At 38.1% G+C, this 144,179-nt stretch overlaps 5 protein-coding genes across 12 annotated transcripts; 1 reads left to right on the top strand and 4 right to left on the bottom strand.

The window, feature by feature from the left end:
• Window positions 1–10,550: 10,550 nt before the first annotated feature.
• On the bottom strand, window positions 10,551–16,273 carry tmem230a (transmembrane protein 230a). 3 transcript variants are annotated; one of them, XM_081355273.1, is made up of 4 exons: window positions 15,999–16,273; window positions 15,093–15,326; window positions 11,360–11,482; window positions 10,551–11,271 (listed from the first exon to the last, which is right to left on the bottom strand). In XM_081355273.1, the coding sequence occupies exons 2-4, from the start codon at window positions 15,189–15,191 to the stop codon at window positions 11,131–11,133; spliced, it is 363 nt and encodes a 120-aa protein (XP_081211399.1). In that variant the 5' UTR covers window positions 15,192–15,326; window positions 15,999–16,273; the 3' UTR covers window positions 10,551–11,130. The 3 variants fall into 3 exon arrangements, with proteins under 3 accessions (XP_081211399.1, XP_081211400.1, XP_081211401.1); XM_081355274.1 differs by having other exon boundaries at window positions 15,093–15,211; window positions 15,999–16,246; XM_081355275.1 differs by having other exon boundaries at window positions 15,093–15,309; window positions 15,999–16,217.
• An 8,387-nt stretch (window positions 16,274–24,660) lies between these two features.
• Window positions 24,661–28,722, top strand: adra1ab (adrenoceptor alpha 1Ab; the record flags this gene model as incomplete). The annotated part of the gene is made up of 2 exons (XM_081353877.1): window positions 24,661–25,552; window positions 28,304–28,722. 2 exons carry the CDS (start codon window positions 24,661–24,663, stop codon window positions 28,720–28,722), a joined length of 1,311 nt encoding a protein of 436 aa, XP_081210003.1.
• Window positions 28,723–43,110: 14,388 nt separating this feature from the next.
• dpysl2b (dihydropyrimidinase like 2b) lies at window positions 43,111–84,404 on the bottom strand. 5 transcript variants are annotated; one of them, XM_081354432.1, is made up of 15 exons: window positions 74,634–74,685; window positions 74,424–74,525; window positions 67,669–67,757; window positions 66,949–67,133; window positions 55,448–55,612; window positions 55,221–55,282; window positions 54,008–54,088; window positions 53,553–53,621; window positions 53,322–53,442; window positions 52,760–52,916; window positions 49,596–49,737; window positions 49,240–49,410; window positions 46,924–47,103; window positions 45,724–45,889; window positions 43,111–45,450 (listed from the first exon to the last, which is right to left on the bottom strand). In XM_081354432.1, exons 2-15 carry the CDS (start codon window positions 74,463–74,465, stop codon window positions 45,359–45,361), a joined length of 1,722 nt encoding a protein of 573 aa, XP_081210558.1. In that variant the 5' UTR covers window positions 74,466–74,525; window positions 74,634–74,685; the 3' UTR covers window positions 43,111–45,358. The 5 variants fall into 5 exon arrangements, with proteins under 5 accessions (XP_081210558.1, XP_081210557.1, XP_081210559.1 ...); XM_081354433.1 differs by lacking the exons at window positions 74,424–74,525; window positions 74,634–74,685 and adding exons at window positions 79,078–79,344; window positions 84,371–84,404 and having other exon boundaries at window positions 43,119–45,450; XM_081354430.1 differs by having other exon boundaries at window positions 43,119–45,450; window positions 45,715–45,889; window positions 74,634–74,680.
• A 4,014-nt stretch (window positions 84,405–88,418) lies between these two features.
• bnip3lb (BCL2 interacting protein 3 like b) lies at window positions 88,419–101,890 on the bottom strand. Its single transcript, XM_081353578.1, has 6 exons — window positions 101,519–101,890; window positions 93,863–94,082; window positions 93,164–93,236; window positions 92,952–93,049; window positions 92,258–92,407; window positions 88,419–90,557 (listed from the first exon to the last, which is right to left on the bottom strand). The coding sequence occupies exons 1-6, from the start codon at window positions 101,604–101,606 to the stop codon at window positions 90,509–90,511; spliced, it is 678 nt and encodes a 225-aa protein (XP_081209704.1). The 5' UTR covers window positions 101,607–101,890; the 3' UTR covers window positions 88,419–90,508.
• A 2,169-nt stretch (window positions 101,891–104,059) lies between these two features.
• ppp2r2ab (protein phosphatase 2, regulatory subunit B, alpha b) lies at window positions 104,060–129,732 on the bottom strand. 2 transcript variants are annotated; one of them, XM_081354652.1, is made up of 11 exons: window positions 129,476–129,732; window positions 127,905–128,047; window positions 126,498–126,575; window positions 119,867–119,964; window positions 119,619–119,784; window positions 118,587–118,699; window positions 115,227–115,404; window positions 114,940–115,104; window positions 114,629–114,798; window positions 111,613–111,704; window positions 104,060–104,752 (listed from the first exon to the last, which is right to left on the bottom strand). In XM_081354652.1, exons 2-11 carry the CDS (start codon window positions 127,909–127,911, stop codon window positions 104,473–104,475), a joined length of 1,347 nt encoding a protein of 448 aa, XP_081210778.1. In that variant the 5' UTR covers window positions 127,912–128,047; window positions 129,476–129,732; the 3' UTR covers window positions 104,060–104,472. The 2 variants fall into 2 exon arrangements, with proteins under 2 accessions (XP_081210778.1, XP_081210779.1); XM_081354653.1 differs by having other exon boundaries at window positions 129,578–129,709.
• Between the last annotated feature and the right edge of the window lie 14,447 nt (window positions 129,733–144,179).

Below are 144,179 nucleotides of genomic sequence, written 5' to 3'. Positions count from 1 at the left end.
TAAAAAATGCTAGCAACATGGTAAAACATGTTAGCAATGTTTTAATTGATGCTAGCAACATGCTAAAACATGCTAATTCATGTTGGTAACGTGCTAAAACATGCAATCAAAATGTAAAATAATGCTAAGACATGCTAACAACATGATAAACATGTTAGGAAGCATGTAAAACATTCTAACTTCCAGACAAGGCTTTATCAAGCCAACATCAATTTATATCTTTATATCTCATTATTTGGACTTTTCTTTCCAAAATTACGGGGAAAAAAATCATTATTATGAGATATAAACTCACAATTGTGAGAAAAAAAAAGTCAGAATTATGACTTAAAAAGTTGCAATTACCCTTTTTATTTTCTTTTACAAGCTTAGAAATATTTTTGATGGTTGCATGAATTCCAACCTTTTTCATGTGCCTAAGGTTGCTGACTCCTGCAATAAGCTCACAGCGTTGAGGCACTTACCATCATAGCTGGGATGCACTCGAAGATTGTTCACTCCAAAGTGCATGAGGATGGGGATATCGTAGTCCTGACGCACCCACTCTATGACGTGCTGAGGGGCAGTGCTGCCCTTGTCCGGGGCTGGTAGACTGCATGTCAACACAGCAGTGTCCCCTTTCTTGGCACGGACGTGGGCTTCAGCTGCACTTGTGTGAACTAAAATGATGAGAAAATAATTGTAAATTTTGTAAAGTAAAAATAAAAGTTATGAGTATAATTATACAACATATTATTTAGATACAGAAATATAATATAAATAAATATAGTGCCCTTCACGTGTTGGTCACATTTTTTTATAAAATGTTGTTTCAATTAAATGAATGTACAATATTTTATTTCGATGATATTTTTATTTAATATTTTGTATTTTTAGGGGATTTTATGGTACTAAATTAATTTTGCGCTGTATTTACAATGCATTTATTCACTTTTTAAGAATAGACCTGAAAATTTAAGTTGTACCCGTCATAAATATTTAATGCTTTAGAGCACAGACTGAAGTTTGATCTCTTTTTAAAGACGACACTCGGCAGATTATTGCTGAAGTGAATTTTTTTTTAAAAAGTGAACATAAAAAAGTTGCAGAATTTTACATTTATTGTTATAAAAAACGCACAAAAATACTATTTTCAGAAGGAGATTTTAAGAAGGACCTATAAACCAACTATTTTATGAAATATATATTTTCGAAAACACGTTTTACTCTAAAACTGCAAGAAAATCTAAGCCATAAATCAAAACAAGTTGTGTTCCATATTTGATTTTGTTTGGCCACAGTACCAAAAGTTTTCACTATATGAAATTTGTCTCCAAATTAATATCCAATGCGGCCATTTTTGACCGCGAGGAGTACAAGTGTGACTATTTTTTTTTTCAGGACCATTTAATATTTTCGAATCATGTCCATGATTTTTTTTGTTTGTGTGTTCACATACTAAGTGTCAAAATCTTTACCAAGTTTCATACCACTCCGATGAAGTAAAACATTCTATAAAAAAACGTAACATTTTTAGATCAAAAATGGCCAAAGAACACCAGAGGTTTAAACCAGTGACTTTTATCCTGCATGTTTGTGTGTATATCAGTTGTAAAGTTGTTACTGTAAAATACTCACTGAGTAGGGACAGAACTGCAACAATGACTTCCAATAGAGGAAGATTCTTCAGTAGCATGATGGTTATTCATACAGATTCACATACCTACAGAACATCAAACATAGAAGATCAGACAACAGGCAAACAAACCTAAACCACAGTGAAAACATACAGTATGTCACAAAAATAACCACAACTCTTTTGCTTTGCCTGTTTCTATAATCTCAGAGCACACAGGAGGATTATGGGATCTTATGTACGGATTATATTGTAACCACAGTAAGTTAGCACAACACATCTGCATTGAACTAATTAATTCAGGAATAAACTTAAACTGTAAAATGAGATCCAATGACTCAATCTCCAGCACGACATGTGATGCCTTCAGCTCAAGAGAGATTAAATACACTGTAACTACTGAAACAGCCTCTCGTTTATTACCAATCTATGCAAAATTAAACATTTGCATTATAATGTAATTCCACTCAAAAGCCTTTTCTTTAAAAATATCATTTATGTCATAAATATATCAATCGGACTGTGGCAACAATTGAGCAGATGGAGCTAAAAACCACTTTGAATCTTTGAAACTATTCGGCAATCTTAATGAATTTATTAATTAATTAAAGTAAATGTATATTTATAATGCATTTGACGCATTCTTTTTTTATCTGATGGTGCTGACTTGATATTGTAAACATATAACTGCAAGAAACTGGTGTCACTGCGCAAAGATGACTTTACAGTATACCATCAATAATGGCTATGTGGGTAGACAGGAAGTTGCAAGACAATTGATAAAACTCCCTAAGAGTACATACACAACTGCAGCCGAATGTCATTGAGTCATCAGTCTAACATTGCAGTCTTTGGTAAATCATTAACACATCAGGAAGCATTAGGTCTTTTAACGCTGTAAATACTAAAGCGTGTGATTCGTGTGAAGGGTAAAGCTAGCTCTCCACTTAGCTCACTGTGAGCCTGTGCTACGCACCAGCGCACAACGCAAACTCCCGCTCATTACCCCCCGTGTGCAATGAGCGAGAGCCATTCTTAAAGACTGCTGAATGGGGTCCAAAGACAATCCCACAGGTCACACGTTTCTCACCGCACACTCAGCTACCAGTCTGTTCACTATTCAGCGTCTATTCAGCGATTCAGAAACCTTGTGGTCCAAAAATCTGAGAACTTGAGTAATTAAGTAGTAGCCTACATTTTTGTGCATTGTAAAATGTACCGCAGAAAAGCAAAGCTCTATGGGATGCTGATAAACCAGTTCTTCTCTGACAAAAGCTGGTATAGGTCAGCGTTCTGCTATGGTTTGCTGCCTTCTAAGGGTAGACACCCAGCTAACAGGGAACGGTTCTCACAACTTAGGCTAATGTCCTAGCAAGGTTCTCTCAAAGTTATGAACGTTCTTCTAGTAATGTTAATAGAACATTTGTTTAAAGTTATCTGGCCTTTAATATCATTCTAAAAACATAAGCGCAAATGTTGTTCATGGGACGTTTTTTCTGAATTATTTTAGCTGAACGTTCATCTAAGACATTTGTCTAAATATTAAATAAATGTTGCTCAGAAACGTTCCCATAATGTTTGAAAAATGATAAAATGGAACATTCCCATTCATGTTTTCTCTAAGGTTCACATAACCAAGAAAATACTTTTTTAAAATATTTAAAATCTTGTCGTTTTGAACATTCAGAAAACACTTTGAAATACCGTTTTCATATCTTCATGGGAGCATTAGCAACACCTTCTAAGAACATATTTTTGTTAGCTGGGTAACACCATCCCTAGACCAGAGTCCTATATAAATTACCAAGCACACAAAAGCTGTCTTTTTGATTGACTGTGTTACTGTAGTTTCAATAACCAACAGTAAAATTCTATTTATTAACCTATGGGGGCAAGGGTTAGAGTACTTGGCCATTAAATATAACCAGGAAACAAACGTTGTATTATACTGTTTTATGTCTATAAAGACACCAAACTGGGACCATATTGTGGGTTATGCTAATTCCAGGCACTGAAGGAGTTGAGTCGTCCATTCATTCTTGGCTTTTACAAAGGACGGGTTAAACTCAAGTCACAAATTTCTCTCAGTCAATAAATCTGGCCGTGTTGTGAAGGAACTGGGCCAAATCGAGCGTGAAAGCTAAATATAGTCCACTCATTCTAAGCTTAACCTTAATGTGAAAGGATCAGCAGTCATTTGATTATTCATATCTGACCTATTCTGCATACAAGTAAATGAAGATGACAATAACACTCAGAAATTTAGTTTAATCAAGTTGGCTGTAAACATGTTCTAACGTCAGATAAAGGAGTGTTAGGCCAAATTTTTATTGTATGACTGGGGTCAAATTGATCTTAAGTCAACAAGAAATCAGAATTGACACTTTTGTAACTTGTGTTTTCCAGTCTAATTGTGTCAAGTTTATTGGTCTAAGTTATTACAAATAAATAACACAAGTGTTTTTTTTTTTTAATGGGTTTTTGGATAAATTACTGAAATAAGGTTTGTGGTGAGCACAAGTTCAAGATATTTTCACACATTATTCTACAACATAAAAATACATCAGTAATACCTCTTAGTTTTTAAAGCTTTTACTTGTCTTGTAAAATAAAGCGTCACTGTAGCGCTCTACATAACGCCCAATTTTGACATTTAAATTCCCAATTTATATCCCATATTCTGAAAGTAAAATGAGATTCAAAGGGGTATTCATGGCTTTAAATGAGGCCAAAGATGCAACAAAACCTCACATGATTGTGCTCCTTTGATATGTGGCAAAGCAATAAACTAACTCGAGCTTCAAAGTAGCAAAGCAAACATTGTAAAGGACGAAACAAACAAGAGACGTTCACACTAGTATACCTGCAAGAGAACTACTTACTCTTTAAAAGCCTTTAAAACAGTAGTCATGCCACACTGTGAAAGTGAGCTCTATATTTACAAAAGCATTTGTTCATTAGAGCAAATAAACAGATCAGCTGTAGCAGCTGGACCTGAAACTCCGAGGCTCAGAGCAGATTCCCTGATGACGAACTCACGGATTTAATCAGACAAATGGACCAACATCGATTTGTAGAGGTCAGAAATGTTAACCCACTTTCCTTATTTTACAAAGCTACCAACAATACCCTTTTTTATAAACCGAACAGATGATGTAGCCAGATGTGCACTTAAAAACAATTGCAAACTCATTTTAGAAAGATAATAGAGATTTAGCTGCTATAGATGGATTGTTTTGGTTGTATTATAAACCAGTTAAAATTATCTAAAAATGAAAGAAATGATATCATAAGGAAACATTTTCAGTGAAGCCAAAAGTCGACCATGAATTTGTCAGTCACCAACATGCAAATGTCCTACCGTGGCGCCATCACAAACAAAGCCTTTCCAGTGACAGGAAAAAAGCACGCACAGATTGTTAAAGTGTCAAACAATCAGCCATTTGGTGAAGAGAGAAAGCGCCATATCCATGACAGTGTTGATTACAGATTATCCATTTTCAAAAAAAGTGATAATCATTTACAACACTGTGTATGCAAGCATCATAATCCATACATTGCATGGTGCTGTGCATGAAAGCTCAGTGATTCATGAGAACTGGGATCAGAGTGTAATCCAGGATAATCTGGCTGCAGTGAACCTGGGAAAAAGTGACTGATTAATATCACTGTAAATAAGAGCGATGCCTCTGACCGGGTTATACTCTGTGGTAAACTGGTGAATTTGACTACATTAAGCATGTGACTCACCCTGAATCTACGGGTGAGTCACACTGGGCTAACTCTGACAAAAAGGAAAATCCATTGTCAAAACCTGTTTATACTCAATTGTTTACACTCAGAAAAGTTTGATCAATAGACGCTTAATGAACTTCAGTAATGGCAATTCAATAAGTTATATAAGAGGGGAAATTATTACATGTCTAAATGTATGGTGTGTTGTAGAAGAACAGGTCAGAAATGTAAGGTTCATTAGATTTAAGGATTTCTAGCCTAAGCCTGCACTGGATTTTGTAAAACTCCTTGTTGGGTAGATGATGGCATTTTGTTTGCCCTAACTTGACCTGCCCCCACAGATACACTTGGACCCTTGCAGGGGCAACAAACCACTTTAATTCCTCCACGCTGAACTGCAACTGGCAGTCAAATGCTAGATAAATACCACACTTTTTAAATAGCCAATGCAGCATAAAAATATTGCTGGCAATGTAGCCTACACACATCTTAAATTTGGCAAATGAACATGATCCTGTGCCTAAGGCTATATAAAAACACAGATAGATAGATAGATAGATAGATAGATAGATAGATAGATAGATAGATAGATAGATAGATAGATAGATAGATAGATAGATAGATAGATAGATAGATGTTCATCTGTTTTACTTGTTATTTTTAAATGATATCTTAACATTCTGAAACGTTCCCATAATGTTGAATGTTCCTTTAACGTTCGCATAACCTAGAAAAAAATATTGGACGTTTTAAGCGTTCAGGAAACATTAAAAAATAACGCTTTTAAAACTTATTGGGAACATAAGCAAAACTTTCGTTGGCTAAAATTTTGGTTAGCTGTGTAAGCGCTTAAAGAAAATCGATTTAAACTTAGCCTACTTTGAATTAAATAACGCTGTTACCGCTTATTACACAAACCCCACAATTAAATGTTAATTACATTTTAATCTATAAATGTTTCTTCTTTCCTATCTATCTTAGAAAATGAAACTTGTAACAGACTAAACTGTGTTTTGTGTACTCACCTGTATCACTTCATGTATCAGCTGCAGTAAGCAGCGCTGTTTTGCCTTGATGACGGAAAATACCACGAAGACAATTATTCCAAAAGTAAGAAATTGTATTCTCTCATGCGTTAATTCCACATCACAATCAATTCTCAAGGGCAACTTCAGAAACTCTGCCAGTAGTATGTTATTTTCCTCTTATTTCTGTGAATGAGGTGAAGAAAACAAGAGCATAAACTTTGTCTCTATGGGAGGTTTGAGCTCGCGCATCAGTGCACCTCTCGCGTTGAGTTCACTCCTCCTGCTGCTGTTTAATCAAACTAATGCTGTGCGCATGCGCAGAGAGCAAGCGGTCAAACAGGAACGAAAAAAAATGGGAACAGGGAAAAGGGGGAATATTGTTTTAACTGCAAAGGAATACTTCAAATGTTTTTAACTTTTAGTACAGAAAAAATACTAGTGATGTGTACAATTATTCATCAGCTCTATATTTATACTGGCGTAAGGCATTTCACTTCAGATAGCCTGATAAAAACCGAGGTGTGTCTGTTGTACTTTGGTCAAGATTCTGATATTGTGTGTCATCTGGGCACACGTAAATCACTCCTGAGCCTGCATGCACCCAGTAAACTGATGAATAATGACGATGACAATGAACGATGTGTTTGTTGTGTGGGTTGGATAAAATATGGCCTAAGTGAAAAAAATGCAATGTGTGTTGCCATGAATTTCAGTGCTGATTTAATTATTACCATTATTACTCATCATCACCTCAATAACAATGATAGGCTAATCTTTATTCTTCTTGTTATTAATATTATTATAATTATTATTACTATTAGATTATGTCAAATTTCTTAAAGGCAAAGGCCTATTAACTGTTTGGTTACCGACACTCTTCAAAATATCTTTTGTGTTCAGCAGGAGAAAGAAACTCGTACTGATTTGGAACAACTTGACGAACTCACTACCCCAAGGGCCTTTAAATTTGACCAGGCCAAATTCTCCTTGTTACATAAAACAAAAAATTAGTATAAAAATTTGTGGTTTTTAAACCTGGTACTTTAACCGTATATTGGGGAGAGCAGGGACAGTTGCAACATGGCTTATTTCTCAAATAAGGAATGACATAAAAGATAATATTAATATTACACATGCTCAGTTAGCATCTTCCTTCCTGGAAGAAAGCTGCCACATGTGACCATTCCTTCTGCAAAAAAATAAATAAAAATACATTTAAAGTTAAAATGATCAGATTTTTTTGTCATACTGTCTAAAGTGTTAGTGTGAAGCATAATGAAGTCATATTTTAATCTGTGTTTTCTTAGCTTCTAAACGGGATAGCTAGCATGTGTCAAAGCTATTGTGTAAAGCTAACATAGCAAGTTTTATCATGGCTGTCAGTATAGAAACAGTTGCAACATCAATGTAAAACCTTGCCATAACATAAAATTATAATTGTATGTATTAATAAAGAACCCCTTTTAATTGTCAGGTATCTCCCCTTTTATTTTTAGCAAAGTTTTAATTTAAGTACCAGTGTTTCGGCGCAAGTAGCCTTTGTCAAGGTCTGTTTTCAGTGACACAAGAGAGGAAATGCACAACAGGAGTGTCCCTCTGTTCTGATGTTATAGCAGCAAACACAGTGAAGTATAAAGGCACAACACTAGGACTTTACCATTTGTCACAATTTTTGTTTACCATGTTACAACAGAATTTTCCGTATTTATTTTTTACTGGTGTTTTACCTGTTTTTGACTTTTGAACTTCATTGCGTTGTATTATACTATAATAGGGTTAACAGAAATTGGATGAATATATATATATATATATATATATATATATATATATATATGAAGAGTTCAGATGCAAAAGCCTCTAAGTGCCATCTGAAATTTTCTCCTAGAATGATCATTTTTAAATGACAATTAATAGGTAATTTTCATTGACATTTAAGTGAAATTACTGCTTACAGGCTTGATAAAAATTATAATTCTAGAAGAAAATTTCAGATGGCACTTAGGCTTTTGCATCTGAACTCTTCATATATATATATATATATATATATATATATATATATATATATATATATATATATATATATATATATATATATATATATTCATTCCAACATGCACTTACACACACAGTTCGCAAACTTACACAGAAGTATTATTAAAGGTCAATGTTAATTTTGATTTAATATAATGTAGTTCAATTGTATTGTAATAATTTACCAAAACCTGAGTTACTTTTCACTATTCACCCTTTACTAGTTTTTGTTTTATACAGCCAATTTAACTGTGTATGTGCACAAGTAAAAAAAAAAAAAAAATTAAATGATGTTAAAGAAAGATTTTTAGATTTTAATGAATGTTGCAACTGCCCCTATGGGTGTGCTGCAACCTGTTATTGGGTCAGTTGCAGCAATTTCCCTTAGTCTATTCAGATAGATAGATAGATAGATAGATAGATAGATAGATAGATAGATAGATAGATAGATAGATAGATAGATAGATAGATAGATAGATAGATAGATAGATAGATAGACAGACAGATAGACAGACAGACAGACAGACAGACAGACAGACAGACAGACAGACAGACAGACAGACAGACAGACAGACAGACAGACAGACAGACAGACAGACAGACAGACTCTACGCTTTATGAGATGAAACACTATTATGAAGGCCCCCTAGCGGTAGACAGCTTGATACGCCGTGGGTAAAAACACTTGAACCTATTTACCAGTAGAGGACAGTATAGTTCTTCAGTTTTTTTCTCTTCAGAACAGTGCAAAGACATTCGGAAAGAAACTACTACATAAACGTTTTAATATTAGTACGCAACAACGTTTCGAACAGTTGTATTCATTGATGTCCCCATTACATTGTTGAATTCAGTAAGCCACAGAACCGAAAGCTCATTTGATTGTGGGATATACAGGCAGAACTCAGTTCCTTGACTTCTGTTAGCCTACTTCGCATTGTGGCAAATGCAGAAAGTCATCCATATTCTCTGGATAGAAAAAAAAACCTATATACTGCAAGAATACAATAAGACAAAAAGGTAAAGTATACACCACAGGGTTATTAAAGTTAACAAACTAAAACTGAAACAATTAAATGAAAATAAAATCAATGTTAACTGAAATAAATTATTTAAAAAAATGAACTGATTTTATTTCAGCTGTTTTCAACATTTCTCATTTTTATTCACTTGATGTTCTAAAATAACTGAAACTTAAATAAAAAATAATTAAAAGAATATATAGACATGTTTTTAAAATTTGACAAAAAATAATACTTACTAATACCAAAATTAAAATGAAAATGTTTTGAAAATGAAGTATAAAAATAAAAAATGAATTCATAATACTAATAAAAATACAATAATGATACTAAAATACCACTGGTAACCAACACCATTCTAAACAACCTACTCATGGACTCTTAAACCTATGAACCAGAACATTATTACCACCTGCCTAAAATGCTGTTGGTCTTCTGCATGCTGCCAAAACCATGCTGACCCGCCGAGACGGACTCTACAAGATCCCTGAAGGTGTGTCACACCAGCCGATGCTTCAAGTCCTGTAGGTTGCGAGGTGGAGCTGTTGTGGATCAAACTTGTTGGCCTTGTTAAGAGATGATCAATTATTACGGGTCAAAAGTTTGGATTTGGTTTTAATGTTTTTGAAAAAAGTCTTTTATGCTCATCCAGGCTGCCATTATTTGATCAAAAATACAGAAAAAAAGTTATATTGTGAAATATTATTACAATTTAAAATAATGGTTTTCTATTTTAATATACAATAAAATATCATTTCTTTTTGTGATGCAAAGCTGAATATTTATCAGCCATTCAGTGTCACACAATCCAAAAAAATCCATTCTTCTACTCTCACACACATACATTCTTCTTCTTTCAAATACATACATTTCTTCTCTCACACACTGAAAGGAGAATGTATGTGTGTGTGAGAGAAGAAATGTATGTATGTGAAAGGAGAATGTGTGTGTGTGTGTGTGTGTGTGTGTGTGTGTGTGTGTGTGTGTGTGTGTGTGTGTGTGTAAAAGTACATTAGTCTGTATATATTTAATTTATACTTAATCTAATTAACCTTCTGTGGTTCTCAAAATACAACACTTTTTGCTCCCTCAAAATAAAGCAGCTGTCACACAAGAAGGTGAACATCAATACTTCATTCAGTCATTTTCAAACCAAATAAATGGCTGAATAAAACCAGTTTATTCCACAAAACTATACTGCCACAGCAACTTAACTACACTACCAGTAAAACTTTGGACACATTACATCAGTCTTTATTTTTTACAATTATCCACATTTTAAAATAATGGCAAAGTAGTTAAAACTACAAATTACCCCGTGGAAGTATGGGAACACAATGTAAGCAAAAAAGTGAAACAAATCATACTTATCTTAAGTTGCCTTATTCTCTATTACAGGAAACATACATTTCTAGTTTTTAAAATGATACAGTTGTACAAAAGCTAGGAAAATATCAGCATATTTCTTGTTGGCCTTTTACGTGTTTAACTAAATAAATACTCTTAATATTGCACTTCATTGTTTCTTTTGGTAAAATAAAGGTCTTCAGCTCAATAAAGCTCAGCCAAGCCACTGTGTGCCACGGTTTCTCTTCTAGAGAGACTTATAGTAAACAGAGAATGAATGTCTGAAGGCAAATCATGCGTAACAGCAGCAGAAAAACACAGAAGTAACAGCATTTAGTATGACTAGATCCGTTCAGTTATCAAAGTCTGGGATGTCATCGTAAGAATAACCACGGTAACCCTTGGAAGCATAATAAGCAATCCGCAAATGATAGAATCCAGGAAGAAAGATCAGTACGCCGATGATGAGGACTGGAATTGTGCGATCTGGGTGCTACAACAAGACCATAAATTACTGTCAAACATAGTGACAGATACAAATCATCTTTTTCAATTACAATACCGCAGTTTTGTCTACTCACCGTGACATTAATGTATCCCGCCAAAAGAAGTGATCCAATAATTATCAAAACAGAGCCAATCAGAAATAGGAACGTTGCCAGGGCAATGGCCTTGTAGGGTACTTTAGGTGGGGTTTTCTTGAACTATAAAACAGTGTTTAATTGAATACATGACACAATAGATACATATGTAATACCATTTACAGTCATGTGAAAAAGAAATTCTATCGTTTTACAAATCAGGACAGAATGCAATTCATCTGGTGGATAGCAGGTCTAAAAATTAGGTATACAACGCAGATGGACAACATGGCATACACCGTGGCATTATTTATTTAACAAAAACTAGGCCAAAATGGTGAAGCAATGTATGACAAACTAAGTACACCCTTACAGCTTCCATAGGAATTATGAGTACAAGTAGCAGTCAGGAGCTGATAATCAAATGTCTTTGATTTATTGATCATCAGCAAGTGTGATCAACTCTATAAAACCAGACATTTTTGCAGTTTGCTGGTCTGGAGCCACCAGGTGTGTGTTAAAACAATGCCAAGCAGGAAAGACACCAGCAATGATCTTACAGAAGCTATTGTTACCGCCATCAATCTGGGAAGGGTTATACGGCCGTTTCCAAACAATTTGAAGTCCATTATTCTACAGTAAGGAAGATAATTCACAAGTGGAAAACATTCAAGACAGCTGCCAATCTTCCCTGGAGTGGACGTCCCAGCAAATTCACCCCAGGGTCAGACAGTGCAATGCTCAGAGAAACTGCAAAAAACTCAAGAGCTACATCTCAGACTCTACAGACCTCAACTGACATGTTAAAGGGATAGTTCACCCAAAAATGAAAATTCTGTCAGTAATTACTCACCCTCATGTTGTTCCAACCCCGTAAGACTTTCGTTCATCTTCGGAACACAAATTAAGATATTTTTGATTAAATCTTAATCTTAAATTTATAAAGCGACGAGAATACTTTTAGTGCGCAAAAACAGACAAAAATAACGACTTTATTCCACTTTTCATTTCCTTCTCTCTGGACCTCGAGTTTTTTTTACGTAGTGTAATAGCGTAGCGCGTCTGTGTTTCACGTCACCACGGATCACACATGACCCCAGAGTCACCCAATAGTGAGCCTACGTGGTGACGTGCAACACAGACGCGCTTCGCTTAAACACTATGTGAAAAGACTCTAGGTCCAGAGAGAAGGAAATGAAAAGTGGAATAAAGTCGTTATTTTTGTTTGTTTTTGTGCACAAAAAGTATTCTCGTCGCTTTATAAACTTAAGATTGAGCCACTGGAGTCACTTGGACTATATTAACAATGTATTTAATACATTTTCTGGGCCAGCAAGTTAAGGTGTCCATAAGCCTGCAGGAGGACTGATCCAGCACTCAGATTTCATCAAAAATATCTTAATTTGTGTTCCAAAGATTAACGAAAGTCTTACGGGGTTGGAACAACATGAGGGTGAGTAATTACTGACAGAATTTTCATTTTTGGGTGAACTAACCCTTTAAATGTTAAAGTTCATTACAGTACAAATAGAAAATGACTTAGCCTGACCAAAACCACAGGACTTGTGAAACAATGTCCTTTGAACAGACAACACCAAAGTGGAGATGTTTAGCCATAATGCACAGCAAAAAACCAAACACAGCATATCAGCAAAAACACCTCATTCCAACTGTCCATCATGCTGATGGAGGGATGATGATTTTTGGCTTGTTTTGGAGCCACAGGATCAGTGCACTTTGCAGTCATTTGAGAGTTGACCATGAACTCCTCTGTATGCCAAACACCAAAGTATTCTAGAGCCAAATGTGAGGCCATCTGTCTGACAGACAGCTAAAGCTTGGCTGATTTTGGGTCCTGCAACAGGACCATGATACACAGCACACTAGCAGAATGGCTGAAAAAGAAAAGAATCAAGGTGTTTCAATGGCCCAGTCAAAGTCCAGACCTCAACTCGACTGAAATGCTGTGGCGAGACAGTAAGAGAGCTGTGCATAAACAAGTTCCCACAAAACTAAATGAACTGAGGCAACTTTGTAAAGAAGAGTAGGCAAAAACTCCACAACGATGTGGGAGAAAACGATTACTTCAAGTCATTGCTGCTAAAGCTGGTTCTACAAGCTATTAAATCATGGGGTGTACTTAGTTTTTCACATATGGTTAAATAAATAGCTAACGATCAGATGTTTTTTTTTTTTTTATGTCCTAATCAAGCGGCAACATTCTAATCTGAAAAATGAAGCCAACCCGGAAGTGCGAAAAACTGCAATACATCGAAAATCCGCTAGGGGAAGGTCCCAAAAGGGAGAAAATGTCCATAGCCCCCATGTTAAAATGTCCGTTTTCACAGCATAAATTCATGATTTACAGGTTGGTCACATGGACTTTAATTGTATTTTTCGATAGGTTCCGAGTGCCTGACAACCATGAGGGCTGTGAATTTTTTTCTAACTCGTTAGTTTAGATCGTATTTAGATATAAAATGTATGACAATAAGGGCGTGGTTAACTTAGATTGACAGCTTGATTGACAGCTGATAACGAGCATAGGCTGCGCCAAGGAGAATGACAACATAAGAAGCGCCATTTTTTTACACAGTTGAAATATAATACTACTGTTTCGGTATCATGAAATGTAGTTTTAAGAGTTTTTCAGGCGAGAATGTAGTTGTTTAAAGCTCAAATCTGTGGTTTATTTATAAAGATTTATGAAAATTGTATCCAGTTGTAAGATCCAGCGATGACCGGGCGCTCGGCGCTCATGTACCCCGCCTGGAACAGCCTTTCCTCGGCTAGACGTTCTGAGGTTTGCCGCTGACTCTGGCGTCTCTGTAGTGGTTAAACATGAGATATAATTCGTCTTGTGTATATCTAACGGGCGATTTTTTTGTCTCGTGAATCTATAATTTATTCCCTGGCCAATCGTTTTGGCTGAGGGGAAGTTTCATAACTTTATAAGTATTTAACTTTACGTTGTATGGTTAGACTAGAGCGCTGACTTTGTATGTTTGACTGAATTGTTTGCTTTATTTGTATAGCTTCTTCTACCTTTTACTTATACTTTTATAATGGCTAATATTGATAAAACTGAAATTTAACAAAAAGAGACTGGGTTGAGTTTTGTCATTTTAAATTTTAATACAACGAAGATGATCTGTAATGTTGTTTACTGCAAAATCTGTTTAGTACAAATGCACATATTGCCTGGACCATATTAAAATGTTTAATGTTTTTATATTATATTTAAAACGAAAAGAGGCAGGTTTGTGTTTTATATTTTGTTTTGTTATAAATAGGCAAACGTTATATGCAGTGAATATAATCAATACGCGTTGCCTGAACCACATTTGTGTGGCTATAATGTTTAAGATTTCTTTAAATGAAAACGAAAAGAGTTAGTATGGTGTTTTATAACATATTTCGTTGCCTAAAAAATATACACAGAGATAACCGGAGTAGCAGAGCGAGCTGAGTGACGCGCGCTGCATCCTTTACCCTAGATTGGCCAGAAGGTGGGCGGGGTTAGGATTTCCCAAGATTTTCCAAGATGGCGCCGCCCATACCCCCCCATAAACGGCTTCAAAACTGTTCTTGAGAAAGTCTATGGGTGACGTCACAGGCGCTTTGTCCATATTTTTTACAGTCTATGGTCCTGATACATAAAACCAAAAATTCAAAGAGGGTGTACTTTCTTTTTCACATGACTGTAGATATTTTCTGCAATAAGTGAACTCACCTGTAGATCAATGTAGCCTTCATCACTATCTGCCAGCCTGGAGTATTTCACCTTATTGTTCGGAGCAGCACTGGCTGTGTTGTTTCGTGTCGCGATCATGATGTATAAATTTGTTGGCACTTGAGGATGATGATGAAGAGGTTGAAAAGCAGCAAACTATACTGAGACTATCTGAGAGTGCATCCACTCCTGGCGTGGTTATTCTGGGAGACCAGAACTGCCAGAAAGAACGTTCTAAAGGTGATGATACACAGGGCAACGTTTTGAGCAATGTTGCTGGGCAATCTTGCAAAGCGATTGTTGCTTGGGCACTTTCCCATTGAAAATGGGCAATACATTTTTATCTGGATAATTTAGATCGGTCGTGGGCCCTGTGTCTCATCTGTTTGCCCGTTGACGGCAACATTGCTCAAAAAGTTGCCCTGTGTATCATCACCTTAACTCTCATAACAAATGCAACACATGTAGTTCATCATAAAAATCATGTTGGATTAGCTTCCTATCATTTGAAATTACAGATAAATTCAAATACACAACAGTTTTTGATAGCATCCTGGTGATATAGGCTAGTCTATTAAGACAGATAATTATTTAATAGCAGCAATTATATGATTATTTAATAAACCAAAAGGGTTAGGCTATTTATGCAGTCTTTGTAATCTTGTATTGAGGTTTCAGACTTCATCTGCGTTACTTTAAAACAATTCTTACAAAAAAAAAATGCTAGTAAATCTCACAAACAAACAGCAAGTAACACGTTGACTTAAACGTGAAATTTTGAAGTATAAAGACTGAATTTGCATTTTCTTGTAAAATGTACTCCAATAATCTTTGTTGCATGTACAACTTCAAAAAATCTTTTTTACAGTGTAGTTGGTCAGTTTGTAGAAGCGTGTATGTACTCACCAGCTAATACAAAGTCGTGCCTTTATACATATATTATTTCACTAGAGACAAAATAACCAAAGACGCGGCGTTGTTTGATGTCGTTTCGAGCAGACGACCTGAATTTTGATCGGCTACTGCTACAGAACTACAGAAACTTTGTTTTTTTCCCCTGAACACACTACTTGTCCCGCTGTGGACAGGACATTGTTTACTTCCTTATTACTCCCATTCCAACCTGCGCGCGCACAGGAAAGAAGACCAGCGGCAGCCAATAGCAACTGCTCTTCTGCAAATGACAGAATATCACAGAGGAAAATAATTAAACGACAGACTTTGCCGTTTACGTTAAAAGAACGACATATGAAATCGATTTTAAACATTGCATTATTGAAATAAATAATTACAATGAATAAATATGCATGCACCAGAGGTGAAATAAACAAATGAATGAATAGGATAAATGGCAAAATGAATTTAAATTTGAATAAAGTGCATCAGTAAAACAACTAAATTTAAAACCAGTCAATAAATGTGCATTAATTATATTTATTTTGACTGTTAAAATACTTCAAAGACAAACGTACACCGAAAATAAATAAATAAATAAAATAAAAAAGGACTCAGTTATTACTCGAAATGACCTGTTTTTATCTAGATTAGATTTAATAATAATAATATATTAATAATAATAATAATAATAAATTACATTGATCAAATTAAATTTACTACACTGCTCGTCAGATTAAATTCATTGAAATTTGAAGTACTTTGAAAATCAGTGCAGTTCTCCACAAACAGCAGATCCCAGTATACTTAATTACCAATAAGTCACGCTTTTTTGTCCATTTGGAATAATTTGCTGCTGGTTCAGAATGATATTGCTGAGCAGAGTGAGTTCAGTGAGTTCAACGAGACGCTCAAGTACCAATTCATCTTCACAGAGGTGGAACGTGCTTTTTCTGTTTGTGGGAGCATTACAAATCAGTCAGAAATTGCTTGTGACATATTTATTTATTTAGATATTTTTCCCAAATATTATTAATTTAATTTAATATTCATAAACATAACTTTTATGATATTAATACAGTGAGAATAAGCACTATGATTTATTTATTTTTGTTTATTCTAATATTCTGTAATGGATCCGTTGGATTGGATTTGTGTTCTACAGGCCAATACACTTTTCAGGTGCTAAACCTCATTCATCTGATCTGTTGGTTGTTAGCTTCCTTCTTCCCTCCAAATTCTTTATGGTTTGTGCAACTGCTGACGTTGGCTGGCTTCCAGAGTAACCCTACAACCAAACAATGAAGAACCCTTTACATTCGCAGCACGTCTTCAGACTGCAGCTTTGAGGCAAGTGCTTCAATAGCTTAAGTGACAACAAAGGAGGATGTGAATGCCAACATATTTAAATTCAGTGCAAGCAATCCGTCATGCTTGCATTAAACTTCTGCATAAAGTTCTGTTTTTGATGCACGACAAGGGGGATGAGAACATAAGAAAGAAAACAAACAATAGATTCATGCTATTGATCAAAAGCTTATGGACATTCTATGATGCAAGTAGCCAATAAATAAATAAATAAATAAATAAAACTCATTCTTCTGAGAAAGAAGGTGCATATGTTCATTTATTTGTTTTTGGAAATAAATATTAAATTAAAATTGTGTTCTTATTTACTCTTTCTCCCGTGTCATTCTAAACCATGATATTCTGTCTTTTGTGGAACACAAAAGTAGATGTTTTGAAGAATGTTCATGCTGTCCTTTTGCAATCAATGAAAGTGGATGTGGACCAGGAGCTGGCAACGGACAGTTAGAGAAATGCGGAGCGACATTCACAGCCACATGGACATGCCATTTTAAAGCCACAGAAATCACACTGTTTTTTGTTGTTGTTGTTTTTTTTTTTTTTTTTTTTGGCGGTGACATTCACTTTCATTACCAATGCTGATGAATTTCACCTTAAAAAAGTAGGTTTTAGGTGTAATTTTTTTTTTTTTTTTTTTTTTTTTGTCAGTTCAGATTGTAAACCCGTTTATCGGTCCAATGGCAGTTTTCCAATAATACGGGTGAAGGTCTTTGCGCGTTACTGTCTTTCCTTTTACGCAACACAACAAGATCAAAGGGCCCCTATTATGGATTTTTGAAAGTGACCTTTCATATAGTGTGTAACTAGCTCTAAGTGAATGAAAACATCCTGCAAAGTTTTAAATCTGAAAGTGCACCATATATAAAGTTATTGTCTTTCAAACGAGTCATAAGCCGTTTCGTTGTGACGTCAAGATGAAACATTAGTATATTGCTTGCCCACTTATTGCACACACAGACACCAGGGAGAACTTGAACCCCAAACCAACAGCTGATTTCTGTGGATACTGGAAAGCATCATGTCGAGAAGAAGCTGTGCTCTACAATGTGAAGGTAAAGCCAGGTTTTTTTTTTTTTTTTTTTTTCACTGCCCAAGGACGAGCATGTGAAGAATCAGTGGTTAAAATTAATCTTTACCATGATATCTGTATAATCCTAAACTTTTTCTGTGTTCCCTTTATTTCACTGACGACTGCTTCTCAAATCTCGGAGTTCAATGCAGGATTCGCAAACCGTTTTTACTCTTGAAAGATGGTGTTCAAAATACTTTTTTGAGTTTTATATTGTGTAGGTCTCCTGCTAACTGGCTAACTCATGTTATCACTGTCTTACTTAAATACTTCTGCTAATCAGTTGTGGGCCACTATTACCTATAACTGGGTCTATTAATGCAGATTGTCTGTCGTTCTCACTACTTTGAGGAAATATTTGTTTTACGTCTATGTTACATCAGATCATTCACTCTAGAGCTCGGCTAATGTTGCATACATGCACTTTTATTGATACAGTTTCCACGTATTCACCGCAATATATTAGAAAAATACTCAGTAAATAAATTAGTAGGCTACAAGTAAAATAATCGGTTTGTTGATGGACATGCACTTGTTAATGCTGATGGTGAGGAATTAGGCGGCGCTCACATATCGCGCATAAAAACGCGTCGAAAACGCTAGGCGCGCCGCGTTCTCCTTTTTCCAAAGCGCTCGGGTGGTTGCGCTCCGGAGGCGTCTGTCGTTGCTAAGCTTGGTTCTTGTCACGTGACCTGCGGTGCGCTTGCGGCATTCTGAAAAGTTGAGATGTTTTTATCTCGATGCGGCGCGGACGCGCTTGGAAAAAACGAGCGCGTCGCACCGCGACCGCGTCGCTTCCATTATGAGCGCGCATACCGCGCGGCTACATTTGACATAACGAACTTGCGCGCGCAAAAGACGCGATATGTGAGCAGGCCCTTACAGTTGCAACATCTCATACAGTGTACCTCAAACTGTGTATCACTTAGAAACACTGAGTCCTGCTCGAGTCGTCCTTGCGATGTAGGTTCGGGTTGAATGAATAGTTATTCCAATGTTTCATCATCGGACTCGCGCTCGCATTGATATGGTCAAATCGACGTCATTGTTCGTCTCTGTGTTTAGTTTACGGTGTAGGAACACTGATCTATATAATGACATATATATATATATATAATGTCATTCTATATAGATCAGTGTGTAGGAAGCCTCAGAACAGCTGACGTTGTTATGGCAATGGGCGTTTTTGTTTTCGACGCGCTGTACACAGTAGGCCAATCACAACAGACTGTGCTGTCTGGCCAATCAGAGCAGAGTATATCGCGGAAAGGAGGGATTTAGAGAGATTGATTCATCTGACGAGTCATTTGAGAACCATTTTTACCTTTGATGCATGTAAACCTGTTGTAGAAGACTCCAAAACAACATTAGGGAACTTTAAAATAGCATAATAGGGGCCCTTAAAATGAAATACATTTTATCATATTACCTCGTTATTTCATCTGACTCCATAAATGAAAAAGGTTTTAATGATATCTGAGCATCAATAAGAATGAGCGAATGTTTGATTATTCTTTTTAACTCTTTAAGTATATTTTATCCGTTCCAGATTAGGAAACTATGTCGCTCAGAGGTCTTCACGTCTTCTGTTTACACAAGCTCAACAGCTTCGGTCACTAAACAGAGGTTGCTATACCACAGATCGGTCACATTCACGTTTAAACAATCAAAGATACTCTGATATAACCCCCGTGATTGCATACAATTTTTTTTACAATTTAACTTAACGTTTACTTCAGTAGAGGTGTGGCCACCACTACATATAAGTCAACCAACTTTACTTGTCTTATAATAGCTTTGGATTGGCATGCCGTGGTTTCCCACGCACACTTATCTAAAGTAACATTAAATTAAAACAGAGGTAAGACACACCCAGATTTAGGTTGGTCAAGCGCATTTGCTGTTCTAAACGGAAATTAACTTCTTGTCTTTGCAAACCAAGTACACTTGAATTGATGTCAAATATTAGTCGTCACTAATCTGACGCAAAACTTGCGGTAACATACAAATCCGTTTAATCTACTTGGGAGAACAATTTCAGAGTCGGAATAAAATCAAATGTAACAATTTATTATGTCAGGTAAATGTATCATGCCAATTTCATAAACAGTTCAAAGAAAATAAATACCACAAGCCTTCTTCAGCATCTCCCAAAATACTCACACCAAGGCAAACCTCTTTTCAATTGGGAACATTTGCTAACAATGGGAATTTGCATTCAGAGTTTACACCTTTTGGGAGCAGGATGCCATTTGCCTGGAAGGTGTGGCTTCTGTGTGCAAGTTATCTCTAAACTCTTAAATACCTTATTACCTTTTGGGAATGAGACATTTGTACCAGTCACACTGAGACATTTCAAATGATACCAAACATGTGTAATACTGTATGATAATTATTCACATTAAACCATATAGATTCTTGGGTGAATTTTGGTGATCTCAGCATGAGAGAGAAGGAATGGGGAGAGAGGGAAAGAGATGTAGATTAGGATGATTCTGAGGTGAGACTTGCATCTCGAATGGTGCACAAGAGTGAGTTCAAATGTTAATTTCCTTTGTTCTCTCAGAGAGTTACCCTCTCTTCCAGTTTTCCAGTCTTACAAGATCTATTGTTATTCAAAAATAAATGAACATGTATTTTTCTGTAATGCACTTTTTTGTAAGTCAAAAATACTTTGACTTAGTGAGAAATGTCTGAGTAGAAAGCTAAAAAAAAGAAGTCATAATTATTATTATTTAATAAAAAACTTTTTTATAGTAGCTTGAAAATAAAATAATAATAAAAAAATGATTGTATAGTACTTTGTAATTGATGTTTACACCATATGAAGTTTTTAGAATCATTAAATCTAAATTTGTGAGGAAAATTGTAGGCAAGCCTCATGTTTTTTCCCCCAAAAATTAAAACAACGATAGAGAGTTCATTAAGGGTACATTCCTCCTTTTTACCATCTGTGAATGAGAGAGAGAGAGAGAGAGAGAGAGAGGGGGGGGGGGGAGGGGGGTATGGTGAGTAGCCTATGGGATGTTGGCACAAACAGTAGGCTATTGCATCCCATCAGATTCCTCGTCAGACTCGTGTTATTTGTTTTCTTAAAGATCACGAACGAATGGAAATAAAACTCAATCTCTTTTACAGATGTTGCTCTGGATGATGGTAAGTGTGTACATTTTTTAAAGGATGTTTAGTCGTAATGATGAAACCTCAGCAGTAAAAAAAGAGTTAATTTATTGATAATAATTGCGAACGCGCAGCATGCGATTGTTACAGACGCGATTATTATTATGGAATCATAAGAACCGGTTTCTCTTACCGAATACCTTTTAATTAATCGATTTCAAAGTGAAATTGTAGACTATTAAGCTATTTAATGTAGCAGTGTGTTCTAATTTGCCAAATTTCCACGACAATTAGTAGCCTAGAAGTTTCTATAGTCTAATTACACAAATACTGTAATTTTGCAGGCTATATCAAACTTCTCGTTCAAACGGTCTTACTCATGTAATCCCCATATTTTCTCAGATTAGTGAGAGAACATGTATTTCACTCGTTAAATAGGCTGTTTATTCCTGGTTATAATTGAAAAAAGTTGCCCAATAAATAAAGTTTCAAACAACAAAGTAATAATTTAATAGTTGCCTATCAGACATATAAGAAACCAAAATTAAGTAATATTTAATTTTTCATTTCATTTAGCTATTTAATGATTTTATAGCGTGTGTCAATCCATTATTCAAAATGGGTCTTGTGTTCATGAGCAGTGCAACTTATTTTATTCAATATTATACATATGTATTAAATATATGGTATTGTGTGTGTGTATAAAATATTGTGTTTTATGGAGCTTTAACACAGACATCGTCTTTCAGAGGCGCCAAAATCATGCAGCTCTGGTCATGAGACTTTACAGCAGCCACATACAAATGTTGACATGAAATCAAGTCAATCTGAATTTTGTTACCATATTTTTTTAGCTTTTGTGTAACAACTGAACACACACACACACACACACACACACACACACACACACACACACACACACACACACACACACACACACACACACACACACACACACACACACACACACACAAACCTTACATACATTTAGACAAGGGCCAACTGCAACAACTTACCTTTTACAGTTATGTTGTTCTTGTTCCATGAATTATTTTTTAAATTTAGCTGAAACGCCTATAGTAGACTCTTCAGTGTCAGTTTCCATTGTGACAACTTACCCCCTTAAATGTCTTTGATTCCAGTTAAATAATTTGTCATTCATTACACTGTATAATAATAAAAACCATTGTCCATAAGATTTTGGGCACTGTAGCCTATATTTTGGCCCATTGCTAGTGGCTCACCAGATGATATACAGACTCTGAGTCAGCACACACCCAAATGAAAATAAAACAGAACTACCTTGAGTCTTTTGTTTTATCATACATTTATAGTTTTAATGTGTCTAGGTTTTGTTTGTACGCACAAGGCATATTTATTTCCAGCATGTCATGGGTTGTTGAAATATTGCTCTTGCCAAGATATGGATGTCAGTATTGCAGTGTCTATAAATCTATCCATAAATTTCCTCAAGCTTTACTTAATCAACTTGAAAGCCTTTTTTAAATAAATTTTGGCATCTCACCTTGAATTTCATTTCTTAAGGTTTTTTGAACAGGAAACGAATCACTGCAGCATGAAATGCTTTTGAGACTTCTTAGCTCTGCTTCAGTGAAAGATTTGGCCTGTATGTGAGCTTCTGCAGTTATAGCTCACTAGACCAAATTGACAAATAGATGAGACCTAAAAGGCTTTTGTGAATTGAGTCTGCGATGTGGCAAAACTACTAAACCAAAACAATTCACAGAATACTAACTTGTACTTGTACAGAATACTATTGTGATCTCCTCACTGACTGCATGCAAAAGCAAACATACCATGCACAGTCTGCCCCAGTCAATCTATATGGCTAATTTAAATGAGTCAGTGAATCAGTCTGAACAAAACATACTACTAATTCTGCTATATTAAGATATCGACTGAATATGTCGTTATTGAAGCCATAATCTCAATAAGAACCATAATTGCTCATTAAGAATTGCAAATTTGCAAACAATAAAACTGAAGCGTGGTTCTTATGAATCAATCAGTCAAATTGAATCATTAAAACTAACTGGTGAACCTGAATAGAACACAAAGTTATTGGTCTCAATCTTATACTGAATCATTCACACTGATTGGTGAATAATTCTGAATGAATCATGTCTGAAGCTGTGTCCGAAATCACATAGTTACTGTCCAAGTAGGTACTTCATTTGAATAAAAATGTCTTCTTCAGGTTATTCTGCCTGACTCAAGCCAAGAACCATTACTGTTTTATTTGTACTTTTGGAAAGCAATGCTAAAATGCTAATTCATAACAAGAATTTATAACTTAAATTACTTCAGTTACTTATTGGCTTGTATATATAGACACATATGCACAAGAGGGTTGCATAAAAAAATGATGGAAACATTAAAAGATGGGGAAAATAGCATTGTTTTTTGGTTTAGCATGTAAGCACTGAAAAAAATGTATTGGTTAGGCTTGGTGCAAAAACTAAATCCTGCCAGAAACACAGAATCATGGACTGAATCATTCAGACAATTCACTTTCCAACTGAATTGGATTACTAGCTTTGCTCACTGAACCGTAGGTTATTTTGCCTGACTCGAGCCAAGAACTGTTGCTGATTTATTTGTGCTTTTGGAAAGCAATGCTAAAATGCTAATTCATAAGGTTAGTGACACTTTATTCACTTTAGTTATACTTATGGGTTGTTAATATCAACTTGTAGTTAAGGATAGATACAGAACAGGTATGCATAAAAAATGGTGGAGATAAAAATGGTAAAAAGTGATGGAGATAAAAATACCATTGGTTTAAGATGGGTTAGCATACGTCAGATTGCTTGCTGGGACTGGTGCAAAAACAAAATCATGTCAGAAACACTGCTTATAATCTTTTTTTTTTTTTTTTTAAGGTTGCAAGATCATCAAAAAATATGGCTGATATCAAAAGTCATACCTGAGAAACTTAAATGGCACATGAATGTCCTCAAGTGTGACTGCTATGGCTACTGAAGCATGTTGGAGCTGAAACCACAAAACATGTTAAAAGTCATGGATGATCATCTGCACAACATGTTACTGCAGTTTGCTACTCAAACTTAACTTCGTAACTTGCATAGAGACGTCATGACCAACGTGTTTCCAGCAGAAGATAACATAAGTTCAACCTTTTTTCCTGAGAACTGTCCCAACTGCACTGCGATACCTGCGTTTGAAACAGATCTCACAAAGACACTGGCTTTGGGCCTGGTGCTGATGCTCTTCATAATATTCGGTGTGATGGGTAACATCCTGGTCATTCTCTCCGTGGCCTGCCATCGCAACTTTCGTTCCGTGACGCATTATTTTATCGCCAATCTGGCCGTTGCAGACCTGCTTCTGAGCTCTGTGGTGCTCCCGTTCTCCGCTGCATCTGAAGCCTTGGGACGCTGGGTATTTGGCCGCCATTTATGTAATGCCTGGACCGCGCTTGACGTGCTTTGCTGCACGGCGTCCATCCTCAGCCTCTGCGTGATCTCTGTGGATCGCTGCATCGCCGTCAGTTACCCGCTGCAGTACCCTTCCTTGGCTACGAGTCGAAGGGCACTGGCGGCAGTGGCGGCTCTCTGGGCCCTTTCGGCTGCCATCTCTGTAGGCCCACTGTTTGGATGGAGGGATCCGATGCCAGAGGACGAGTCCGTGTGTAGAGTTAACGAAGAGCCGGGGTACGCCATCTTCTCCGCTGCATGCTCTTTCTACGTGCCGTTGGCGGTGATTTTGTCAATGTACTGTAGGGTGTACGTGGTGGCCCGGCGGAAGACTCGTTCCATGAGTAAGAGCGGGCAGAAGAATGGTTTGAAGGAGCACGGAGTAACCCTGCGGGTTCACTGTCGTAAGGAGGAAGCCGTCCGCTTGAAGCACTCGCACTTCACCTTCATGATTAAGTTCTTCCAGGAGAAGAAGGCGGCCAAGACTCTGGGGATCGTGGTGGGCTGTTTCGTGCTCTGCTGGCTGCCTTTTTTCCTAGTGTTGCCCATAGGTGAGTACTTGACATGTATGTGAACACACAGCAAAGCCCATCCAAAAAATAATAATGATCTCAATGGGACATTGTGTAGGAATTTCTCCCATCTAGTGGTGAAATTGTATTTTGTATTCAAACGAATAGTGCTCTCCAGCGCCTCGCTTTTTCAATTGTTGCATCTACGGTTACGTTACGTACCATAAAGCTATGACAGGATATCTTTTAATAGCACTTCATCGAGTTCTGCTGTCTGTCTATATAATAAAGTACACAACCAAGCAATGAAAAAAAGCTTGTAATTAAGACCGTAACATTGACTTACCTGTCGAGAAGAAAGCAGGCAACTTCAGCGTCTCTTTTGAAAGCTTTCTCCTGCATTAGCTCTTTCCACCTGGAAAAAGTTATCCTGACATTAATCGTTGTTTTTTGTAATCTCCGGTCACGTTTCGTTTTTACGGTCTACTTTGGACTTTTTCGACGACGAGGACTCCTTATCCTGTGACTAATAACCGTACAGTGCAGCCTTTTAAACTTGCCGGGGCAGTGACAAGCGCCTCTCACTGCTCTGCTCCTCCGCTTCTGCTGGTTTCAGTCACGTGACGCTGGCTCTGAACGAAAACGCGTTGTGGAAACGTGTTGGCCTAGTACTTTTTGTCCCTCTCTGCTATTATAGTTTTCCAAGATGGCGGAACTACATGGAAGCCTCCGTGGACCTACCCGTCCCATGTATATAAAGATAATAAATTCTTCGTTTACGAGGATAACTCAGATCATTGGCAGAGGTATTTGTACACCATTGAGGACATATTTGAGAATAAAAATATTGATTTTAGATAATAAAATACCTAAAAAACTACACATTGTCCCTTTAAATGTAATTTAAATTAAAATGCCCCAATTATGCATTTTCAAAGGTTTCGAAATTTGCTTTGGAAATCTCCTACAACAGCATTCAAGTTAAAAAAAACACTTTAATTTTCTCATAATATACACTGTAGCATCACTTTGTTTCTCACAGTGTCTGAAAAGGTTTGATAAAGGGTTCAGTCTCTCTAAACCCCTCCTTTCCGAGAGCTTCCTCTGCTCTGATTGGTCAGATGGCCCAGTCTGTTGTTATTGGTCTACCGCTTACAATAGAATCAGAAACAAAACATCCATTACCATATCTAAATTTCAGCTCCAGAGCTTCCTCAGCACTTGATGCACAGAGTTACGTACAACAATGGTGTCGGTTTTACCATATCAATTTAAGCCCGGGCCCTCATCCTTTGGAAGTGCATGCAAAGTGGAAAACTGCATGTTTTAACATGTCGACAACATGAACCAAACTCTTCGAGGCCTTAGCTACAACTACAGCGTTTGAGGGAGGGTCTATGTAGATGATTTTCTCGGGCTGTTATTGAAGACCATAGGCGAGCATTATGCAAATTTGTTACAAACCTACAGTATGTAGGTTAGACTAAAGGTCCTTGCACATTGAGTCCGAAAATCTCATCTGAAATTTTCGCACGCTAAAAAATAAATACAACCTCACGCTGTGTCAATCACGTTTACACACTGTCTCCGAAATATTGTCCGTCAAAAAAAAACAAAAAAACGAAAAGGGTCTGATTTTCTGCGTTTTTCACATTTGTTGCAAGCATTTTGAGAGGTGTTTTGATTGACATGGGGGAAAAATCATGAGAAAAAGCATAAAAGGGGCACTTTAAGGTAAAAGGTTCTTGTTGTTTTGCTTTTTTTTACACAACTTAATGTTTTGTTGAAATAATTTGTTTTACTTCGAAATAATGATAAAAGATTATGCCAAACTAATGTGAAAGTACGAATGAGATTTGAGAGCTACTGCAGAGGGGAGATTATCGTAAATATGCACGGCCGAAAATGAGATTATTTGAATAACTTAAATCTTGGTCTATTCCTCACACAAATGTGTTGTATGGCTTCAGCAGAAATGCAGTACAAGTGTCATTTTTAGTGCTCGGCTGCTTCATCCTCATTCATTTTCATTACTCTGAAAAGAAAAGTTGGTCCCATGTTTGTAACAACATAAGGGGGAGAAACGGTTACAGAACTTTTGGGTGAACCCAACTTGCAATAACTCGGAGAACATATTATGTGCTAAGTAATGCCCTGAATAAGGCATGTGTAACGAGCGAGTAGACACGTTGTTTTCAAGCGAAACACATTTTAGATGTCATGCTTTAATTTATATTTTGTTATTCTCACACATTTCAAAACAACCCAAGGTTCTCCCACACTATGACTCTATGCATCAACAACATTAACATAATTCTTGCTGGTCCCTTTGAGATTGCTTTTAAATGAGCTTGTTTACAACGAAAGAATGAATTATGAAAGAAAGAGAAAGTATTGCAGACTGTTTTAACCCTGATAGTCATAGAACACACTTAGAATAGAGGCTTTTATACTAAACAGCAGTTCAGAAAACTAAATATTTTGAATGTATTCCAAATGTATTTGCAGGCGAATCTGTATCATTTGTTCTTACATTTAATGTTTTATGGAAATACAGCTTATTTATCTGCCTTTCTGCTTAGTAATTGGACAGCTAAGATGCTATTATCATTTCTGCGTCTGGTTCAAAGCTTGCAGTATACTAAGAAATGCGCACATCAAAGCGAAGCCTTTGAAAATATGAAACATCCAAAACCATTTGACCTGCCGTCTTGGAGTGACCTTATGAAGCTGGAGGTCTCTTGCCGCATATAGTAATTTTGTCTTTTCTTTCTTACCGTGTCCCCAAAGGCTCAATTTTCCCATCTCACAGACCCCCGGACACTGTCTTCAAAATTACTTTCTGGCTGGGCTACTTCAACAGCTGCCTCAACCCCATCATCTACCCGTGTTTCAGCCAGGAGTTCAAGAAGGCATTCCAGAACATTCTCCATGGCCGCTGCCTCAGCAGAACGCACAGGACCTGGAGCCCTCCGGCCTCTTGTCGAGACCCTACGAACCTGCATGGACCCAAATCTCCACAAGGTTTACCATCTAGATTTACTGACTCCTGGAGGGCTACTAATGAATCGCCTTCTGCTGTGATCCTGAACGAGTGCTCATTTACTGCACATGCACATAGCAACAGTGCTTTGAATTCACCTGACACTTCTCTGACTTTGAAAGTTCATCAAGTTTCCATTTGCAAGATGGAAGGTGAGGCTCTATGAAATATTTCTGAAAGAATGAAAGACTTTTACAAAGACGTTATTTTACAAAGACGTTACTGTGGAATTGAACAAGAAATGACCAAGGATCTGGCAAGATTTTGTATACAGGAGCGCCACCTTGTGGCAACATCTGTAATAGGCAGCTGCACTTTTGTTAAGTGTAAAACTGTGAGGATTCATACATTTGGAGTGTAAAAATCCAGCTTGGTAATGCAATGACTGTTGACAGAGCCATTTGAAACAGCTTATTTTTGTTGTTAGGGATTTTGTTTTCCACAGACCTTTTTTTTGTAAGGTCTTCAAAACTTGTAAAGTTTAAAGTTTTAAAGCTTTTAAAAATACAAATACACATACAGTGGAGTGAAAAAAATTTGAAAAATGTTTCTGTTTTGCACTGTTTTTCATATAATCTTTAAACTGAACATTTAAATCTAAAAAAAAAAAGTTCATAAAGTATTTTCTTCAAATGGTTGGTTAACACTTTACAATAAGGTTTAATTTGTTAGCATTAGTTAACAACATTACACTGTTAGAAAAATCTGTAGAAATTACAGTATTACTGGCAGCTACTTGCCAGTAACTTACTGTAGATTTAAATTGATGTTATTTACTGGCAACAATTTGTTCAAAATTAAATGAACATTAAACATTAACAAGTCTTTATCTTTACAGAATAAAACTAAAATAACATCCTCATGCAAAGCATTCTGGGAACCAAAATCTGAAGGAAAAAAACAGAAAAAGGTTGATGAAGATTTCTGGTTCCCAGAATGCTTTGCATTAGATTGTCATTTTATAATTTTATTCTTTAAAGACAAAGACTTGTTAATGTTTAATGTTCATTTAACTTTGAACAAACTGTTGCCAGTAAATAACATCAATTTAAATCTACAGTAAGTTACTGGCAAACAGCTGCAAAACTACAGCAAATTTTTTACAGTGTAGTTAACATGAACTATCTTTAAATATGATACTTATACAGAATTGTTAAACCTTTCATGTGTTTTCAGGTGTTTTCAAATCTCATCTAAGTGGGCAGTGTGTAGTAGCGCATTACAAGTAACATGCATGCATGATCAGATTGTCAGAGCTCTGCCCTGTTTCCATGTGTTTTGTGTTTGAGCACATGGCTTAGTCTTTGTTTATGTTGCCATGTGCTCCCCTTGTCTTGCCTCCTTGTTTCCCTTTAACATGCACACTCGTTTAGTCCTTGTCTAGTCCTCATTTCTCTAATTGTACTCACCAGGTCCTCATGTGCTCTATACTCCCTTTATATTGTGCTTTCTTGCTTCATGTATTTGCTGGATTGTGTTGTGTTTGAGTCATAGACTTGTCTCAATTCTTATCTGGGTGTTAGTGTCTCTAGAGTTCTTAGTAGTTACTGGTATCCTTGCAGTTTTTGCTTTTGGTTAACTTTTTAGTTAGTTACTTTGGCTTTTTTTTTATTATATTATTTAGCCTGGGTTTACACTCACTCAAAAAATAAGCTGTTGAACGAACTTGATTAAATTAAGGAAAACTTTTCCACGAAAACTAATTACATTTTTCCAACAAAATCTAATTTGTTGGAAATGGTTTGTTGTAACCTTGTTGTATGAACTTAAATTCATTTAGTCATTCCTGCTAGATAAAGTTTTGTCAGGTGAACTACAATTAATCATTGCCTGGCCTAAAATCACCAACTTTGTAATTTTAGCTAATAGCTACAATTATTTTCAATATTAGTCAGTGTTAATTAAAACCTCTTTTATACATAGTAATATTGTAAATTACTTATGCAAGTGTGCGAGTGAGGTTTAATACATAATGTATACTGAGTGCCCACAGCCCTAAACTAAACACAGTCGCCACTCTTCTGCATAATGGTAACCAAAATTCAAAAACATTACAGAAAGTCCTCCAAATTTCTAACATAACTGAATATTAAACACTTACATAAACTAACAATCTTTCCATTTACAGAAAAACACATAAAATAACACTGTAATCTCTAAATTTACCCTCTTAATGCAGTCCCTTGCAAAGCATGCTGGGAAATACAGATTCACTGCCCAGTTAGTTGTCAACAAAAATGATTCATGTAGTTTTCACACAAATTAATTAAGTAAACTTCAGTTTTAAATAAATTAGGTTGATTGAACACAATTAAATTAAGTTGTGACAAAATATTAAACAATCGTGTTACTTTTGTTTATTTTAATGAATTGAATTTAAAGGTACAATATGCAAGAATTTTTTGCCGCTAGAGGGCGCTACATTCCAAACAACAACAACGGCGTAGCTTGATGACGATGTGAAGGAGCGTGGAATGATGGGAACTGTCGTTTTAAACTCCACCGTGGATGTAAATCATTCAGATGGGAATCGAAAAATCATGTTCATGGATGAGGTTAAGTTCTATTTTTATAAATGTTGTGTTTAATGACATGCTTTTTGTGGCAAGGGGGCGTGGTTCAGCGCGGTCTGTAACGGGAGAGAGAGAGAAACGAGACGAGCGGGACGCAAGTAGGTCAAGTGCAAATGACGAACACCTTATTGCAGTATTATTGGCGTGGAGAGACCGCTTATAAGCCGCGCTGGAACGAGAGAGAGACTGGAGAGAAAATTGGACGCAGAGAAAGAAAACCGGTGGATCCGAGCTCTCATTTTTGAACTGTTTTGTGCGTCGCGGTTGCCACGGTGAATGCGCGAATTGTGCGTGACTTTTGTTTGTTTTGTTTTATTTTAATAAAGTACGAGTCCCAGTCACGCCGACCCCGTCTTCTTCCTTCCTGACTCTTGAACCTCATCACACTTTTATTTCATTAAAATGAATTAACAGCAATAAAAGTAAGGTTTAAAACTACATTGGTTATCATAGATGTTTCTGTATGTCGAATTCATTGTTGTAATAACGCGGCGCAGTTTTGCGTGTTCTAAACAATTGTTGTAAAAGTAGCCTACATTCGAACATAACCACATCATTTGCCAAAATACTGATTAATATGTATAACACATGCTATATTTATTTACATTGCCATAAACACCAGATAAACAATGTCAATAAACTAACGTTAAACACAAATCTAAAGCAATAATACTTTCCTTACATAAACATAACCGTAGCCATACTACATGTGGAAAATATAAAATTATGCTTTGTCGACAGAACCAGCTGCAATCGGTAAAGAATAATTGTGTTCCATAACGACAGCACGAAACAAGCTAACGTTTGTTGCTTGATAGACGCTACAACTACAACTTCCGCATTTGTCCAGGACTCCACGCAGTACGAGCGGAAACCGAGGGTAACGCGGATATGACGCAATTGACTGGCGACTCCCAGCTCCCCCCTGCTCTAACGCCCCGTTTCCTTGGTTAAAATCGCAATTTTCTCACGATTTAAAAATAGTTGGAAACATTTGGGATATTGTAAGTAATCAACTTAACAAAATATATAACACTGGCCTTGAGATTTTGGGATATTTTAATGCAAAATTCTTACATATTGTACCTTTAACAAGAGGCAAAAAATCTTTTTTTGAGTGCTGTTTTATGCTTAGCTTTCTCTAGTTATTTGTTTTGGCTGTTGTTTTGTTCTTTCCCTTAGATTTTATAGGTGTAGTTTATCAGTTACTTTATTCTAGTTTTTTGCTCTGCCTTATACTTATTTGATGTTTGAGTGTCTTGATTTGTTCTCGCCCAGCCCGAGACTCCACTGACTGCTGTTATCCTGGCTTGCTGGCTGCTTAATCTTGTGCCCATCTCCTTTTCAAACAGCTGTTGTGGGACTGTTCACCTGTTGCACATTGATCCCCGTTTTGTCAAATAAACATTCACTGCTCATCTCTGTGCTTGGTTCCTATTATTTCCAGTGACTCCCTGACACTTACTTTTTTTCATGTAACGAGTAAAGTAATGCATTACAAGTAATGTGCATTATGTAATCAGATTACTTATTTATGTAACGAGTAAAGTAATGCATAATGTGCATTACGTAATCAGATTACTTTTTTGATGGAACGAGTAAAGAAACGCAATACAAGTCTTGCACATTATGTAATCATATCACTTTTTGATGATATGAGCTAAGTAACGCATTTCAAGTAATGTGCATTATGTAATCAGATTACTTTCTGGTGATGTGAGTAAAGCAACACATTACAAGTATTGTGCATTATGTAATCAGATTACTTTCTGTTGATGTGAGTAAATTAACGCATTACAAGTAATATGCATTATGTAATCAGATTACTTTTTGATGATATGAATAAAGTAATGTATTACAAGTAACATGCATTATGCAATCAGATTACTTTTCGATGTAATCTTGTGAATCTAATGAAACAAATACATTTATTTACAGCCAAAAAAAAAGTTACTTCAGATGAAGTATTTTCTAACCCTAACCCTAACAGTCACAGTAATAGTACAAATTGTAGCTGAAATATAGCTAGTGATGCATGATGTCCAATGTAGTGGACATATGATTAATCAGAATTTTCTCCCAAACTTGATGTTACACTTTTTTTTGAGAGTCTCAGATCTCAGGCTTTTTAATTAGCTGTCCACTGTAGTGACCTCTATGCGTGAAAGGGTTAATCTTAAATGCATTTATACTTTTACTAATACATTATTAAAATAAAAGTTGTATCTGTTAACATTAATTAATGCACTGTGAGCTAACATGAACAAACAATAATCGATTGTATTTTAACTAACATCAAAAAAGTTTTAATAAGTGATGTAAAATATAATACACTGTAAAAAATATTTTTGCAATTTAGTTATTTCAACTTATTTTTGTGAGTAGAGATAACTAGATTGTCCAGACAACAAAAAATTGTATGTTTTCTTGTCCTCAACTAGACTGAAAGTTGAATGAACGACTTAAATTGTTATTTTAACTCAAAAATGTATGTTTAAACAACTGCACTAGATTTTCTGTTGAATTAACAAGTATAAGTGTTATTTTAACTTATAAATGTAAGCTGAAACAACTGCACTAAATTTTCTGCTGGTTTTACTTCCAAGTTGTCATAACTTAACATTACTTACAAGTTTTTGCATCAAAAATTAAACATTTGATTTTAATGTACTCATCTGGCAGCAAAAATCTTTCAGATTAAGATTTTAAGTGCTATGCACTCAAAATGTCAAGTAATTTAAATGATTCCCTATGTGTCTGTTTAATATGATTGTGCCTGAAATTCTGCCTTGACAACACGCTGATTGGTCGATGCACAAGGCAGTAGTTTTTTTGTTAATCGTGAATTTGCTGATGCAGGCAGCAGGCCAGAGGCACTGACACTGCATAAAAACAGTAATTTCGGGGTTAAAACGGAGCCGGCCCGTCCATCACGTAGCCTACGGACATTTCAGGCTTCGCATTTGGAACTGAATCACACAAGACCATAGACACTGACAGTATATAAACACAAGACTGACGCAGGCTGTAAATGGAATCTTTTTTTGAACCGACTCTCGAGCCACTTCTCCCCCTCCCCCGCTGACTCACTGCAGTTCTTGCGCGCGCAGCCGCAGAGAGCGTCCGGTATTTTCTGAGAAAACGTATGGTAAGTGTGAATTCATAAAACTATTTTAAATAACATGTTTGCCAGAACATACCGTCAACATTTGTTCAATGTTCCAACGTTTTTATTTTTTACTGTATTTTCTAGACCGACATTGTTTTCGAGCCGTTAATTCCCGCTCCTGCTCCATTCAAATCTTGCGCGCTGATAACGTCCGGTATTTTCTGTGAGATTTACATCAGACGAAGGTAAGTTTGAATGCATAAAATAATTGTAAATAACATGTTTACCATAAAACAACGGCAAAGTTTTTCAATGCCATATTTTATCTGAACCGTATTTTATAGCCCACTGCCTTCGTTACTGCGTACGCTGACATCGTCCAGTGTTTTCAGACGTTTAGCCTATATCAGACGAGGGTAAGTGCAAATTCATGAAACCTTTTTAAATAGAGTATTTACCAAAACATAAGATTTGGTGTTGATTTAAATTGAGTGTGTTTATGTTGTAAAATAAGTCTAGCTATCTTAGTCTAACTTAGTTAGGTACGTTAACTGCTAACTGATGTTACTTAACTTAGCATCTGCAACTGTAACTACACACATTTCTAAGTTAGTCATTAGTTAAATATTCACGTTTATTAATTAATTAACTGTTAATTAATTAGCTAGTGTGCTTGAGTTGTTAACGTATTCTCCTTTGACAAATTAGTAGACACTTTCTTCTCAACTGTCCTCAGAGGCTTCAGAAACAGCACTGAAGGAAGCTGACTTTTGATTGATGTGAGGCAGACAAGGCCGAAAAGGTTTTAGCTATGTACTTAAAAATATATCATATTTGTTAAAGTGCAGTGTATCACTCCATTTGTTTGTTTTAATGTTCTAGTAAGTGTAGAAATCTACCATTTACTTAGTTTTATTATGATGTAATGTACTGTGCAAGTTATATACTGTATATGATTGTTTTCAGGCCAGTTGGTAAATGCTGCCATTCTTCTCAAATACTGCTGCTCTTCAAAGAACAGAGTCATTCATCAGGTAACACACACAAAAATAGTTTTTGTTTGAATACCATTTAGTTTCCCAAGTTATCTTGTATTTTATTTAGTTAATGAAACGGCAAGAAAGCACTTTGACTTGCTTTATTTCCATTCTTGTTGCTGTCCAACTAACAAAATTGCTTTGTATTGTTACATTTTTATTATTATATCACTCTAACCTGTTATTTACAATTATGAGCACAGATTAATTAAATTACACTAAAAAATTGTCTAGCAGTTTTTATTCATGGTCAGATTCAATCCATCATGGATGGATTTGAGCACATAGACGATTCACTGATTTTTTTACTTCCTTGTGTTCAAGCTTGTCAAGTTGATTAAAAGCTGCTTGTTCACCAACCGGACCAAACAGGATTTTTTCTTTTACCTCAGTTTCATCTCAGTTGCAGAGCTCTACCAGATATAGGTAAGTCTTCAACACAATCTTTGAATTAAAAAAAAAAGTTACTGTCAAATTGAATCGTTATGGGTGATATAAATAGCAAGTAATACGTCTGTGGTTTGAAATGTCACGGTTTTCATTATTACTATTCAGTGTTTGGATTTTGCCTCGCGCCATTTCAATGCGCTTTTGTTCATGTTTTAAGAAATCTTGATAATAGGGTGAATTATTCACAATGTTGTCACAAATTTAAAGGGGTCATATAATGCCATTTTTGCACAAGCTAATATGAGTCTTTTTTTCTTTCTTTTTTACCTCAGTCACTTCAATTCAACTCAGTTGCAGAGCGCCAGATATACGTAAGTTTTGACCACAAGCTTTGAATTAGTGCTGGGCGGTTTGACCAAAAATCAACATAACGGTTTTTTTCTAAATTATACCGGTTTCACGGTTTTTACCGGTTTTTTTTTTTGTTTTGTTTTTTTTTTCTCAAGCATGATGGGTGTTTACCACATTTTCTACTGAGTGAGAGAGGAAATAGTGCAGTAGATTTACTTATAATGCCCTATTTTATTGTCATGAGTGAATATTATAGAAAAAATCCACACTAATATTAATAATACAGGTTTGCAAGGCTGTTTACAAAGAGGTGCCAGCAGGACGCGCTTTAGGAGCGGCAGAAACAGTGGTTTCCCCGGTAACGGCTGTACACAAAGCAGCAACGCTCATAAACACTGCTTTATCAGGAAAGATAAAGAAAGATTCAATCGTAATAACAAAGAAACTTTTCTAAAGACCGTCAGTTCACTTCAGATACGTTAATACAGTATAAAAACACGCGCGCCGCAAGAAAAAAGACTCTCACCCCCACACGTCTCGTGCCCACTCTAGTCAATGCTTGTGTTTCAGATCGAAGCTTCCCAGAAGCGGCTCTCCGCGCCGCTTCGCTAAATATAGGCGCCTGGTCTATTTTGACGCACCGCGTGGAGGACGGAATAAAACCTTGTCGCAGCTGTAATGCGCCGCAGACGTGTGTTGTAAATGAGGAGTAACGCCGGTTTCACACTGCACGCGATAGCAGAGCGTGAGCAGAGCAGGAGCAGTGCGTATGGTGAGCAGGAGCAGGACACGCGCGTTTTGCTTTCACACTGGCAGCGTTTGTCACGCGCGGCTGAACCGCGGCTTGTGTACAGACAGAGTACTCTATAATGGATAAGTTGGCATTGCTTTATTTCGTTTTCAAATACATTTAAGAGAAAAGACTTGTCAAGAAGCTTATTTTATTAATCATTTCATTTATATAACTTTTGATTCGTCTTTGTTTTTATTGTTCGGGCAACAAGTTTGTTTTTGGACATTTGTTTTCTTTTTAAATTGCTGTTGGTCATTTGAGTGACTGTTTAAAACACAATAGATATCATCAATGCGCTTTTTGGATAACACTGCGGTGTATTTTGCCCATGATCAATGCGTGTCACTTTAATTCAGCGTAAGCGGCGCGTTAAAAATAGACTGGGCGCCGAAACTATCGCTGCACTGCTGTTCCTGCTCTGCTCCTGCTACGCGCTGCCGCGCCGCTTCTGCGTGCGATGTGAATGCACTCATTGAATAACATGGACGCCGAAAAAAATACGTGCTGCTCACGCGCCGCTGACGCTTGCGGTGTGAAACCGGCGTGAGACTGTGTCGCGCAGCGCCGCGTTCCGATTAAAGCGACATACACCGGTTTTGCGGTATATTAAAAATTCATATCGTAACAAAAATAAACACCGGTATTCGGTATGAACCGGTAAACCGCCCAGCACTACTTTGAATTACAAAAGTAAATGTCATATTGAATCGATATGGGTGATGTACAATTAATACATCTGTGGTTTGAATGTTTTCATTATTTCTATTCGTAGTTTGGATCTTGCGCCATGTCATCACGCTTATGTTCATGTTTTAAGAAATCTTGATAATAGGGTGAATTAGTCATGATATTGTCACAAATTTAAGATTATTGAGTGTATTTCAAATCAGAGTGTTTTGCACATTGAAGATTCGCTCATTGTATTTCCTCGTGTTGACTCACAGGTTCCGTCAAGTTGACTAAAAGCTTGTTCACCAACCGGATTTATTACCTCAGTCACTACATAAGTTGCAGAGCACCAGATACAGGTGAGTTTTCACTGCAATCTTTGGCAATCATTAAAATTAACTATCAATTTGAATTGATGTGTGTAAAATAAGTAACTTATTATATCTGTACTTTTAAATGTTACTGTTTTTATTGATATTGGAAATGGTTGTGGCGCTCTCGTGAACTCATTTTGAGGCCCACACAGAAGAAAAAGAATAGTTGAAAAAAGTATTTTTTCTTTTCTTTTTTTTACGAAGTATTCTCGTTGCTTGATAAACTTAAGGTTGAGCCACTGTAGTCACTTGGACTATTGTAACAATGTTTTTACAATTTTTTCTGGGCTGGCAGATATCGATTACCCAGCAGTCTATGAAGGAGTGAGCCAGCTCTCAGATTTCATCAAAAATATCTTAATTTGTGTTCCGAAGATGAACGAAAGTCTTACAGGGTTGGAACAACACCTTTAATGCTTTTCATAGTTTCTTTTTGAAAGGAATGTTGTGAACAGGATGTTTCATGTGTTGGTATGTTGTGGGAGTGGCATTTTAGAGTGTTTAGTTTAATTGATGAATTTGTTGAAGCTTGAGAGCATAAATAATTGGTAACTTAGTTGATATTAAAATGGCATTTAAGCCAATTCATAGGTCTTTAATGTGTTAAACATGTTCCAATGTTTGGAACAGAGGATGTTTCTATATTGAATGCTGTGGGTTGATCTTGTTTAATGTAACAGATTAATCCACAAGACATGTATTGAGACAGGTGTAAAACACCTTTTCACAAGGTTGTTTTCTGCAATTTCATTGCAGTTCATTGCAAAAAAAAATTGAATTGTATATAACACCTGATGTACTTGTTACATCATAAGAAGAATGGCATCTACGCTAATGTTAGTCTTTTTGTTTATTCCAAGGTTTACTGAAGTCAGCCGGATCCGGGCCGTATCCAGATCAGGTGGTGGACCTGCGCCTGGACACGTCCACAACGCATCCCTGAAGTGCCAGCCTCATCAGCCCTGTGAAGGCCTCATCGACACTACAGCCATCAGCACTGATCCTCAACAAACTCGTCTCCATACCGGCGTGACTCCGACTTCCAGTCAGATGAAACTGGATAATATTCTGAATGTTCTGATCCAATCTGACTTCTGACCTGTAATGCTGCCTGAATCATAATCATACACTGTTCGTTCTTTGCCCAGAGGTGAACTGAGTGACTGAGCCTGGGTTCTCCCAAGGTTTTTTTTCTCCATTCTGTCACCTGATGGAGTTTTGGTTCCTTGCCACTGTTGCCTTGGCTTTTGGCTTGCTTAGTTAGGGACATTTAATATTCAACAATATTATTGATTTGCCTTACTTAAGGTGAAAGATGACGCAATTTTCTCCTAGAAACAAACTTTGTTGTATTATTTTCATGTTATCACTGTGCTGCTTTGATTCAATCTGTATTGTAAAAAGTGCTATATAAATAAAGGTGACTTAACTAATTAACTTATTGTAAATTGTATCAGTGATCGTCAATTTTACATATTTTTTTAAATCAAATGTATTTTACAAATTAATGTTCTAGTAGTAATTCATTATTTGGTACTGCTGCAGTTTTTAAAACACCACTTTAGTTGGCTGAACTTATTGGGTGTAGTTTAGAAAACTAATCTTTAGTTTGTTGAACTTATTGGGTGTAGTTTAGAAAACTTAACTTTAGTTGACTGAACTAATTGGGTGTAGTTTAGAAAACTAATCTTTAGTTTGCTGAACTTATTGGATGTAGTTTAGAAAACTTAGCTTTAGTTGACTGAACTTAAATTCGAAGTTTACTTAACTAAATTAAATCAGTTCATTGTACTTTATAACTTGTCAGGTAAACTTATCCAAATTTGTCAGGTACACTTTTATAAATAAGTTAGTAAAACTCAAAAAAATCCATGCAAAAAGATAACAAAAAATAATGAGTTAAGTCAACAAAAGATTTTTTTACAGTGTACTCTGTTAACTAATGAGACCCCAGAATTTTTTTTTTAATGATGAAAAAAATATGGTGTTTTAATTGGAAACTTTTGACCCCACTGTATATATATATATATATATATATATATATATGATGTTGAATCACTAGTAGTGTTTCTGTAGTTTACAACAGGATTGAAATATTATGTCTTTGGTCATATTGATGATAGACTATTAAAAGACTCAGTTATGTCAGATTCATTTGTCTGCTTTAACATAGTCTTTGCTGCTTTCCTGATACTTTTCATATTGTGCATATTGCTGAAAATCAAAGAAAGAGTAGAGAAAATATTTCCATTCTCCCCCTTTTATTAATTTTCCATTTTTGTAACATCACTATCCAAGGGATTAGACACTTTTCAGCGCAAGCGAACATCCTCAAACAGCACAGCCAACAGTATAAACACCAGCACACAACAGGTTCACTTCTGGACTGGGGTTAATGGGGAAAGAGAGGGGCGGGACTAGAAATCATTGGCAACCTCAGACTGAACCATCTTTCAGTTTCCATCTGCATTTACATAGATTACATACCACGCATAGAAGAACATTCAAGGATACATAGCAAAGTGTGTGTGTGTGTGTGTGTGTGTGTGTGTGTGTGTGTGTGTGTGTGTGTGTGTGTGTGTTAGTGCCGACAGCTGCTCTGGGATCAGAGGAAATGCTTATGGCATGTTTTATTTGAACTCTTGCATATGCTCATATGTCTCAAGGAAAAGATTTGGAAAACTCACATAGGACAATTCTGTTCTCAATTTATGCCATATTTCCGCACCAGGTTAAATAATAATAAAAAAGAATTAGCTTAATATGTTTGTCTTGTTCTTTTTTTCTTTTTTCTTTTTTTATAATCATTATTAATTCAACTAACCATAAAGTTTAATTGAGAAGCAAAATTGTAAAAAAAAAAAATTAAAATTGAGTTTATTTTCTTATCTCACTGGCAAACCATACACATAAAATTGTTCAGGTTAAAAACAAAAGAAAATAATTCAACACTCCCTTATAACTTTAGCCTAACTTTTTTTTTACAGATGTTTAACAAGACAAAAATACCAAATAAGATTTTTTTTTTTTTTTTTTTTGCTGTCTCTCAAACTATCAATCCACAGTTCAGAGAAAAACGTGCCACCAAGAAAGGCATTTAAAACAGATTCTGTCAGCTTCTCTTTTGAAAAGATACTACTGTACATAATATGGTTTGTGTTGCACTGTAATCACAACGTAGCTGAAATGATCCAGCCATTCGATGTTGTTTTAATATAGCACCAAGCCCAGAAGGGTTGCTAGGGCATATGCTTCCGATGTGTAATGTGTTGCCATCACAAATAAAAGAGTCGTCATAGTAACAGTAGAAAGGCAATGAGGTCAGCAAGACACGAACAAGAAACAGGAAGAGCGAAAACAATAATAATAACAGTCATGAGGTGATAACTAGCAGATATAATTTATGAGATCAGTGACCCCTCTCACCGCCATCATTAATACATCAGTCCATGCGAACAGAATGAATCATTATAACCTCGCGTCACCCTCTATTTGAGATACACACACATTCATTCCAACAGAAAGCGCGCACAAAGACAGTCTCGCTCGCAGCGGTTTCGCTTAATGAACGTACGATTTGCGTAACAAACCATAAACACATTATTAAAATTTAAAACGAGTCAAAATGGATATTTTAGTGAGGAGAGCATAATATTCTGATAACTTTGAGAACTGGAAGAAAAACGCAATTTTCTTAATCTGTAGGCTATTTGTGTCGTGCTTTCTAGTAAAAAGATTAACATTGTTAAAACAAGACAAATTTACATTGGATGCAAAACTGCATAAGATATGAAGACTTGTATTTTGAATTAAATATTTTTTTATTACATATTTTTGACATATTTACTGGAAAACGATTTTTTTTTTGTTTCCTATGGAACCCCTAAGGGGGATATCGGAGGAATAATTATTAATTATAAAAAAAAATAAAAAAAATTGTGTTGTTTCGTAAAAAAGTATTGTATTCCCATAGAAACTTTGCGTTCACTGGAACAACCTTTGCATGTTCCCCAAGAAACGTTTTGTGTGTGTGAACGCAAATTTTCTCGGGGGAACGCAAAATATTTGAGAGAGAACTCAAACACTGAAATACAGTTTTCCCTGGTAGTTTTCCCATACGTCCCTACTTCATATTATTAATATTACAAAGTTTTCTCTGAAGAACAAAAGTTTTGCGAAAATGAATGCAGAAGCATTGAAAATATTTTTCCTCCCCATGTCCCTTTAGGGGCTCCGTAGTTTCTTCACTTTGGAACAAACAATCGTGTGTCTTTGAGTACACACTAAGCATACAACAACTAAGCAGCAGTGAATATGCAAGGTTAGACCTTGCCAGTGCTGGAATGAACTGGAGACTGTGTGTGTTTGTGTGTGTTTCTCTGTGTTGAGTCATAGAGGAAAAGGCAAGCAATGGAGAATGATGATACAGGCCAAGATTTTGCTGATGTGCATGAGGGAAAAGAAAACAGCTGGAGGACAGGTTTAGTAAATGAAAAACAGATTATACAAGAAAAGTTCCGCCATCAGATGTCAAGATTTAAGGAAGGCACATTAAAACCAGTTAAAGCCTTTTATAACTGTGTTTTACTTTTATACTATGCCTCCTTCGTCTGGGCTGAACATAAGGTTTACCACCATCTACAAAACGTGGATTATCGTTACGGTTTAAAATCCCATAAAATTAAAATGACAGTTTTGTGGCATTAAATGAATGTCTATTATTGTCTAATGTACTCATATGTTAGCAAATAAACACATTTAAAATGTACAGTCTTTCTCTTCAGGAAAAAATGAACCAGAAATATTGATGACTCATCTTGTACAACACATTTGTGTCCAATCAAATGCACTCTAGAATGAGAATGTCCCTCCCACAATACCACGCGCAACCGACTAGCATTAGCAAATACCAAATCATAATTAATGGCTGTGATGTAGCCTACCCAAAAGCCATTTAAAATAAAATAAAAACATGATCTTTCCATGTGTTTAGCCAAACTTCATGTTTCAATAGGAAATGTCAAACACAGGAAAAGAAAACTGATAACGCACTAAAGGCTATATCAGCTAACCTAGCGAGCTAGCTGCTCAGTGCATTGCCCTTTGTGCTTTTAGGGCATGTTTTTCATGTTTTCAGACCAACTTGGATGAAAAACAAACAGATTAACAGAAAATCTCTTTCATTCTTTGATTAAAAAAACGACAACACTAAAACATGGAGCTGCCATGTTGCCATGTTCAACACAGCTATTGAAAATCACCTTTAACTTACTCGGTTTTATTTTTATGATATTATGACAGTATGTAGCATTTTACTACAGTAAAAATGGATGTCGACATGTCGAATGGCGCTGACAACTCATACTCAGAAAAGCCTTTCAAAAGCACCATGACGAGTTAAGAGAAAAAATATGGCACCTTTGTATCGGTTAACCGGCTATTTTACATGATTTAACAGCCTTTCAGTTGTTTCAAACAAAAAACACAAACAAGCTCTTGCAGCAATACTCAGCGTTATAAGTCCATCTCCGGCACAGCTTGGAGTTAAAGATACAAAAAAGACACATTAGCGTAAGGTCTGCGATATCACATTTGTTGATATAGACATTTGCGGCATAACCACTCAATATCGTAAAATCTAACGACTCACAAGGCTTATTCGTACTGCGCAGCAACCAAACCTACAGAAACATCCGTCTGGGGTTTTTTTTTTTTTTGGCCCTCAAGCCAAAAGTATACTTCGGTTTTTACGCATAAGCATAAGGTAAATATCATCACGTCAATGTCAGCAGCATAGTACGCGAGCAGCCGGATTTTTGTAAACTAGTGTACTCTATAAGATCAGCTAGCACATGGGTTTTGATTAAAAAAAAGATGATTAGGCCTAATTTGTCCACAAGGTGGCCCTCGTCGTTGTTTCATAGAGGAAAAAGAAACGTGGGGATTAGCGTTTGTGTGAGAGATTAAGAAATTCACGCGACTACTTTAAACGAGTAAAAAAATCTTCTTCTTCTTTTTTTTATAACATTTACGGTCATAACTTCGATGAGAAATAACGCAGACAGGACAAGGATGAAGCATTCTAAGTGACCGTTCACACAGAACGCGTTTTTCCATTCCACTGAGCAACTTTTTCTTAGTTTTTCTATGTGAACAAGCGCTAGACTGTGTTTGACCTTTTGCAGCGTCTCGCACACGACACTGCGTTTAAAAAACACACCACTCAAGTTAAAAGTTCAACTTAAAAAAAAAAAAGTCTTGAGACCTTGTTTTTTTGTACCATTCAACTGCCCGCGTCGTGCGTTTTTCAAAGCAAAAACACGTTCTGTGTGAACCGTCCCAGAGCTGAACCGGCCCTAATGCACATGTATATTCGCGCACACTCGCTACTTGTTCGGCTGTACGCATGTCAAAAATGTAAGTATACTTTAGGCTCTAGTGCATTAGGAAAGTGTTACTAATTTCACAGCGCCACATCCACTTTGTTCTTTATAAGAGATGTAACAGCCTTAACCCTAACACCTTTAACTAACACCTGCTAAATTCTCAATAATCCTCACAGAAACAGCCCTCTGTTTCTTCACGGCCAAAAACAACCTGGACTTTCTCTTAAACTTTAGAATTAAAGCAGCTTGTGCAGAAAAAAAAAAAAAAAAAAGAATAGATCAAGTTTCTTTTGGAATGAGGAACAAGGAACATTTCCAGCTAAAATCACTTGTGGTCCTCTCTTATTTTCTCTAACGTTGCTAAGCTGCTTGTTTTTACATGCGGTTTCTTCTTCAATAACATTAACATTGTTAATTAAATATCTCTGGTTGTGAAACAAAACATGGTTTTTAATTAGCAACCACTGGAAAAGCTTTCTTTTATTGACTGTTACAGAAATGATCGCATTGAATGCCACGGAAAGGGCCGGAATACGGTCAGGGGTTCATTGATGTAAACTGATTGTTTGAGTAAAAAAAAAAAAAAGTAATAAAAAAAGCCTAAAAATATAGACATTTCTAATGTAATAAAAGTCCTAATAGACTTTTTGCCACAAACAATGACACAAGAAACCCAGTACTCTAACCCTTGCCTTGTTAATAAGTAACAATAATAAACAGCTTCTCTAGTACACACACTTGATCCCTCCGATTTCAAAAAGCAAATAAAGTTAAATACAAAAATAATAACATGACTCATGGTGGGTAGAAAGTACAGTATAAAAATCATACAATCAGAAGTGCTCAAATGTGGATGTTACATTTTTCCTTTCTTCACATGAGGCAAATACTTTTTTTTCTTTTGTCTAGATGTCTTCTTTAGGAAGTGGTGTAGGGTTGGGAAAAGAAAAACAAGGGAAAAGGGCGAGAGCTCGGGGGTTGGGAGAGTAGGGAGTGAAGATCATAGGCCCTGTGGAGGGTTCGGTTCTTGATTTGACTCGGTGGTTTCAGCAAATCCCTCGGTTTATAGACACCCCTCCCCCCAAACCCACTGTTCTCCTGTCGGCTGGAGGACAGGGGTCTAGCCCAGGCTGGTGATGTTGGCCCTGCCACCAGGGGGCGCAACGATGCGCTGGGTGTTGCGGCGGGGGATGTTGTCATCAACCTGAGCGCCTGAAACGGAAAAATCAAAAGGAAATCACCTTATGATGCATATATTTTTTACATGATGACACTCTTCCTGTGAAAAAGTGGATAATACATTTAAGTCAATTATATAAAACAACAAGTATCTCGCTAATATTAAAATTCTGGCTGGTACAGATGAGCCGACAAATAAAATAAGGTAAAATAATAAAAATTAAAATAAAATACTACAAGTGAATTTAGGTACTGATATGTCATGCATCTCAATTGATTTATAATTGATTTCCTTACGATGCTCACCAGAGAGACTGAAGCCAGACTGGTGCAGGTTGCGGACCGGTTGAGCGGGCTGCTTGGCAGGAGAGGTTTTGGCAGAGGAAGCAGGGGTCACAGCTTTGGGCGTCACTGAGACTTCACAGACCGGCCCGTCGTAGAGACCCCGTGGGACGCCCCTCAGTTCAGCAAGCTAAGAAACAATGGTGCATGATAATATTAGTAAAACACTGATAACCTAAAACATTTAGAAAACCACAAACAGTTTACCTTTAATAAGCATTAAGTGACATTTATAATAAAAGGCAAAATATACTAATTTATGAATAAGTATATTTATAACAGAATAAGCATATATGAGCAATATCACATGAGTAGCAGTGCGATATGACTGTATATCAGCACAGCTGTGATTCGGATGTAGGTAATCACTGCGTGCTGATATATGGTTACAAGTGTGATATTGCGTTTATACAACAGTTTGACGGCACAAATGAGTAAATAATTAAGAAACAACAACGGAGTGTCTTCAAAAACCCTCTTTTGTGCAGAACTACTTCCTTCCGCCACGGATTCAAATCTCAAAAATTCAGCTTTGCATCACAGGAATAAATTACATTTTAAAATATATATTCAAATATAAATCAGTCATTTTAAATTGTAAAAATATTTTACAATATTCCTTTTAAATAAATGCATAATGCATGCACTATATACACGTATACTGTATATGCCATTCAGTATATACACCCACTGTGGGTCAAAACTTTGAAATAATTACAACATTTTTAATGTTTTACAAAGAAGTCTTTTATGATAACCAAGGGTGTATTTAATTGATCAAAAAGACAGTAAACCATTAATATTGTGAAATATTATTAGAATTGAAATACCCGCTGCTCAAGAAACATTTTCATTATTATCAATGTTGAAAACACCAATGCTAGAATATTTGTTATGGTATAATATTCTATAAAAAAAAAAAAAAAAAAAATATATATATATATATATATATATATATATAATTATATTATTATATATATATAATATATACACACACACACACACACACACACACACACACACACACACAGACAATGAATAATTATAATAATTATATACAATTAATAACAAGTAATAATAATAATAAACCGGTATGGTTTCCTATCATCTATAGATTTCAGATTAGAAAACCTGATTAAAAAAAAACATTGATCTATAACTCACCCTGCTGCGAGCCTTTATCCTCTTGTAGACATAGTCAGGGAAAGGCTTACGGCTCACGTAGCGTCCAGATCCCTCTGTGGTGTGGAGATTTCCATCCTCCAGTACGATCTTTCCTTGGCTGATGACCACCAGGGGCACCCCGCGCACCTCGGTACCCTCGAAGATGTTGTACTCCACTGCCTGGAAAACAAGAAGCAACGGCATGGCACTGCATGTTGAAACTCCGTTTCGGGATCAGGATCAGTACACAACACAAAACCATACTGATGATTTGCAGACATTCCCGACGTCATTTGCACAAACTCTGCTCTCCTTAAGAGATAGTTATTTTGCATTGCTCTAAAATTCCTTCCACATACTGAAGCATGATATTCCGGTGAAAATGGAGGTGATGATGATATCCCATGTTGGAAATCATTATTGATCCTTTCAGAAAGCTATTTAAACAATATGTTGAGGACAAGATGTCAGAACAGACCATATTTGCAGCCCACCTGTTTAGAACGGTTGTAGAAATACAGTACAAAGAAAACAAGGAATGTTGGAAATGGGAGGGAGTGAATGAGGGAGGAAGTACTGTATATTAAAGTTTACAGGGTGTGTGTGTGTGTGTGTGCTGGCATGTTAACACCCTTCTGAAGGCTACTGGCGCTTTGCTAAAAGCAATACAGAACATCCCACAAGACCTAAAAACAGCATGAGGTTATTCAGTGAATCTGATAATCAACACACACACACACACACATGCTCAAACACCAAGCAGTTGCCTACAGTCCTGAATACACACACACACTCAGGACTTTTGTCTTGTTTTCCAGTACTGTCCCTGAGAAGCAAAACTGTGTAAATATTAAGCGGTCACCACCATTCAAAAGTTTGGGGTCTGTAAGATTTTAAAAGTTTTAAGAACTTAAAGAAGTCTCTAATGCTCACCAAGGCTGTGTTTATTTTAAAACGTTCAAGATTCTTTGGGATGAATAGAACGTTCAAAAGGACAGCATTTATTTGAATTATAAATCTTTTGTAACACTGTAAAAAAGCTTTACTTTTATTCCATTTGACGTGTCCTTGCTGAATAAAAGTAAACATTTCTTTAACAGTCTTACTGACCCCAAACTTTTGAATGGTAGCGTATTTTTAGCATATATATATATATATATATATATATATATATATATATATATATATATATATATATATATATATATATATATATATATATATATAATTTATCACTATTATTTTTCTGTTTTCGCCATTGGGAAATAATTCTTTAAATATTGAGTGAGGTTTAGGCTTAAAACAAAAACAAAATTAATCTATTTGCAAATGAAAAGCTAGCATTAAGTCCAGATTATTATTATTTTTTTAAACAAGTATATTTTATATTATTAAATATTATATTACATATTGCTCATTTATTAATAATATAAAATAAATATATAAAAAAATAAATGTATTAATATATTATTAATGTTATTATTAATTATACCTATAATGTATATAAATATATTTAAATATTTAACACAAATCTTTATTTTAGGATGTTTAGATATATTGTTAAATATAAAATCCACTAGACAAAAGAACACAACCCTCTAAGGCCAATGTGTTTTAAGCTCATGAACACAAATAGAAGACATGGCATCCTGCACAGTGTTACGCCTCCAAACCAGGAGGGAGACATCAATTACCCAGGCAGAGCTCCGAATGACATCACTCGCATGAGTAACATGCCCACGCCCAACATTTGGTCAGCACAACCAATGCTCTATGGTCAGGAAAGCAAACCACGTCCTTAAAAACACAACTTTGCTCACTGGTTAACTATACTGAGGGACATAAATCTGATGGCATGAATACAAGTCAAATAACATAAACACAATCAATCAATAATGTGCATTAATGAGTCACAGTAAGACCAGGAGCATGTGTTAGGAAAGTACATAGGGTCTATTTTGATGTCTAAATCTTTCTGAGTGTTTGACATGGAAATGGATATGACAATGTTGTTCTGTTTGGTCTTGGCGGAATAGATCTGCTACGCTGCTGCTGTTATTGCTCCTGCAAGAAGGTGGAGGGTTTCTGAAAGCACGCTACAACTGCTATAGCAAATGCTGACCAAGTATTTGAAGGTTGAGTTCATTGGCTACTGATGTGGCAGGAACCAATCATCTGTGCCCTATAGATAATGATGTGATTGCAAGCAAATTGAGTTAAGGACCTATCAGCCTGCGCCACCTAGCGTTTCATGACCGAACTTTGTATTTCACGTTGGTTTTAAACACACATGACATTGCTGACAGCGGAACTCACCAGATTGTGGCTCTTCGCTGAGATGATCTTTGTAACATCAGGCTCCCACAGAACCAGATCAGCATCTGAGCCCACGGCAATGCGGCCCTTACGTGGGTACAAGTTGAAGATTTTAGCGGCGTTGGTGCTGGTGACGGCCACAAACTGATTTTCATCCATTTTTCCAGTTACCTACAAATGACAGGGACCACATGGAGAGATTTGTCTTGTTTGTGTTTGTGTCCACTTGAGTGTGCTTGTCTGTTCAGCTCGGACTATTTAGACTGATTTTGTTTATATGATGGAAGGAAGAGTAGATGCTGCACTGTGGAAACTTCTAACTCCTTACTGTTTGCAGACTAGTATTTCTGTCTCACCACACATTTGTCCCAGATGATGGACATCCTTTCCTCAGTGCCATTGGTTCCTTCAGGGATGAGGGTGAAGTCGTCTTTACCCACAGCTCTCTGGGCGGTGTTAAAGGTGCAGTGAGCGCTTCCTGTTACCTGCAGATCCCCACTATAAGAAAACACATATAATGTTAGGACAAAACAAATGGGTCAAACAGTTCCATTTATATACTAAGCAAACCCTTTTCACGCTTGAGTCGTCTTTAAAGACCCCCTGTGGTGAAAATCAAGTTTTTAAGGTTGTTTATATGTCTCTGTGGTGTTTTTAATATGGGTCATGAAACCCTAAACAAACTTTTCTGAGATTATAAGGCATGTGTGTTGAACATCATTGAAGACAATGTTAGCATCTGTTAGATTTAATTAGATTTAAGTTTTAGTTAGATTAAATAGATTTAATCTTCCGGGTTTAAAATGTACATTGTGTCCACGTCACAGGTTGTAACTGGCAGTGCACTATAGTACTTTGATGACGCATCGGTGTCTCGATTATTCATGAGACTGAGTTTTGTGAGGAAGACTTGAGCTGAAAGAGGGGGGTTTCATGACTCTTTAAGACAAACCATGTGAAAAGTCATAAGTCCACACAAGAGTATTTGCTCCTTAATACTGCAGTGATCTAAAATCTCAAAAACGCGGTTTGAAATCGCCAGTGTTTCTGACGTCACAAACTACCTTGTAAACCAAACACGTCAGCGTGCCGACTGGCTTTAGCATATCATCATTACTATGCTCTGATGCAGGGGAGTCTCAAGAGAAGCCAGGTTATCCAGGTATATTTTTCTGTTGATATGAATAATTGTTCTCAGTCGGAAAAGGGTGGCTTGCTCACTTCAGGTTGGTGCAGAGTTCCTGCCTCAAGTGGAGGAGTTCAAGTATCTTGGGGTCTTGTTCAGGAGTGAGGGAAGGATGGAACGGGAGATCGACAGACGGATCGGTGCAGCTTCTGCAGTAATGCGGTCGATGTACCGGTCTGTCATGGTGAAGAACGAGCTGAGCTGTAAGGCGAAGCTCTCGATTTACCGGTCGATCTATGTTCCTACTCTCACCTATGGTCATGAGCTGTGGGTCATGACCGAAAGGACAAGATCCCGGATACAGGCGGCTGAAATGAGCTTTCTCCGCAGGGTGGCTGGGCGATCCCTTAGAGATAGGGTGAGGAGCTCGGTCACTCAGGAGGAGCTCAGAGTAGAGCCGCTGCTCCTCCACATCGAGCTGAGGTGGCTCGGGCATCTGTTCCAGATGCCTCCTGGACGCCTTCCTAGGGAGGTGTTCTGGGCACGTCCCACCGGGAGGAGACCCTGGGGACAGCCTAGGATACGCTGGGGGGATTATGTCTCCCGACTAGCCTGGGAACGCCTCGGTAATTAAAAATAATAATAACAATTATTATTATTTTTTTAACAAACCTTATCTCATTACTTCAGACCTACGTGCCATCCAGAAACTTGCGCTCTGCAAGTAAACGTCGTCTTGTGGTGCCATCTCAAAGAGGCACAAAATCTCTTTCTCGGACCTTTTCCTGGACTAGAGCTGCTGAGTCCGTAGCCATTTTCAAGAAACAGCTGAAGACACATCTTTTTCGGCAGCACTTGATCCATTAATACTAACACTTATCTCTTCTGTTCTATATCTATTTATACAAAAATAAAAATAAAATACATGTACTGCGTTAGATTAAACTGGGAAGGGTCATAGCACTTGCATATTGTTGTCCTATTGTTAGTTTAACTGCTTCTATTGTTCTCATTTGCAAGTCGCTTTGGATAAAAAAGCGTCTGTTAAATGAATAAATGTAAATGTTAATTCTGATTGTTATTATCATTGGGAGAACCCAGGCTCAGTCGGGGGCCAGTTCTCCTCTGGCGTTTATGAACTAGAGACCGGATTTAACTGTAAGATTAAAAATATTATATAAATGCTTGGCTGAAGAGATGCGTCTTTAATCTAGTTTTAAACTGGGAGAGCGAGTCTGAGCAACGAACAGTATCAGGAAGACTATTCCAGAGTTTTGGAGCTAAATGTGAAAATGCTCTCCCTCCTTTGGTGGACCTAGATATCCTAGGTATGACCAAAAGCCTCGAATTTAGTGATCTTAAAGAGCGCGATGGATTATAGGGCGATAGAAGATCCGTTAAATAAACTGGAGCTAAGCCGTTTAGGGCTTTATAAGTCAGTAGCAATACCTTGTAATTAATACGGAACTTTATAGGTAACCAATGTAGTGATGATAAAATCGGTGTTATATGATCATATTTTCTTGATCTAGTAAGAACTCTAGCGGCGGCATTTTGGACTAACTGTAGCTTGTTTATTGAGAATGCAGGACAACCAGCTAATAAATAATCTAGTCTCGAGGTCATGAACGCATGAACTAACTTTTCTGCGTCAGAAACTGATAGCATGTTACGTAGCTTAGCAATGTTTCTAAGGTGGAAAAAGGCTGTTTTTGTACCATATGAAATATGATTTTCAAAAGACAGGTTGCAGTCTAATAAATAATAACAATGATAATGGTAACACTTTACAATAAGGTTCATTATTTACCATTAGTTAATGTATTAACTAACAATGAGCAATACATTTGTTACTGTATTTGTTAATCTTTGTTAATGTTAGTTAATAAAAAATACAGCTGTTCATTGTTTGTTCATGTTAGTCACCAGTGCATTAACTAATGTTAACAAATGCAACCTTTGATTTTAATAACGTCTTAGTAAATGTTGAAATTAATATTAACTAAGATTAATAAATTCTGAAGAAGTATTGTTCATTCTTAGTTCATGTTAACTAAGGTAGTTAACTAATGTTAGCTAATGAACCTCACTGTAAAGTGTTACCATGATAATTATAATAATGTTCTAATTTTATTATTATTTCTTAAATTTGATGCAGCATTAAAAGTAAACTACACTGCAGACTTAAACTGAACTGTACTCAGGCCACTTTCTGGTTTGGTCTGAGTTCAGTTCGCTTAATTTGGAACTTACACACATTAGCCAAAGTTTTATGATCTGCTCTCAGACCCCATAAATTAAGTTAATTTCTCAAGGTACACTTAGGACTTCACAACCAAAACAAATCAAATCATAAATGCATCCTAAAAATGAACAGACATTAAGTGATCTTACCATGACAGCAGCGAGTTGAGATAGTCCGGTGTGGTGGGATCTGGACTCAAGGGTGGGGACGTGACGTAGGCGGCGGCTTTGGCCCAGTTCTTGCTCCAATAGTGTGAGCCGTCCGTGCCAAGACTTGCTGTGATTGGCTCTCCATAGACTACGGTGCCTAAATGGTTCAAAGATTCTGATTTAGGAACAGCATATATAATTTCACTCTAATTCCCTTGCCTAAATCTGGAGCCTAACCACTATGATGTCATTTCTTGCACTCTAGCCAAGAACAGCTGAGTCATAGCATGCTGATTTCTTTTTTTCTTTTTTTTATTGCACTACTGATGTGCATCCCTGCTCATAAAACCTGCCTTGCTTGTCCAGTCTAATAATACCTAATTTTAATGGCGCGGAAAGAGTGGGATTAGATCAAACCACCTCAGAATGTTCTTCCATTTTGGTAATTCAACCTTGAATGTTTCAGAATGGGTCAGTTGATAATTTGATTCAATCAAAGGCAGACCAATCCTAGAGTCACCATATTTAGTTTTATATTGCGATATATTATTTTGCATCACACCTTTTTTCCTGGCCTGGGCGATGACATCAGCAGCACTTTTGCTCATCACCTTGGTGACGTAAAGAGGGCAGTTGGTCTGATTGGCCACTGTTACAGAGCGGTTGACTGCTTCCGCCTCCACCTAAATGATCCATAAAACCAATTCAATACAAAGGTTTTCTTCTACGAAACTATGTTTCCTTCTGATGAGAAAATGGAAAATATCTGTTCCCAGTATTCACTGCCATTCACCTCCTCTGGACGACTGAGGACATGTCCCTCTGGTCCGGTGATCCCCAACTCGAAAATCCTGCGCTGCTCCTGTTGAAAGAAAGAAAGAAAGAGAGCGGGATGGGGAGATAAGAGTAGCATGAGATCACTGAATCTTTAAATAATCATGTCATAGTCTCAATATATACTGTATACATTAAAAACAATACATTTTATCTCCACAACCAAACTTTGTCCTCATTACAAAGAGTTTGCTTATCTTCATAATGATAAATACACACAACCCTGAGCCAAAAGTCATCTGCAATTAATTATATCGACCTCATGTAGGAATATTTCCTTTGGGTTTGCTCGCCAATATAAAGTCTGAGTGTTCATTGTGGAACATATGTTTTGATTTAACATCTCCAAACAGTTTATTGTTGATATTAGCTCTGAGTAATGGAGCTCGGTGCTGGACTCTCTGAAGATCTCACCTCGGCTATGATGTCTCCGTTCTCAGCATGGACCTGAGCGATGGCCCCGAGGTCCCGAATTACACTCAACACTTCGTAGATCTGCACAGAAACACACATTTGACCTCACTTAAGAAGGAACGCCAAATATTACAGAAGCATGGTTAAAACAAATGCAATGGTCACCGCCAGACTATTCAAGCGTCATTTGTTTATAAATTGCCAAGGGACTCTATTTAGATATACTCAATGAGAATTAGAGCATAAACACCCAACCCCAAGAAACTTGGCACTGTACCTCCTAAAACTGTGATGGTAACAGATGGAAGACTTTTTTTAATTTTTAAAATCATTTTAAGTGCATAATTCCATGATTTTTCAATCCTGAGAGAAATCATGACATCTGTGGCACATCATGCTTCAACGTACTTCAAAAAATACCATGGTTTTACTATGGTCCATGTCCAAAATCCACCTAGTGCATAGTTAGGGTTAAACTGCAAAAGTCATATTAAACAGCAAAATAAACTAATAAAATCCAATGTAATTCAAAACCTTAGTAATACCATGGTATTTTTGTAAGTGTATAGTCAGGATTTTCCAAAAAAACTAAAAGTCACATTAAACTGAATGAATGAATGAACTTTAAAATAAAATACCATGGTTTATGGTAAGTTTAAGGTATGTCCAAAACCATAGAAATAGTAATACCATGGTCACATTAAACTGCAAACTTAAAAATAAATGAAATTCATAAATGAACAAACAAATATGCTTCAAAAAATACTATGGTTTGACCATGGTACATGTACATTTTTAATGCAGAGTCAGACTTTTTATCCAGAAAAGAAAAGTCATGTTAAAATGCACACTCAAAAAACAACATAAATAAATGAACCAATGTACTTCAAAAAAATACCATGATACCATAGTATATTTCCAAAACAATGCTAATACCATCCTTTCTTTGGGCCATTAAGGTGTTTTGCATTGTGAAAACGTTCATGACAATTTAGCAACATTGTCTTTATGTTTCTGTATCTTATTGGCCCAAAAAAATCAACTTTCTTATCTTTATGTTTCTGTATCTTATTGGTCCAAAAAAATCAACTTTCTTATCTTTAAATTTTCTCTTTTGATTTCGTGGTTATATATGACCCGGGTGTGTTTTTGACAGGTTTCATGAGATCCTACAAGACAAGTAAGAATGTGCAACTCACGGAGGAAGTCATACCTGGGAATCAGTGAGCTGGAAAACGTCTTTGTAAGCCAGGTAGACGAGGAAAGAGTTAATGCCTGCACACAAAGACGGGATATGAAATTACAGAGGGAAATGTCGGTGAGACATTAGATGAAACAGCGCAGCAGCAGAATTCCTGACCGATGGAGTAAACGCTTACTCTGGTGGGTTTGTACAGCAGATACAGATGTTCACATAAGGGAATGCTGGCAGTGCTTTACCGTGATCTTTGACAAGCGTCTCCATGTCCTCTTGAACACCCTTGTGCCATTCGGTGATGTCCACGTGAAGGGAATAGTCGCAGCACGCTTTGCTGTCCGCCCATTCCCGCCACTGATTGAAGGCTGAGATCAAACTCGTCCCGGGTTCAGGCACCACATGATCGACTGTTCACAAACACACAGTGGTTAGGCAGATATTAAAGAGACTCCTACAGATTAAAAAGCACTTTAATCAGTTAAGTAATGCCGCTCTGAGCTGAAATGAGGACAAACAGAGACATGAAAACAGTCTCTTGTACTATTTTAAGCACACTGTCTCCATCCGGTCTGCCATATACTGACACACACTAAATGATGGCTGCATCATAAAAGATACAGCGACTCAGCCAAACATCACAGCTTTGATAACACTAATGAAAAAGTATAACATAGTTATTGGATAGCAGGTCTAACCAAAGCTTAACTGTGTTATCTGTATTAAGACCATAGGAACCACAGGCAAATTGGAGAAAGTGTGAGTGGTTACTAGATGGTCGCTATGGCACTGTCATGGTTGCTAGGGTGTTGCTTACTGGCCCAAGTTTCTGCGATTTTCTGGTCCCTGAATATTAGCAGTTGCTAAGGTGTTATAAGTAGTGTTTAAAGGATTACTATGCATTTGCTCAGGGGTTGTGGGTGGTTGCCAGGGTGTTGCTAGGTGGTTGCTATGGTTATTTTGGTGGTTTCTAAAGTATTGTTAGGTGGTTGTGGGTGGTTGCTATTGTATTGTTGGTGGCTTCAAGGGCAGTGATAAGGTATTACTATACATTTGCTCAGGTGTTATGGGTGGTTGCCAGGGTGTTGCTATGGGGTTGTGGGTGATTACTAGGCAGTTGTTGGTGGTTGCTATGGGATTGGGCCTTATAATATTCTTTTCCCTAGATACTAGCAGTTGCTAAGGTGTTTTGAGTAGTGTTTAAAACATTACTATGCATTTGCTCAGGAGCTGTGGGTGGTTACCAGGGTGTTGCTAGGTGGTTGCTATGGTAAGGTTATGTTGGTGGTTGCTAAAGTATTAATATGTGGTTGCTAGGTGTTTGCTATTGGATTGTTGGTGGCTTCCAGGGCAATGATAGGGCATTCCTATGCATTTGCTCAGGTGTTGTGGGTGATTGCCAGGGTGTTGCTATGGTTATGTTGGTGGTTGCTAAAGTATTGCTATGTGGTTGCTAGGTGGTTGTGGGTTGATGGATTTTGGATTGTTGTTGGCTTTCAGGGCAGTGATAGGGCATTCCTATGCATTTGCTCAGGTGTTATGGGTGGTTTCCAGTATGGTGTATTGTGGTTACTGTGGTATTGTGGGTGGTTGCCGGGGCGCTGCTAAGTGGTTACTTTAGTGTTGTGGGTGGTTTCTAGAGTGTTGCTAGGTCATTGAGGGTGGTTGCTTTAGGGCATTGTTTACTAGCCCAAGCCGCTGTTTGTCTGGTCCATAGATATTAGTGGTTGCTAAGGTGTTTTTAGTAGTGCTAAAAGTGTTACTATTTGTTTGCTCGCGTTTTGTGGGTGGTCGCCAGGGCATTGCTAATGAGTTACTAGTAACACGTTACAATAATAACATTACATTTTGCAGTGACAAATGAATTAGTAATAGAGCATCACAGTCCCGCCCACAGCCCGAGAGAGCTTAGGTGCCGGAAGTAATAATAAGTCATTTCTCCCATTGACGTTTTGGAAAAATCCGTATCTAAAGAGTTTTAGAGCATGTCTGAGGATAACCAGCTACGGCTGAACTCATTAGCATACAACATATCATTTCGAGTGAAAAAACTAAGAGAAAATCCAAAAAAAGTCAAAGGTACAAGACTGTGTACATATTTTCATTTCCGAGCGAAGGAACTACTCATCCCATAAACCACCACGCCTCACTGAAGTCGACTGAAGCCACAACCGCGAAAGACAAGAGCCTTTTGAGCGACTTCCAAATCTGACGACGGCCACGCAAACTTTTTCCTCCAGTGAATTTTATATAGTGAATGTGCAGTTAATAGCAGTTCTTTCAGTAGTAATCGTGTAAAAATAGTGTTTTATATAGGTATTGTGTATTGAATTTTTTATTTATCATCGTGTATTTTATTGTGTATTTTATATTGTGTGCGTGTCCTTAATTTTAATAACATTTAATGTATTTTCTTAATATCCACAACAAGTGAAAATTAAAAAGTGATGGTCAGCAAACCAGAAAGTGCACCACGCCACCGGTCTGATGCATGGACCGGTGCATGGTCTGCTCTTGGACCACCATCATATTCAGTTTATTAACTTGCCATGAATTATTACACAAATGTTCATAAATGCATGAAGAGGTATGCCTAGGCTAAATATTGTTTTGACAGTGGCATCATAAAATGCTTGATATGACTCATACCATATGAAGGCTACAGTAGCCTAGCTAAAGTGAACGATAATGCTAACTAACGTTACCAACCTCCCTGCAAAACTCACCACAACTTGGTAGGTCTTGTCCCTCATGCTGGCCCTTACAAAACCCACAAGCTGACACCCTACACTCAACTACATGACCCGATTTGAAGTGGTTTTCACCCCTTTGAACACTTTTGTTTTCCTCCTTGAAAAAAGCCATCATGGCAGCCATGGAGATCATGATTGCACTGATAAGTCTACCGTGCAAAAACGCAACACAGGTTTTTATTTATTTATTTATTTATTTTTATTAATGATCTTCAGTCTTCACAGACCTTCGCGGGGTTTAACCAGACAGATACACGAGTTCCACCAATCAGATGCATCACTGTGGGATTGTTCAGGATTGTGGGTAATGAAGTACTTATCCAATGCTGAGTCCCAATTCGCCTACTTATACTACGACCTAAAAGTATGTACTTTTTTTGTGATGAAAAAGTACATACTTTTGAGTGTGTAGCAAAAAAGTATGCACGTTCTGGGACATACTTCGATGACGTCATGCAACGTGAACTTGAACGTGGTTGCCTAGTTACGCACACCTCGACTGTTAACAAAACATTTAACATTTCATCATTCTTATATCCAATATAATTTTATTTAGCTACTATTCCCATCTTTTTTTCCACAATACATTTACAACGTGTTTACCAAATTGAGGAGTGAAGCAGGGCGTCGTCGTAGATCAACCAAACACAGGTCGTTTGTGAGGCGGCTGGTTCTGACGCTCATGTGCAAATGTGTGTAACGAAAGCTAGCGCTACTTATTTTCTGAGTTAAAATATGTAAAGTTTATAGTGTAACTATTGTTTAACGTATTTTATACTTAATCTTATACTTATGTATAATACTTAAAAATACCCCGATGAAAATGAACCATGCTTTTACTATAGTAAAAGTGTAGTAACCATGTTTCTTTTGATTGGACTGATAAAGTTAACATATGTACAGCCACAGTATTACTACAAATAAGTCAGACAGAAACATACATAAGTCAGACAGAAACATCAAAATAAATACATAAAAAAAAGACACTTGCATGACACTGTACTAGAGCCTTTTTATTTATTGTTTTGTAGCCTGCAATGAGGCTCGTTATCTTCATCGGACCCTACAAGATAAACACGGTACTTTTTTGGCACAACATAAACCCATTAATATTACGAGACAATAAAATATAAGTTTAATTAGGGTTAAACATTTGAATTCTTACACTTAAAAACTGAGGGCGCATCTCCGTTGCTGCATCCGACTGCCAGGTTTACATCACCATCATCACTGCAAAGCTCCTCCCTCCCGCACGCAATGGGTTGTGGGCAATATTAGCCGTTAGAGTGTGCATTGATCTGCACTTCGAATTCTAACCGGAAATAGTAGACCTGACCATCCGGGTATCTTTGGAATACTCATTTCAACATGCTACGATTTGGGACGTACTAATTCTAGTTCCCTTTCGTGGTCACTCCGAGTTACGTCGGATGACGACGATTGGGGTTTCGCTTAGAAAGCCTCTCACCTTCGAGTATATAAAACGAGCCAATGGCAATGAAATGCCATGGGTCTGCGGAATTTGCATAGCGTATCTCCGCCCACCGCAGGGGGTATATAAGGAAGTACGCTGCAATATGCAGATATGTTTTCGCTTCGGAGCCAAGTTCAGTACTTCACTCCACAAGCCTTTTGAGTGTCATCTCAAATCTCTTCGAGACGAGCGGCTCTTCAGTGTGTTTGTGTGACGGTGCTTTCCAGCGAGATCGCATTTCCTGCTGCTGATTTGTGCAGTAATCTGCCGACAGTGAGTGTGTTTCTCCCTGGGCGCTTCAGCACTCTGCTGAGCTTTTCCACTCTCTTAAAGAGCTGCACGCGGCACGTCTTTTTCAAGACGGTTCGCCCGTGTATTTTCTGGATGTGTGTGCGCACTGTGCGGTCATCTGCCTAACGGTCGCGAGCGCTGTTTTTGCGTGTTGGGCTTAATCACGCTTGGCAGCGCTCGTTGATGAGTCATGTTTTCATTGCAAAAAAAAAAGAAACTAAAAAAAAAAAAAAAAAGAAAAAGAAGGGAACATGACCATCGCGATGTTTATAGATCAAGACTCAATGATCTCCATGTGAGTAGAGTCCCCTCTGCCAAACCCCAATTTATCTCTTCCTCGAGAAGGGATACTTTGGCTGGTGGCCAGGGTGATCTGAGGGTTTGGTGTGGCACAACAACCGACGAGTCAATTCCTCGGGCCACACCCCCCTCCACATCGCAGACCATGCACTCACAGCATCACAAGGCGGGCTTGATTCCTCTGGAAATGAAGTTTCGACTGCGTTGCCTCCCACGGGAGTGCCATCGTTGCCGGGACCGATCCAGAGCTGTCAGCCATGCTTTCCCGGGCAGCTGAAAGCATCGGCTGGAGTGGCCCCGCCCTCCCCCCGAGCGCTGTAAGCTTCTCCCGGACGTGCATCAGGACGCCTGCGCTGCGCGAGACTCCACGTGACTTTCGCGGCTCGCGGGTGTCCTCCGCCTTCGCTGCTTTCGATCGCACGGTGATCATGGTCTGTATGTTCCCCGTCACTATCGTGGCACGGTCATGCAGTACTGTGTGTCGCCTGCGCCTTCGCTGCAGTGCTGTCCCGGGAGTTCTGTCGAACCGGCCGCAGTGGAACGCTAGTCCTTCCCTGGCCAACCCTGGCAGAACGCGGAAAATTTTAACCACGCCCCTATGCTGGGACGCTATGCCTCCCATGCCCGGCCTGGTTGTTCCGCCACGCACACTACTGACCTTGCTCTCGGGCGACATCGGTACCTGCGTGATCCTGGGTCAGGTGATGTCCACTATGTGGTCCAGACATGGGCTTAGCCAGGTTGATGTGGTAGGGTCTGAGAATTAATTTTCTCAGCTCCCCCATGTCCCAGGCTGAGCTCTTTGGCGGTGTGGCTTCGGCCACCTGAAGCAGACTCAGGTTCTGTACCGATGGTCATCCATCCGTGCGGTCTCCTTAGTCTTCTTCCCGCCAAGGCCCCCTCCATGCGGCTGCTCCCCTCGGGCCTTCACCAGCTCTGAGTAGGAGGAAGTCGCAGGAGGGTGGCGCTGCCCGTCTCCGCCCCTTAGACTGCCACGTCAGTCTAAGCAGCACCCTTGAGGCGGGCAGCCTGGTCGGCGGTGTGGTTGAGGACTGCGCCCAACAGTCTTCGATCACTCCAGAAGCGGACTGAGGCTATGCACTGACGGTCATCCGTTGGTGTGGTCTGCTTAGTCCGCTTCCCGCCGACGCCACCTCCATGCGGCTCCTTCCCTCGAGCCTTCACCGGTCCGAGCACGAGGAGGTCGCTGGAGGCTGGCACCGCCTGTCTCTGCCCCTTAGCCGGCTAACACCTGGCTAAGCAGCACTCCTGAGATGGGCAGCTTGGAGTTAGGGCTCAGTTCTTCGGGGAGTTGGGAGCAGGACCACTCCTTCCCCCAGTGGAGGGCTGGGGGAGAATCTTGTTCTAAAGAACTGATGCTCTTTCTCTGAGCTTTAAGAGGCAGTGGATGACAGCACGCGCCGCCCACGGGCCACGCTCCTCTCATCCCCCCTCTGTCGCCAGACCCCTGCCAGAGCACGCCCCCGTGGGACGCGCGCCCTCCCCTGGCCTCCTCTGGCAGGATGCGGTTTATGACCGTGCCCCCGCACAGGGCCGCTATGCCACCCTCGCTGGTGCCGGTCATTCCGCCTCGCTGCCCCACCGACGGTACGTCTGTGGTTCGTATGACCCCGCTGGTGCACTTTCTGGAGGCCTGGCTAGAGCTTCCCAGACTGTCCCGCTGGGTCGCGAGAACCATTAGATTCGGCTACGCGATTCAGTTCGCGATATCTCCTCCCCACTTCAGGGGAGTCCGCTTCACTATGGTCGGGGGCAATGCCCCTGTCATGAGAGCGGAGGTCGCCACCCTACTGGCGAAGGGTGCGATCGAGATTGTCCCTCCGGGCCGAGATGAAGTCCGGCTTCTACAGCCCCTACTTCATTGTACCCAAGAAGTCCGGTGGGTTACGGCCAATCCTCAACCTGCGGGTCTTGAACCGCTCCCTTCACAGGCTGCCGTTCAAGATGTTAACGGCCAAACACATCCTCCAGTGTGTACGGCCGCAGGATTGGTTTGCAGCGATCGACCTGAAGGACGCCTACTTCCATGTCTCCATTTTACCTCGACACAGACCGTTTCTACGGTTTGCTTTCGAGGGGCAGGCATACCAGTACGCGGTTCTCCCTTTCGGGCTAGCCCTGTCTCCTCGCGTCTTTACGAAGGTCGTCGAGGCAGCCCTTGTTCCCCTCCGGGAACACGGGGTTCGCATCCTGAACTATCTCGACGACTGGCTAATCCTAGCTCACTCTCGAGGCCAGGTTTGCGAACACAGGGACCTAGTGCTCCGGCACTTAGCTCGTCTGGGCCTTCGGGTCAACTGGGAGAAGAGCAAACTCTGCCCCGTGCAGAGGATCTCTTTTCTCGGTATGGAGATCGACTCGGTCGCCATGTGCGTGCAGCTTACGAGCGAGCGCGCGCAGTCACTGCTGACTTGTCTTCGCCAATTCGAGGGCAAGAGTGCGGTTCCACTGAAACTATTTCAGAGGCTCCTGGGGCATATGGCATCCGCAGCTGCAGTAACGCCGCTGGGATTGCTTCATATGAGACCGCTTCAGCTTTGGCTTCGCGATCGAGTCCTGAGGTGGGCATGGCAACACGGCACGCTCCAAGTCCCAGTGACTCCAGCCTGCCGTCAGACCTTCATCCCGTGGACGAACCTCAATTTTCTACGGGCCGGAGTGCCCTTAGAGCGAGTTTCCCGGCATGTTGTTGTATCAACAGATGCCTCCACCACGGGCTGGGGCGCCATGTGCAATGGTCATGCTGCCGCGGGCTCCTGGACAGGACCCCAGCGCCTTTGGCATGTCAATTGTCTCGAGTTGCTGGCTGTACGTCTCGCCCTGCACCGCTTCCATGCGCTGCTCAGGGGTCAGCACGTACTAGTCCGATCAGACAATACCGCAACAGTAGCGTACATCAACCAACAAGGTGGTCTACGCTCCCGCCGTATGTCGCAACTCGCTCGCCACCTCCTCATATGGAGTCAGAAGCATCTGAGGTCGCTTCGAGCCATTTATATCCCGGGACACCTGAACCAGGCGGCCGACGAGCTGTCTCGAGTTCGGCCTCTCGCTGGAGAATGGCGGCTCCATCCCCAGACGGTCCAGCTGATTTGGGATCAGTTTGGCGACGCACAGGTAGACCTGTTTGCCTCCCACGACTCGTCCCATTGCGACCTGTTTTATTCCCTGACTGAGGGCACGCTCGGCACGGATGCACTGGCGCACAGCTGGCCGCGGGGCCTACGCAAGTATGCGTTTCCCCCAGTGAGCCTCCTTGCGCAGACCTTGCGCAAGATCAGGGAGGACGAGGAGCAGGTCATTTTGGTTGCCCCGTATTGGCACAACCGGACCTGGTTCTCCGAACTAGTACTCCTCGCGACAGCACCTCCCTGGCCAATTCCTCTGAGGAAGGACCTCCTTTCTCAGGGACGGGGCACCTTATGGCACCCTCGTCCCGATCTTTGGAACCTCCACGTGTGGCTCCTGGACGGGACGAGGCAGGTTTGAGTACCCTACCACCTGCGGTGGTGGCTACCATCACTTCCGCTAGAGCATCGTCCACGAGACATGCCTATGCGTTGAAGTGGAACCTCTTCGTCAACTGGTGTTCTTCTAAACATCAAGAACCCACGAAATGCCCGATCAGTGTCGTGCTTTCCTTCCTGCAAGAAGGGTTGGAGCGAAGGCTGTCTCCCTCCACCCTGAAAGTGTATGTTGCCGCCATTGCCGCACATCACGAAGCAGTCGATGGTAAGTCTTTGGGGAAGCACGATCTGATCGTCAGGTTCCTGAGGGGAGCGAGGAGACTAAATCCTCCTCGTCCTCCCCTCGTACCCTCTTGGGACCTCTCAGTGGTTCTAACTGCCCTGCAGAGTGCTCCATTTGAGCCTTTGCAATCAGTGGAGTTTAAGTTCCTGTCTATGTAGACTAGGGCTTGCATAGACTAGTCGAGTAGTCGATAGATCGACTACTTCAACCACTAGTCGACGCTGTCGGAAACAATCGACTACTCGAGCGTCCATTAACCATAAATGAATTAAAAATGGCGAACGTCACCAACAGACACCACACGTCAGATGTGTGGAAGTATTTCATCAAGGATGACAAAAATATTGTAATTGACCAACTCTGCAAGAGGCCGTTCACATATTGCGTCTAAAAACGTGTGGAAAGCGCGCGCGACCGTGCCGCTGTCTCCTACAAGCGCTCGCACTCCCGCTCCCGTGGCGTCTGTCGTTGCTATGCAAACAAACTGCGCTCTCCATGATGACGACGAAGAAGTATCATTCCGCAAAGGATTAATTGATTTCTAGCCCTTGCATTAGCTTTACTACTAGATATATTTCTGGAGATGAGAAGAAAAAACCCGCTTGGAAAAACTAGCGCACCATGTTGCTTTCATTATGAGCGTGCGCCTACATTTGAAATGACGACCTTGAGCGCGGAAAAGACGCGATATGTGACGGCCCCTAGAAGCAGACGTCTGAAATGAAAAGCAAGAACGGCCATTTATTTGGCTATAGACTGTTACATGAAAATTTAAAAATGAAATGTCATAATTATAATGTTTTGAGAGTTTACTTATGTAATTGTTGCATTTGGCTATGAATTAATAAATGTTTATTGATAAGATCTAGCTATTTCATGTCTTTTCATTTACAGTAGCATGAACCACGAGTAGTCGAGTAACTCGAGTATTGTTTTGATAAGAAATCGACTAGCAGAAATCAGTAGTCGTGCAACCCCTAATGTAGACAGCGCTCCTGGTTGCATTGGCCTCCAGCAAGAGGGTAGGGGACCTGCAGGCATTTTCGGTTGACGAAGCGTGCCTGGAATTCGGGCCGGCTAACTCTCACGTGATCCTGAGACCCCGGCTTGGATACGTGCCCAAGGTTCCTACCACACCCTTTCGAGAACAGGTAGTGAACCTGCAAGCGCTGCCCTTGGAGGAGGCAGACCCAGCCTTGGCACTGCTCTGTCCAGTACGCGCCCTCCGTGCTTACGTAGACAGAACGCGGTGTTTCAGGACCTCAGACCAGCTCTTTGTCTGTTATGGTGGGAAGCTGAAGGGAAAGGCTCTCTCAAAGCAAAGGTTATCTCACTGGATAGTGGATACCATTGCTTTGGCATACCAGCAGCAAGGTCGTCAATGCCCCCTTGGTGTGAAAGCCCACTCCACTCGTAGTGTGGCTTCTTCTTGGGCTCTAGCGCATGGCACCTCGCTAACAGACATTTGTAGAGCTGCAGGCTGGGCGACACCCAACACATTCGAGAGATTCTATAATCTCCGAGTAGAGCCAGTTTCTTCTCATGTACTCGCTTCAACCAGCCGGTACTAGATTCTGCTCAGGTGTCTTCGCTTGCTCGCCATTCCTCTCCACGGACGGGATACGTGCGATCATCTTCTCAGGTGAGTCTGATAAGCTCTGAGTTCCTCCAGCACTGGTTACGTCAACGCCTGAGTTATGCCAATCTGCCATAACACAGCTCTTGCGCTTGACTAGGTGCCTCCATGTGCATGGTCCCCCCTTTGGGCGACCCCCACATGTGTATTCCACTGTAAGTCTCTTTTGAGCGTGTGTCTTTCCCTTGGCAAGCCACCTTGCCACCCCTGGGGTTTAAATATTCCACCTGCGGCTGGACACCTCAGTGATACCCCATATGCATCCCTCTGGGTCATATGTGTCTCTCAAGTCCCCCCCTTAATGGTTGGGCATAATTGCATATTTCTCCTGAGATATGCTTCCCAGTGTACCTTGGTATTCCTGTGTTAAGTAGGACTCATTCGTTCGTGCTATTCTCACAACAGGGAGCTCAGACTTACGCAGGGCACTGGATGACAGCCGAGGTGGCGTGATTAGACTGGAACCCCAATCGTCGTCATCCGACGTAACTCGGAGTGACCACGAAAGGGAACGTCTCGGTTACGGATGTAACCCTCGTTCCCTGAGTAGGGAACGGAGACGTTACGTCTTCCTGCCACTTCCGCTGTATCGCTGAAAAACGCCTGAGTTCAGTCTCGGCTCCTCAGCGAAGACATATCTGCATATTGCAGCGTACTTCCTTATATACCCCCTGCGGTGGGCGGAGATACGCTATGCAAATTCCGCAGACCCATGGCATTTCATTGCCATTGGCTCGTTTTATATACTCGAAGGTGAGAGGCTTTCTAAGCGAAACCCCAATCGTCGTCATCCGACGTAACGTCTCCGTTCCCTACTCAGGGAACGAGGGTTACATCCGTAACCGAGACGTTTCGCATACTATTTAGGACGGATAGTATGCGAATTGGGACTCAGCACAAGACATCGCGAATAAAAGGCATTTATCTCAAAACAAGGTTAGTGCCCCATGAACTTTTGGCGTTTATATGAGCATATACAATCGCTTAGTACAGCCGTAGCTGGTTTTAAGTCTACCATGTATGGTTACGTTTTTATGGCTTATACCCCAACTGTCAATGGAGAAATTGTATTGAATTCTTACTTCCGGCACCGGCTGTGGGCGGGACTGTGATGCTCTACATGATTACTGGAATGATATTACAGTTACCATTCATAAAACAGCTTGTTTCCTTCAACTATTGGCGGGGAAATAGTTAATGAGCCGGGGGTGGGGGATGGCGTGGGTTGGCTTGAGGCCCTGCAACCGACCAAAGGAGATGGAGTATAAATAAGTATTAATATTACTTTTAAAAAGAGTCATGAGAAATAAATGAAGTTTTTGAGTAACAAGCCCAACAATGGTTGTGGGTTGTTGTTGAGGCATTTCTTGTTGGTTGCTATGGAATTTCTAGGTGGTTGCAAAGGCATTGCTAAGTGGTTGCTATGATGTTCTATATGGTTACTATGCAGACAGTGTGCAGACTGATCTCAAGTCAGTTTCTCCATAAAACTCAGCATACTGAGGCCAGTTTGACACATACTGATCATGGTGGTTCCTCCAGCCAGCGCAGCGCGGGTGCCTTGGTAGAAGTCATCTGCAGAAGTCATGCCCCTGTCAGGCATCTGGAAGCGTGTGTGCACATCAATGCCACCTGGCATCACCATACGCCCATGGGCATCGATGGTTTTCACCCCACCGGGCACTATCAGATTTTCTCCAATTTGCCTGTGAGTGAGAGTGAGATATGAAAAATGCAATACTAGTTATACAATTGGATGAATCTTAATTTAATTTCAAAAGCCAAATTTAAAGGGCTATTTCATTATCTCATTATGTGTCATGTGATATAAAGGCACATTGTGTACACACTAAATTCATAACCTCAGACTGCTGAGAGACATATCTATCTATCTATCTATCTATCTATCTATCTATCTATCTATCTATCTATCTATCTATCTATCTATCTATCTATCTATCTATCTATCTATCTATCTATCTATCTATCTATCTATATCTATCTATCTATCTATCTATCTATCTATATCTCTCTGTCTCCATCTATCTATCTATCTATCTATCTATCTATCTATCTATCTATCTATCTATCTATCTATCTATCTATCTATCTATCTATCTATCTATCTATCTATCTATCTATCTATCTATCTATCTATCTATCTATCTATCTATCTATCTGTCTTCCTCTCATTTGATTAGCAATCCGTTACATATTAATTTAAGAATCTCTCATACTCACTTGATCAGGCCATCCTCTATGTAGATGTCGGCACAGAACGACTGATCATCATTCACAATCTTAGCCCCTTTAATCAAGAGACGGTCACTCTGTAAAGACAGATAAAATTCACCTCAGTATCCCATCGAATTGTGTAAACGGTCTATTCACCTTGGCACAGCACTGAAGAACACTGCTGCAAGGTGAAGGTGAAAATTTAGTACAAAAATACTAAATTAACAGGAGCCAGTAAATCAGAGCTTATAAGGAACCAGTATAGTGTCGCTCGCATTCTTTATAAGGGGCATCACTCAATTCTGTGGCCTTCACAATTATAAACACATGTTCACCATGGAACATTTATCTGTCACTGTGCTACAATGTGCTCTGTAAAACATTGAAGACTGAGCTGAAACTGCTATTTCTAATCTAGTGTGTACTGAATCAGTACTGGGGATTTTTAATTAATCTCAGTGACTCGAATCTTTGAAGCCATTCACCAAAATGATTAGTTCCTATTCACTCACTGATTCGCTTAGTGGCCTTTCAACAGGTTATATAGTTACACTAGTAGGTTGGTTAAGTCTTTTGAGTGTTATGAGTGAGTCAATTAATAATTCACTCAACCAATTTGGTAAAAACTGTAGACTTAAAAAAAATGCAAGAAGTCTTATTACAATATGCATGTCAACAAAACTACAGTTAGGTTTATATAAAAATTGTGTATGGTACACATTTATACACATTCATAATTCATCACATTTATCTCTTTTTAGTGAACAAGACTGAGTCCCACACAGAGCTGAAGGAACTACAAGCAGAAACTCATTCTCAATGTTTCAATTGTTCAGATTGTTTACGAGCGAGATGTCCCAGTTCATTCAGCAGTCTCGATCAGACTAAAAACACTGACTCATTCTGTGAAGTGGGCGTGTTCGTTCAGCAGCTAAACCAATGAAATGCTCCTTCACAGCCTGCACTCGAATTCTATTGGTTTGCACTTTAGGTCAGTCTTTTACGCTTCAGTGAATGAAAAATATGAGACCGTACAAGAAAGTGAACAAGAATGAATTTTTACTTATTTTCGAAAATGTATTTAACAAACACAGATAATGTTTTTATAGTATACGTTTTTGTAGTAATTCAATAAATAATTGAATGAAGACACATTTATAAATAAAAAAGAAAAAAAAAACTGTATTTAGTAAATAAATAATGAAAAAACCTAAATGTTGAAGCAAATAAATAAATATATAAAAATGATTTATTTACTCCCTAATGTATTTATTTTTTGTCTTTTACAGTCGGGTCTATAGAAACTGCAAACAACAATGTAACAGAACTACTGACCGTCAAGTCAGTTATTAATAAGTGAATATGCAATAATTGTAGTAACTGATTAACATGAAAATAAGTGAATTTAACTGATATTTTATTTATTTACTTAAGTAATTATTTATGTAAGCGCTACACAAAGATTATTTAAAAAAACATCTTTCTGTATTGATTACATAAATAATTGCTCGAGTAATGTAAAAATAAATATATACATAAATATTAACATAAAACTATCATCTTTATAAAGCATAAACACTGACTCGTTCATTGAAAGGGGCATGTTTGTTCATTTGGTCCAACCAATAAAATGCTGCAGTCCAGCATTAAACAAAACAAACAAACCAAAAATTACACAGTACAATAAAGTGAACGAGAATGAATTGTTCATTACAAAGATTTGTTTGCTCGAGTCATCTTAATGTCAAAAAGTGTCCCAAATTTGTACTTTATACATTTCCCAAGCAATGAATGGATAACAGCATCATGCCTCCCAACGAAGGGTAAAGTTTGGCTCGACACCCCGGTACGGACAACGCCACCCAGGATTCTCTTAACATTCAGAGCCCCAGAAGAACGTTCATTTTTCTGAAAGGGGAGCAATGGAACAATTCCAGTCACAAGGCCCTCGGCATCGTACGGGGACAAAGGCGACTCTGTCTGCGTTTCTGCCTCTTTGCGTGCTTGTTGGCAACCCAGCAACATGAGGCCCTCGGTGGCTTCCCAAGCCCTGCCCTGATTCACTTAGTGATGAAAGAAAATACTCCACTGACCTGACATCTCCTACTATACATATCTCAGAGCACCATTAAAGAGGAAAACAATGCCAGATACAGTACTTTAACCAACACGGTAAACCCTAACGCTCAAAATAATAAATTGGTTTGAGTACAGAAAACTTAAACAAATTTAGTTCAATCCAATCAACTTTTATGAGTTTTTAGAACTTTCTTTTTCTTCTGAGTTCGCAAAACTGACACATTTTAAGTACATGTTTCATTGTTTTGAGTTTTATAAACTTGTATGTTTTAATTTAGACAAACTTGCATTTAACTGAACCTGTTGGGATTTATATTTCCTAGCATGCTTTGCCATGGCACTCGAAAAGGAATAGTAAATGCTAAAATTAAGTGTTATATAATGTTTTTTGTGCAAGATTAATGTTAAGTGGGAGATTTAGTAGTGTTTAATCCTTTGCTATGCTAATTTAGAAGAGTTTCTGTTATGTTGCGTTTTTTGGAGTTACCATCATGGCGACAAGTGGAGCATGAGTCTGGTATGTTAAATGTTCTATATCGCCATACTCATTCAGCAATTGTTATGCTATGCTAATGCTATCAAAACATTGTATTACCATTCAGCAAGTTAGCATTTATTGAATTAGCTACTTAAAGCTAGAGAAGTTTCCTCTACTTTGAAATAATTTAAAATTAGATTACGTGATAATTTTAAGTTAAATTAATGAATTAGCCTACTCAAATATTTCAAGTTAAGAGCAATTTAAATGTCCGAGTACAAAATAAAAGTTCTGATTAAACTTTTCTTAACGTAAAACATTTGATGTAACTGATGTGATTCCCTCAAATTCTTTGTGTTTTGCCAACTTATATAGGTTTACAGTGAAACAGTGCTTCATTTCCTTTAGTATTTAGTGAGTTTCATTTTTACAAACCACCAGTGTCTAAGAATGCCTTCTCCTCTGAATGTCCAGATCTTCGCAGAGGGGCTTCAGGGACCATGCAAGTGGCTTTGGCGGTCAGCCACACTGAACAGCTGCTGCATAACATCCATTACATAACCACGACAATCACTGCAATCCATTTCCTCAGTCTCTGTGCACAAATCAACCAATCACAGCCGTCAATGCACAAATCAACGTCACAGCCGTCAACCAATCACAGCCGTCAATTCCGATGACATCATCAGAAAGGTCATAATGTTAATTAGAGGAAGTCTGAAAAAAAGAAGAAAAAAAAGAAACGGGGACTTTATGGGCTGACCTGGTGCTTGTTTTGGACCTTTTCCAGAGTCACAGTGCTAGATATTTAGTGCATGAGAACGCTCACAGGAAGTCTTCTGGTCTGCATGTTTATAATAATGACCACTGCTTGCCATAAATGATAACGTGAGTTTGAACAGACATGCTAACATAACATTATAATGTCATATGAACACCAAAAGTATGATACGAACTATAAAGGACATTACATTTTAGACCAGAAGACGACTGATTTAGTCAGTTGACTGACTTCCAGTCTCAGGGTTTAACTTGAAGTTCCATCCCTCACTTATTTAGAAACAGATTTAGTTGAGTCAAAATCTAGTTGCCAGCTTAATCCGCATATGATCCTCTTTAAAAGAAAACTGAAAGTGTGCCTTGGATGTTTGCGTACATGGGGCCTTTTCCCCCTCTGAAGTCATTATGAATGAGAAATCCTGAATGCTATTTGGCAGGTATGAGTCAAAGTCGAGATTGTGCTTTGTGCTGGGGACATAACAGCAGAGCATTCTGGGACAGATCACTGGGTTGCACTGGAGCTGCTGCGGTTGCCATGGTAACCAGATGACTGGGCTCAGGAGGGTTTTATTGGAATCACTGCATTTTACACTGTATTAGATTTAAAACAGCAAAATTCAGCCACATGCAAGAAATATGATATAGTCTTATTTTTAATATCTATTTAATTTCTTGTACATATATTTACATAAGAATTTGTTTTTTATACATTTCTTATACATGTTCATTCATACAGTACTTATTTACTTATGTATTTCTTGATTTACTAAATATAGAAAATAGCTTTGTTTTAAAATATTTACTTATTTATTTACTTACTAAATAAAATATTTTATTTTGATAAAGGTGTATTTATTTCCTTTACTAAAGTAAATTATTTAATTACTACAGAACCATCATAAATATTTGAAATAAAACTATCACCTTTATTTAGTAAATAAATGGATAAATATTGTAAATACATTACTTACGTACGTACATGTTTAGTTACTAAATACAGATCATAGACTTTTTTTTTAAAATAAAAAATCAAATTATTTACTAAATAGTTATTTTTTTTATTATTTACAACTACTAATATTTAAAACAAGACTTATCTTTCTGTATAGTAATTAATAAATATGCAAAAAGTAAATAAATAAATAAATAATACAATAAACTATCATCTTTATTTAGTAAATAAATATTGTAAATGCATTGCTTATTTACAAAATATTTATGCATTTACTTACAGATAGTTTTATTTTATACTAAAAATATATATTTTATTGTAATATTTATTTCTATATTTACTTTATAAATAATTGAGTAAAGCAAAACCAAGTACATACTAAAATATCAAACTTTCATCTTTAGTAAATAAAAGAATAACTATTGAAGCAAATATTGAATATAAATATTTACTCACACTATTTATTTTTGTCTGATGCTGAAAAATCTAGAAACGGCAAACAACAATGTAACAGAACTATCATCCATCCATAAGTTAATAATATGTGATTATGTAACAACACCAGTAAAGTTATTACAATGAAAATAAGTGAATTTGCAGTCAATGAATTTATGAATATAAAATTGCTTTGATGTCTGACCTCATAACTACGGTTAAAAGTGAGCAGGCATGTGGTGAATTAAAGCTAACATTCATCTTTAATAAGGCACAAGAAGATGTCCGCCTGTCTGCGCAGCTGACCAATGCAGCTGGCCCTCCCAGTCCCAGACCCACCCGTCAACCATTCCAGCCAGCACACATCACATATGCCCGTGTGTCAAATATGTGTGCATCAAACCACGCCTGTGGCTATTTCTGACAGGAAATACAGAGCTAATAAGGTCAATCAGTGTTTGCGTCTGTTAATTGCATGGCCATTTCAACTGCTTTTAAATATCCGCTCTACAAATTGCACCAGAACGATTCACCCAGTTGTGCTGAAGCTTTTATGAGGACAATATTTATGCACAGGGTTTTGTGTCACAGTGTGCTTGGGAGGTCCGCAGTGAGCAAATTTCGGGTCGAGAGACAGCACATGAATTCCACTACAGTACAGGGGAAACAAGAGGTGATGACTGATGGGGCCGAGCTGTGACTACAGTTAACCGACGCAACAAGTAAAAATCCAAACCGAGAGCCCTTTGCACCAGAGAGGCATTTGGTGTCACTCGACAGATTTTAAAGCGTTTAATTCCCATACTTTCCGATGTGCCATAGACGCAACACTAAAAGACTGTATAGGGGTGTGGCACAGCCAGCTTTAAGCAACTCCACAAGCATTTCTCTCCATGAGGCTTCAGATAGGACATTCTTCTCGCAACATTTCCCCTTGTTTCTTATCTGAATACATTCCTATCTGCATATTTGAATCTTTTTTTGCATGCATGCATCCACACGTGCTATAGGGATGGAGTCTCGGACTGGCTGTTCTCCAACCTCTTAGATCTTAGTAAGAGCTGGATGTGGTTTCCCTTAACATGCTGGATGGAAACCACAGCCCACCTACTTCTCATTCAGCATAGCTAAGAGAATCTAAAAGGGTGTCCTAAAGCTCTCCCCCAAAACCTCAGCTGAAAGTGCTTCCTTTGAAAAGAAACAAAGGCACACCCGCCACCAGCCGAGCCGAGTGGGAGCTCCATTCGACCGCCTCCGAACAGCTATTTGCAGCATGTATTACAATAAGACAGATCAAATTAGGTGCATTGTGATGTCATAAATATATGTTATAATCAGAAGGGTGGGGATGCATGATAATGTCTATCCTTTTGTGACTTTACAGACAATTATTTCAATGCATGGCTTGTCCAAATGCAAAAATGCAGAGACATGGGTCATGAAGTGCACCTATTATAAATCAAGCCCACTTTACTGAGGAAGGAAATATGATAATTTCCTCCCGGTTTGCCATGCGTTTTTCCATTATCCTGTACCGCTCCCTTAAACACGTTTGTGTGCGTTTTGTTCGCGTAAAAGTCACATTGATCATTGCAATTTTTAGATACACCGTGGAATGCTATGCTCGTTACACATTGTAACAGTTTGTGTAGTAACGCTACGCAAAGTTAACGGCGCAAACAGCTTCATTAATTATAAAGGGAACGTTTCTGTTTTGCGTCGTGTAGATGGGGTGTGAATCACAAAACCAGTCCTACAAATGCTGCAGTAGCCTACTGCTTCAAGAGCTATGTTATAGACTTTGACAGCTGAATTTCGCTTTAAAAAACCACAAGTTAACCGGCTACAAGCACCTGAGTAACGTAGCGTAATGTAGCGGAGCAGGAGATCAGCGGTCGCGAGCGTTGCGTTTAACGTTAGTTCGGATCAGCGTTCATTAGCATTGCAAATCAAAAACATTCATTCTCACAGGATTTTAAATATTTCTAAACATGCTTTATACTTAGTAATAATTAAAGAAGATATTCCATAACTCACGGTTATGCGGGGAATATTCTTCTTGCCCTGATAGCCAGACATCTTCGTTCTGCTCTATTCCCTTTGATGAACCGTTATCACTGTAATAATGGATGCAACGATCTGTTTGGGAGGGGAAATGGCTTGGTTTATGACAATTTTTGTAGTCCTCGAGAAATTAAGAGGCGAACGGAGGAGGCAAAAGCGCTAGAAATGTAAAGGACAAAAGACCTGTGCCCAATATCTCCTCTCCACTGATGCACCAAGTCCACCCAGACTGTCTGAGACAAAACGAGAGATTTTCATAGCGGAGAGCAGCGCGCATGCGCACAACCCCGCCCTGGATAGCCGGCAGCTCCTCCTCTGAGTCCAGAGAGGGTGACCAGTGTTTCAGACAATGGTGTTTTGCATAATCTCATCGAAACTGATGGAAAAAATAAAACTGTTTTAGAAATGAATATTAAATATGATTGTATGCTAACGATTATGCAGTTTATTATGCCATTTGTTATTAAAATGTATATTAAAAAAAAAATCAATTGATGAGGATAATGATTTGAATACACCTCAACAATGTGTACATAAAAATAAAACAAAATAAAAAAATCAATGTCTGATTTAGAATTCATGTTAGCCTAGATACTGTTGTGAGGCTAAAGTCCAAAAAGGTCTAAGTGGTGTAACTGTCTGGAAATTGAAATAATAATAACAAAAAAATATCTTATTAGAAGGCAGAATATTAGTTTTATATCAGAATATTAGAAATGTAGTATAGAAAAAAGAGAAATATTGGCATATGAAGAAAAACAGCAGTAAAACATTTTTCATATTATTAATTAATTGTATTCATTGTTCGTGATATAGGCCTTATATATATATATATATATATATATATATATATATATATATAAATATATATACACACACATATTTTATATTTTAATGTATAAATATGATTAATTATTTTGATCAGTTTTGATCTTGAAATTTCTTGACCATTTTATGAAAAGACTTGTTTTATTCATGTCAAACCCCTAAAATGACTATTCATGACATTTTTTTAAATGAATATTTTGTACTTGAATACTATGTTTGAAAATGCTTTGAAAATAAATGGTTTGATAATAAAGTTGTGTGCACAGTAAGCAAATAAAATAAATGTGATTGCCTTAGATTGCCAAAGTAGCAAAACGATATGCAGTTTTAGTTCAGGCAATTCAGAACATAATAACACCACATTTAATGCCTTCTTAACATTAATCTTTTGCCTCAAATCTAGTGTATGTGCAAAGTCTATAGCTCAACATCCGGGTCCTTCAGGCTACTTTGGTCTCAATGCAGTAGATTTAAACATGCTATTGATCTCTGCGGTCATTCAGGCCTGTCATGAGGAGGGAAATCATGGGAGTGGCTTTAAATCACACTTGCCAAACAGAACAATTTCCTGTTCGGTATGGGTGACATAGCGCTTTTTGTATAGTATCATGTACAACAGTAACAGCATTCAGTGAAACAGCCATACAGTTTTCTCTTCCATGGTTTATGTGAATAAGGAGGGTAATTCTGAATATAAAGAGGGAAAACAGGCATATGAGCTTAAAGCCCAATCGGGGCATACTTCAGTCATCGTTCAGCATCATCATTGTATCTGTAGCTATGGTTACCACATCCAGATACCAAGGCCCACACATACTTGATACTCTTGGGAACAAGAGCTGGACTTCAATAAAGTCATCTTATTTTGTAGGGGTTGAACATTTTCTTATTAAAAATATAAACTAGCTAGAAGGGCTGCACCTTATTTCTAAATGCACGAACCTTTGCAAGGTATAGACCTTATGCACCAGATAAACAAGCGCTCAGACATATTTAGAATTTTGTATTTGAACTTCCATTTTTGCAATAGCTCTGTATATTTAGGCAAGAGTAACTAACTGATTAAGTGGAGAGTTAAGAAAAGTTATCATCAGGATTGTGATGTTTGAAGCGGATGTCATTATAGATATCCAGGGAGATTTTAAAATGAACGGTTCATTCACAAATCCGTAAGGTCTTACCTTCATGCTGTGGAAATACACAGTGGAAGACTGAAAAAAGGGGCGGGGCTACATAAGCTCTATAATGACCACTGAAGGTGTATGCATCCTTGACCTTTTTTACTGTGAGAACAACAGAAAATATTCAAGCCTTAAAAGAATTCATGGTTTTATTCACCCGTAACAACCTTAAAAATGAGTAGTGGATATTGTACAGTCAGCTGGTTGTTAGCGCAAGTCAAACCCAGACAGGGTGATAAGATTTTGTATCATCCTGAAGAAATGCATTTTACAATATTGCATATTACTTCTTGCTAAATAAGTAAATCATTTGACATTATTTTGTCATATAGGAATAGTAGTGGAGCGGCTAAGTGCTTATGTTTGGCAGAATCGTTCAGTTTATGATACAAGCGTGAAAATTGGCATGAGCAGTCTCCATGGGTCACTTGACAAAAAATTGTCAGAGCCACTTGAAATTTCAAGATGGCGGCCATTTTTCAAGATGGCCGACACCTTAGTAGAGCAGTTAAGTGATATAGTGGTTTATTTAGTGATACAAGCATGAAAATTGGCATGAGCAGTCTCTGTGGGTCACTTGACAATAAGCCACCTACAGCTACTTGAAATTTCAAGATGGCGGCCATTTTTCAAGATGGCCACCACCTTAGTGGAGCAATTAGGCTTAAGAAATCATTTAGTTGGTGATACAAGCATGAAAATTGCCATGAGTCTAATTGCTCCACTAAGGTGGTGGCCATCTTGAAAAATGGCCGCCATCTTGAAATTTCAAGTAGCTGTGGGTGGCTTATTGTCTAGTGACCCACAGAGACTGCTCATGCCAATTTTCATGTTTGTATCACCAAATAAACCACTATATCACTTAACTGCTCCACTAAGGTGTCGGCCATCTTGAAAAATGAAAAATCTTGAAATTTCAAGTGGCTCTGACAATTTTCTTGTCAAGTGACCCATGGAGACTGCTCATGCCAATTTTCTGTAACAGATTGGTTGCCAGCGAAAATGTCAAAAATACTGTTTAAAGGTTATTATACATAAATATCTGACAACAGGATGCTGCGATTGACCAATCAAAATCAAGTATTTCAGAGAACAGTGTAATAAAGTGCAACAGTCCCCGCCCACTTTCTCAGCCATGCTGGTTCCGGAAGTATTTTTCCATTCATTTCTCCCATAGGGATTTCAAAACAAAGTATTTGTGAAAGCGTTATAAGCCATGAACCAAGCCAACCACGAACCATTAATCTGACAAATATACAAAGGTACAAGACTGGCTTTAGTGAGGGAAAGAACTACAATCCCATGAGGCATTGTGAACAGCATAATAGAATTAAAAACAATGAGAAATATATTTTATATATGTAGGGAGATCGACTCGATTATGTCATTTGCAGTGCTTCATGGGAGTGGGCGGAGCTAAAGAGTTCTTTTAGCTTGTTTGATTGGTGTACTTTTCTGTACAGCATCATGGGTAATGTAGTTTTTCACCATGAATTCTGCTGTAAAACGAAAATGTGAAAACTAAGTTTAAATAATGTGGGCTGACGGCTTCAGCAGAAGCAAATACTATCAATTAACAACCTCGTAGCTCAGAGTAAAGGCCCGTTCACACCAAGCACGATAACTATAAAGATAACAATAAAGATAACTATATATGCGTCCACACCAACGACCGATAACGGTCTTTTTATTCTAAGCACGTGCGCGCCCGGATGATCCAGATCCATTTTAAATGCGCGAGACCTTTAAATTAGAATGGATTCTGATTGGCTGTCAGTGTTTTATCGTTCGACAGCTGGAAAAAAATCGTTCTGAAAGTGATCCCAACGATATCGTTCCTCATATCTTTATCGTTATAGTTGTGGTGTGAACTCTGTTATTCTTTAATATGGAGAACGATTTTTAGAATTATATCTTTATCGTTATCTTTATAGTTATCGTCCTTGGTGTGAACGGGCCTTAAGGCTGTCTTTAAAGGTTGATAAGTTATCGCTTAAAATTAATTTCCCTATGGAGAAAATGAATTGAGTTTTTCCTCCTGAAACCCGACTGTTGCACTCTATAGAGTGGTGCAGGGATGACGTCACAAACCAATGTGGGCGTGTGTAATTTACACTGTACAGCAAAACGTCCAAACGTTGTGGAGCAAAAAGTATCAAGTTATGTTTACCACAGGCTTTATTTTACTCATAAACTGAAAACCCATAGGAAAATCTTGAGGGACCCAGTGACAAACTAGTCTTCCAGGTTTTGATGTCATTCTTGCACCATATGGACTGCAAATTAATAGATCTGTATCAAAAATCATGTAATAATAAAAAAAAAAGAATCAAGGAATTTTACTTGTAAGAATGAAAGAAACCATTCACAAACCACTTAGGGTGTTGACTTTAAAAACATATTTCAATTGTTTTAATCATTTTAAACAGCATCCATAATTAATTGGATTCTACAGAACCATCTTACCTTATTAGCTACAATATGGAAACACTTTACTTATCTAGGCAGGACTATATACATAAACTGGTTGAGTGTTATTATAAGCAAGGCTTCATTAGAATGAATGATATATGTAATCAGACTGATTCCCCCACATGCACAATCCCTGCAGCTCTTACCTCATCCTTCAGGTTCTGCAGATTCTCTTTCCCGGCACTTCTTCTGATCTCCACCTTTCGTGGTTTGGAGACATCCTTCTGCCTCTCGATCACCCGACCTTTCCCTGAGGACAGCGAGTCAAAGTCCAGCGTCTTGTTCTCGGACGAACCCTCCACCGGGCAGAACATGCCACAGAATTTCTGCCGTGGCTGGTTGGGGCTGGAGCTTCCCATGTTCTGGAAGAACGAAGTCGCATCTCCGACAGCAGACATTTCTCTCAGTGAATACTGTCAGATGGACGCAAAGGCATGTAAACCTCCGGTTAGAGAGCAGGAGGTTGCTCTGTGGACACTAAATGTTAGTTTTTTCCATTGGGAGGTGAGAAACAGCATCACATGTGAGGCGAGGAGGTTCCTACATATCCTAAAGGAATGCTAATGGATGTTTTTTTTTCTTCTCATGAGATAATAAAGATTCCTCTAAGAACAAAATAAAAACCTACTGCGTTAAAAATCAGTAATTAAATAAAAATTAGCATTTCTTCAGGATATGTGACTAAATGAGTTGTCAAAACAATGCATTTCATTATCCACACCATTCAGCCCTGCATATAACATGCAATTGATCGGGATGAAAATCCCTTTAGAAAAGATGCCTACTCATCATGAACAATCTGTTGAACAATACAAAACATGTAGAATGTACGCAAATAACTGTAAACCATGCAAATGATGTTATGTCATGTTATTTAACGCAACACATCAAGCATTATATCGCGAAGACACAGTTAGAGAAAAATCCAGGGATGTTACCGTACAGTAGACGCGAGACCGACGGAGGATGAGGTGACGCTCTTCTGGAGAGATGAGAGGAGGAACAGCGGAAGCGACGCGGGGTTTTGAGGGTTAAATATGTAGTGTGTCCATATCTGAGGGCTCTTTCCCCGGATGACTTGTCACTTAATGCCCATTGTGCGGTAGCTTACCATTGTTAGCGTTCACGCCGTTTGTTTGGTGAACACGCGTGTGATGTGGTAAATAAAGAGAAATGTATGTTAGGTTTAGTCATAGAATGGATAATGACTCTTAATGTTTCTTATTTTCTTCTGAAGAGTCGTTGCTCTGTTGATAGTTGAAGCGCCACGCCCATGCAGGTTAAAGTTAAGGGCGCTGTCCTTTCAGCACCACGCGACGAATCACGGAGGGTGTAATTCACTCTTTATATGACTTTCCGTTCGGTTCTGTCTGAGCTGTTCGTATGCACACATGTGTCAGATTGGCCGTTGTGTTACGTATCGCGAAATGTATAAGAATTATATAAGATTTCACTTCTATTTCAGTTATTTTGAGGAATACATATTTGGGGGAAAATGTAGGCCTAATTCTTATTGCTTGCGTAGGCTACTGTCTGTGGCCTAAATAATTATAAATACAAAAAAATTGTATAAAACACTTTTTTTTTCTAATATAGGTATATTGGTCACCATATAGCACACAAATTCTGAATTAACATTATAAATTAATTTATTTTATAAAATACCACTAGTTATAACCAAACTCAATGTCTAATTAATCTATATCTAAATGCTGTCATTTACAAAAACTGACATTTACAATCTGCCTATCACTATTCTGATTGAAATATCAGCTTTTAAGACAATAGGTCTGGTTTCACAAACAGGATTTAGAGTAAGCCAGGATTACACCTTAGTTCAATAGTGCATCTTGAGACAAAACAATGGCACTGACATATTTTAAGATATCAGAGCAAGTTGCTTTCAGATAAAACAGCTCAAACATGATTTTTAGTCTGGGACTAGCTTAAGCCTTGTCTGTGAAACTTAATTTTGAGATGGACGACATTACGCTATGAAATAATAATATTCGGTTCAGAAATTGATCCAACTGATACATGGAGGTTTTGAGTAGCTAGAAACTGGCTAAGAGTCAATCGTTCAGAAATCGGAATCCACTGTTCATGTTGTATGTTTTAAATCACTAAAAAGATTTGACTCATTAGTCTGGGAATCAGACTGCACACACGAGTCATTCGCACGGGACGGGACTGCGCTGGTTTGTGCAGTAGCCTATGCTTTAAAGGGATTGTTCACCCAAAAATGAAAATCATTACTTAAATTCATTATTACTCACCCTCATGTCGTTCCAAAACCGTAAGACTTTCGTTCATCTTCATAACACAAATTAAGATCTTTTTGATTTCTGTCCCTCCATTGACAGCTATGCAAATACCACTTTGACACTTCAGAAAGTTCATAAAGAGATCCTAAAACTCATCTATATGACTTGAGCAGTTTAGTCCAAACTCTCTGAAGAGACACTGCCACTTTATATGGAGAACAGATTGAATTTAGGCTTTTATTCACATATAAACATTCATCAACTCACACACCAGTTGGTGTAAACGGAAGATCAAGTGTGTTCCCTTGACGTGCGAGAACCAATGAAGTTCATTCTGGAGTTATGCAGCACGTTTGAGCTTCAGCAAGAACCAATGAGGTTAATTCTCGTGCGTCAAGAAGGTTCGGTTGAGCTTCTGTTTATGTTCACTGATCAATGTTTACACTCACCTAAAGGATTATTAGGAACACCATACTAATACTGTGTTTGACCCCCTTTCGCCTTCAGAACTGCCTTAATTCTACGTGGCATTGATTCAACAAGGTGCTGAAAGCATTCTTTAGAAATGTTGGCCCATATTGATAGGATAGCATCTTGCAGTTGATGGAGATTTGTGGGATGCACATCCAGTGCACGAAGCTCCCGTTCCACCACATCCCAAAGATACTCTATCGGGTTGAGATCTGGTGACTGTGGGGGCCATTTTAGTACTGTGAACTCATTGTCATGTTCAAGAAACCAATTTGAAATGATTCGAGCTTTGTGACATGGTGCATTATCCTGCTGGAAGTAGCCATCAGAGGACGGGTACATGGTGGTCATAAAGGGATGGACATGGTCAGAAACAATGCTCAGGTAGGCCGGGGCAATTAAACGATGCACAATTGGCACTAAGGGGCCTAAAGTGTGCCAAGAAAACATCCCCCACACCATTACACCACCACCACCAGCCTGCACAGTGGTAACAAGGCATGATGGATCCCTGTTCTCATTCTGTTTACGCCAAATTCTGACTCTACCATCTGAATGTCTCAACAGAAATCGAGACTCATCAGACCAGGCAACATTTTTCCAGTCTTCAACTGTCCAATTTTGGTGAGCTCGTGCAAATTGTAGCCTCTTTTTCCTATTTGTAGTGGAGATGAGTGGTACCCGGTGGGGTCTTCTGCTGTTGTAGCCCATCCGCCTCAAGGTTGTGCGTGTTGTGGCTTCACAAATGCTTTGCTGCATACCTCGGTTGTAACGAGTGGTTATTTCAGTCAAAGTTGCTCTTCTATCAGCTTGAATCAGTCGGCCCATTCTCCTCTGACCTCTAGCATCAACAAGGCATTTTCACCCACAGGACTGCCGCGTACTGGATGTTTTTCCCTTTTCACACCATTCTTTGTAAACCCTAGAAATGGTTGTGCGTGAAAATCCCAGTAACTGAGCAGATTGTGAAATACTCAGACCGGCCCGTCTGGCACCAACAACCATGCCACGCTCAAAATTGCTTAAATCACCTTTCTTTCCCATTCTGACATTCAGTTTGAAGTTCAGGGTAGGGTTGCACCAGCCGTTCGTAAGTTCTTTCTTAAATTGGAACGTAAAGTCCACACTAGAGGCTTAGTTACTACTAGCTAGTTTGTAACTAACTCTGTACTTTATTCCGTTGCACCATTTGTTCGTAAGGCAGAACGTAGCTAGTAGGTCGTAAGCTCTCCGTAAAGTAATTCGTAGTCGCATAATATGACGTTTAGCCTCGGTTATCCAATAGCAGCCTTCAAACACGTGAGCAGATGTTGTGTTGAAATGCTGTGAATTTCAGTTTATCCTTCATTCTTTTGCCTCACGTTACTAACGGTAAAAATAAGTTTCCATTAAATACGATACTTGATCATGAATAGCATAAGTGTTTTTATATGTAACATTCAGAAACTTTATTTGAAATGAAATGAATAAGGATCAATAAATAAATATTGATACAAAAAGCATAAGAAATTACGTTTATTGACTATGACTGATAGGCTATTTGACATGCACACCATGGACCGATGCACACAGCGACATGCTGTTTAGGATGGGTTTGTGTTAAAGATAGCCTCTAACAAAGTAATCTTTTCACATAATGTTCTCTCTCTTAAAATGTAAGCGAGTGTAAATGTCTGCATTATATATGTATTAAGAATTGAAGTCTGTCAGGTAAAAGAATAGCTTATTGATGCAGTTCAGTGTGTTTGATATTTTATTCCAGCCGTTACTCCTGATCGGAGGCTGCCGTAAATATTTAGTTTAAACGTAGAGTTACGCTTCAACTAAGTTTAATGGTGCAACGCAAAAATATTTAGAAGTGCGTAAGTCGTAACTTAGTGTCCATTTACGTCAAAACTAGGCTAAGTTATAACTTACGCACAGCTGGTGCAACCGGCCCCAGGAGATTGTCTTGACCAGGACCACACCCCTAAATGCATTGAAGCAACTGCCATGTGATTGGTTGATTAGATAATTGCATTAATGGGAAATTGAACAGGTGTTCCTAATAATCCTTTAGGTGAGTGTATATGTGAATAAAAGCCTAAATTAAATCTGTTCATCATATAAAGCGATCATGTCTCTTCAGAAAATTTGGATTTAACCGCTCAATTCATATGGATTAGTTTTTCGATCTCTTTTGAACTTTTTGAAGCGTCAAAGTGGTATTTGCGTAGCTGTCAATGGAGAGACAGAAAGCTCTCAGATTTTATAAACAATATCTTCATTTGTGTTCAAAAGATGAACGAAAATCTTACAGACTTGGAACAACAACAGTAATGAGTAATTAATGACAGAATTTTAATTTTTGGGTGAACTATCCCTTTAATCCATTAAAAAGACCACATCACAAGGGCCCTCATGCGTTCGAGAATTGAACTATTCTGATCGTTATTTTTTTCGCGCTGTATTCACAGCAGCCACAGCGCCATCCTGATTTTTAATGGAAATTAAAGAAAGTCTGTGATGGATAAGTCCATCGCTTCAGTGCTCTACTGTTATTTAATGTGTTTTTAGATTGTGCTGACGAAAAACAGAAAAAATATCTTTCCAAGAAAGTTCAGTAGGTCAAAAACTCAAGATCACTTATAAGTGATCTAGGAGCTTTATAGCTTTTTACAGCGGACGCCATTGAAAACATCTCAGCCTCACTTTCATTACTCACCATGACGCTGCTCTGAATAAGGTCTATCCACCTTATTTTCGAACGCGGAAGTAAACATGGGTCCAATATCCGTTTTTTGTGCGGCACTTCCGTTTCCTCGCTTCCCTGGGCTAAATAACATATCGATCGCGAAGGATTATGCAGAGTTGATAGAAAAATGTTACACATGCCGTAGCAGATGAATACTACAAAGAACTAAAGCCCCGCCTCACTCAGTTAGGGTACCGGACCTGGTTGAAAACACTCATGCATCTAGCTGGCAGAGTGACAAAACTTCACCGGCGCCTTCAGCCCCGCCCTAAACATAGTCGAGCCAACGCTGGACTAATATGGAGGTATTTTGTCATGTCAAATGTATTAATAATGCCATAAGAATGCAACCAAAGCATAGGATGGATAGCAATAAGTAGATGGCTATAAATAGTTGTAAATCATACAAAATAAATGCCATGATCATGCCATTATGCCATGATCACTAGATTTTATACAGGGGTTACTATAATGATTTTGTTTCTCCTTGGAGTTTTTATCATGGTTTTTATTGAGACTTCATAGCCCAGCCACTTTTCTGGTATCGGGTGGTCTTCTATAGGTGCTCACGAAATGAAAAGAACAAACATACGGTCGTTTCGATGGTTTCTTCAAATGTAAAGCTTTTAACCACAGGCGAAGGGATTCCTCAGGCCGGCGACACACTGCGTGTCCGTTTTTATTTCGGCTCCCATGTTAACAGGTTAGAACGTGCACACTGCCTGCGTGACATGCGCGTCTCACAGGCGCGGAAAACGCGTGCATGCTATAAATAGAATCGACGCCTATTTTTCACGCGACACGCAAGCGTTTTGGAAGCGTTTCCAGACAAAATAGAATAGGAAAAGATCTTTGTATTTAATTTTACATGAATACATATTAATAAATTACATTTTGATGTTTGAAATTTTAGGTTTTGACAAATGCTGATATAAATGCAATGAAAAAAAATCGATTTTCTAATATTGCACCTGTCAATACAGAACGAAATTTCTGTAGCCTGTTTTGCCGTCAATACTGCCGACGTTGTCTTTGCTGCTATATATATGTTTAACATTAAAGGCCTTCCACAACTCTCTCCCCATTATGTCGAAAATAATCACCAATGAATGAGGATCATATGTCACCTAGCAGTGCCGCGTCAGACACGTTTCTGGTGTGCAAAGACATGTAAAACGCCACGCAACAGAAACGCCACGCAGCCAGTGTGTCTCTGGTCGTAGGGCGCCTGATTAAAATGTCAATGATTTCGATGATTAAAACACTCCTGCTCCAAGTAAACCTTTCTTTTGTATCAGTTTATGACAACCTCTAACTGCACAAACAATCCCGGTCTTCCCCGAAGCCATGACGATGAGTTAGTTGTTAGGAACACTTGTTTAATTAACCGATATGGTGAAAAGTGATCAGCGCGCCAGTTACCGGAAGTGCCTGACCGGAAGTCTCGCACAAAATACCGTCAACTGGCTGCGTCCGTATTTCCGTTAAAAATAAGGTGAATAGCAACACATAGTTGCCTAATTATCTATGATTTCAAGTAATAAAAGCCAATATATTTTGCTCACACATTTCTCTTTTTGCCGATTTTGCTGAGTATGTTGGCCAGTGGAACAATTTGGTGGAGAGTCGCTCATTGGAGACACATTCTCTTCTGCCCTCACAATAATAGCTCCGAGAGCCTAGTTTCCATAACAACAACAGGCTACCCGCTCAAAAGAGTTGCTGCATTAGCTACTGTCTTTGCAGGCTGTTGGACTGAGGGGGGAAGAGTGAGACAGTTTGTGTGACACAAAAGGAACAAAGGATCAACTCTTTTCATTTAATCCCCCCAAATCAAACATCAGACATGCATGCATAAAACTGATGCTGCAAAGAGAAAAAAAAAACTTCATAGATATTTCCAAAACACTCCTCTGGTTAACATGAGTCATTATGTGGATCAGATAATGAACACAAGCATGCATACTTCAGTCATCATGCATTACGGAACCTCACAACACCTGTTTCGGCCAATCACAAGACTGGGAATTTAATTACAGCCCCTCCCCCTACATCCTATGCGGTTGCCATGGGTTACTGCGAGGAACACTAGACTAATTCAAACACGAATACATAGGAACTATTTTTTTAACCAATTATTTTAAGGATATAACTTAATTTATAACTTAAAGGACATAAGTACATTTAATCTCAAATAATCCTGCAGTGTGAATGCGGCAGATAACAAAATAATGCAATTAATTATGTCAAAGCCACAATAATAGCGATTCATGTCGACGTCACTGAATGGAACATATCAGCTCTGATTCGTTTTGTGTTGTGCTGAAGAAACCGCCCTGCAGGTCCAGCAATTGCTGACTCATCAATCATTTGGCAGGGGCAAACTGTGAAAAAAAGATCTGTAGTTGCAACTGTAACCATAAGAAAGATATATTGGAATAAAGATATCCTGCTCGGTTAGAATGAGGCACACCCTTAATTTCCCATCTGCGCCACTAGAGGGCAGTTGAGTAACGCTTTAGATTGCAACTCTATCTAGACTGATTTATTTTTAATTCAATTTAAACCAGGTGAACTCACAAAGGCAGTTTGGGAAAATTGGTTTTAGCCTCTTAGCTGTGGGTAAATGCACGTAGCACCCCTCGAGATTATAGTACACATTAATTCGTGTAGCATTTCACACAAAATCAATGGATAAAATTGATTCAGTGCTAATAGCTATTCCGAATCTGCACACTGCTGTAAAACCAAATCAAAGGACAGATGAAGCATTTCGACAACAGATATCATATAAGTGGCCCCCACTGTGGGGCTCTTTCAACCCTGGGTGATCCATAAGGAACTGTGAAAGCCCACATTATCTCAGACAGAAAAAAATTACAGAGCAAAAATATGACAGGCATTTCATATCACAGTTAGGATGAGGGCATGAACTTGAAGGCTACAAGAAACATGAGTCAGATGTATGTGCCGGGCAGACTCATGTTTAGGTGGAACTGGGTTTGGTTAACCGATCCTAACATCTCAGCGAGAAAATAAGCCACACTGATGAGAGGAATGTAGTGAGATCATAATGAGAGCTGCATGTAGCATGACATATAGTTGATGAAAGGACCACAGACGTCACTCTATCTGTCTCTGGTCTGGTCTTTCTCCAAAGTAATCATCTCACAGAAGTATTAACAACTGGCTCGGTGTTCGGTGTGAGAGCCGAAGGAGATCTGACCTCAGGTCGAATTCCCAGACGTGTGCTTCAGAGCTCGAATACGGGCTAATTCTGTGTTCTGAGTGGTTGCTAGCATTGCTGGGTGGCTACATTAAAAAGAGATTCAAGAAAAGCATAGTTATTTATCTGATCCAATAGGAAATTATGATATAGGCTAACAATATTTTGAGGGGACGGGTCGTATTTGGCGCGAAATGTCCATAAACTGTTCGGTAAATGGAACTAAACGGGTAACTAAATTCTTCTTATTATCGGTGGATCTTTAAGGTGCATTTACAACTCAGCAGGTAACATGCAATTCTATAATAAAACCATGAAAGCTTGTTTCTACCACTGAATAAAAAATAAAAAAGGTAATTGCAACTTTTTATCTCGCAGTTCTGAGAAACAAAGTCAGAATTGTGAGAAAAAGTCAGAATTGCTGACTTGAGGATTCTGACATTTTTCCTCAGAATTGCAAGTAGGCTAAATATCTCATAATTGTGACTTCATAATACAAAATTGCGACTTTATATCACACAATTGTGAGAAATAAAAGTTTGAATTGTGAGATAAAAAGTCTCAATTATCCTTTTTATTTTTTATTCAGTGGCGGAAACAAGCTTCCATAATTGTTAAACCATAGATGAAGATTTCTTTTGGAAAAACAAACAAACATATGCACGCATTTTGGTACATGACTGGCCATGAGGGAAATATTATGTATGTGTGATGCAATGTTATGTATGAAGTTAAACAAACAAAAAAAATAACAAAACAAAACAATACACAACACAAAAACAGTCATCGAAATTCAGATTATCTTTAAATTTTAATTTTAAAACTTTGTCATTATCCAACAGGGAAGAGAAAAGGGTCTGTTAAACCAATAAACTTCATTTTATCATCACATCGCAGTCTGAAAAAAGCATCTCCACAAAGGAGAGTAACTCACTTCTTTCCAACCACAATTTGAATGCAAATATAAACAAAAGAACTAAAAACCCTTTAACTATCCTGTACCTTCTCTTCTACTTTGCCTTTGTAGGTAAAGACTTAAAAAAAAAAAAAAAAATCCAAACAAACAAAGCATATGAGAAACTTCCAAAAGTCACGTTCACAAATAAGATGGTGCAAAACAACAAAAAGGAAAAGCTTGTGGCACAGAACACACACATGATAACAGGAAATGATGACAGGATTCTGTATCAAACATGATTAAGGAAACGAGGCACAAAGTTCATAAGAGTTGAGCTCTCAGTTGGTTTTGGCAGCTGTGTTCGAGGAGAAGTAATTCCTTAGACAGATATTGAAGACAAAAAGAATTCACACATCCAAAATACACATAAAAAGAGACAAAAACACAACTAGACTCGAGAATAATTTCACTTCAGGGTTGAAAACATAAACGATGAGGACTGGGGTTTTCATGTCCAGGATAACACAGTCACCTGTGGCGCTGGAGTGTTAGTGTTCACTAAATGTGTGCGACTATGACTCTGTAAGTGTGCGAGGTCAATAACTCACTTGAGAATTAAAATTCCGTCGTCATTATTCAACCTTATGTAAGTCCAAGTACATCGATATTTTAAAGAAATCAAAGCTGGTCTCTTCCAGTTTATCTCCATTAACTTTCATTGTACGGAAAAGAGCAGCATGAACATTGCTCAAAGCTGCTTCTTTTGTGCTCTACAGAAAAAAAAAAAGAAAATCATGCAGGTTTGGGTTGAGTAAGTAATGACAGAATATTGTTTTTTGGGTGAACCATCCCTATAATTGAAGAAAGGTTTCTCTTGCACTGTTGCCTTTAAGTTAAGTGTATGAAAGTGTATGAAAATTCTAGAAAGTTTGACACAGCTATGACAACATGGCAAAATACCAAAGCCATTGTCCTTGCTAGCAAGATCCTTTTAACTTTGAATACAAATTAAGCTCAATGCTAATGGTAAATTGTGAGGTATAGCAAAATAGGCTGTGTTGTAGAAGCCTAGTTATGAATCACTAGGTCATGATATGTACTTTATGTGAAGAAACTACAGGCAAACAAATGACAGAACAAACATAGAGAAACAATAAAATAACAATAGCGTTTTTGTTTCCATACAGGGATCCGTTAGCCCCATCCGACCGGTTTTTATCTATATTTATGAGATGAAATATAAAAAAATACATGGATCAGACATTTCAATGTAACAGGTGCTATCTCTATCAGGGTTGTGTAAAAGATTATGCAAAACTTGGTATAAAATGTCATGCCATACAGTCATAAACATGTATTGCGTCTGAGCTATTAATTTTCAGACGAGTTTGGGGTCTACGGAGAGCCCTATCCTTCCCAAAACACTTCCAAGTCCATCATCCTGGCATTCCGCCCATGAATTCAATAAAAAGAACTAAATGGATAGCATTTCTAGTAAGAAATCAAATCTTAGCTATCACTCAGGCATGCTTCAATAAGTCACTATATTTTGGTTGATCCCATTTGAGGATCCTTTGTGACTCGTGAGTGGCTCACTCTTGGGTCATGTGATCAGAACAGAAAGGGGTGCTAAACATACACATCGCTGCCTCCTAGCCGAGCTAGTGCAGAGCTAGCGTGTGCGCGTTTGGGTTCACGCGATGCCCCAAATACTTCCAAAATGAACTAAGATGCTTTTACTAATGGGGATGTTAAAAAGGGATACAGAAAGTGATTAACAAGAAAGGGCCTGAAATGAAGAATTTATCACTAATACTTCTAGGCATGGCAGGCTGAATTAAAGGAAATACTGAAAAAAGGGAAAGAAAGGTGGCTGAGGGAGTAAAAGTGGAAGAAAGGGGCAGCAGGGGGCTTCTTCGTACAAACTGCTACCTTCTCCCTAATCCGCCTGGGCCATGCCTGAGGCACTTGATCAGATTTGAGTTCAAATGGAGCTTGCGGTGGGAGTTGTCAGTCTTTTCCCGATATAGACCCTGTATTAGAGATAGAGTGTGAGGTACAAGACAAAAGAAAGAGAAATTGAAAAAGTCAGACACTTTACATGTAGAATCTTACACTGTTGTCAAGCTACATACTCATCAGGGGTGTGTGAATTAAACACTAGGTGTGGTCTCATTTACACGTTTTTCTGCAAGGTCAAAATTGAGCAATTTCAATAGGAATCCGCGTTAGTCACATAAAATTGTCACGTTGACCTACAGAAAGCTGCTTGGTTTGAAAGTGACTTCAAGCAACAGTCTTCAAACAGGTGGTTGCCAGACCGCTCAAGGACCGTCTGATGCTTATCGCAAACGAAACTGCGAAAGTTTTCCAAAATCGGCAAGCTTCAATCTGATAGGCTGGTTATGTGCAACTTCCAGAAGTCAGGGTGCTTAGGTTTATTATTGGTCCACTGGGAAACAGAGTTGTACTTTCAAGATACTGGGCTATTTGGAGAAAAAAAAAAAAAGTTATGCATTTCTGAGTTCCGAGAACATAAATGACTGAGCCAAGTCGCATTTACGAGTGGGGAAGTTGAAATTCTAGGTGGTAAATTGGAAGGAGTGTGTTGATTTGAAACACTGTGGAAAAACACTTATCTATATAATATAATATCTATAGCGATGAGTGAGCGAAAAGCAAGTAGTGAATGAAGGATTTTACAAGCCATATTTCAGTCATTTTAAATATGTGATGCAAGAAACAGCTAAAAAGACAACAAGTGTTACGTTAATTACCTTCATGGTTTGCTTTATGTTTTGGAAAGATGTGTAATCTTTATCATTTTGTTTTTTTTCAAATGTAGTTATTTGGGTTTGTTGTTGTTTGTTGGAATAATTGTTATAAACTTCCATGTTATGAATGCGTAACATGTTGTAGTAACAAATGTTTTCTAGTAGGGCTGAACGATACATCGAATTTTCATCGTCATCGCGATATGAACTCGCGCGATGAACACATCGCAACAGACAGCCTGACACGATGAATAATGCCTGGTTCAGATTACAAGATTTTTGTGTCTGTTACGATAGTCACGGTGTCAGATTACACGATTTTGACTCCTAAAATCTTGTCGTGTCGTGGACAAGAAACATGTCAGACTACGTTGCTTTCCGACCAGTCATCGCGTGCCGTCACACGCACACATTCACTCGCAAACATTCACTCGCACGCACACACACACTCGCTCGCTCGCGCACACACACACACTCACTGCTCGCACTCTCGCTCACATACTCAACCCGTCGTGGAGGACCGTTAAAAAATTAAACATGCTAGTCTTTCTGTCGTGATGTCGTGAAGCATCGCAGACGCTACGTAGGTTGTCGCCCACATACGAGATGAAACGATCGAATCTTGCGTCCCGACGCCCGTTGTCGTTTACGAATCCCCACAACACCCTACGTCAAAAGGATCGTGCCAAAACCGCGCTAAAATCTTGTAATCTGAACCAGGCTGGTAATAAACGTTTGACCTAACATGCAAAGACCCTTTTAAAGCACTAAGACATGGGAACAGTATAGCTAAAATTCACATTTGAATATTTATCGTAAGTCATATGGTCATCGCAATATTAAACAATGTTATCGCACATAGCAGCTTTTCCTAATATCGTGCAGCTCTATTTTCTAGGTGCACTTGAAGGCAGCTTATGCTTGGCGTGAAGTGTGATTGTGTTTTAAGGTTTATCTACCCGAGACCCAGGACCAGGATGTGGGACAGAAGCAGCGAGGGGATAAACACTTTGAGGAACTCAGCAGAGAAGATGCCTCCTTTCTTCATGGCTCCTGTCTTCCTCATGCTGAGAGTCACTGAACGTCGCGGGTGCCGGAAATGAAACTCCCTGTCAGAAAGATAAAACCAACACATCATGAACAAAACAGCATCACACTGCTTCACCTCAGGATTACTACAGCGCACAACGTAATTGGCAATGGCCATAACTGAAATGACTATATTTGGGTCTTTAAAGGGTTAAGAAGCTTTGTTTGGACCAGAAAGCTGTCTATTTGGGCATAAAAATATGACTAGCTCACTAGGTTTTGACTGAAACCTTTGATTGTGACCTGTGAAAATATCTGTATGCCAGCAGGATTATTATAGTGAACTAAAACTAAAGCTAAAACCATTAAAAAAAAAAGTTTATTTTCATTACTTGAATTAAAATAATCATTAACTGAAATAAAATAAAGGATAAAAAAACTTGCTAAGCAAATTGCCAAGACAACATTTCTCAATTTACTTTAGTTTAATCTGCTGCACAACTAAAACTTGATGTGAAGGTTTAATTAAATTAAACTATACTATTAAATATTAATAAAAATATCAATGTATAAATATATAAATATAAAAATATACCAATGCCACTAAAATAATACTAGTCTTACTTGGGCGGAACATTCTCTGGTCTACTTGACCAGTCTGCCACCCGATCTGAATCCTTCATTAAGATGTCATCATCTCTGATCTTCTCCATGACGAACTCCTGAGGGACACGAACACACACACACACACACACAAATACAAAGACAGACAGGTAATGAAGATAAGAATACGTTCCATAAATTAGATGATCCACAATGTTCTCGAGAGGAAGTACCTGACTGTCTCTCCTCATGTCCACGTCGAAAATGATCTGCCCTTCATCCTGAGGACTGGGGGGTCGAGGAGGGCTGTGAGAGTGAGCAGTTCGGAGTATGTTAAGACATGGCTTACGTTTCATTCTGTTCCTTACACAAAGTTTTAGTGTGACTCTTTTATGATAATTTGTTGCAATTTCTGTCCTTTTATGGCAATCGGTTTCATAGTACGGAAAAGAGCAGCTTGGACATTTTGCTAAACATCTTTTGTGTTTCACAGAACAAAGATGGTCATACAGGTTTGGGAATGACAATTAATGTTGTTGTTTTGTGTGTGTGTGTATGTGTGTGTGTGTGAGAGAGAACCATTACTGTAGTGTGTAAGAGGAGTTAAGCCTGTGTAGCCTACAAATGAGAAAGAAACACAGTAGTCCTAGAGTAAACATCCTGGATCATATGATTCACAGAGTCTGAATGAGATAAGGGTTATTATGAGCGTATCCTATCAGTGTGAGATCAGTGTGACCAAGTGTAATTTCGTATGGATGTTTATAGCACTACTTTCTATCTATGAGGTCATTAAACTCAAGCTGTGAACTTTTGACATTCGCAGATGATATATGTGCACGTGGACTGTGTAAACAACATCTTAAAGGGATAGTTCACCCAAAAATTGAAATTTTAATGTTTGCTATAAATGACATCAATATGTTGTCTACCTGCCGCATGAGGAGTTACTGCGGCTGGATTCGTGCTGGGCATCCAGCAGGATTTTTTCCATGTCTCCATTGTGGATGGAAGACGATGAGGGAACGTGTTCCAGCCCCCCGACCATCCCATCATCCTCCTCTACTACCTGGTCTAGAGGGGGCGGCGCTGAGGCGCTGGAGGAAGAGAGAGATGCAGCGTTTCTGTTCATCTCCAGCTCTACCCATGACCCTAAAAAAGACAACACAAAAATATCACAACAATAAATATTTTTAATAAAATGTTTTCAGCTATGAGAATATATGTATGCACCAAATATCACAAAGCTTCATATTTTGGTTCATAATTAATTCCCCAAAATCATTCTTTTCTCAAAGAAAATGAAACCTGTTTTAGGGCCAATATGTTTTTTTTGTTTCATTGTAATATTGTGGAAATTTTTCATTGGTATCATGTATAGTATTCATGCATTAGTAGTTTTTCAAAGTTGAAATGTCTTTAACATGATCTTAAAAATGTGGCGCTCAAGGCAAAAGATACAGAACAAACAGAATGAAGTCGTGACGTAACAACCAAATGACAAAATATGTATAGATAAACTATTTTTTTTTAAAAGTGCTGTAGAAATACAAGGAAATGTCCTGAGGGATAGGGCTTTCATTTTTTAAATCAGTAAAAGTTATTTTTTCCTCAGCTATAGGAAAGATTTCACTGTGTTTATAGCACTGATTATTTGAATATTTGCTACTAAAATTATAATCAAACTCTGTAAAATCATGTAGTTGATCCCATGAAATTTTTTTTATTACTTCTAGTAATTTTCCTTAGATATAAATTTTAAAGGCATAAACATAGTAAGACTTTTATTCAGCAAGGACCCATTAAACTGATCAAAAGAGAGTACATATATAATGTTAGAAAATATTTAAATTTAAATTTTTCTTGAGCATCAAATCAGCTTATTAGATATTAGATTTCTAAAAGATCATGTGACACTGAAGACTGGAGTAATGATGCTGAGAATTCAGCTTCGGAACTAATTGAATTTTAAAATATTATATTGAAATAGAAAACAGACAGCTTATTTTTAAAAAAGTTTAAAAACATTATACTGTATTTTTAGTCAAATAAATGCAGAATTGTTGAGCATTAGAGACTTCAAAAACATGAAAAAAATCGTACCAACCCCAAACAGTAGTACATCTGCTTAAAGGCACAGTATGTAAGTTTCACCGCTAGAGGTCGCTTATACAAAACAATAACAAAGGTGTAGCTTGATGATGTCATGAATGAGCGTGGAATCATGGGAGTTGTCGTCTTCACCTTCACAGCTGATGGAAATCAATCCGACGGGACTCAGGAACTAATCATTTTCATGGATGAGCTACTGTATTAAAGTTTTATTAACGTTACTGTGGTATGAAGCAGGGCGGAAATGACAGCTTGGGAGATTTTACGTTGCTGTTTTTATTATGCTTATATGCCGCAGTCGGCTCAGTGGCTATTATGAGATACTTAGCTAGCTAGATCAATATTAGAATATCATATTAAAGCTACAATATGTAAGATTTTTGTTATAAAATATCCAAAAATCACTTGCACAGTGTGATATATTTCCTGCAGTTGTGTACTTACAATATTTCAAAAGTTCCCAAAGATTTTTAATTTTAGAGAAATTCCACTTTTAAATAATGGCTCGTCCCTGGTCATTGTCGCCTGTCAATGACGTAATATCCGCATTATCCCTGGTTTCCGCTCGTACTGCTATAGTAACCATGGCGACAGACGTGGACAACTGCGTTATGTCTGGCGGGACGGTCACGCTGTTGTTGCTTCGTTCAAACATTATGAACCATGGCAAGCAGACTTTGGGACGAAAGGAGAACTAAAATGAGGATCAATATCAGCGTGGCGTTTTCGAAATGCAGAGAGCTCCACGTCATCGACTAACTTCGACTTGTCCATGACGCGCAAATGTAGAGGTGAGCAAATGTACATAAAACTAATCAATGTTATATAGCTCAACATGATGAAATGTTAGAATATGATCAGTATGTTATTCTAATGTTGATCTAGCTTACTGCTAGTCTCATACAGATAAACTAACACATAGAATAACATTATAACTTTCAACACACTCAATGCAGTTTAGTGTGATAGTGTAGACCAAGTGAAACAGCACTGCGTTACCTCACAAGTTTCATTTGGCTAATAAACTGACCTGTGAGTAGTAATTCAGCACTTGCGAGTAGTTCGGTAGAATGAAATGTCCTTATTCCTTTATATCCGCGGGACTATCGTGTGGCGCTCATATCTGTCTCTCATTAGCAATCGAGCCCTGCTTCATACCAGTCTTGTTAAAAACATCAATGTATTTACTCATCTATAAACATTATTAGATCCTTCGGCATGACGGCAAGTTTCATCATTCCGCTTATGCGTCATCAACATACGCCTTAGTGATTGTAAGAGGTTAGCGACCCCTAGCGGCGAAAAAAATTAAATATTGTAGCTTTAATAACAGCTGGATGACTTGTGTTGCAAAATGGCATGCAATTTATTTTAAACATTGTTGGAAACATTTAGGAACATTTAAGTCACCAAACTATATAACATTGTTCTGGTGATTTTTGGATATTTGAATCCAAAAATCTTACATATTGTGCCTTTAAAATTAATTTTGTTAGTATGTAGATGTCCTCAAAGCTTGGACTACCAGATAAAAACTGAAAATTATTGACATACATTGATTTTTAAAAATGTAATACAGTACAAAAATGCTGTATTATAATAATGAGAATCAACAATGACATCAACTACAAAAGCAAAACGTCTGGTAAAGACAATTTGATAAGCAAAATATACTTGGTTAAATAAAATAATAAATAATAAAATAAATTAAGTCGCAATGCAAAAAACAAATAAATAGATTAAAAAAAATTTTTTTTACTTCTTAATTTTGGGGAGAAGTGACCTAGAAATGACACTGTATCCACTGTATCCACTGTATCCACCATTCAATGAGGCACTGAGACAGTGGGATCTCCCTGTAAGTCGTTGGTGGTATGACTTAACTTCTATTTACTGTGTGGTGAAAGGGCAGTAAATGCCTCCGTCTGCGGCTCATTACGAGCCCACTGATGTATATTTCACACCTGACCTCACCGCCACATACTGTACATGAGTCTGAGCAGGAACTCACTTCTCAGAAGACCTGATAAACCAGAACACACAGACTCCTTTAAAGCATGAGACAGGGATGAGGACGGAAAGTTTTCTGTGTTCCCCTTTCCCCCACATCTGCTGTGCTGTCTCATCAGAAACCTCTGTGTAATCGCACAGTGATTCCTCTGTTTACCACTGGCTTAACACACCACTCCTGTTCACTGCTGACCAACCAGGATGAGCTAAGTATAAATTGAATGCCTAGCAAGCCAAAGCCCCACTTCCAAGAAACAAAAAGAGGAAGACAAAGAAGGTCCACATGATTTCCATGGGTTGAGCAAACATGGATCATGTGACATGGTTCCTGCATTGACTTAACTCAACTCCATCTTCCCATCGATGGTGAAACTCGACCGACCTTTGTCTCAATCCACTGACACAAACAGTGTTGCTATGGCAGCAGGCAGGCTGAACATTCTGGCCTGTGGTGGAACATGTTGCTTTGGCTGTCATCGGGAAACAGACATAGATCAAAAGATCAGATCTATGATAGTATTACAGAGGCTTATGCTCGCTCATTTATGAAATGCTAAAGCATCAGGGCTGCAAAGTGATAGATGTGTGGCCATGTTACACAAAAATCTGTGGTAAGATGTCTAAATCTTACAAAAAATACAAATTACAAAATAAATTATTGCTATTTTGCAAAAAGTAAAGTAATTTTTGTATTATGTGATTAGAATTAAGCACATTTTACCCCAAATACTCATTATTGTTATCATTTATATTTTTTTGCATTATTGTAATGTTGTTGTTGTTAATTCTTGTTATTCTTAATGATGATTCATATTAGATTTTCATTAAAATATTACATTATTATTGTATGCTGGGTGAATATATATAGATACATACACAAGCCTTTTATGCTTACCAAAGCTGCATTTATTTAATCAAAAATCAGTGTCACATGATCCTTCAGAAATTATTCTAATATGCTGATTTGCTGCTTAAGTAATATTTCTTATTATTATCAATGTTGAAAACAGTTGTGCTGCTTAATATTTTTTGGGCAAACCATGATACATGTTTTTCAGAATTATTTAGTTTGAAAGAACAGCATTAATTTGAAATAGAAATCTTTTGTTATTATAAATGTCTTTACTGTCACTTTTGATCAATCCAATGCACCCTTGCAGAATAAAACTATTAATTTCTTTTTAAAAAATCTTACTGACTCGAACTTATACATGAACTTTATGTATAAAATTGATTCATTAATCACAGTTACATTGTCACCAGTGTTGGGGAAATTTACTTTTAAAAGTAATGCGTTACAATATTGCGTTACTCCCTAAAAAAGTAACTAATTGTGTTACTTCCTTACTTTTTATGGAAAGTAATGTGTTACTTTTGCATAACTTTTTCTCACCTGGGCAGGGCCTGCTTGTTTGTTTTTTAATAACAAAATAGTTATATTTTTGGCAAATGTAAAGGCCCTCTCACCAAAAGTGAAATGCAAGGAAATGCAACGCCTGTACAGTAGAGGGCGCAGCTCAAACAAACTCTCAGCTGTGCTGCCCTTCTGGATTGCAGAAGAATAGGACGCAGGAGAAATTCAACACGCTTACGTTAGCAAAAATAAAAAAATAAATAAAAAAATAATTATTTAAAGTCATTTTTGCTTATTCATAAGGTTGAATTGGATCATCGAAGGTCAGCAAGAAAGACATTGGTTAATAATAAAGTGAGATTAAATACATAAAGTATATTTGCATTATTTTAAATATTTAATTATTGTAGGTTTGCGTAATATTCTGAGTTTGCATTCCACTGCTTTTATTCATTTTTATGAATACTGAATATGTTTTTGTAAATGTAAATGTAATTTAGTAAATGCCTGCTCACATTTAGTCTAGAACTACAGTCTCCATCATGTTTACACACGACGCCTCTGCACTTACTTCCAATTTCTCTCAACATGCAGACAGGAGAGCTGTCACTCAATAAATGGGAAAACAAAGTAACTTGCATAACTTATTTGAAAAAGTAACAGATTTTTTGTTTTTAAATTTAAAAGTAATGCATTACTTTACTCATTACTTGAAAAAGTAATCTGATTACATAACTTGTTACTTCTGCATTACCACCAACACTGATTGTCCCCAATAATATCAATACCTCTGTCAAATAGATTTTATCCAACTTATGAGGATTTTTTTTTTTTTTTTCGCCATTTAATATTTGACTACTTTTGTTTATTCAGAACAAACACAGAACATTATCAACAACTTATAATTTAAACAAGGTTAAAACACAATTTACACATAAAAAGATGTATTATTATTATAGTCTCTTTTGACTTTTTGGAAGAAATATGACCCGTACATGTTCTTGACAGGGTTTAAGAGATTAATTTATTACTCTTTACACCTCCTCCAGCTGGCAGTCATCAAGTCTAGTACACAGCCAGACTGATCCAAATTATCAAACCAACACTGTTTGCAAAACGCTGAGCCATCTGTTACATACACCAAAAAATCTGGCATACACCAAAAAATCTAAGATGTCACTTTCCCAGAAGAATCTGCCCGATTCACTAGTTTTCAGCACTAGTGCATTTGAAAGCTGCGGTCATCACAGAAGTAAATCTGGCTCATTTGTGGAAAACCAAGCGTTTTATGATAATGGGATTGTGATGATGATAGTTTCAAAATGTAGGGAATGAAAAACTAAAATGCCACAGAATTCATTGAGAGAATTGACCTTAATGCATGCAGGGTTTGAAAAGGAAGTGTGAAAAGCCCCTTTATGTATAAAAAATTGCAAAATGAATATGAATACAGGATATAAATATTTTTTAAATTCAATATGTGATGCTAGTGGATGTTGTTTTAGGCCAAAACAGCCACAATGTTAATTTCATTTCATTTCAACTATTTTCCACATTATCTTTTACATTAAGAAATAACTAAAATGTTAAATGATGATTATTTGTAGCCTATTATTTATTTGTAGCCAACAGATCTCCATGCAGTAATGACACGATTACCTAGCCTACTTTACGTGCACTAGCCTACTTCACGATCTCAAAATATCATGACTCATTCTCCTAACTAACCCTCCCAATTCTATTTCTTGACTTTCTTTCTGCCACTTTCCACACATTAACACAGTCTGGACCACATTCGCTGCTGCTTGAATAGAATTACGAATACTACTATGGTGAAAGCTTAGCTCATGAATATTAATTAAGTCCTGCTCACACTGCTTTGAAGCTTCCCTACACAGTTCGGTCACGTAGCTTAATCAATATTCATTTCCAGTAAGTTATTGGCCGGTTTACTAACGTTCACATTCTAGCGTCTGACTCTCAGCCAATCAGTAAGGCTTACTGGATCGGTGCGTGATTAATATTCATGACGCAAGCCTTCTCCATAGTAGAGTGTATTGTCGTCCTGAAGTAGGGTCACAGTCACACAGCTGTGAGGAGGACTAGTGATTTGGTCATGACAGCGCGCACGTAGCCCACTCAACATTACATTTAGTATCAGTAACCTACATTATTTGGCAGTTGAAGTATACTTCCCAATATCCGTGGTCTGAATATTTAGACAGCGAGATTTAGCAGTCTGCACTTTGCATTTCAGAAAGCATACCAGGAATTTTAACAAGATTTATTAGTCTCTTAGGAGTCTCTCTAATCTTTTAGGAATTTCCACTAATGTTGCGACCAATTTTTTTTTAAATATTTTGTCTCTCCATACGAATGAACTGATAGGGTCTTTAAATAGTAGCATGACAAATGTTTTTGGGGCAAATCCATACAGTGTATGATAATGAACTCTTTGTTTGTCTGGATCTAGACGTTAATGGGTATTTTATCGGCTTCAAGTTCTTTTTAACAGCATTTCACATGGTTTTCCGTTTACTAAGTGAATTAAATACTACTTAAGTTAAATCAAAGTGGTCAGAGGCCAATTACTAGACCAGTTTGTTTGCAACCTCACATATTTCAAACAAAGACCTTATTCGCTCCCACATGTCAAGCGTTAGTTGTCAAACAAATATGAATAAAATACTAGAGCACTGTCTCATTATCACGCCAGAGAAACACATATGTTACATATTGAATTAAACGAATAAAATGAGGTTTCAAGCATCCACAATCTCCATTTTCGAATTGATCTAGTTCGCCTTGTTGACATCGGCTTTGGCCAGCCTACTGAAAACGTATAGTCAAACTACTGGTTTAGACTAAAGTCAATCACGTTTTAAGGCCCGCCTCAACACATAAACTCAACGGCCATTGGACAGAACGCTTATCAATTAATGTGACGCACTAGTTGCACAAAAATGTTGACTGGAACTAAAAAAAAGCAGGTTTTACATTAAGCAAAATAAGTAAAAGTATCAAAAGAAACTAATACAGACACGTCAAAGGCTTCTTTAACAAAGTTGATAGATGTCAGAACAATACAGCGAGGTGCTCCGGCAGTACATACCGTTTAATCCAGGCTCCCCGTTGTTGTTGTCTGCTGGAGCAGCAGCGTCGGACATCATCGTGCTGTGTGTGTGTAGGGCGGCTTGCATAAGACTGACAGCAGCACAGCACGAACACACTCTGCGCGCTCACGCGTGACGGAGCCTGACAGCAGGTCGGAAGATCTGCGGAGCGGATCCTTTTAGATTCGTTAATAACAGTTTTCTGTGGCTGATGCTGATCCCAGAACAGTGCTGGGAGTGCAGATTTCCTGTAGCGCTAAAGTGACGCAAACGGGTGCATATCTAATAACAAAGACACTAACATTACGTAATGGAGTCAGGGGACTGCTTATTTATAAAACGCACGTGAATTATGGACACAGCTTGTCAATAAACTGAAATGCCACATGGCAAGCCCATTTAACATTTTCTTAAAACCAGTAGGCCTATTTGTTGTTACTGGTAGTGTTTAATTAGCAAGATCACCCAATAATTGCAACTTATCTTATTCAATATCACTAGGCCATTTTCATACTCCCCAGTCCCCACCCCTACCAATACAGTAACAAATATCAACTTTTAGCCACTGAAATCTGATATCTGTGTATCAGATATCAGCTGTGTATTCCAATTGTTGCTAATAAATATTTACTAGCTATCAGTGTTAGTTAATAACTATTCAACTCTTCAAATTGCTATCTACTCCAGATTCACACTACCCATTTATAGACAATATAGCAGTATTTAAGTGGACTAAATTATTCACCAGAGAAAAGTCGTTTCACCAGCAGTTTGAGAGAACATTTTGAAGATAAATTTATACCTATAAAAACCTACCTAGATCAAGTAATCTGCATTTACAAAATAGATAGGCGATTTTTTCATCTCATTTCTTACTATTACAATTTTTGTAAATTTTTAATTGAACTTTAAACTTGCCGTTCTGACCATTCATTACTTATGACAATTACCAACAGTTTTAGTTTATTTAGAGATTTTAGAGAAATACTAGAGATAATACTTATGTAGAGATACTAATACTTGTACTATAGCCTATGTAATCGGTTCTACTCGACCCGCTCTGAGCAGGATTCAAACCCGGGATCTCTCCGGCGTAGGAGGTTGGCGCACTAACAAGGACCCTAAAGACCGCAGACGCTACAGTCAGCCTTGAGGCCAGGGGAGTGAGGTTTACACGCACGGGTCTTACTAGCTTACGTCCATTACACTCACCCCATCCGGTTCATGGCACCAAATGCAAACAGTCTTACTTGACCCGCTTCAAACGGGATTCAAATAAGGGTCTCTGGCATGCTAACAAGGACTCTAAAGGCCGCAGTCGTTAGCGCATATCAGGTGGTTTACACACACAGCTCTTACTGGCCTACGTCAGTTACACTCACCCCCCTAAACCTAACTCCCATCTGGGTCACGGTACCCAATGCAACTGGTTCTACTCAACCCGCTTCGAGCAGAATTCGAACCAGGGTCTCTTGCGTGGGAGGCGGGCATGAACAAGAATGCTAAAGGCTGCAGTCGCTAGCACATCTCTTGAGACCAGGTGAGTGAGGTTTACACACAGCTCTTACTGGCCTACATCTGTTACATATACTTGTATTAAATAAAATGTAAATAGTAATAAGTAAAATACAAGCTACTAAATTAGTAAAACTGAAATTGGTAACAGTAACAACTGGAACTAGTCACAAGGAATAAATGATATAATAGTTTGCCATAAGTCTGACATGTGGATGAAAGGTCGGTATATTTCTGCCTTCACTATGCAGTTTCCTTTTTTTTTTTAATCACGTATTTAAAAAGATCCGATCAATGTTGTTGATCCATAATCTTAATCATCTGAGAGGATATTTGCCTCCAAAGTGCTTTGAGCAATCACCATGCATGCACATTTTCAAATGTAGAACTCCCTTATTGTTCTCAATAGCATTTAATATTCTATATTAGTTTGAGGACACAGTTTTGCACTAAACAAGCTTTGCATGTTTCAAAGAAGGACACGACTCTAGTTTAATTGTTTGTTCCGTTTATAAATACCATTTCATTATCATAATCTCTATAATCTTTCTCAACGTGTAACTCGAGATAGAGAGAGTGTAGACAGAAACCGGGCATGAGTCACAAAGGAAAATAAACCCTGTAAGGCTGAATGAGTGAGCAGTCCAACTGGAGTGTATGTGCTTGAACAAGTGTAGATGTAAGACTACTTACAGCAAACACGGCAATGCCGTCTATGCCACAAAAAAGAACAGGAAAAGCTCTTTGGGCCAATGTGAGGAGGTGGGTATGAGTGCGTGGATTTCTGAAAAGAAACAGGGCCAAAACCATTCGTAGCTGTATGGAGAGTAACGGGACATTATGAAATGTAAAAAGTAGTAAACTAAAAAAAAAACCTAAAAGAAAAAAAAAATCTGAAAAACGTATTCTTGAAACAGAATTAAAACAAACTAAACAACTTGGCAGTTTCTCTGAGAAGATTAAAAAACGGTTACAATGGCACGAACAACATATCGAGGATTAAAGGACACAGGGACACATCCACATGAGTTCAAATTAGTTTTTATACAGACACCTTGAATAAACCAAAACCAAAAAAAAAAAAAAACCTATGGTTGAAATCTGATAGATTGCGGCCCATTTTGTCCCTGGGCTCGGACTTGTGGGTAAGGGGAGAAGGGATGGAGGGTACAGACACAGGTTGGCACATCACCAGAGCAAGGCGAGTGTCATGGTGCCACAGAGGCCAAAGCCAGGTTGCGCTCTTCTCCAGACCAGTCTGAACCAGTTAAAGTATTGGTAGCCGCAAGTTGGCTCGACTAGTTCATCCTGTCCTGGAGTAGGCCAAGGTTGGTAATGTGATGATGGTGGTTGTCACAGAAATGATTTTAGCTAGTTCATCTTTTTTGTTTCCACATAGAGAGAGGTTCGGAGGTTTTCTTTCCCCATGACGACAGTATTAGTTCACTTTTTCCTGGAAGATGTAGAGGTTGTTGGTGGTTGCCACGGCAATGATATTTTCCTGCGGGTGCCAGGCGGTGTGTAGGATCTTCTTGTTGAAGTCCAGGCTGTCCACGCTGATCTCGTCCTTCTTCCGCTTGCCGCCGGCGCAAACCCTGCGCGGCTTCAGGACCTGCCGGGGCTTGCAGCTCTCGCGCGAAGCCTCCAGGGTGACGTCCCGCCGCTGGGAGCGATCCAACATTCGGAAGAAGTTGTTGTAGGATCCAGTCATCACCACACTAAGACAAAAGACGAGAACCAGAAAGACAATGCTGTTAATAAACCCGGTTCGGCTAGTTACAGGGATAGTTCACCCAAACCTGAGGGTGAGTAAACGATGACAGAATTTGTGTCGTTCCAAACCCATAAGAATTGTTAATTCTGAAGTTTCTGTCCCTCCATTGAAAGTCCAGATAACCAAAAATTAAAAGGCGTAGTAAAATTATGTAAGCTTGTTTCCACCATTGACTTTTTTTTTCTCAGAATTGCGAGTTTATTTCTAAATTGTGAGATAAAAAGTCACAACTACTTTTTTAAATTATTCAGTGGAAACAAGCAACAAATCTACATGAATTGAACTGTTTAAACCAAATCTTGCAAAGTGATTTGATCGCATATATATCATGTATCATATAAAGCTTGATATATATATATATATATATATCAGATTTATATAACAGATTTGATTTAGGCTTTTATTTACAAATAAACAATGATCGACACCTACATAAACATGCACACAAGAACTAGTGAGGTTTGTTTTGGCTTCTGTGTGATTCAGTTTACTTAAGTGTGTTTACATCTGAATAAATAGAAACTAAAAACACAAAGCGATCAAATCACTTTAAAAGACATTGATTAAACCACTTGATTCATATGGATTTGTTTTTCGATGCATTTATGAACTTTTTTGTAAATATTGAGGTTTGATCCCCTGAACTTTAAAATGGAGGGACAGAAACTTCTCAGTTTTCATTAAAAATATCTTAATTTGTGTTTCGAAGATGAACCAAAGTCATAAAGGTTTGGTACAACATGAGGGTGAGTAAATGACACATTTTTTTCATGAACTCTCTCCTTAAAGGTCTAGGTTGGAATTAATTTCAAGACTGTAGGTTTTAGAGATGGGACGGGATGCTTGATGCTAGACGGGAACCCTTTTCCAATGACGCAATTCGCGTTCCTGTCTGAAACCCAGCGTAGTGCTGAATTCTGTGACCCGAATAGCACTGACGTGTCTTCATGACATGCTAACCCAATCTTCCACTGACCTTGACCACCGTTGTTCGGTCTGTCTAAGAGTGATTAGAGGTTCCCCTGAGATAAGAGCCAGTCTGGGCCCCAACGGAGAGTCATGCAAGATCAGTGGTTGGACTATATGTTGACTGCTACCATACTGACCTTCTTGGGTCCATGTTTTACATCTCAAGAAAGTGTTTTAAATAGGAAATTAGGCTTATTACAGTCGTACATACAATAAGTCACAATTCATCTGGTAACTACATACTGCTGTTCAATGCTTGTTTCTACATTTTACCTTGCTGTATTCGCTCTGAACATGCTTATAGTACTTTCCTAATCTCCATGTAATGCATAGTTTACTAGCTAAAAATACATTCCTATATTTTAATGTAGTTAATCAAGCTCTAACACTTTTTAGTTAGCTACACGATACATTTCTTAGAAAAAAAATAGCTATTTACATTACCATTCAAATTTGTTATGTTTTTGAGAGAAGTCTCATGCTCACCAAGGCTGCATTTATTTGATAAATTATACAGTAAAAACAGTAAGAGAGAAATATTACAAATTAAAATAACTGGTTCCTATGTGAATACAATTTTAAATGTAATATATTTCTGTGATGTCAAAGCTGTATTTTCAGCATCATTACTCCTTTACGTCTTCAGTGTCACATGATCCTTCAGAAATCACTCTAATATGCTGTTTAATAGCATTGTGGGAAAAAGTTGTGCTGCTCAACTTTCTCCGCCAGCATTTTTTTTTTAAAGTTGCCACCGCCAGCATCATATATATATATATATATATATATATATATATACACACACATACATATATATATACAGTGCTATGCATAAGTTTAGACTCCCATGCTAAAGTTGACTAAAAAGAGGAATAAAAAAAATCATCTTTTGGAAATTGAACTTAATGCCTTAATTAAAAAAAATAGGAAAAATCCAACCTTTAAGGACACCAATTTTCTTTGTGAATGAATAATGTATCATAAATAAATAAATGTTCTTCCTTAAAATACAGGGTGCATAAGTTTGGACACCCCTATATTAAATTCCCATAGAGGCAGACAGATTTTTATTTTTAAAGGCCAGTTACTTCATGGATCCAGGATACTATGCATCCTGATAAACCAGGATGATTCACCATACCTAGAGATTGGCATGGAGTACTTTCCATAAGATCATCTCTCAATGTATATCAAACCAGCTATTAGGCTAATTGAAATAAAACCATGCCAATCTCTAGGTATGGTGAAGGCTATGTGATGATGTGGGGCTATTTTAATTCCAAAGGCCTAGGGGACCTTAATAGGGTTGCATAGTATCCTGGATCCATGAATATATATATATTTCACACACACACACACACACACACACACACACACACACACACACACACACACACACACACACACATATACACACTTATAAAAATTATATACATACACACACACACTGAACAAAATTATAAACGCAACACTTTTGTTTCTGCCCCCATTTTCAATGAGCTGAACTCAAAGATCTAAGACTTTTTCTATGTACACAAAAGGCCAATTTCTCCCAAATATTGTTCGCAAATCTGTCTAAATCTGTGTTAGTGAGCACTTCTCCTTTTCCGAGTTACTCCATCCACCTCACAGGTGTGGCATATCCAGTGGTGGAAAGAGTACAAAAAAAATTTATTTAAGTAAAAGTATTGCTACTTAAAGTAACAACATGTAACTTTTCAACTTTTCATAATATATTTCCAAGACCCTTGTGACAGTACATCGACTTACAATAGGTTGAATGAGACGTCTGCCAGAGCCTGACGGGGTCTGTATCGCTTTTACTGGCACTATGTAACTTCGGGGTGCGGGTAGTAACCAGCGCTCAAAAAGAACTACAAAATTCGACTGCTTTACGGCATACGTCACTTTGCCCACCACTTCCTCAAATGTGGCCAACCAGCGCGTTTGTTTTCGTACGTCTGTTTTCGTCATGGCTGAAGCAGCAGCGAAACGTAAGAAGTCCAAGGTTTTGTCGGAGTAGAGTCGGAAGAGGAAAAGGGAGAGTGATAAACTGAAAGGCAGGACGAGGATCAATATTGGTCGAGCGTTTGCTCGCTGGCATTAGCTTATGGAGGAGGAGAGTTACCAGACCGATGCTGACTTGGCCGTCATGCTGTTGAACTAGTAAGTAACTGTAAATTGCTTGCATACTATCTTTAGTTTTTCTAATCTGTTGTCTGCCTGGCTACGGTACGGAAACTATCTGGTCCTCCATTTATCTTCATGAATCAGCTAGTAGATGAGCGAATTATCAATCTGGTAGCTAGTAAACACTAACATGGTAGTTTTAGATGGTTAGGATGCTATCGCTATCATTCTCGTTCAGATTTGAGCATTGCAATCGACATGCAAATCGCAAATGTTTGAGTTAAAATGTTTAGTCTACTAAACATGTATAAATTATGAAAGGGGGAAGATTAATAATATTATCATTGCCCATATGAAAAAAACCTGCATGCTTCATACAGTAACCGTAAATCATTTTACGACAGCGGTAATGGACAATTCCGCTTCCAACCTGTAGGGCGACCGCAGAGGAAAAGTTCCATGTTGTTGCTTTAAGTAATAATTTACTTGAGTACAAGTAGAAGTACTGAAAAATAATATGACTCAAGTAAGAGTAATTAAGTAGTTTGCTTAAAAACTACTGAAGTAACTACGTTACAAAGTACTTTAGTATTATTTTTCTATTTTTACCCAAAATGGGGAGATGATAGCGATATGGAGTGCTAAACACTCATGTCATATCGGTTTCATTCATACTGGAAGCCCAGTACATACTGATTCATACCTTGCGCAGAAAGTCCACAAGTGAGATTCATAGAAGTATGACGTTTCAGGAAATGCCTTATATGGATATAATAACATGCAAATAGAGACGTTTTGACTGATGAAACATTAAGACAAACACATGATAGCGATAAATTATCTGTGTTTATCAAGCAATCTCAGGTATTTTCATAAGAATGATGCACGTCTTTAAAGGGATAGTTCACCCAAAAAGGAAAATTAGCCCATAATTTCCTCACCCTCAAGTCATTCTAAGTATACATTCGTCTTTCAAACGAATACAATCAGAGTTACATTAAAAAATGTTCTGGCTCTAAATCCATCCATGACAAAGGCGCTCCACTTTTAATAAAGGCCTTCTACTAAGCGGTTTGCTGATGTCAACGTTGTGGATCGAGTGGCCCATGGTGCCGGTGGGGTTATGATATGGGCAGGTGTATATTATGGACAACGAACACAGGTGCATTTTATTGATGGCATTTTGAATGCACAGGGATACCGTGACGAGATCCTGAGGTCCATTGTTCCATTCATCCACGACCATCACCTCATGTTGCAGGCATGATAATTAGGGGTGGGGTAAAAATTCGATTCTTAGATGCATCGCAATGCGGACGTGGACGATTCTGAATCGATTCACAAATGTCAAAAATCGATTTTCTACTTTTTTTTTATTTCTTCTAATAACGTAATATTGACGGAATGCAAAAGGCATTCCGGAATGCAAAAGGCTCTGACGTGCAGTGTGCGGACAGTCTGTGGCGTGCACATAACACAGACGCGCACATAACAGACGCATATGGCTGAGCGCCAAATTCGAACGGCACCCTCTTCATTAAAAGCTAACGTATGGAAAATTGGCAATTTCATTGTGACCTATTTTATTTAGTATTTTTTGTATGAGAGCTGCTTTCTGTATTGTTTAGTTTTCACATCAATATGCTGTAAACCGATCTGTTATACGTACGTTATACTGCCCTCCACAGCCATAGTGTGTATCAGTGCAATGCCAGTCACAAAGAGTTACATTTTGACTGTGCTCTCTGCAGATGTTCATTCACTTTTTTGTATAAGCTGTTTTTGATTGTGGTATACAGCAAACATTTCAAGTCATAACTCTATATTATTTAGTTGTGCATAAGAGCGACTCTGTATGTTACTAATTATTCAGAATATGCGCAAGTCCACAAGCATTATGTTTGTATGAGAGCTGCTGGTACATAATTCTATATTTTTGCACGAAAATGGTTTGTGATTTTGCTACAGCAAAATGAATTTTTTTTTTTTTTTGTCTGAAGGATTATATTGCTCATTGGAAATAACAGGAGAATGTTGGTTAGAAGTCTATTATTAAATGCTAGAGATTCAGAATATGCTGAAGTTTGTAATCATTTACTACAAGTATGCTGCTAGTACAGGCACACATTTATTTTCCTGTTGGTTCTTTGCAATGTTGGGACATATGCTGGCAAATGTAACCTTACAGTTGACTTGCCAAATCACTTCCATTTGTTTTATTAATAAATTTAATATAAGAAGTATTGGAAGTAAATTCTTTATGGGTCATCAATACTTTGCTTTAAAAGTACCAAGTAGTAAAAAAAAAAAAGATGCATCGATAATCGTTACCCTCTGAATCGTAAACGAATCGAATCGTAAGGTGCCTAGAGATTCCCACCCCTAATGATAATGCACGGCCCCATGTTGCAAGGATCTGTACACAATTCCTGGAAGCTGAAAACATCCCAGTTCTTGCATGGCCAGCATACTCACTGGACATGTCACCCATTGAGCATGTTTGGGATGCTCTGGATCGGTGTATATGACAGCGTGTTCCAGGTCCTGCGAATATCCAGCAACTTCGCACAGCCATTGAAGTGGAGTGGACCAACGAGTTGCACAGGCCACAATCAACAACCTGATCAACTCTATGCGAAGGAGATGTGTTGCAATGCGTGAGGCAAATGGTGGTCACACCAGATACTGACTGGTTTTCGGACCCCCCCCAATACAGTAAAACTGCACATTTTAGAGTGGCCTTTTATTGTGGCAAGCCTAAGGCACACCTGTGCAATAATCGTGCTGTCAAATCAGCATCTTTATATGCCACAACTATGATGTGGATGGATTATCTCGGCAAAGGAGAACTGCTCACTAACACAGATTTAGACAGATTTGTGAACAATATTTGAGAGAAATTGGCCTTTTGTGTACATAGAAAAAGTCTTTGATCTTTGAGTTCAGCTCATGAAAAATGGGGGCAAAAACAAGTGTTGCATTTATAATTTTGTTCAGTATATATTTATTAGGGCTGTCAACGTTTAATGCAATTAAAGCAGCATCCGTTTATTTATATATAATTATAATTCTGTTAAAAATAAAACATATATACTAATATAAATATAAAAAAGTGATTAATTGAGTTTCTTTTTTTTTCTATCGATTGACCACTAATAAATAAATGTATAAATTAATAATATCATATTTACACAAAGCCATAAAAATTCCGTGAATGGTGGGAAAGAGTTAATATTTTAAGGAAACCCTGATATGATTTTTTCCAGGATTCTTTGATGAAAAAAGAGCAGTATTTATTTAAAACTGAAATACTTGGTAACATTGACAGTAAAGACATTTATACTTTTGATCATTTTAATGCATCCTTGCTGAATAAAAGTATAAAATTAAATTTTGAGCAGTAGTTATTACTGAAGCAATTCAAGGGAGCAATACTTGAATCTGAAAGAAGAGTTTAATTATATATATATATATTTTTTTTTTAAATGTGTTTTAGGTGGACAGATCAATACAGTACAAATAACATGTAGGATGTTGGAAAATAGCAATGTCTTTTCTGTTAACCAAATGCTTTTTAATCTACGCTATTGCTTCAATGCAAGTGAACAAGCGCACCGTTATTTGTTGCCTACTGATGGGTGTTTACAATTCAGGATACTCTACCATTATGAAAATGATATAATGCAGGCTTGTGAAGGGTCTAACCTGTCATTTCCGTTCCAGCAGCATTCAAATTTGTCAAAGATGCAGTCGTTCTCATAGAGAGAGCACAACTTACTCCTGAGGTACTCGTGAACCTATGGCAGAAAAAAAAAAAAAAAGTGAAAAGCAGGTCATGAACTCTGACATAGCAGTGAAAGTTATTACTGGAGATCAGAGGTAATAAATAAACCTGACGCTCAAGTACAGTGAAATTACTCTGTCATCTACAATGACCTCATCTAAGCCATGAATGTTAATCAAATATCTGGGTGTGTTAAGACACTCCCAAATGATTGGGACAAAACTGCAGACTTTTAGTCAACCTTAAAGGAATAGGTCACTGAAAAAAAATGTAATTATGTCATCATTTACTCACCCTAAAGTTGTTTCAACCCTGTATGAATTTCTTTCTTCTGCTGAACACAAAGGAAGATATTTTGGTAACCAAACAGTTAATGGGCCCCATTGACTTCCATAGTAGGAAAAAAAATACTATAGAAGTCAAAGGGGTACATTAACTGTTTGGTTACTGACATTCTTCAAAATATATTCCCTTGTGTTTAGTAGAAGAAAGAAATTCATACAGGGTTGAAACAACTTGAGGGTGAGTACATTATGACCATTTTCATTTTTAAGTGAGCTTTTTCTTTAATCCTACAATTTTAAATAGTGAAGAAAGCGCCCCCTAATGTTGACAAAAATAGTATTTGCAAGTCTTTTCATGCACACACTGGAATTTTCTTTCTGATGGAATGTGACATTACAGTGCAATTCGCCTTTGGCTAAGCCACGCCCTAGAATGTAGATTGACCAATCACAGCGCAGCCAAGAACGAGCTCCGACAGAGGTCCGACACTTTTTCACAGCGCTCCATTGACTTTAACGCAGGCGTCTCATATTTTTGGTCTTGGCAGGCTATTACCGTCGTAGTTTTATCAAAAATATGGTTAAACGTTGTGCCTGGGGCATTTGTAACACAGATACGCGTTTCCCAGAGAGGTTGGAGGGGGGTGTCCGTTTTTTTCCCTTCCCAAAACCGATTTCAAATCCTGACAAGTGTCGTCTTTGGATTAAACTGTGTGTGTGGACGTCCTCACAGTCAGGTAAACCCCTCAAGGATCAACAAGCACACTTTTGTGTGCTCTAAGGTAAATTTGCTTTTAAATTTCCCGTCAAGTTATACAAGTTATAATGCTAGTTAGACAGTTTTATGCTGTTTTAGGTTATGATTTCGGTTCTCTACCCTAATTACGTTAATGAAGAATCGAGGTGCTAGCAAGCAAGCTTAGCGATAGTTTATTTATCACGTAAGTCAGGATTGTATGTTTTGACTAGCGGCTGGATGTTAGCTAACTGTGTTATTCAAGATACAAACACCTAACGTTAACGTTAGGTGTTTGTATCTTGAATAACAAAGTTAGCTAAAACAAACAGCATATAACTGTCTAACTAGTATAACTTTACAGTAAGGTTAAAATCTAAATTTACCTTAGAGCACACAAAAGTGTGCTTGTTGATCCTTGAGGGGTTTACCTGACTGTGAGGACGTCCACACACAGTTTAATCCAAAGACGACACTTGTCAGGATTTGAAATCGGTTTTGGGAAGGGAAAAAAACGGACACCCCCCTCCAACCTCTCTGGGAAACGCGTATCTGTGTTACAAATGCCCCAGGCACAACGTTTAACCATATTTTTGATAAAACTACGACGGTAATAGCCTGCCAAGACCAAAAATATGAGACGCCTGCGTTAAAGTCAATGGAGCGCTGTGAAAAAGTGTCGGACCTCTGTCGGAGCTCGTTCTTGGCTGCGCTGTGATTGGTCAATCTACATTCTAGGGCGTGGCTTAGCCAAAGGTGAATTGCCAACAAATGTGTTTTCTTGCCATTACAATATGCTCAACATATGACAAATTTTAAAATTGAACCAAGTAAGATTTAAGATTATTTAAATATATACACGACATTCTAAGAAGATGATTTGGCGTTCAAGAAAACTTACTGTCAAAGTTGAAAATATTTAATATTTTTTAACATTTATTGTATATTAATATACAATACTAATATTATTGACAAAACGGATAACTTTTTTCAGGTTTCTTTGATGAATAGCCTTTCAAAAAACCCTGAAAAACTGTTTTCTACAAAATATTAAGCAGCACAACTGTTTTCAATATCATCAATATAAAAAAATAAGTAGTATTGCTTAATATTTTTGAGTTAACATAAATTTTTTCAGGTTTCTTGGTTCTGTAATGGTGTCATTTGCACCACAGTTAATCTGATGACATCTATTATATGGTTTTGTGAAACCAACAGCGAATAAAAGACGAGACAGAGTTCCACTAATGTATGTTTCCGTCGATGGATCCGTATGCATTTCACGTGAATAGGGCTGTCACCATATCAGATTTTTCACTTCGTGGTTATCATGGCCAAAGGAATTCACGATAACATTAAATATATAACGGTAAATAAATAATGCTATCAGTCAAATAGAAATGACAAAAAAAATATATTTTATAGTATTATATACAGATATAAAGGCACAGATTAACCATATGCTGTTGCAATGGTGTGTTAATCCTCTACATGTTTAATCAGTCAAAACTATCCATTTTATTCAGATCTCTGGAAGTCTGTCCATATTAGGGATTTCCTGGAACTAATTCATAAGTCTCACTTGTGGCCTTTCTGCACGGTGCCCTCTGGCGTAGAGTGTGAATGAAACAAATTACATGCAAATTTAGCGCTCCATAATATTTTAGGTTGAAATAGAAACAAAAATAATAATTACTGCTCTCTAAAGATATTTGAAGTAAACATACGATAATCCATACGTTTTTAATAATCCATAATCCAGGAATAGCAAAATATTGGCAACTTACTCTTTGTACAGTGGTCAAGTCCGCAAGATAACGGAGCAGTGTTAATTTCGTAAACGAAATCTATGACGAAAAATGTACGTTGACAAGCTTTTTTTTTTTCATGATTAAAGCACTATTTATGAACTCTCACCTGGTATGTCTCAACGGGTCGACTCTCCATGTTTAGGTCCCAGATTTTGACAGACAGGTAGTCTCGGGTCATCATGTAGCGGCCGTTGTGACTGAACTTCACGTCTGAGATGGAGGAGATGATTTCAGAGAAGAAAGAGCGGTTGCTGGGGTCTTCAGGCTCCTCAAACACTAGAAAAAGTAGAGGAGAAAACGATTGTAGCACAGTCATCTTTATGCTACTAAGCCATGACATCACAGCATATACCATTTAGAAAACACTATAGCGTTTCATTGGATTTTCATATGACGTAGTCGGCTCTTATAACTCACATTTAGAGTGCTTGTCACAAAGTGCTGATGCACGCATGTCACAGAGGCGGATGGTGCCTTTGCTGCTGCTGTACACAAACGTGTTACATTGGTGAGGGTGGAACTCTGCGGCTGTGATCACCTCCGTCAGCTCCTCCATATTGGCTGGTTTTATGTCCACAATGTCTGACGCAGAGTTAAAGCCACATAACAGCTGAACCGACACAAATTTCATTTTCAGACATTTCAGCGTGACATTCACAACCCAAATCAATGCTTTTAACCACAGAAATCACTTTCTAGGATACTAAAGCTGCGGTCTGTGATCTCTAAGTGCCACAGGTTGATGCGCAGGTCGTCTGCTGACAGATAGGTCTCATTGTCGCTGTTGACCGAGATGGAGTTGATGTGGTAGGTGTGGGCGTTGGCAAAGACCCTCCGCGGGCTGGCTTCCACCATGAGATCCATAGGCCTGAATACTGGAACCTGCACAAAGAGCTTAAATGTTTATTTGCCATTTCAGTAAAATTTTAAATCACAAGTGTTTTATGAATTTATAACTGTCATGGAGTGACATAAGAAATATACAGTTGTGGTCAGAATTATTGGCACCCGCAATAACCGCCTCGCTCTACATTATCCCTTATATATATATAAAAAAAATACAAATTTACAGTACCATTCAAAAGTACCAAACAAAAAGTAAAACTTTTATTCAGTAAGGATGCATTAAATTGATCAAAAGTGACAGTTAAGACTTATTCATAATGTTACAAAAGATTTCTATTTCAAATAACCCTCTGTTTATCAAAAAAATCCTGAAAAGAACGATCACGGTTTCCACAAAAACATTGAGCAGCACAACTGGTTTCAACATTGATGAGAAATGTTTCTTGAGCAGCAAATCAACATATCAGAAGGATTTCTGAAAGATCATGTGATGTAATTTATTTATTATTTATCTGTTGTACAGCATTTTGTTTGCCAACAAATAAAAGGTAGGGATGTCCCGATCCGATCCACATCATCGGTATCGTGCCGATACTGGCCCAGAACGCTAGATCGGATATCGGAGGGGAGAAAAAAAAAATATGATCCGATACCTATTAGGTAGAGATGCACCGATTGATCGGCTGGTGACCGGAATTGGCCGATTTTCACGTGATTTCACCGGCCGGTCAGTCTGACATATGCCGATTTTATGCCGGTTAAATGCACTCGGGCGCCGCATGATTAACCTTGAGAGTATGGTGCCACATTTAAAATGTTCAGTGACGTTGCATAACTGGCAGATTCAAACTGTGTTTTCGCGCATTGGCTGGCGCTGAGCCAGAGTCGGACGCGTTCAGCGCTGTCATATATCACAACTAAGCAGTGTTTTCAACCTCATAATGTTTATTTTAGGTTTCAGATATTTAAATACACATAAGCACGAGTAAAACAATGCATTTGGAGTTTGTAAAATACACACTGATGTCTGTGGAAGCAGCAATAACAATTTATTCAAATATAATTTGCCGACATGTGTTATTCATATCAGACAAACATAGTGGAAGTAACTATAAAGTTTACTCTATTCTTCTCAGCTCACCGGCCACGTTCTTGCATTTATTTCAGGAGAAACTGATGAATTCACGTGCTGTAAATCCGACTGACAGGACAACATTGTAGCGCCCATCTCATGTTATAGATCAAGATTATTTATAAAGGTTTTTAAACGACCAAACACACTCACTTACATGTATTTGAGAATCGGAATATCAGATAGGCTAGTTGATGACATGGTAAGCAAGTTTGAGAATATTTTGAATAAAAAAGGAAAAGCGAAATAAAAGCGACACATCTGTCATGCAGTATTATTGTGGCTGCGGTGTATCGCGTGACGCGTCGCCATGGAAACATTAAAGGGAACGTTCGCCTCGAACAAAAAAAAAATCACTCTGGGGGTTGGGTGTCAATTAGAATATTTTAAACTTACGCGTGAAAGGGTTAAAGAAAAGATAGAAAATAAATATTTGTGTGTGCTGTAAAGTGGTTGGAAAAAAATTAAATCGGAATCGGCTAAAATCGGTATCGGCAGGTCAAACTCAATGAAAAATCGGAAATCGGCCTAGAAAATTTTAATCAGTGCATCTCTACTATTAGGGGTGGAGTATTCGTATTGAACCGAAACGGTACGTGCGTCACGGTTCGGTCTATGGATTTATACAGAGAATACAAGGTATAAAAATAAATAAAACTTGCGTGCACATTAATTAATGTAATGCGGAACTACTGTAAGATACACGCGTAAAAATATGCAGGTTTATTAGAGACACCTAATCTGTAGCCCCGCCTTAGCTCTGAATGAGTGTCTATTTTGCTTCAAACGCTCGCTTTGTACGTGCGAATGGATTCAAAATGTTAAAGTGTTGAACTAGACACGATAGACAAGAATTTGATGCTCTATTCGCGTTTGGTGTGAACGCAGCATAATGAACAGGCTGCGATGTCAAGATTGCAATGCTGGAATGTGTGTGTGTGTGTGTGTGTGTGTGTGTCAGAGAGAGGCGCGGGCGCGATCGAACAGTGGAAACAAAAACATACTCCGTCATTTTGTTCATACAGGACATCATTAAAACTGCAAAGTGTTTAGCCTACTTATATTTGTGTAAAGCACAACATTGTGCTTTTGTCAAACTGTAACCTCTTGTCAAACTGTAACATACAACTGTCACCCAACCAAAATCTCACACACGCTGTTTAAAAGCAAAAATTCTCTCATCTTTTGGACATTCATCATATTGCATTGGTTTTCATTTTTTGTCCCAAAACAGAGCACTAATCAGTTTATTTTTAAGATACACATTCTACATTGATTAAAAAAGAAAATCAAATATGTTTTTAATGGTAGTATTATTTTATATAGAAATAAATTATTTATAATTCAGATGAGAATAAAGTTAATTAAAATTAAGGAAACAAATATATTAATCTGAAATATAGTAAATTAATTTTAAATTCATTCAGGTACAATTACCAAACATATCTCAGGGTCTTTTGAATAAAGGGTGGCAGTCTTTCATTATCAACTGTTGTTGTGGACTATATACTGGAGAAGTATTTGTTGTCCATTTGAGTGAGATGTTTTTATGTGGCTAATTGAGCAAAGTGCTTCCATATATTTTATTATAAGTAGTATTAGTTCAAGAATAAAATAAAAATATCGGATGGATATCGGTATCGGCAAATAGCCAAAGCTGCGGCATCGGTATCGGAAGTGAAAAAGTGGTATCGGGACATCCCTAATAAAAGGAATTGATTACATTTTAAAAGATAAAATACATTAATGTATTATTGTCTTCATTTGATAACCACATTTTTTGATAATACATTTGTATTAAGTCATGAATCCTTAAAAAGATAAATCAAATTCATGGTGCCCTATTGTTGCAAAAAATTTAAATGGAAAAAAACTGAAACAGATTTCATAAGCCCCATTTACTGCAGTGTTGATCAAATAAATGCAGCCTTGGTGAGCATTGAACAAATATTACCAACCCCAAACTTCTGAATGGTAATGTAAATACATAAAATCTGCAAACCTAAGAATAATGGAAATGATCAGATTTGGGCAGTTTTTTTGTTGATATAGTGTTCTTGAGTGTAGACAAGCGTGCGTGACTCACCCGTAGAGCTGTGATGGTAGCAGCATCTCTGTAGCGCCCATCCTCCTCTTTAAGATTGTATCCCTCTGGTCTCTTGTCACGTTCACTGATCTTCCACAACTTTATAGTTTTATCTGCAGTCAAAGGTACAGAACAACGTCACCTCCTGATGCTCCAGATGACTCTTACAACTCATGCTAAACTATTTATGTGAACTCGGAAAAAACAAGCCAGTTTTCATGTATAAAAAGAGGTAGTTTGACTGGCATAACGGATCAAGTTGACAGTTCACCAAATTTTAAAAAAAAACATCTGGTCATTTTTCCCACATCTAATATGAACTCTATCCCATAAATATCTTTCTCCAGTATGTGGGTGAACAGAAGATCGGCATTCGATCCATTCAAGAGAGTTTTAAATACACACTGGTTGCATAACACAGCAGAGAGTTCATATTTTTAGACAACATGGAGACGCTTCAGTGAGTCAGAGAAAAATCTGGAGAATTTGCAGAGCTTAACTCAACTCACAGAAGTGATCCAATGCATCTCCAGTTGAATATATAGAGGACTCTGTATTGGCTGTTTTATAAGTATCATTAAATAATCATAAATCAGTCTGTATAAAGTGCTGAACTTTTAAACCCATCTGACCAATTCAAGTACACCCAGAGATTAAGTGATCGTTTAGCATCTTAATTTAACTGTGATTAATAAAAATAAAACAGAATGAACTGCCGTATGAATAAATGATGTGTTAGTTACTTACTTGATATTAAGGGTCATGTAAAACCATATATAAGAATTTGCAGCTATTTTCAGCAAATACTGAAATGCAATTAATTTTTAATAATTTTAAACAATTTAACATGCACTGACATCCCTAATAATGAAAAATAAATAAATGGTTTTCATTTTATTACCGGTATTATAAATGACATAAGCAGGCATTTTTAAATCACATAAATTCCTAGCATTTCTCGAATCTTGAACTCCTAGGGCTCAGGGTTAACGTTAACAACAAACCTACAAAATGCCCCAATGCTCTACTAACCATTTGTGGACAACAAAAATTGTGCAGCGTTCTTTTGTGGTAGCCAGCGGATCTTGTTAATCTTTTCCTCGATTTCCAAGCTCTTCAGGTAGTCAAATTCAGGCTCGTGGCTCTGAAATGTGCTGTAAACATTGTATTCACTACGGCACTGTGGCTGACTCTTGTTCTGGAAAAAGAAATATACATTTTTGTGAGAAAGACATGTGGGAATGAAAGCAGATTTAATGTGGGATCGGTTGATCCTTTACCTCGGTCTCTTGCTGGAAGATGACAACTCGACCGCCTTTGTCCCCTGTGGCTAGCAGCTCCCCTGAGTGGTTGAACTCCACAGTAGAGATGATGTCGGCTATATAAGGGGATGTGCATACGACATTTGTTAGATTTCTTTCACCCTCGCTCCCCCAAAAAGATACCGACATCTGATCCATCTTAACAGCAGGGTACAAATTTCATGATTCAATTTCAATTCACAAGCTTGCTATTAGTGTTGTCAAAAAGTACTGACTTCGGTACCAAGTCGGTACTGAAATTTAAAAAAAGTGATGCTTTGAGCAGAATGGTAAATACCTCTGACACCTCAGAGATATCTGATACACCTCAAATATGTCTGATTGGCTACCATGATTAGCTCTTCAACAACATGATGTAAATATACATTAGTGCTGGGCGGTATACCGGTTCATAATGAATACCGGTGTTTATTTTTGTTATGATATGAATTTTTTATCTATTGCAATACCAGTGTATGTCGCTTAAACGTTTGGAACGCGGCGCGACACTGTTTGGGAGGCTGTTGAACTGTGATGAGGCACATCTGTGTGTGTTAATAAGCGTGACGGTGAAGATGGATAGGTTAAACTTTAACTGATAACTGTCAAATTATATTACTGTTTCCCATACACATAGGTTCACAATATCAACACTACCCACCACAAATAGATTTTCCAAAAGGCTTTGACATCGTTGACATCAGCACTTCATATTTCAAATTCAAAACGAGGCGCGGGTGTTTTTATATGAATGTATCTTTGAAGGGAACTGACTGTCTTTAGACAAGTTTCGATGTTATTTTCATTTAATCTTTCTTTATCTTCCCTGATAAAGCTGCTGCTTTGTGTACAGCCGTAACCCGGGAAACCGCAGTTTCTGCCGCTCCTATTGATACTTTGCAGTCACGTGATATCTGGCAGGCAACAAATGCGGTTAGTGCATCCAATCGCACAAAAACTATCTGACATGTCGTGTACACCTCAAAACACCAACTTTTGTATATTAAAACTGGCAACGTCCTGGCAAGATCCTTGATTAGTTTACTGGTTTTCGTTGCATGAGAATGACGTTCTTGCCCGCCAGTACAACTGACATCACGTGCAAAGTATCAATAACGCCTCCTGCTGGCACCTCTTTATAAACAGCATCATTGTGTGGGGCCTTGCAAACCTGTATCAAAGGGCACCTATTATGCAAAATTCACTTTTACATGGTGTTTGAACATAAATGTGTGTTGGCAGTGTGTGTACACAACCACCCTATAATGATAAAAATCCACCCAATGCCAGAACAAGCCGTTCTCAGATTCAGGGCAATGTGACATACTTTTGCACAAGCCCCTCCCACGACTGTTGACTGACACTGCAGTTTTAGCGTAGACCCGGCCTGAGTGAGCTAAACACAGTCCAACATTGATTCGACGCTAGAGCAGCTGTAGACAAGAATGTAGTGTTTGTAGAAGTGTTTTGTTGTTGGATGTAAGAATGAACATAGCTATCTTCATTTACTCTCGTTGTTACTCGAGGATGGATCAGTACAACTGTTCGTGATCCAGCTTACAGTCTCCGGAGTGATAGGCCTAACGTTAATGATCACGGCAGAAATGAAAGTGAGAGAGCGGACTTTATTACAGTTCATCTGAGTCGCTTTATGGATATAAAGTTTTACCAGTTTATTAAGCACCCACTGAAAAGGTGTGTATATATTTGTTTACTGTTAGTTGTAACAAGTGTTTTGTGTAATTCACTGTGAATGTTGATGATAATGAAAGGGAGAGAGAGAGAGAGTTTATGGATAAGACTTTAATGTGCACTTCTCATACTGTGTTTATTCAGCTCTTATGGTGATTTTCTGGAGTAAAACTGACGCTTCATCTTTTGTATGATGTACAAATTTTTTTATTAAACTCATCAGTATATTTTTGCCCATCATTCAGACGAGGTCTGCAGGCTTGTATTAATAGTGGATAAAAGCAGATGACAAATAAGTTATAACCGTAATTAAACTAAACTATACCTGTTCTATGTCCATACAGCATACATTCTCTGACTCTGCAGGCATTATTGTCCGACTCCGGGTCGAAATGAACACCACTACTGAGAGTTTGTGTTTTGATATTTTAAGATGAGATTGTCCTGGCTCTGAAGAATGAGCTTGTGAGGCTACGCGCTCTGTGCCGGCAGCAGCAGCTCATTTGCATTTAAAGGGATACACACTAAAACAGTGCGTTTTTCTCAGCCCTAAAAAGTGACAATTTAAACATGATGTAAAAAAAATGTATTTTGAGCTAAAACTTCACAAATACACTCTGGGTACATCAGAGACTTATTTTACATCTTGTGAAAAGGTGCATAATAGGTGCCCTTTAATACTAGTGTGGAATTGTTCTACAATATTCACTCATGACAGTAAAATAGGGCATTCTAAGTCAATCTACTGCAGTATTTCCTTTCTCAATCAGTAGAAAATGTGGTTAACACTCAGTCATGCTTGAAAACAAAAACAAACAAAAAAACATTATATACCGTGAAACCCGTATAATATTGAAAAATACCGTGATAAATTTTTGGTTATAGAGCTGGTAAGTCCCGCCCCTTCCGTAAAACCCCACTGGACCTCTAGGTTAAAAAATCGTCAATGCAAGTGAATGGGAGAAAATAATTATTTTCTGGTCCCGTTTGAATTGTGCCATGAATGTGAACTAGGGCTGTCAACGAATATTCTAAATTCGAATATATATTCGAATAGTTTTAAAAAAACGAATTTCGAATGTGAAAATTAATATTCGAATAATGTGGAAAAACGCCCGGAGTAGCAGAGGTGCGGCTGTCTGCTTTGCGAGTGGGGACAGGTCACAGGAATAAGGCGTTAACGTTAAACAGAAACATTACTAAAGTGTAGGCTACTGTACTGAATGAACAGATACTGCATGAATAAGGTAGGTTAGATACAGCAGTTTCATGCACTGCAGGCTTCCACTGGTTTGATTATTTACCGTTTCATGTCAAGGAAATGTTATATGTTTACCACAACACAGCTCGCTCGGAGCGTTCAATGTCGGATTCGCGTCTACAGCGTCTAGTTGGACTCTTGAACATTTTGAATCCATTCGCGCGTCAAAAGCAAAAGTTTGAAGCGAAATTGACGCGCGGAGAGCGTGACGCCTCATTCGCGCCGCAAGACCCCCAGACGCGCGTAAACGCGTCTTTACATTGACTTAACATTGAAATCACTCGCGCCAGACGCTCTATTTGACGCTCCGTTTGGTGTGAACGCAGCATGAGCGTGAGGGCGAGAGAGAGAGAGAGAGAGTCCGAATGAGCGAGCGAGCGAGAGTGAGGTCTGCGGTCTTGGCCATTAGGTGATTTACTTGTTTTTGTGTAGGTAATACGTTATCAAATATGTTTAAACTTAAATAAACTACCTATACAAGTAGTTATGTCTCTTTGTATTAATTTGTCCTGTTATTGACGTAACGCGCTTCATTGACAAAATGCACAACCAGATGTTCGAATAGTTCGAATATTCGTGTGTTTTTTAGAGGGAATATTCGAACGTCATTTTTGAGCAGTTTTGACAGCCCTAATGTGAACATATGTTGTCTGTGAATTTTTTATATAACTTTTCATGTTACAAGTTTGACAGTATATGGTATGATTCTTCGGCTAGCCGTTGTGGAAAAGACATAACGAGAAAGACTACATGTCGCCTATGTGACGTCACCCCATAAAGTTGACTTACCCGTGGTTTTCGCCAACCTCAACGATTTTGTCCTCTCCCTGAAAGAAGGCGATGAAGTGCACCAAAGACACAGCCATGTTTAGCGGGATCCGTGAGCTAGTGTCCGTGTGCTAGTGGTGTTGACGTTTCAAACGCGTCGAAAGCTGCGAGGAGTTGTAGTCCACAAAGTGCTCACACACAAAGTCTAACCGTATCAAACTTCTACACGCTAAATTGTAGGATTCTTTACACGAAAAGTTATATAAAAATTTCACAGACAACATATGTTCACATTCATGGCAAAATTCAAACGGGACCAGAAAATAATTATTTTCTCCCATTCACTTGCATTGACGATTTTTCAACCTAGAGGTCCAGCGGGGTTAGCGGAGGGGGGGGGGGGGGGGGGGGGGCTTACCAGCTCTATACCGCCCAGCACTAGTATAGCTTGGCATAGCGCAGCTGCAAAAGTAATCATAAGCTTGTCGTGAAAAAACAGAAGACATTTAAACATTTTAATAATTTATTGATAATGTTTTCGGCTGCAGAGATTAAGTCAATGATGCTGACTCATCTCCGCAGTAGATGACGCACCTAATTTGCAAGTTTTATGTGGATAACAATCTGAGAATATTTGTTTTGCATTTAAATTGGTTCATTTAAAAGTAGACATTTCAATTAAGAATCAATTCAGAAATCGGTATTTTCAACAAAGCCCTGCTTCACAGCCACTGGGCTTCTGCCAAACAAAAACCTACAGGAGTTATAATAACTTAATGTGCGGTTTGCTTCAAACATAATTAGCATCAGAGGTAAGAGAGTCACTGACTGACTCAATGAAATGATTCTGATGATAAAACGGCACAGTGACACGCAAAACTGTAACCTAGATTCCTGCCACACACTTTTGAGACCGCTGCATCAGTCATGGATGGGCTGTAGACTAACTCATACCAATTTAACTTTTTAAACCAGTAGAGCAGAAGAACGCAGGAGAAAAGAATAAAGTAAGGGTCCTTTGTGTAAGTCTGACCCCCCTCCCCCTTTAATGTGTGCAAAACTCAAAAGAAAGTCACTGAATCAGGCCGGAAGACATTTTGATAAGAGGACATCCCATTGGAAACTAGCACAAGAGCCTGTAACAATGTGTGGTGGAGACTTCAGGCAAAGATCTGCTGGGACTTTAGGTTTGCACAAGAACCTTCTGATTATCCATATGGCATCATGACATTACAAGTCTACAGCTATGGATGAGAGGCAGTAAGGCTGGGTGATATATTGAATATCTATGATATATCCTATACTTTGTGAGATAATTAACCAACATCATGAATAATATGATGTTGTTGGGTCATGAAGTTTACTGTAGACTAGTTACTCGTCTGGACGGAATCTGCAGACTTTTTCTGCAATGAACTTGAGGAAAGATATTTTCAATGTATTTAAACATGGAAAAAATATGTTAAGGGGAGCTGAAAGTACTACATTAATACTGTCAGTGCAAAGCATGATCAAATTATACAAAATAGTTATGAGGCTGCTTATGAGTATCAGAAGTGGGGCTGGGCAGTATGACGATATATATTGTGGTGATTACACAATTTAAGAGATTTTGCTATATTGTGTAGGCCTAGGCTATATCGCGGTATGTAAATATATATTTGTTGCACAACACTATTGACACTTTAGAGAGCAGTGGTTCTTTTCGCAGTGGATTTTGTGCATCTTTATGCATAATTACGTTCTATTTTTAGTTTACAAATTTGTTTGACTGTTTGGTTCAAATTGTGGTTTTGATTGAGCAGCAAAAAAAAAAAAAGAAAAAAAAAAACTTTAAAATAATGCAATGCTAGACAAAAATCTACAAAATCACTGCAAAACCATCACCCTTAATAGAATTCAAGATTAACAATCAGCTTTAGCATAAACATGGACCGTTGTAACTTAGTAAAAAAGATCCAGACCTATGTAATTGAGACATAAGAACCTTTCACAGTGAAGCTGCTAATAGAGGCACAACTGGAAAGTGCAAACTGTAGCTTCTTAAGCAGCTTACACAAAAATGCACTGCACTGCGGAGAACTTAACATGCATCCAAGCTTAATGTCTGAAATTAGCCGACTGGCTGCTAGAGACACAATGGGCGGCAGGACTCTTGGAGAGTGAGGTCTGAAGAATTACAGGTCAAACAATCTACCACACACAGTCTCTCACTTGACATCCTGCTGTTAAGAGGAAGCTAGTCCGATATGCAAGCTGTTCCCTTCACCATTGTCTAGCATTGTTAATAAGCATAACAACAACTGTCTCAATTTGTGAATATGTGCACTGTTCATTTTGTAGTGTTCACACTGACAATTCCTACTAGAAGTAATGCACATTAAATACCTGGATGATGCACTAAGCGAAAAAAGTTGGACACTTAATGTACTCAAAGCAGCAGTTTTCCTTGCATAGCGGAATGGTAAGGTTTCCAAATTCCAAACAATTCCATTGTTTTAGCTGTGGTATCGAAATTGGAATAGAGGATTGTGATTTTTCACTGGTATCTAAAATTTTGGTGTCATTACTGCTTTTACTGCTGTTTCATGGCCGGTGAAAAATATTTATGGCCAGTACATTTTCATTGGCAGGTGTGGCAAAAAAAGTTAGTATTAGGCCCGATACATATATTTAGGAATTATGTCAGATTTCGAAAACAATTGGGTCATGGCCTAATGACCATGGGAAAACGGGTCCCATGGACAAACCAGTTGAGAACCACTAGTGTAGAACACATTATTTGGGACACAACTATTGTCTTTCTGATTGCACTTTGATTATCGGCATAAAGTCTTGTCCATGAATCCCCTGCTTAGATAGGAAGATACTATTCAGACAGGTACTCACCTTCAGCTACGTCATCATCGATCGCCCCTTTCACTTGTGAAAAGCACCACTGCACATCGTTTCCCCCGCCTCCGGCTCCTGAAATCAGAAAAAGCAGGTTAAAACAATATCAGGAACCTATAAGGAACATTTATATTGGATTTGATATTTAAAAAAAATCCTTCCATAGCACAAAACAAGAAAAATCAGTACGACAATGACGATGGCACTACTGATGCACAGTATTCAGCGTGAAAATGAGGCAGAGAGCTCTTGTCTGAGTAACCAAATTTACCCTTCCTTCACCGAAAAATGTTAGGAAACAATACTATAATAGGGTCTACACTCGCAATAATTCATATAAATTTTAAATGATAGCTCTTGCATCATTTTTTAATGAGGGGGAGAATTGGGCTGAGGCAAATCCCGAGTGGCTGTTTGAGGCAGAGCAAAACTGGTTGGGTTTGTTCACGGGGCAAGTGGCTACAGGAGACTGAATGACAGGATCAACAAACGCCCTAAGTATTTGAGTAATAGTACTTCACTACCATACTTCAGTATTTTTTGGTAAACTCTGTTAAAACCAAATACTTGTATGCGCTTGTGTTTGGTTGTGTATATATATATATATATATATATATCCTTAAAATACAAAAGCATAAATTCAATTATAAAAAATCTATTACAATTCTTAAACCATAAAACCGGAATCCTCCCACCCCTTTAGCGTCACGACTGATCTTTAAGATTTCATTCTTTTGAATAAGACTAATGGACTAAAATGCTAGACAGAGGAAAACATTTAGGTTTGTCATTCGTGCGGATCTCGGTGATTTTAACGGTTTGAACACACAGAGGGAAGCGCGCGGCGGTTTGACTCCACATGACTCTGCAGATGCCGGTTAAACTTCGCTAGTTTAATGGAGGTGACGATTTAAAGAGGCCGAGATGTCGAGCAGATTTATACATCAGGCCAGGTGATACATACATATATACAGAAGAAGAAGAAGAAGAAGCAGGACATTTTACCCAACGCCGATTCATTTGTATAACCGACATATTAAAAATCACGTAGCCTGACCGCGCATCCCCGCTAACAAATGAGTGGGTTAGCCAGACAGATTCCCACGCAAATGCAGCTCATCAGTAAAACACCAAGCACGATCACAGAGAAGCCGCAGTACTGCTGAACACAAGCCCAAACGATCGTTACATTATGAGCAAAACCGACTGAAATATGTTTTGTCGATTTGCTGGCTAACTGGAGGGAAACGAGGCAGCTAAATGGCTAGGCTACTGTCAGTGAACCAGAGATTCCGATGATGGATTCCGTACAACCGCTGCGCTCACTCTAACAGATGAAATGGCTATTATCACATTGTTTTCATGCAATCTCTGCTTGAGCAGCTCATAAACTTGTCAAGTTACCTGCCATGGCGAGAGTGGCGATGTCGGACCCTAGTCTTGATAAGCAGTGTGAAGGCAGCGACCAGGGCAAGATTTCCAAGAGAGCCGCCGGAAATGCAGTTTTTCAAAATAAGAGTGCTTGGACTTCTGAAAAATTTAGCAATCTGAAAAATAAAAAAGCAACAAAAAGCAAATCAAATTACTAGATTTAGTGATAAAAGTGAATGAATATCTGATTGGTAACAAGATTTACTGCATTCTCAAAGTTATTAATGCAAGTCCCGGGGGCCGCATAGGGGGTCTGTGGAAAATATTAGAGAAAAACTATGTATAAATGTAACAAAGAAAAATTTACATAATGTAAAAAATAAATCAATGTAACAATATTTTCCAAATAATATGACACATTTATAATATAAAAAAATAATAATTTCACAGTATTTTTTACAGTAAATTTTTACATGTAAAATATATAGCTGCCTTTGAAATTTTAAGGATGTGGTCCCTCACATGAGCATGATCATATTTAGGGGTCCGTCCGTGGCATCTAAAAGATCGAAAAACCCTGATTCAAGTAACACAGAATTATTTTCTGTGTCACAGTTTTCCTTTTTGCAAGGAAAACAAACTGACAGCAAAGTCCTCCTGTACTGTATGCAAGGAACCTATTCCATGAGTTATTCTGCAAATCTTGGAATACCAAGAGTCACCTGTTTTTCCATTACAGTTTTTCAAGAGGCACTTCTGGGTCTTGTCTGCCTACATGGATTCATAAATTACATATTTGCACAATGCAATTTTTCTGGAAATCTGTAACGTCTACTGTAACATGTATTCATGCGTATTATTTATTTTATAATTTTCCTCATCCATTGGGGTTGATACACTCTTCCTTGAACCTATCTATCAATCTGTACATTATTTTTCAATCAACTCATTTAACAGTAAATTATACTGAAATATTTAATACTGAAGGGAAGGTAAATGATGCCAAAGAGCTTTATATAGCAGGCATCTCTGGTGTTTGCCACCGTGCAGTGGAGCAATGCCCATTTTATTCTGTCTAAAGATGCTTAAGCTACATGATGTGCCAACAATGAATGTTCTTTTTGATTTTCATTAAAAAAAACACACACACATTAAAAAGATACAGCAACTTCCATAATTTGATTCACAGTATAAAATTGCATAACATTTTTGAATTTAATATATGAATTTAAAACTTAAATTCATATATTAATCTCCCTTAAATTGATAAATTATTTACATATCTATTAATATATCATACTGAGATCATGATGCTGAAGTGAATGCAAAATATACCAAATAACTTCATTTCAGAGTGCAGTTTATTTAGATTATTAGTGATTTGGCTATTTGATGTGCCATTTAAAATAAATATCATTACACCATTTTGAAAATAAAATATTTACGTTGTAATTATATATATAACAAAAAGCTTTATTTCACATTATTCCATTTTATCACGTAATGTTTATATTAAACTTTAATAAAAGTTCAGATTATTCTAGTTGTATTTTGAAGGAAAATCACGCTTCTGGGCCCGCTGTTTCGTCACTTCCGGCTCTTACCTTCGCTTGCTGCTGCTAATTTTTGGTCTCAGAACTATCCAGATAACTTTGCCGGGTTTATTTTATTGCAAGCAGTTCGTCTGGGAATGGATGAAGACGAACCTCGGAAAGAAGCTCTTATCGGTAGTCCTTTAGTTCACTCTTAAATCTTAAGCTTTCTCTGGCTTTCTTCCTGCAACCCACCCTCCTCCTCAGCTCTATCCTCCTCCTGCTCCTGCACTTCTCTCAACATTCAAAATGGCGCAACCCCGCCCTGTGATGACATCATCAGCACTGGCCATTCATTGCTGGATGCTGTGGGATGATGATGTAACTACTACGGTGATCATCTTGCCTGGCTCACTGGCTGTGTGGGCAGCTGTGGATATGAAATTATACTCCAAAAACGAATAGGGAAGTAAGCGAACACAATCATTATACCACTACCAGTATGGAAATCATAAACGTAAATGGTCTTATAGTGGTTTTAAAACATCTTAGTTCTTTTTTCATATTTCTTTAAACATTTACTTATATATTTTCTACTGTATGCTGCTCTGATATGTTTGATTATTTCTAAATGTAAGGTCTTTGGTGTCTCTTCTGTGCTGTAAGAATAATGTGATGTACCGTTGTATCAAAATATGTCTGCTTCCGTCTCTGCAGACATTAAATAATGCAAGATCTTTTTTTTAAGGTCTTAAAAGTGTCAAAACAACACCCCGTATCTATTTTCATTTATCTGACATTGACCAGTCACTAGCTGGTGCACCAGGGCTGGACTGGGACAAAAAATCAGCCCTGGACTTCATCCAGGCCGGCCCACTACGCATGTAAACACACACACACTACATGTCTATACATGCATTAATCTGTATGTAAAATGACTGATTAGAATTTATTTACTATCAAAACCAATGCAAAATGCAAATGATTTTATCTGGCTTTATTATAAATAACTAAAGGTCTTAATTTAAGTGCTGCTTATTATTCTAATAAAAAATATTAATGCTTAGGGTACACAATTTCTGCTGTAACTATATTTCATGAGGTGCAACACCACTGCCAGGGCCTACAGAAGAAGCTTAGTTTCTCTGCAACTTTGTCAATGATCACATCAGAGTCAAGAGAGAAAAGGATGTCCCTCTCCGTTGCCATCAACATAAAAGTTTCCAAGTGCTCCTTGGTTTTGTCTGGTTTTAATGAACTTAGGCGTTGAAAATGTACGTTCACAGGCAACCTGAGTGATGGACAGGGTGAGCAGGAACTTGTATGCCAGACCTTGGAGGTGGTAGGCATTTGACATCAGATTGAACCTCCCGAAATTCTGGTAGCAACACAGTGGGCATTCTTTACACAAGGAACACTCCTTGCATCGGATTTCAACCCCCTCATCTTCGGTCTTGTCTTCCAATGTTTTGACCTTGTACTCATCTAGTGGATACATTTTCAATTTTTCCCACTGAAGAACAACATTTTTTAAATTCACATTGTAAATTCTCCGCAGTTGCTTCACTGTCAAACCTCAAAAGACATTTGCTGAGCTCTTGGAACATCAATGGTGGAAGAGAGGACGTCTTTAACTAAGTGAAGTTCCTGGGGTCTAGAAATTCAAGGTCAGCATAGAGTGTTCCATGACCCAGAAACATGCAACGTCTCAGTAGTTGTGTCCATGATCTGATTATGGACTGTGACTTCATAAACCTTTTCTGGACTTGTGACAGTTTCAGCATGAGGAATCTTGCCCACAGACCAAATTTCCCTGCAGCTGCATTGACTGAGGCAAAGTCTCTTGACATGCTTTTCAGGCTTTCATGTGTTGCCATAACCATTCTGTGGGCAGACAAAATATCCATCCCTTGTGTTTGGAGGTATTTGGAAATTGGTGATGTCTGCTGAAATATCCTGAGGAAGGTTTGTGCTGTCAGTATCTTCTCATACTTAAGCAGAGCCTCAACAAATCCTTGTGCTTTAGGTTGAAACAAGCAGTTGTTTTCATGGTCATGTCCTCTTGTATTGCTGTCAATGCAAGGATGACATCCACATAGAGACAATTATCTGGATTTGCAAATGATCCAAACACTTTCCTGAGAGTATTATCTTTGACCCACCACCTTGTCTCGCCAATTGGTGAGAGTCGCCTCTGGTGCTTGCCCTGGCTCTCACTTTCCCACACATTCATCCTTTTGTATGACTCGCTAAAGAACAGAGCAATATCATTGAGAACTGCAAACAGTGAACCACTTTCTATTACTGTTTGGGTTGTGTCAGCCAGAACTAGGTTGATTACATGCACATAACACCAAACATGCACTTGATTTGGTGCCACTTTGGACATCTGAGTAGAAAAGCCTTTGTATTGGCCTTGCATATTAGAAGCACCATCTGTAGCATGTCCGATACACTTGCTCAGGTCTAAATTGAGCTTCTCAGCAAGCTCTTAAACAAGACTGACAAAATATTGTCCAGTAGATTCCTTACACTTGACAATGCTGATAAGCCTTTCGTAAATTTTGTCTGTGACATATCGTACAACAACAGAACACTCGTCTTGTGAGGTGATGTATTGCATGGTGTCAATTGAATGGTGTTAATGACAGAATTAACGGTTCTTGCGGACAGTAACGAAACCAGGGAACCTTTGCCTTTTGCCCCAGTTTGATGAATCTTCTTGGATGTTTTATTGCATTCCTTTAAATGCTCTTTTAGACAGATGTCATGCTTGCTTAACAGGACTATAACCTCCAAGAAGTTACCATGGTCAATATTGAAGTCATCAAGCATGTATGCAGCCTCATTCTCTGACATAGCTAAGGCCTCTTTCATCTTTACAACATCAACTACATGCTCCAGTACTTTTTAGATTTGTTTCCTGTGTGAGGACAAATGACTTCCACTAAGTAAGTCTTTCACATCAGATTTAGAGGCATATAAAAAGTATGTTTCTGCACAAGTTTTGTGAGCCATACTCTTTTCATATTCCTCTAAGAGGTTCCTCTTTCATGTTCATGCGCATGTTTCCAGTCTGTCATACCACTTATGAAGGGAGATTTGTCAGTTGACTTTGCTCTGTCTGCATAGCATTTGCCGTGATGCATGAGGTTCTTGGCGGTAAGTAAGCCACCTTCTATTAGTGCCATCCTTGCACCAGAATATTTTTTGCACTACTGGATTACTTGATGTTTGTTGAGGATGATACTGAAAAAAGGTCTTTAAGCTTTCATGGTGGGGACGAATGTAGTAATCAATTTGTTGATTGGTGTTTTCACTTTCCATCTATAGTGTTTATGTTCTTACTTCTCCACTCTCTCCTATTCTTCCATGTACTCTATCCTCTCCATGTGTTCTTTCTTTTCCTCTGTCTTTTTTTCCTCTCTTCTCTCGCCTGTCTACTCTCATCTCCTCTCTCTTCTTCACATTACTCTCCTGCCTCATGCCCTCTCTCCCCTCCACTCTCCTCTAATGTGGACCCACTGGCCCTAGCTTGAGAATAAACATAGATGAAAAGTAGACATAATATGTTCTGAACACTGTACCAAAAAGTTTATAATGACAAATAATTTAAGTATTGTATTGTTTCTTTAAATTAGAAGAGTATGCAGTAAAGAAAAAAGACCCATGCACCACTTCTCAGAATAATCACAAATATAACATTTTAGGAACAAAAAAAAAAAAAAAAAAAACTTGCATCATTCACAATAGGTGTAATTGTGATTGTCAAAACATTTGGTAACTAAACAGAATTTTCTTAAGTTTAGTGACAACATGTTACAATGTGTACATGGAACAATGACTGGTAGGCTACTGTTTGTATTATTGCATAAAGGGTTAGTTCACCCAAAAATGAAAATTATGTCATTAATGACTCACCCTCATGTCGTTCCAAGCCTGTAAGACCTCCGTTCATATTCGGAACACAGTTTAAGATATTTTAGATTTAGTCCGAAAGCTTTCTGTTCCTCCATTGAAAGTCAATGGACGGCATACTGTCCATGTCCAGAAAGGCAGTACAGACATCATCAAAGTAGTCCATGTGACATCAGTGGCTCAATCTTAAGTTTATAAAGCGACGAGAATAGAGACAAAAATAACGACTTTATTCCACTATTCATTTCCTTCTCTCTGGTCCTCGAGCTATTTCACGTAGTGTTTTTGCGCAGCGCGTCTGTGTTGTGGAATAAAGTCGTTATTTTTGTTTACTTTTTGCGCACAAAAAGTATTCTCGTCGCTTTATAAACTTAAGATTGAGCCACTGATGTCACATGGACTACTTTGATGATGTCTGTACTGCCTTTCTGGACATGGACAGTATGCCGTCCATTGACTTTCAGTGAAGGAACAGAAAGCTCTCGGACTAAATCTAAAATATCTTAAATTGTGTTCCGAATATGAACGGAGGTCTTACGGGCTTGGAACGACATGAGGGTGAGTCATTAATGACATAATTTTTATTTTTGGGTGAACTAACCCTTTAACACAATTTTCATGATTTCAATTCAATTCTTGGGATTTGATTTTAATCTTGATTCAATATTGACTCATTTGGATAAATATTAGGTAGACTACAGTAGATAGCCTACATGTTACCAACTATGATACAATGGATAAGTCTGTTTGACCTTATATTATTAGCCCAAAACATAAGTTTAAGAGGTTGTAGGTTTCCTGCATATAGGCTATTCGTTGCTCTTATTTTGCTTCATAATTGAAAATACCCGTTCTGAGTATGCATTGCTCACGGAGATGCTCAAAATGAAAGACAGTAGCTTGGCATACTGTGGCATACTTGGCATACCTGCTCCTGAGTGCTTGGGCCCAAAGCTCACCTACAGGGTGACTGTGTATCACCAGATGAGGCAATATCTCTTTCAGAACACCGCTCTCATGGTAGAGCTCATCCAAGTCAAGCTCATCCTCCATCTGAAGAAGTAGCTCCGCACAGCTGGCCAGGTGTTGACAAGTCTGTCAGTTGCAGGGAGCAGGCTCAACCAGCGTGTCGGGACGTGGCGTAACGGTGTATTGTACTCCATGTCAGCAAATTCAAACATTTCTTTGAGGGTGGAAGCTCTCTTGGCAGAACAGCTGAATGGTTGAATGATTTTATCACAATAGTCTCCACATCTGTTTGCAGTGCATTGCTGGCACGTTTTACTGCATTGTGTGTAATGTGCAGTTTGTTGCAATGGAAAAGAATATGTATTTTGACTCGAGGCTCTGGGAGAAGTCAGATGCGAGGGGTGCCAGGACGTTTGTAACCAGTGCTTCAGCTTTTGTTTGACCGCAGCTGACGAGTTTAGCTATAGCCGAATCAGAGTACAGTTTTGGTGTTAACTTCATTGCTCAGTCAATGATTGTTGGTGGGCCACACAGTGGAACATGGAGGTCAGCTCAGCAGCAGCTATTTTATAATCATCCTGCTTCTTAAAGAAGGACGAGGCCAACGTGTTGGTCTGTTCTGTCGCGGTGTTGGTACAGTGTAGTTTGCTGCTAGCATGCAGCCTAACATCTGCCTCCCCTCCGTGAGAAACACCAAACTCTTTCCTACACACTTTGCAGAATGCTTTACTTTCATCGCTTAAGGCTGTGGCAATCCATGGATACTTCCCCACCCACTCCTCCTGGTACCTGCAGAGACGTTTTTGCTTTTTAGCGGCGTATTGGGGTTCCGGTACACCAGCCATGTCAATGAAACGCATAAATGAAAATTAGCTTATCAGTGCATATCTAAATTCGTACCTAATGTATCTTTGTAAAGCTTCAAAAAAATAAACAAAAAAGATGCTGCAGCCAATGAGCAGCGGGGGCTGTCTGCAGGACGACTCAACCTGCACGGACAGTTTTTCATGTTTTATCAGACAATAACTACTCAAGATTTTGCTTTAGTATAATTTTTTCAGGACGTCTGGTCACCCTATGTATAAGGCATTTACCTTTAGGCTACTGTATCTTTAAAATAAAAAGTAACAGATGATCAGTTTACTTGAACTGAGGCGCTACAGCGATCGGTCAGGTCACATTTACAAGCGCCAAAACGGTATTTATTGTCTGAATTTCGTAATAAAATGGACAGAACCTGAGAGCTGAGAATTTTTTTTCATATCAGAAGTAACCTGCTCTGTCTAGTCTGTCGGTGTCAGTGTTCTCTTTGCTCCACGATTTTTCTCTGTGTGAGAAAATGGATGTGTGGCGTGAGAGCGTGTAAAAGTGTCAATTGCGTGAGTCTCACGCTGAATGCGTGAGAGTTGGCAGCACTGGATTCAATCTGATCTATATAAATGTCATTTATATAGAGTGGTGGCCTATTACAGCTGCAATTTCTTGAAACAAAACAATGCAGTACATGTATGTCCGTCTCACCTCAGCAGGGTGCACCAACTATGACATAATGGATAAGTCAGTTTGACCTTTTATTATTAGCCCAAAACATAAGTTTAAGAGGTTGTAGGTTTCCTGCATATAGGCTATTCGTTGCTCTTATTTTGCTCTTCACTTATGCTTTTCTTATGCTTCATCTCTTCCACCTCTCCTTTCATTATGCAGATATCTTACTACTTTTGTCCTTGTTATACTCTCTGATCTTCATCTGTGTGGTACAATACTTAGGATAAACTATTATTTACCTGATTAATTTGTTTGTCTATAATTGTAATGGCATTATATACAGTATTTAGGCTTAACTAAGCAAGCACAATTACACCTAACAAAATATGTATTACACACCCAGAACATGTATAGGCAACTGACAGCAGACTCAGCTATACAAAAACAACAGTTCTATTTTAGTATGAATGACACTGTAGGCTAAAGTGTATCACTGAGGAGTGTTATGCACAATAATAAAGCTTTTCTCTCCTGTGGTTCTGAGAAGGATAGTCAAGGCCCAAAAGATCTAAAACCTAAAGGCCTGATTTCAGAGACAGGACTTGGATTAGTTCAAGTATCTTAAGTTTTAGTAGCTTTTATAAATGTGCCTTAAAAAATAAATAAATAAAAAATACTGGTTTGCATCTTGAGACAATGGCAGTGACATATTTTATTATATATATATATATATATATATATATATATATATATATATATATATATATATATATATATATAGTGCAAGTTTCTTTCAGTTAAAACAGCTCAAACAAGCATTTTAATCTGGGACTAGGCTAGAAAATTGTGCCATCATTGAATCACCCTCAAGTTGTTCCAAACCTGTATGAGTTTCTTTCTTTTAATTTTAAAGAATGTGGGTAACCAGTTGACTATAGCCAGTGGATGCCGTCAACTGTCTGGTTACACTACCAACATTCTTCAAAATATCTTATTTTGTGTTCAACAGTAGAAAGAAATCTATACAGGCTTGGAACAACTTGAGGGTAAGTTAATGACATCATTTTCATTTTGAACTATCCCTTTTAGCCCATACATGCCAACCCTCCCGATTTTTCCGGGAGACTCACGAATTTCAAAGCCCCTCCCGAAAATCTCCCGAATTTCACCTGGACAACAATATTGCTACACCATCCGCTACACCATCCGTCACATCATCCGTTAAAATGAAGTTAATTCGGCCAGCGCTCATACCTGTGTTTACATCCTGTTTTCTGTTGAAGTCCAAAGTAGTCGATTGTCGAGTTCACGCGCGTGATCATAGGTAACTAAACATATGCGCGTGAACTCGACAATCGACTACTTTGGACTTCAACCGAAAACAGGATGTAAACACATATGAGCGCTGGCCGAATTAACTTCATTTTTATTCATATCTTTCACATCTACTGCAGTCAGATTCACCCGTGTTAACTCTAAAGGAATCACTCACATGACCTGGGCACTTGTAATGACACATCAAGGATGTTAAGAGGGTAAAAGCAGGTTTAAAATATGCCCCATTGAAGTCAACAGGGTGGAAATTTTAAAAAGAGGACAACACGGTGTAGCCTCCCAACCATCCCCCCCCCCTTGAATATATCCCTAATTCTGAGGTCTCAAGGTTGGCAAGTATGCTTTAAGCCTAAAACCTTTGACCTTGATGCATGAGAGCTTTACCACAGTTTTAAAAGGGTTGCAGTTCTCTAAAACAAGTGACAAATGGTGCGAAAAGCAAATAATTAATTAATTCGTAAGCAGTAGTTTGACGTGTCCGGCATATTTTTACTGCAATTACTGCGAGTTCTTCTCTAGTGTAAATATTAAGGGTGGCATCAATTTCAATTTCAGACCCTGACAATGTTAACAAATAAGAGGATCACGGAGAACGGATTTCACTGGATGTCTCAGAGTGGTATGTTTTTTGTAATTTTCTTATACATTATATGCGATGTTATCCACCATTTAATTGTTAATTTTTTGTTAGAAAACTAAGGTTATACAAACAGTAATCGATCACAAAACCATGGTTAATTTTCCTAAGGAGTGGTGAACTGTCTCATAAACGTGAGAACTTACAAAAGCTACAGAAAACAAGCTGTTCTCCACAAAATGTGCAGCGCACAGATAAACGTTGGCGTAATAATGTTCAGGAACAGTGCTTAAAATAAAATAACCACTCTAAGTTCATCAGCCTTAGGAAGGTCAAACAAATTAGTTTTAGAAGCGTCGTGGGAAAAAACAGCATCTCTTTGACAGCGACAACACTTGTCTTCTCTAATGCCTGTAAGGCCTTGCATCCTTTTTTGAGCTTATTCCTTGGGCGGGGATTATTTAAATGAGAAACATTGTGCAGGGCTGCCAACTTTTGAGTTTAGCTTGGAGGGAGGTATGTAAAAACAAATATTGCATCACAATAAGTGTAATTGTGGTTGTCAAAACATTTGGTAACTAAATAGAATTTTATGAAGTTTAGTGACAACATGTTACAATGTTTACATTGTACAATGACTGGTAGGATACAGTTTTTATTGCTTGACAACAATTTAAAGATTTCAATTCCATTCTTGTGATTTGATTCCGATTTTGATTCAATATTGACTAATATGGATACATGTTTATTTTACATTTTATTTAAAAATTAATCTCACCTAATGCTGTAAACATAGAGGGCCCAATCTGCTGGTATTATTAAAGGTTAAAAATAACTAATTAAATTAAATATAATGCAGTTTTTGTTATAATAACAATTATTTAATGACATAAGTGAAAATATAATAAATATGTAATACAGTGCTCAGCAAAATCTCCGCTCTAGCTATTTTTTCTATTCAGTTAACATGCTATGGTCATTAAATGGCTTTCCTGAGGTAAATGTAACGTTATGTGACATAATTGTTCTCCTGCTGTTATATATTGACCTCTTTCCGTGGTTGAAAAACACTAATTGGTCGATATTATGTATACTTTCGGTAAGTTGTACTGCATCTTTAAATAAAAAAGTAACAGATGATCGGTTCACGTGCACTTGAACTGAGGCGCTCAGAGATCTGTCACGTCACATTTACAAGCGCCAAACGTATTTTTGTCTGAATTTCGTAATAAAATTGATGGAATCTAAGAGCTGAGAATTAGTTTAATATTAAAAGTACCTCTTTGCTCCGCAATTTTTGTGTGCGTGAGAAAATGGATGTGTGGCGTGAGAGCGTGTGAAAAGTGTCAATTGCGTGAGTCTCACGCCCAATGCGTGAGAGTTGGCAGACCTGCATTGTGACTTCATAAGATCCGGAAAAATCGCATTGTAGTCCAAACAAGCCGTTTGTTGTAGTTCTTGAAAAGGGGATTCTGTTCAATAAAATATCTGCCTTTGGAGTGGACTTGAGCTTTGTAACCTTGCAGATATTTTTTATGCTCAAACAGCAACATTACACACTAACTGAAGTTGAAAAAGTGGAAAAGCATAATAAGACCCCTTTAAATTACATGTCAAATAACATATGGACGCACGATTAAAAGAATAAAAGATTACAAAGTCTCACAGTGTGCCAAAACAGTGATTAGGGGAAGGCACATTCTGAAGTACGCTCTGTTAAACATAACAAGGAATATGGTAACAGATGGTTGCTTTGCCCATCCAACAGACTTATTGGCAGTGTTGCTCAAAAAACTCTGAACAAATGTGAACGGCACAGATGTAATGACGAAATTACCACCAGGTGGCAGTCTTGCACCATTGAAATATTTCAGTATCGATCCATACTTGCTAAACAGTGAGCAGATTTCTTTGTCAGGCCATAAACTATTGCATTATTTCTTCAAAACTGATTTCGGATCAGTCTAAACAGATAACCGCTGCCAATACTGGCCTTATAAAAACAGAAATGCATTAGATGCAACTAGGATGAAGGGCATCATCATTTTGCCTTTCATGTGATGGCAGCTAAAATCTAATACACTTCACTATTGATATTTGCAATAGGATTAGCACTGAAGTTTAAAGATATAAGAAGAGAAATAGCTTGGGCACTATAATCAGACTATATAGAGGACAGTGCATTTGGCATTCAGTTCTCTCTTGGAACGGTCTCTTGTGTTGACAGACTTTTGAGGGACGGCAGTTTAATTACAGTGTGAAGAGGCCCGATCACACACGAGTGCCAGACCTCCAGGACACTCGGGCTGCCAGGGCTCCAAACTTGACCACTGCAGTCATTCGTTCCAGAGAGAACCTCGCTTCACAGAGGAACGTCTTCTCTGATTGCCCTTGCTGCAGTGTGCCAAAGCCAGACTTTTTGTAAATAGCCCTGAAACATTTCATGTGGCGATTTTGAGAGAATAGAGATGAGCACCCGTGAGCTTTTTATATGAGCACCTTTTTTTACTCATAGCCTTTAAACTCGCAGTACAGTGCCAATCATGTTTTTGCATTTTTAACAGAAACCCGAAACAAGGTTGTCTTGATTGACAGCTGATTGTCATGACAGCATAACTCATGACTGTAACTCAGTTGAATGGCTGGTTGTGTTACATGACACACTGCATGTAATCTGGATTACATAATTAGATTCCAAAAATTAAGTACTTGTAATTAGATTAAATTACTTTTTAAAATACTTTAGACTAGTTACTTTTTTATTGATGACTTGATTACATCTTTTTTTACGCAATGGCAGTAAATCATTCATAATTTAATGATTCTCCCGTTTTAAATGTTCTTTTCTAAAAAAAAAAAAAGCATATTGCTTATTCAGAAAGTCTTCTAGTTTTGTCAAATTGCACACACAGTGTAAAAATTATATGATTAATACGTTATGACAACGTTTTTACATTGCTTTAACTCATCAAAATATGTTGAGACATTTTTGACTTTTTTATACGTTTTACAAGATTCAACTCATTTTTGTAAGTCAGTTGAATGTAATTTAAGTTCAAATTACTTAAACATCTAGGTTGGTTGTACTTAAACAATTTAAGGCAGCAACTTTTTATTTTATTTTTTTACAGAGAGACTATAACATGGAAAATTGAGAGGAAACAAAGCATTTGACTACTGGATTTACAGAAATCATTTTATTTTTAAGAAGTGTCTCAACACTCAAGCACATCGATTCAGCTCCTGTCAAACATTTGATTATTATTTGAATAATCACTCAACAAGTCATTTAACCATGTATTGCTGTCTTTGTAAGGCTTTGGTCTTTAAAAACACATTTTTATTATTTTAAAATTATTATTATTATTATTATTATATTATTATTATTTATTTTCATTTAAATATTTTATGATTTATTTGATTGTTAGCTTTTCATTAAACTCACAAACCCCCTGCAGTTCCTTCACGAACCTCAGTCTGAGAAACCCTGACGTAATGTAATATTTAATGCACTTGTTGATGTGGATAACAAAGCTCTTTGTATTTTTATATCAATATGGTACAATATTATCCTATTCAATTCAATGTCATAGACAGATAGGTCAAAAGTAATCTAAAAGTAATCAAAAAGTAATCAGATCATATTACCTTAAATGTGTGATGTAACGGATTATGTTACTAACTAACAATACTAACTAACTAAAAAAAGTGTCATGGTTTCCTAAAAATAATAAGCCGCACACTGCTTTCAACATTGATAATAATAAGAACGTTTCTTGAGCAGCAAATCAGCATATTAGGATGATTTCTGAAGGATTATGTGACACTGAAGACTGGAGTAAATATGCTGAAAAATTATCTTTGCCATCACAGGAAAAAAATTACAATTTAAAATATATTCAAATAGAAAACTGTTATTTTAATTTGTAAAACTATTTAAATAAAAAAATCCCTTTTTACTGTGTTTTTAAACAGGTGCAGGTGTGCATAAGAGACTTCATTAAAAAAAAAAATCTTTCTTGAAAACCTTTTTAATTAGCAAAAAACCTGTGTGGCACTCAGGAGGCATTTCATTTAAAGAACCAAAAAGAGGCATCGGAGTCTGACTTATTAAATACACAAAGCAGGAAGAAACTGTTTAAAGGTCCACTCAATAATTAATTCCGCATTAAAAGGTTTTCCCCTAAAGAAATTAGTAGCAGCAGTTTTGAAAAACATGTTCAAATAAAATTGTAGTGAAGGTGGACTGGTTCTTAGGTAGACTTGGTCATCGCCATGGTGTGTCGGTAAGGACACGGAGACAGGAAACCCATTTAAATGACTTTAATGTCCATCAAGTCATACATTGAAATGGATGGTATCTTATTTGCGTGTGTATATGTGTGGTTTTTAGTCATTGACGCACACAACTCTGGCAGAAATTAGGAAGAAAAACAACACACGAACCATCTCTCAATGATGAAGCGAAACGAAACTAAAAAGTTCTGCACACGGTCACCCACCAATGCTGTGGTTTGATTGGCTGTCCTTCAGCGTGATCGGGGCATGATTACTCTGTCGGCTTGTTGGTATATTTGTTGGATGGATAATAATGTTGTCCAGCTGATGGCGCTGCTGACCTCCTCTTCTACAGCTGGCCCAACATTTGTTTTGCAAATGTACTTTCCATCTTCTTTGTTAGTCTGTTGTAGGGTCATTATCTGGGATGGCAGACAGTGTGATGAGACGAGACACTGGTCGACGGTAGAGCTTGTTTTTTACCTCGATCTTTGCGAAACGGACCTGGCCATCCGATCCAGGGTATGTAGTTATTACCCTGCCGACAGGCCACAGAGCACGGTGAAGTTGGTGGTCTATTACCATAACAAAAGTCCTGGGTGTGAGGTTGCTGCAGTCACTCATCCATTTTTGACGTCGTTGCAGAGTGGGCAAGTAATTCTTAATAAAACTTGTCCAAAACTGATCTGCCAATACTTGTGAGTAGGGCTGTTTTCGACTAAGGATTTTCATAGTCGAATCTGATTCGTTAGATTTTGCCGTAGTCGACTGATAGTCGAACCTTTTTTTTTTTTTTTTAGATAGCAGCTAGATTTTTTCCATTTCAAACAAAAGAGCTAAAAAACACATATATATCACACATATATCATAACATTTCATAAACATGAGGAGCAATATGATAGAGAAATTTGGTGATGGTTGTTTAGGTACATTAAACCACGTAAAGCTTTTTCACGCCCATGAGAACCGCGTGGAGTCAACTCACAGCCGCTCCGCAGCCCTGCTGAAAATGTGAAGCAGAAACGCTTAATATCAGATAACGTCCATAATAATTGGACTCTGGGTTCGATTTTTTGACCATTTTCAGTGGTTATGAGGAGCAATATGAGAGGGAAATTTGGTAATCGTTGTTTAGGTACATTAAACAACGTAAAGCTTTTTAACGCACATGAGAACCGTGTGGAGTCAGCTTTTTAACGCACATGAGAACCGTGTGGAGTCAGCTTTTTAAAGCACATGAGACCCGTGTGGAGTCAACTCAAAGCCGCTCCGCTGCCCTGCTGAAAATGTGAAGCAGAAACGCTTAATATCAGATAACGTCCATAATAATTGGACTCTGGGTTCGATTTTTTTTACCATTTTAAGTGGTTATGAGGAGCAATATGAGAGGGAAATTTGGTAATCATTGTTTAGGTACATTAAACCACGTAAAGCTTTTTAACGCACATGAGAACCGCGTGGAGTCAACTCACAGCCGCTCCGCAGCCCTGCTGAAAATGTGAAGCAGATTTTTGAATACATTTTTATTTATTTACATTAGTAAGCTACAGGACATCGTCTTTCAAAACATGACCTGCGCGAAAGCGAAAAAATAAAATAAAAATGGCAGCCCTTCTGAAAATGCGAATGCGTCTCTGTCCCCAGCACATTTCAAACCAAACTGACGCCCATGTATTCGACTATGAGGTTCATAGTCGAATCAGACCTCTCTGAATCGAATCGTCGAATCCTCGACTATTAGAAGTCAGCCCTACTTGTGAGTGCCGCCATCTTTTCCGACTAAGAATTTCAGATTCTGGGTAAATCACTTGTGGTAGTGATGCATCTAGTGGCTGCCCCATCAACAGGTAGTTTGGGGTCTCTGGATCCGCTACATCGGAAGAGATATACCCCAGTGGTTTTGCATTGAGAATAGTCTCAACCTCTATAAGGAATGTTCAGAGGACTTCCTTTGTAAGGATCTGAGTCCCTACTATGGTACGTAGGGCAGTTTTAACTGAGCGGATTTCGTGCTTCCACACGCCTCCGAAATGTGGGGCGTTTGGTGGGTTATACCGGAACTGTATCTTCTGTTTCGCTAATTGGGTTCGGAGATGTGGACTCATGGAAGTGAAAGCTGTCTGTAGCTCTTTATCACCTCCTCGAAAATTGGTGCCTTGATCCGCCAGGATTTCAGAAGGAGTTCCACGTCGAGCAGCCATACACCTAAGAGCC

This window comes from Scardinius erythrophthalmus (genome assembly GCF_964197995.2).
Source record: "Scardinius erythrophthalmus genome assembly, chromosome: 23".
Lineage (NCBI taxonomy): Eukaryota > Metazoa > Chordata > Actinopteri > Cypriniformes > Leuciscidae > Scardinius > Scardinius erythrophthalmus.
This window is presented reverse-complemented; position numbering and strand designations above follow the sequence as displayed.

Excerpts from the sequence above, each read along its gene's own strand:
- ppp2r2ab (XM_081354652.1), bottom strand. Across the intron at positions 119,785-119,866 it reads TCTTCCAGCAAGAGACCGAG|AACAAGAGTCAGCCACAGTG; the intron begins GTAAAGGATCAA and ends TTCTTTTTCCAG. Across the intron at positions 118,700-119,618 it reads ATTTTTGTTGTCCACAAATG|ATAAAACTATAAAGTTGTGG; the intron begins GTTAGTAGAGCA and ends CTTTGACTGCAG.
- dpysl2b (XM_081354433.1), bottom strand. Across the intron at positions 52,917-53,321 it reads CGCCCAGGCCAGGAAAAAAG|GCACCGTAGTCTATGGAGAG; the intron begins GTGTGATGCAAA and ends TGAACCATTTAG. Across the intron at positions 45,890-46,923 it reads GGATAAAGGCTCGCAGCAGG|CTTGCTGAACTGAGGGGCGT; the intron begins GTGAGTTATAGA and ends ATTGTTTCTTAG.
- bnip3lb (XM_081353578.1), bottom strand. The coding sequence starts at position 101,606 with ATGCAAGCCGCCCTACACACACACAGCACGATGATGTCCGACGCTGCT. Across the intron at positions 93,237-93,862 it reads AGTAACTCCTCATGCGGCAG|CCCTCCTCGACCCCCCAGTC; the intron begins GTAGACAACATA and ends TCACTCTCACAG. Across the intron at positions 90,558-92,257 it reads ATCCTGGTCCTGGGTCTCGG|GGTCTATATCGGGAAAAGAC; the intron begins GTAGATAAACCT and ends TCTCTAATACAG.
- tmem230a (XM_081355273.1), bottom strand. The coding sequence starts at position 15,191 with ATGATCGCGACACGAAACAACACAGCCAGTGCTGCTCCGAACAATAAG. Across the intron at positions 11,483-15,092 it reads AAGGCTACATTGATCTACAG|TTCAAGAAAACCCCACCTAA; the intron begins GTGAGTTCACTT and ends ACTGTTTTATAG. Across the intron at positions 11,272-11,359 it reads CGGGATACATTAATGTCACG|CACCCAGATCGCACAATTCC; the intron begins GTGAGTAGACAA and ends GTCTTGTTGTAG.